Raw genomic sequence first — 139,765 nt, 5'->3', positions numbered from 1 at the left:
CCCAGCAGCTTCATTTGCTGAGGACTTGGGAGCCTCCAAATTTATCAAAATTGTATTGCCATTATTAACAACAACGCCTCTGTCGAAGTTGGTTTCGTTCTCATTTTGCAATTGAAAACATCCAGAAGATTCAGAATCTGAGGGTAGATTCAATTTGACATGATCGGCTGTTATGGCCTCCTTCCACCCTGTATCAACAAAACAGTTCAAGTTTTGGATATTATGGCAACTGCCAACTATCACCTTTCACACCAGATGAAGTAAAAAATAAATGTGAACTTACTTTGTGCAAGGAAAGCTTTTGCAGCACGACTAGAGAACTCCAAGCCAACGGGTAGTGCAGGTTCTTCCTGGATAAAAGAGTCGTTTCCAAAGTCTGCAGTGTCACCATCCAAGGAATGTGGAGAATATACATTCAGAAGGGCCTGATCCTCTAGCTTTTCAGTTGTCACTTCAGCTTCAGACTCGCCATTTTCACTTTGATCTGGCATTGCATATTTGGTTCCATTACGACTAACTGGCCTCCAAAGCTTAACCATCACTCGATTTGTTGCAGTTTGAATTGAATCTGGCTTAACGAATTTCTCCAAATGATTATTGATCTTCTTAGGCGTTTGATGACCGTCCTGGTAATCATCTGGGGTTCCAACTGGATCTTTACTCTCTTGATTGCAATTTCCTAATGCCACTGAAATAGAACCTATCAAAACTTCATGGCTCTTAATTTCCTCTGCCTGGGTCGTTGCCTCTTCCTGTATCCTGGCCTGAAAACGATCTCCATCTCTTTCTGGCTTTGGCTTCCGGCTCCATACCTTTTTCCCATTAACAATGGGTGCAGCCCTTGATTGCACATGGTTTCCATGCCTTCGCATATCTCCATTTTTGAGTCCCTGATAATTTTGATCTGCACGATAACCATTAGAAAGTCCCCTTTGTGTCTTAGGCAATGCCTGCCACTGGGAGATTACATGCTTATGGCCATTCATTTGTATTTTCTGCTGTTCACCATTGTGATCAGCAGGAAGATGTTCAGGGTAGCCATTATGAAACCCAGAATGAGACTCGGAGTCTTCATCTTCATCAGTTAGAGAATGTTGAGATGTTTCAATAGAAGATGGAGTGTGATCAGGCAATATCCCCAGAGAGTCCCTTTCTGAATGGCATTCAGTCTGAGGGCTAGATGATTCTTCAAGTAACCCATCTTCAATCATTTCATCTACACTCCCCTCGATATCAGCCTTCTCTTCAAGTTTTTGCTCCTTTGACCTTTGTTCTTTCTGCCTTAGCTTCTTCTGCCTTTTTCTTTCCAACAACTCCGCTTGTCTACAGAGTTACATTTGACTACACTAGTGAGGAACAAGCAATCTAGTACACAGAATTCACAAGCAAGTTTTTGAACAGTAAGTATTCTTAACAAGGTTATTTTGCTTGTATTTTTTTTCCTAAGGGTTCAATGAATCTCCACAAGGAGATACTAGTTCGTGTGTCTTTCTTAAGAACACCAGGATAATCATACAGTCGAAGTATACTGGTTGAGATAATCTTGTTCCTCACCAAGAAATAATATAACAGAGTAGATTTTTGTTCTCTATCAAGTAGCACACTTACCATTGATCTAGCTACATGACTATTGATGTAAGAATACTTTTTACCTACTCTCTGACTACATGACCAAGGTCTATTATATCCAGCTAGATCAGGCTACTCTAGTAAGAATTCACAGGAAGGTACCAAAAAAGAATGGGAAATTAGATGATATATTTTTTTTTGATAGCCGTGAGTGTTCGGACAGAACTTAGATGATGATAATAGATGTACCTCCTTTGAGCAGCTTCTTCCTCCTCTACCAGCAACTTTTGGCACCTTAAAGCTTCAGCATCCTTATCAGCAAGCCATGTTTTGACCTTAAAGAAAACAATAAGTCACAGGTTAATGAACCAAGAAAAAGAGAGAGATAAGAGAAAAAAAAAAAAAGGCAATCAAGTCCATATGAGTATATGATTACATAACAGCATATTACTTGTATACAACCGAAATCTGCAATGAAGCAATAACTATCAGATAGACAAAACCTGATCAACGTACAAAAAATTAAAGGTAGACAACTTACCAATTTCTCTTCTAACAAGAAGCTCATGCAAGCAACTAAGTTTTTAGTTTCAAGACCAATCTTTACAGCATCCCCATCAAATATATATTTTTGCATCGAGACAGCTGTTCCACATAGGAACGTTTTTTCGCTTGCATTGTCAAGAATTTCAAATAACTCCTGGGAAGATAGCGGAAACCTAGATGGTCTACCTTGTACAATATCCTGAAAAGGTTCGGGTATGCAATTAAAATTTATATTCATTCACAATAGTTCACTGATGACCAATGGATCCCAAAATAAAGGCTGGTGGAACATGAACATACCAAAAGGGCAGAACCTGCCCTCAAATAGACATGTGGTAGAGCAGAAAATCCTGGTTTCCCAATGATAGCTGTCAGATTCTTGATTACGGCTGACCCTTGTATTCCCTATATGTTTACAGACATTAATCATTTAAGAGAATACAAAACAGAGTATCTAAAAACTGCAAGGATTTTCTTTCAGAGTATGTTCATTTTTTATTTCTATCCAATGATTTTAAGGCTGCAAAGAAAAGGATACAAACGCTCTATTCAAGAATTTCAAGATTAAAAAAAATAAAGTAAGGAAGCTGAGTTAAAACTTGCCTCAATTGAAACGTTCTTAAATGAGACAGCCTCCTTTGTCTCCTCCCAGGTTAGCTGTATAAGACACCGATGAATGAGCTTTTAATAAAGGAATTCAACTATACAGGATGACAACAATGAACAAGTTTTGAAATAAATAATGAGCCTGCGTAAAACAAATGGACGAGGATAGTGGACAAAGATTACCTTGTCCCAGAATGCTGCCAGTAGATCCCTACTTTTGGCAGAATCCTACAAAGTGCAAAGAACATGTATGTTCAAGCAAGCAAGAAATCAATGAGAAAAAAGAATATTAGAAGGAAAAATCACAAAAAAAATTTACTAGTCGGCAAGCACATGGTTCCAAACACAACATGTCAAGTGATTTTCATAAAAGTAAAAAGAATTAACATCTGAGAGTAGAAAAGAAACACCTTATCAAGCTTTTTCAGCCTATGATGCACTCTTATATGTCTTCTATAATTGATAACTGAGCAAAATTCCCGGGCACACTTCTCACACTTCTGCATTTGAATCTTTAAAGGAGACAGCAAAGGCCAACCTGGGAGTTCTGATGAAAAAAAAAAAAGACAAAATATGTCTCAAAGCTATTAAAGAATAATATTCGTTAAATGAAAAATTGACTCCCTTCTAGGAGGCTTTGTTATTGCATATGAATACTGTTGTATGGACAATAAAGAGCAGAGGCATGGGCATGCCCGTATACACGCAAAAGATGACAAAGCTTAACAAAAAGAAGAAATTTGAAAAATATGCTAAAGAAATTCAAGCAGATTTGTTCCTGATCCCAGCCACTGAGCATGTCCAAAAATGTTGTATATACCAAAGGATTATTCTATACCATTGACTTGAAATGCAAGTAAATGTAACACAATAATCTTACATCCAAAGGGCATAATATGCCACTCCAATACTCCGAAGATTAGAATTAACTATCAGCACAACAACATTTCAGAGAGAGCCCTTTCATTGCAGTTTGATTTAGTTGAACAATTCTAATACCTTGTTGGTCGAGAGCATGAAGTAGTTGAATCCACTGGACTGGACTCTCACCAGCTCTTGAGAAAGAAAGAAAAGGTTCTTTTCCGATTGCCTGTCTAATAATAGTGTCTAGAGAGTCATTTCCCTCCTCCGGTTTCATCACATCTGGATAGTTAGAGGCCTTGAGTTTTGCAACTGGCATCTACACACAAGTTTTAAACCCAAAATTCAAGGGCAGGAGCACTGCATAATATAAGAAAATACATTACATGCTGGAAAGCAGTACCTAGCGACCCTAGCCATACAACTACACCAATCAGAGATAAAGCACAAGCTCTTAGCTGTAAGAGTGTGCTGCATACAGAAAAGAAAGAAAGCTCTCCATCCACTAAGAATGAGCTAGCACACAGAAAAAACTTTGCAATGGAGAAAGGGCAAAAAAACTTTCTAGATGAACATATGACCACGCCAGATTCAACTGTTGGCCCTCAAGTAAAGAATTCATTCCACTGATTATAACAGGGGAAAAAACTATTATCCGTAATTTATTAAAAAGATATATCCTAGAAAAGAAAAAATTAATCATACAAAAAAAATATATATCATAAGAAAACGAAGAGAATTCAATAGGTTTTCCCCAACATTAACAAAACCACTTCTGGGAACTCGACGAAAGAAATCAAGAACAACGGAAAAGAAACGAATAAAAGTCAGCATTTTCTAAATGCCATCTCATTCAAAATTAATTACACAAATCTCACATCATTACAACAGTCAAGCTACGTCCACTATTAGAAAAAGCCCAATATAGACATACACACTACGTTCCATCCATCAATCTACCAGACCACCAAAGAAATATGAATTGGGGACATCAATTAAAACACTAAAACAAACGAAACGAACCGAAACCAAAATTGGTTAGCAAGAAAATAACGAAACAACCAATTCAAGAACTCGGGCATGTGATCTGTAATCGACAGAAGAAGAAAACACATACAAAAGGCAACACGCTTAAACAAAAATAACCAAAAAAAGAAAAGAAAAGAAAAGAAAAGAAAAGTGAGTGTGATCGGTTCACGTACCAGTAAGAACAAGAAAGATCGATTCAAAGAAAGAAATAAACCGACAGATCGGATCGTATTGGGAGAGGATTTGGGAAGAGTTGCCGGAGGAAGAGGGCCGGGAAAATTCGAGGAAGTGATCGGTGGAGAAGAGAGAAGCTGTTTTTTTTTCTTTTTCTTTTTTTTCCTTTTAGTTTTTGTTTGGGAGAGTTTCTTCAGAGAGAAAAGAAAACGAAGGTTTGTAGGAGAAAATATAAAGGCACAAAAATGAAGCCCTGTTCTGTTCTCTTCCTGGTTTACTCCGGCAAATTACAAATTAAAAATTCAATTTCAAAAATACGTAAAATTGGAATTAATATGACGTGGATATTACACAGGCGCACGCGCGGTTAACGTGCGTACGTTACTAAAATTGGATGTTGGGCCGGGCAACTCACGGCCCATCTTTTCTATTTCAGCCCAACTACTCCTAACTTATTTCCTTTGAGAAACCCATTGGCCATTGCCATCAACTCTTCTTCTTCTTTTCATTTTATGACAACAAAATCAACTACGTTGGGACCTCCACAGCTCCAGAAAATAAGAAATCACATTATTCAACTCATTTGAGGTTCAAAACATACAAATAAGGGTCGTGTCTCAATTCCTTTCATGCATTCTAGTGAGGATTGTTGATCAAAAGATTTCTTTTTTATTCTCATTCTTTGATTCTTGTTCCTCTCAAGTAGACAAATTTAGATTAAATCAATCACATCTTCTTGTCCATACAGTAACTGAATGATCCATGTAACTATGGTTGACATATTTTTGGCTAAATTATCAAAATACTCCTAAACTTTGTGCTTTCAGTAAAAGATATTCCTAAGTTTTCAAAAGTATCAATAATACTCTTTAAATTGAAAAAAGAAAAAAGAAAGATACCCTGACCTTTGATTTTGGATGATAATTGTTAACATTTTGTTTTTTTTAAAAAAATATACTTGAATCTTTTAAAGTTTTAATAATACCTTTCAACTTTAATAAAATAAAAATACCATTATCATTTAATCATAATGAAATCCAATTAATCATTTCAAAAATATCATCCAACTTTCATTAACCTCCCATAATTAATCTTTTTTACTAATCACAATAAATATAGTAAATTTGTATCACAAAAGAGTTCAATAAAGTCTTTGATCACTACAAATTTGGTAGTCTACATGTAATTTTCTTCTTCTCTTTCAAGCTTTCCTTAAAATTAAAATCTCAAGGCCTCTCACTTGGTAGTGTCCTCTTCTGTGCTATAAGGCCTCTCATTAATTCCATTAGTCTCTTTCTTTCAATCATAGTCTATATACCTTCAATGAAAGTTTTTTTTTTCTTTTGATAAATAAAGGTCAAATAATTAACCAGGATGAGAGGAACAAGATATTTAAGAAAAGGGGGAAGAAAAAAGAGAAAAAGGAGAAAAAAAATAGTAAAAATTAGGTCATGGAGGGAGAGAGGAAATAGAAATCAGAGATGAAAGGATGCAGATAAACCACTTGAGCATTGTTTAACATTTTTGTTAAGGAGGTTCTAATGCAACTTTTAAAGTATAAAGACATTGTTTAACATTTTTGTTAAAGGCGTAAAATTGCTTATTTTAAACTATAGACATCTTTTCAAGGAATTAGCAATATCTCATCAAGATCATAAAGGTATTTTTAAACTTTCATTTTAAATTTAAAGGTATTTGATAAACTTTAAAGTTCAAAAGAATTTTGAAAAAAAAAAAAAGAACATTTTCAAAAGCTTATGGATAACTTTAGAACTTTTGAAGGCTTCGAAATATTTTTACACAACTCGTACAAAATTTAACAACACTTTTCATAACTTAGTCACATGCTTTGTTTACTTGTAAGAGCAAATGGCCACCCATCCAGTAGCTTTTCTGTGGTCAAAGAAGATAATCTCTGATCCCTAGGCAAATCTCCAATAATTCAAATGATGAAGTCTTTCACCTTTGCAACTAAGAAGTGTTCATTTCATTCAAATGTAGGATAAAAGCGTTTTGTTGAGAATGGTTTTGAAGAACGAAAATTTACCTCTTGTTTGCTCTCTCTACAAAATCCTCACCCCAAGGAACTTCCTTAAAGCAAATTTAACCCCCATTTTCAAGCATTCAATTCAAGTTGGAAAAACAAAATTTTCATAGAGACAATTAATCTGTCTAAGTTTAAATAAACAGTATAAACTATGCTTTATTTAGGTCTATAACAATGTTCTGTACATGGAAAGATATAGGTATGTAAATAACATGTATGAACTGTTATTATGGGACAGCTTTTGTACCAACCCTTGCCAGTTTGTAGTCTCTTCTGGCAGGTGTAAGGAATCGAAACCAACGTTGTCATAGCTGATGCTGCCACTCTTGAATTGCATTCAGAAGAGCATAATTTGGTACAAGATTACAGTGCTCAAGTTTAAGATTTGTCATTGGAGAAGTGTTGTGGCCACTTTTGAACCATCCTCTTATTGCATCAGCTTCGTATGTGAATCCATCTGCAGCAATGAGTGGATCTTTCATAATTTCCTGAATCAATCAAAGGCTTTTCAGTAAGTTTCCCGCTCTATCAGCTCTCTCTCTCTCTTTAAATGTACATTTACAAAACATCCTCAGGAAACCATTTTCGGCTAAACTTTTACCTGAAAAATCGGACATGTAAAATGTGCAGGCACTCGGTGTTTCTTCGAACTCGAACATGATGCTGAGGCAATGGATCTCATTGGCTCCAAAACACACCATAATTCTGAGACAAGGTCAGGCCGTTCCAACTTTTCCTTCTTGCAGCACCTCAATGCCACAAGAGCTAATTGCTCTGCTAGATCATGTGGCCAGTCTCCAGCTGATGAGTCTAAAACGACAACAATGTTGTCATTTTCTATCGCACATTTTACATCTTCTACAATACCCGGAGGTGTTCTGCCAGTTAAAATTCGCAGCAAAATAACACCAATGGAGTAGACGTCTGATTCTGGAGTGAACTTTCCAGTCTCAAGACATTCAGGATCTATATATGGATTATTTTCTTTCGATATATTACACATTGAGGCCGAATTAAAGGCCTTCTCTTCTTGTGGGATCAAACGAGAGATGCCCAGACCACCTAGTTTGGCAATAAAATTGGTATCAAGTAGGATTTTGCTTGGTTTTATATCCCCGTGGACAATGCAAGGGTCGCTGTAATGTAGAAATATAAGGGCTGAGCAGATATCAGCAGCAATGCGAATCCGTGTCTGCCATGGAAGTGGGCAATTGTGATTTTTGCAGGCAAGGTGGTCTTCCAAACTGCCATTTTTTAAATTTTCATACACTATTAACCTAGATTCTGGACATGCTCCAATAATAGAAACCAGGTTGGGATGCCTAACCCTACTCAAGACCTCAACCTGTAACTCAACAATAGAAAACAAAACACGTAGTTAAAAATCTGTTGGCGTATAATCATAAACCAGCAAGCAAGACATGAATGTGAACAACGTGGTGAAAATATTCAACTTACGCTAATCTACTAGTTTTTTAGGTTAGTGGAGACTTAGGCTAAGATATTTAAATCCCTTCAGTGTTGGTTGCTCCTCTTTCATATTAATAGTAGTCCATATATTGGATATGTTGATCTACAAGCATACATGGAATGTGAAACCATGAGGGTAGAGTAAAATAGCACAATTTTCGTTTTTATTTTTATATCAACAATTATTTGGACCAACTTTGCCTATTCTTACTGAGCAATCATCTAACCACACTATATTTGGTTACACAAAAACTCATGGAATATTAAATTTTAAGTAGATGAACAACCATGACTTTAATCCATTCTCTTAAACCCTACATTACTTTCATTGTCAACCACTAGGTTAACACACGGTGGTTTTGAATATTGAATTTATTATAAACTATTCATTTAAACTTTTGAGTTTAGTGATTAGTTGATAATGTCTGGTTAAAATTTTCCTTAAAAATGCCTGCTACAGAGAAGTACAGTATCCAGGTTTATCTTCAAATCACGAAACTAATTAAGAATAATTGTATAGATCAGATGTATTCAATGATAACACATTTCAGAACTGACCATTTCTTTAAGCAATTTACTTTTTAGATTTTTTTTCAGATGAGAATGCTGTGACAGTTGACTTGTTTTATTATTGGCCAAGTTTTACCTCATATTGAAACGCTGATTGGGAATGAGAACCATACGAAGGAAACATTTTTAGAGCAACATCCATGTGACGAAGGAGGCCTTTATAAACACTGCCATGTCTTCCCTCACCAATCTTCCAGGAAGGATCAAAGTTTCTCGTTGCTTCAATTATTTCTACGAAGGAGAACATAGGCATTTCTGCATTGCGATAGCGTGAAGGTTCCCTTTTAACAATATTCTTCAGCTTTCGAAGCTTGTCCATTGCACCTTCACGCTCTATCAGCAATTTATCTCGCTTATCCTTGAAACTTACTAAAAGATCAACAGCTGCAAACATCTTCTTCTCCAGCTCCTCCATATCACACTGGTACTCCGAAGCTTTTCTATCAAGAACCGATTTCTGCTCGTCAACATGTTGTAGTTCTTTTAAAAGCTCAGCACGCTCTTTGTTTATCCGTTCCACTTCCCTTTTCTCTTTCTCTAGAAGTTCTTCCATCTCTTTTCTTTTCTTCACCTCCTCCATACACGAGTTTTCTAATAATTCAGCCTGTAAAATGATAAAAAGAACATCCTTTATTAAAAAGGAAATAAACGAAATTAGCATGCATAACTCCGGAGGAAAATTTCTCAAGTCAATCATAACATTTTTCTAATCATTAAGCTTCCTTATCCATATGCCCTCGTATCAATTGATCTTGCTGATAGTATACTGGAAGAGAGACAGGGTATGTTACAAACTAAGAACGAAGATGTGAAAAACTACTACTTTCTTTCAAAAAAGTTGATATTACCTAAGGAAAAATAAAAAAATACCTTGAATTCAGCACCCACAGCATCTTTCTCTACCCAAGCCTTCACTCCCTCAAAGTCTTTTATGGATTTAACATTCATCGAGGCTTCTTGCAAACCACTCTGGCTAACTGGATGTCCCTCTTTTACTCCCTAAGAAATTCATGATTCACCAGTTATGTTTAAGTACTGAACAACGTTAAACGATAGTTGAATGCCACACTTCTGATATGAATAAAAATGTATCGAGTTTCTAGTCCATGCAAAATGAAATATGGTGAAACCCATTACATGTAGAATCTATTTTCCTTGGAACCGAAGGGCGATGGTGGTAGGTATTGGATGTTTGGAGAGATATATAGGTACTACATCCAAGCCTCTACGTTAAAATTTTAACAACTTCAACCCTTTATTCTCTTTCAAAAGTGGCCTCATGATAGGTGAAATCTTTCGCTGATCAGTGGGGTTGGGCCACCAGCAAATAATGGATGGAGTGAACACCAAAACACCCAATTTTACTAAAAATACAAGGCATTCACCTTTTAAATGTATAGGTATTGAAAGTAGAGATATAGAACAAACATAAATTTATGTGAAAACCCTAGACAAGGAGAAATGCTAATATTTCTTATTATAAAAAATTAGGACAAAAGAAATTTCAACTATCCTTGGGGTTTCAACATGACCCAACCTACTATTTCTAACAAAATGTTCCCCATAATCACATGAAAAGTAACTGAAACCATAAGTGAAGACATTTTCAAACTTGTGATATATATATGTATATATACATATATATTAAAAAACCGAGCATTCAACAAAAAAAATAAAAGAAAACACAAAGGAATACCAAAAAATAAAAATAAATAAATAAACACAAACGGAGTCCACGACAAACTAAAAGAAACACCAATCCAAAAGTACTACACCAAGCTGAAAATTACAAAATTTCTGATAAATGGAGACTCAGAAAGACACATTATAAACCTTAAAGAATTACATTTGTTGAAGGAATGTTTTTGTTCACCTCATTCTTTAACAATAGCGTTGTCCTTGAAGTGCCCAGGTTTCCATTATTGGAAAGTTTTTGATCCACCAAACCTTGATATCTAAACCTGCTTATCCTATCACCCGCACACTCCTTTTCTTGAGCATCTGCAAAGTTCTGCAACAAATTTAATTCTGCTGTCCTCTTTGTGGAAACCAATACAGCTCAAGGAGAAATACTTAGAATATCCGATGTCAGGCGAATAAAGACTGGATATGTGAGATACCTTACAAGTTACAGATTCTGGTCTCAGATGGTTGGTATAGTTGATTCCTATTTCCGAATTTTTTAATCTTCCCATTCTGGCCTCCCTGTTTGAATAGGAATTTTACTTAGGTAATGATGAACAAATAACACATGCAGCCAATTGAAGAAAGAGTAAAAACAAAAAAAATAATTGTTATTTCAACCCCAGAAGGAATCTGAGATGTAGAGAACCTGTAAAAGTTAAAACACCGTGTAGAAATATGAAAGCTCTGTCAATAATCTAAATTAAATGAAAAGAAAATTGTGTTATATAAGACACCTTGCTTCAGAGAAAATGAGAAACCAACCGGCTATGAAAAAATAGCATTCAAAGTAGGTAGCATGATGGAGCCAGTGGCGGTTGGAAAAAAGTTTTGACATTTTTTTAAAATATCAGTCATCACAAGTAGCCCAATGGATAAAACATCAAGCATAAAGATCATCATCCATCCTTGAAATCAAAGCCAATCAAATTCTGGAATATAAAAAATACCTTGAGTATATAAGGCGCCCTCTGCAGACAAACCATATGTGGCAACATATTGGTGCTTGCTGGGATACATAGAAAGCTTTCTTGGACTTCAACCCGGTGGACCTCCTAATAATACAATTGAGAAAGGAAATCAAACGCTTGTGAAGTGAACAATACAAATTGTCACACTTGGAAGTAAAAAATAAACTCCCCATACCAAATGCCAAAGAAGAAGAAAAGAATAGCAGATATCAAACAGTAATTACAATTACATTTTAGTCTGAACAGCCCCCACATCTTTTATCTTTTATCTTTTATCTTATATATATATATAGTGTGTGTGTGTGTGCGTGTGAGAGGGATTTAGATTCCAAAATGTAAAAATAAAAACTATACATTTCTCTGAAGTGTATTGTGTGCAATGCATGAATACATTGTCATTTGAAAGAAATATAATGACTTCCTTGATGAATAAAAGTATACACATTTTATATTTATTAAAAGCATGCAATTCCATGTAAGGTAAGCATTTTTCATCCTAGTTAGGCTTTTTGAGACATAAATAAATAGATCTTGCAGGTCTACCTAAGTATAGTTCAACTAGTTTAGCATATTGTCCTCAACTAAAAGGTTGGACGTTCGAATCTCCCGCTGCTCGTTGTTGAGCTAAGAAGTAAATAGATCTCGCAGACAACATCCAAACAGTACCAAGCCTATGTAGCCAATAAACAATAGCAAAAAAGCAAAAAAGTAAATAGGTCTCCCAGAAAGCTCATAATGACGGTAAATGATGCATACTTCATATTGTATCCTTCCGTGTCTAAGCCCATGACTAGCCATTTAATACTGTACTGAGAAATAATTTCAACAATCCCTCTCTCAACGTTGTTCGTCTCAATCCATACTTTTTGGGCTTGTACCTACAAATTAAGAAAATTTACAGATTTTATAATAACCAAGAAAAATATTTTCATTGGTTAATATGAAAAGTACAAAGTTTTCATACAGCCGATACATTGACAATAACATTCTATTGCAACCAAACATTATCAAACCAAAATATCATGGTACATTAGTCTTTATAATAATTAAATTTATCTTCTTATAAAAAGAATTATCTTTAGTTAATAAGGGAATTGAAATGATACCCCCAATTTGGCAAGTATGAGAACATATTGATTAAGAAGTTCAAAAGGCTTTTGCCTTTCTAGTTCCTCAAATGCCTGCGCTACATGTTCTTTTAGTGTATAGGAAGATGGCTCTTCATTTTCTGCATGCAAGGATAACATTTATAAGACCACTTATGATACATGAGTTAAGTCACTACAAACTCCTCTTACCAATCAGATAACGTTAGAGAAAAGCAAAAGGAACTTGTCAATTACTTGAAACAAATAAAAAACAATGTCATGTACATAATGTACATTGTATTAAATTTTAAGTATATATATGTTAAAAGCGGTAAAGAAAATGAACACCGAGTTACGTAGAAACCCAAATACCGGAATAAAAACCACAATCTGTGATGTAAATCAAAGTAGAATTATTTCTCAAAATGAACTTTCTGCCTCTAATGGCTAAGAGAAGGGGTATTTATTAAGAATGTGTAAGTAGTTACAAGTAGTTGATATAACTGTTTTTATGTAAACAGTTTTAACAGTTAACAGTTTAAACAATTAAACTGTTTTACTAACTATCTACAGCTGTTAGTTAACAGTTTAAACAATTAAACTGTTTTACTAACTATTCTATATTACATCATTCCACTCCCCTAGCATCAAACTCATCCTGAGTTTGTCATGAAAGTTGAAATCCATCCGGTGCAGTGGAGTATGACCAAACCAACCTCCTACATTTTGGACAAAAATATTGTTATCGAAGGGATAAAATCGAGACAAAAATCAAATATGGCCACTAAAAGATGAATCTCTCCATCGGCCATAAACCCAAAAAAGACGTTCCCTTCAATCTCATTTAAAGCCGTCTTCAAAGAATCAATTTCAAAAGAATAAACTTTTGAAGAAAATCCTTCCAGAATCACATTTTCTTTATTATTCGCTTCAAGTTCTTTGACGGTTTGAAAATTCATTTCCACCTCAACCAATGTGTCGTTGATCTTTTACTCGGTGTTTGATACTTCTTTTTCATCTTCTTTGTTGGATTTTTCTTCACTTGTGACCACTTCCAAGTTAACATTTTCAAATTCTTGTTCTTCAATTTTATCTTCGTGATTTTCTATTTGAAAATTTTCCAACCGTGATTTCTTTGTCTTCTCTTCTACATATGAAACCAATTTGTTCTTGGACTCTTGCAAATATATTGATGGTTGATCTACATGTTGAGTCTTTTTCTCCAATGAAGGATGATTTCTAGGAAAATTAGTTTGATTGGATCGTTGGGCCATTTTTTGATATTGCCCCTTTCTTATTTTGTCCCAAACTGTTTTAGAAACATTATCGAAGCCACTAGAATCATTTTTCCAATTTGGGTGATGATAGGTTCTTTGAGAAAATCGAACATGGCCAAAATTTGAATTTTGAAATTCTTCTTCCGAATCACTTGAATCAGAATTCCAGCATTGTTTATGGAAGTACAATTGATTTTCTTGTTTATACCAACTGCTGGTTTTTTTTTCCTACTATCAGCATGTGGCTAAAACCTTCTGTTATGATCATTTAGTGTCCTTTCTTGCCATTCATCATCAATAGAACTCCAATCTTGAAGTTCTTGGTTGTAATCTTGGTTTCTTGGAAGAGGTTCTTGATAATCTTGGACTGGTCTCCTTCTTTCTTGAGCCCCAAATCTTCTTTCTCGATGATTTTGTTCAGCACTATGAATTCCAGTACCACGGACGTCACGCTGATTATTAAAGTTCTTCTGATTTCCTCTTGCTCGCCAGCCTCTTCTGTCGTCAAAATTGTGGCTGTTTGCTGCATTTGCTTCTAGCCGTGGTGGTGCCGGTAGTTCATCCATCCTCCTATTCAGTAGTTCAAAGTTATCCATCACTCTGTCGATCTTTCTATGTAGATCTCCCAAAGATTCCTCAACGGCCAGCAAGCGAACCGTTGATGTCCTTGGAAAGAGGGCGGCGATCTCCTCCACCTCTTCTTGCTCACGGTTGTCCCCCGCGGCGGGGATTCTTCTCCGGTCAGCCATCCGTCCGAGGATCGGGGCTGCTCTGATACCACTTGATGTAAATCAAAGTAGAATTATTTCTCAAAATGAATTCTCTGCCTCTAATGGCTAAGAGAAGGGGTATTTATTAAGAATGTGTAAGTAGTTACAAGTAGTTGATATAACTGTTTTTATGAAACAATTTTAACAGCTAACAGTTTAAACAATTAAACTGTTTTACTAACTATCTACAGCTGTTAGTTAACAGTTTAAACAATTAAATTGTTTTACTAACTATTCTATATTACATCAATCTGACTTTCTTATTAATTTCTCTTATTTAAAAAGATTCAAAGGGAAAAACAAATAGACAACAAGCCTATGATAAAAAAGGAAAAAAAATTAGGGTAAATCCTTCTTTGAGTCAAACCTACTAATTCTAACACTCCCCTTCAAGTTGGGACGTAGATATCAATAAGACTCAACTTGCTAACACGTGAGTAAAAGCTTTTCCAGAGAAGCCCCTTGGTGAGAACATCAGCAATCGTTGGCTCGAGGGGATGTAAGGAATGAATATACTACCGCTAGAATTTGTATATATGGAAAACTTACCATAAATATTTCTTTTCCTTTTCTTCTTTGCTCTTTACATCCTATTTAAGTTCCCTCATTTGTACCTTTGTTATCATCAGAAAAATAAGGGTGAATAATTGGGTTGGTTTATATGGCTATAAGGGGAAGGAAACCCGATGTTGTTTGGCCCAAATACACACATCACAAGATAATGAAGAGACACCAATTTTAGAAAAGAGATGAGATAATAAATACTTAATATATTTAAAGTTTAGGTGGCCCAACCGAAAATGCTACAGCATACAATCTTGTTCAAAAATAGTAAAGTACGAAAACAATAAACTAATCCTAGAGCTACTACTAACGAAGGTATCATCGTCAAGGAGATAGAGTCCCCTGCTATGCCGAGTAATGCCAATCATCCTTCCCAAGCTCAAGTCTTGAAAAGAAACAAAATCGAATAAAAAAGTAGCTTTGCAGTTCAGCTCACAAGTGATCATGCTTATAGATAGCAAATTATAGGACATCTTAGGCACATGCAACACATTCTAAAGGGATAGCCCTTCAAAGGGAAAAAATTGTCATTCCCAGCAATTGGAGCTAAAGAACCATCAGTTGTTATGATCTTGTCATTACCAGCACAGAGAATATAAGGAACAAAATTCTCAAAAGAACCTGTCAAGTGATCTATAGCTCCTAAGTCTAGGATCCGGAGATTCTTCCAATCAACACTAATAAGCTAAGGAACTAAGGCATACTTGACTGAGCAATGGCTCCTAGAGTGAAGGGTGGACTAGGACCTTTCTTGTTTACAGTAAGGCCAGATGGTTCAGAGGTTCCAACAGACTTACTCATACAAGCATGCCCTGAATTTTGTTTATCATTTGAGGAATGTTTCTTACCTCCTGGTGGACGACCATGAAGTTTCCAATTGATCCTTAGTGTGCCACTGTTTCTTGCAATGCTCACAAATAGGGATCAGTTTTTTGTTGTTTTTCTAACGATCATGGGTCAAAGATCTAGCAATGAAGGCAGCGAAGGCAGCGAAGGCAGTAATAGGAGTAGTTAGAACACTCATAGCATTTGCACGATCTTCTTCAAGACGGACTTCATGACACACTTCCATTAAGGAGGAAAGGGGTCTCTGGCCAAGTATACGTATACAAACAATGTCAAACTTGGGATTGAGATTGGTAAGGAAGTCATAGATCTTATCAGCTTCATCAAGTCTGGCATACTGTATGTCATCATTCGAAGTATCCCAAACTGTTTCTCCGCACAAGTCCATCTCTTCCTAAAGTAGAGAGAGTTTATTGAAGTAGAAGGTTTCTTTCAGAGTTCCTTGCTTGAAATCATGGACTTGTTTCCTCAGTGTATACACTAAATAAGAGAGTTCTCCCCTCACCAGAGACATTCTTGGGCATCATCGGGTGGGGACCAAAGAGTCTTCCTTGTCAAAGAAACTAAATTGATGACGTCCCTCAAGAAACATTTTTACCGATTGAGACCAGGAAAAGTAGTTCTGACCGTTTAGCTTCTCCCCTAGAAAAACACCTGTAGATGGTGCCAGAGAACTAGTTATATAGTTTGAGGACAAAGTAGGGAGCAAAGTTACAGGGTTTTTGGAATACATTGGCAAGTCAGTTGGTCTGAATTGTGCGAAAGATCCAACAACTTTCAACCCTGATTTATTATCAAGTTGATCAATCACGGTACCACGGATGTGTGGCTGCTGTGAAGAATCAAAGGGCAGCGGCATGTGAAACGATGGCAGTCCGTAAATCGAGGACGTGGCGGCGTGTGGACATGCTGCAACTGGACTAGGAAAAATAAGTGGGAGTAAGTCGGTTGAACGGCGGAGGAGTTGGACGCAGCGCATGGGTACGCGCTTGGTGTCACAATCGTAACGTTTCAACCTCGAGGGGACGATTGTGCGGCACTTGTTCTAACTCACGAACAAGTCAGCCGATCAAAATCCAAGAGTTGTGGGTAACGTCGATGTATGTCGTAACCTTCCTTTGCGTTTTAGGAAAATTTTATTTATAAAACGCGGGAAAGAAAGAAATACATTGAAATAGACGTTACAATAAGCATTAAAGACTGTCAGTTGCAAGGAAAAAGAGTTGCTTGCAAAGAGTACAACTAATGCTTGGGCGGGGATTCAACTGGTATGCCTCCCCTATAGTACATTTTGAACATTTTCTTCTCTGGCAGACTTGCATATGAAAATGCCGAAACGTCACACCCAAGCTTTATGACCTAGAATGGAAAGCAAACACCTAAACTAGTTATGCAAAGTAAAGATGGGATAAACTGGGGGTAATCGGAGCATATAACCAAAGGTAAACACACTTTGGAAAAATATGTCCGTGACACTTGGCAGCTGCAGCATGTGCATGGATAGCTGTGGCGCATGCGACTGGTTTCCTCCGCTAGGCTACGCGGATGACTACGAGGCTGAGCCCATTGTGATCGCCAGCGTCTTCTGATGGTGGTGGAGCAGGTTTTCCATGGCAGTGGCTGTCTAGTCGATCTCTGTTTGGGTTTCATCTGTAATCTTGTCTAAGGTTTTGTCTCTACCTTGATCTGATACCATGTTAAAAGCAGTAAAGAAAATAGACATAGAGTTATGTGGAAACCTGAGTACTAGAAGAAAAACCACCATCTGACTTTCTTATTAATTTCTCATATTAACAAAAGATAGAAAGGGAAAAACAACAAGCATATGATAAAAAAGGAAAAGAAATTAGGGTATATCCTACCTTGGGCCGAGCCCACTAATTCTAACAATATACAGTCAGAAAGTGTAAGTTTTGATGTAAATTTTAATACTTGAATGGCAGTGGCCAACTGTTAAAACCCCTTCTGTTTACTGTTCTTTGTATTTTAAGGAATATAATTGTCTTGCACAGCTATCTCTCAGACTCAGAGAAATAAGGAGTCCATTAAATAATTTCTCAGCTTCATACAAAGAAAACTAGAAACCAAAAAAGAAAATTGTCTAATGCAACCTCAGAACCTCATATTCAAAACTCACAATTTTCATATAGTGCATATTTGTGGTGTTGCATTTATTTACTTTGTTTTTATTCATGTTACTAACCCAGTCATTACAAATAAGCTGAATTACAAGAAATATGCTTCAAATTTGTTAAAATTTGTACTTTGTTTCAAAAATACACATGAACATCAGAAAGTTTAAATTATTCTTTTCAACTTTCAAACAGTTAAAAAAATACCTTGCTTTTAGTTTTGGATGGAAACCATCAGTCCTAGTTTCAAAATTACCCCTCAAGTTCTAAAGTTCCATTAATACCATTAAAAAAAAAAATTTATATAAAAAAGAAAACTTTCTGCTAGTATATGGATGGAAATCATTCGTACTGCATTTAGAAAGTTGCATTAATACCCTTTACCTTCAAAAACAATTTTAAAAAGCTTTTCCTGCTAGTATATGAACAGAAATATTTAAGTCTTAAAGTCCCTCAGTGATTCTATTATTTTCCTTTTAGTCTTGCTATAACCTAAATATTTTGATCGAATGGGGTAGTTTTAGAGATTGTGGAATAGAATAAAGGGAATGGGAGGGTACTGAAGAAGAGAGGGGAGAGGGGGGAATAGAGAAGTGTTATGCTATAGATTGAAGCAAGGAAGAGAGACGTAATAAGCGTAGAATCATAGATAAAAGTTAAAACAATTTCAGTCCCTACAATAGTAAGGGCATAAAAATGAAAGTTAAGGATATTAATGCAACTTTCAAAAGTTAAAAGGATATCCTTGAACTTTATTTGAAAATTTGTGTTGATGAAACTTCAAGGGTATTTTGAAAACAAAGTGCTAATGGTATTGGTGTTCATCCAAACTAACAATGGTGTTTTTTAAAACTTTTTTGAAAATAGAAGGGTATTGTTGGAACTTATGAAAATATAGGTGCATTTTTTAAACAAAAAACAAAGCTCAGGAGTATTTTCTACACTTTACCTTGTAAATATAAAATATTTTCTGGCACAAAATATAACCAACAAATTCTAAAGGATGGAGAACTCTTAGGTTTCTGCCTTAATAAATATCATTAGCATCCGTACTATATCCTACAAACGAATAATGAAAAAATCTTCCTTACACTTTGTACTAGCACTAAACTTGATTCATAAATTTCTTCAACAAAATCTGGGAAACTTTAACAGAATGCCATACAGTAGACGAACCCCTTTCATCAAATTTCATACATGTCATATTTTTAATAATTCAATTTTTTCCTCTTTTGAGTAAGAAACAAACTACCAAAGTAAGATGCCAAAAAGAGTTACCTACCAGAGCTTAAAGGAGCCGAAATGCCATTGTGCAGGCACTACCTCAACTAGCCCAGCAAGAAAACTCAACCCTCAAATCAATGAACATTGGTCACCGTAAAAGCTAATGCAGATGGAAACCCAAAACGAAAAGGGGACTGCAGTACATCCAAATACTAACCATTCCATAACCAGATATAATTTCAGCTCACCTAAATACTACCGCTCTAAGCACCTCAACTAATTAAATGGCCGGTAACTACAAGAAATTGAAGATATAGCTATTAGTTCAAGAAAATCCAATCAGCCAATCTTGAAGAATCCTACTTTTGATTATACAGTAGATTTCACCGAACTGTCAGCTAGCTTTAATAAAGAGTTATTTCTAGAAGGATCAGTCAGCAGAGACAGAAAAAATCTCTACAAAACGGATTCGCAACTAATTCTACCCATTGACTAAGAGCATACACTTCAAAAGCAGTAGATTGTAGCAAATGAAATACTGAACTCACTGGGAGGAAGGTGATGAACGTGAAGCAGACAGAAACTCTTGCCGGCGAAGTTCTGGACAGCCCAAATGAGAGTAGCTTTGGCATCGTCAACATCGGTGCCCACCGCAACGAATATAGTGTCTTCAACATCGAATTGGAACGGTAGTCCAATCTCAACGGCAGAGCCCATTTGTAGGAAGCTACGAATTAGAAGAACAAAAATGGAATTCCAACATCTTCTTCTCAGAAGTTCACTGTATGATTGAAATTTGGTCGGTATTGGACGTGCCAGTGGCGGAATTAGCTATAGACGAGTCTCGTCTCGACGGATTCCAAAGTCGCACCGACTCAGCTACATGCTACTTTCCTACCTTAGAATTTTGACATAGGTTCCTTACTACTTAAGTTGGCCCGTTTTTTTTTTCTTTTTCTTCCGATTTAATTTACACCATAATGCCAATAAGTTGCCAATTTACAATTTAAAAAATCCCTTTGGAATTAATTATAATTGTAATAGCATAATGCATATGTAAAGTATTTCAATTACTTTTGACATCTCCAAAACTAAAATTAATTTTAACTTGAAAAGAAATTAACTTTGTGTACAATCATTCCAATCTTCAGTCCATTTCATGCCTAATCGCTTTTCGTTTTGCTCTTCAATTTTTTGCTAATTGGGCAATGCCCACATCAGCTCTCAAATAATGTTGATGAATAATTTGGGACAACAGAAGTTCATTGAGGAATGAATTGAAGAAAACAAAATTGACTTCTATTAGTAATAAATGCTTTCAAAATTCTTTTATCTACCACCCTAAAATTAGTCCAAGTTCAAGCGATGATTCAACATAGACGTAAGTCTAGAGGTTTTAAAACTATGAAATTAAGTTCATTCGAGAAATCCTGCAATGGCTCAATAAATCCCTATACAAAAACTAGTGGTTGTCTGAGGCTAAATAAATGATGCAATTCTTCCAGATAATGGCAAATGTATCAAAGGAGATACAAATGACCTGTAAGGTTCTATCAAGGAAAAAAGACTTGTAGAAATTTAAATTTAAGTTCTAATAGCATCACAATTCATCTAAGGTAATGTTCAAAAATCCACTGAATATCATTCTGGATAACAAAAAATAACAAAATCTAGAACATGTCCCTAACAATATGGGAATTAGAAGCTCCATTTAACCCACACTAGTTTCATTTTTTCTTCTCGGCACCTCCACCAGCTCTGTATCAAAAATATATTCAAAGGAAAAGGTTTTAGTATACAGCTTGAAACGTAATTACAATGTATATTAACACTGACAGGATAAATTCAAACATAATGAGGAAAATTCAAGGCCGTCTAAAAATTACCTCATCTTGCGGAGTACGCTGGACATCTCTTCTCTCTTCTTCTTGGCTCTCTTGTGAGTTCCCAACTTTCTCTTGGCCACTTTAAGTGCCCTCTTGTCCTTTCCAACTTTAAGAAGCTCAGTGATTCTCTTCTCGTACGGGGCAAAGCCAGCAACTTCACGAATCAAACTCCTCACAAAGAGAACTCTTTTGCTACTTTTCTATGGTAACAATCAAAATTAAAGCAAACATTAATCATTAGTGACAATTAATTCTATCCACCAATAGCTAATATCTCCAAAAGAAACCAATAATCCAAAACAAAAGAAGTTCAAATTACTTTTAAATCCTGTGATTTGAAATCATAGTTGAAATGAATGTATTTAAAATCTCAGTTCAGATGGTAACTGAAAATGATAAAAAAGTAAGGAATTTACGGGTTAACTCTCTAATTTACTTTTAGATCCTATGAAATCCGGTAAAACTTGAACCCTTAGGGTAAGAAAGTTTTTAAATAAAAATAGGATTTGAAATCACTTCAGATTTTAAAACTCACTTGATCATAAGGTTCCAACCAGGCAAACAAACTTTCAATCATTCTACATGCTAGCTTTAGAGCTTCTGTAGAGTATTAATTTGAGTTCATATCACATAGGATAATTATTAAAAATGTCGTTTCAAATCGCCCCTCTCAAGTTTCATCATGCACCAGGCAAACCCGTTTCATCCACCACTAAAGTCCCACGTAAGAGAATTGATGAACAGAATCACTCGATAAAAATTTAAACACAGAGTAGTTCAGAACCTCTGTGATTATCAAATGTCACTATAGATTAACAAAACACAAAATCGACTTACTCCTTTACGATCTGAGGGGCGGGGAGCCAACTCTTTCTTGGTAACTATGTGTCCTTTGTTAAGTCCCACAAAGAGACCAGTATTCGGCTGCTTCGGAGCCATTGCCTATTCAAAAAGTAGATAATCTATAAGACAAGAAAAAACCAATACACAGCGAACCAGAAGCTCAAATATACTTAAAAGAGAACAAAAAACTTGACGGACTTTTCACCCGGACAAAACAATTGAGAATTACTCATAGTCATTTGATCCAGAGAAAATAATAGTGCATTTCACTAGAAAGTTATAGCATCTTGGCCATTAAACTTCAGTAAGACAGCATTCTAAGAAGATTTCGATTACAGAAACAGACACTAGAACTGAACAAGAATAAATGAATTTGATTTTCAAGGATAAACTCAATATAGAAGAGTCCAAATCTAGGGTAGATAAACGATCTGGTAAAATTTTCAGCTGAATTATTGGGCATGGGAGAAGGAAAGAATAAGAAAGGAAAAACATGCAGTAGGGTTGGTGGACGTACCTTCTCGTATGGAGCTAAACCAAGTGATCGGAGGCGAGGGAAGCGAAATGTTAGGGTTAGGAGAGCATTCTTTTATAAGAAAGAGTGAAGGGTTTCTAATTTTGGGCTTCCATCCGGTAAATGTTATTGGGCCTTTTCTCTGTAAATGTTATTGGGCTTATTTTGGTAAGTAGAAAATTCAGCCCAGGAGGGAAGTTAAAGCCCAAATTGAAAAAGAAAAACAAAAAATGCTAAATATATTTTACGGAGACCATTCCAATAAAAACAAAAAATCACTCATTTTACCTAAATACTTTTAAATCTATTTTTTTCCTAATTTTATTTTCAAACTATCCTAATTATCCAAATCACCCAACTATATCAAAGGGACAATGGAAGGAAAGTTTTTCTTTTCTTTATTTATTGCCCAAAAGCATTTTAGAATTTATATTTTTTCCTCACAACCCTAATATCATAATTAAAATTTATATCAGACACATTCATTCACATCATAACTACAAAATATGTCAATACATACAATCCATTGATATTTTTTAAAAAATTATATGATAGAATTTTAGAAGGATAGTGTTGGTGATAAATAATTAAATTTACCTTCAATCACTAGCTTAAGCTTTTGGATGAATAAGTCATCTAATATGGTATAAGAGTCAGTGGTCCAAGGAGGTATTGTGTTTCAAGCTCTGCATTGTCGTTTCCTCTTCAATTAAAATCAATTTTCACTTGTTGGGTCTTTCAAATATTTCAAGTCCACAAGTGAGGGGAGTGTTGGTGATATATAATTAAATTTACTTTCAACCAACTAGCTTAACCTTTTGAATGGATCGATAGTATTAAAGTTTTCAATGGATTTTTGTTGCCACCACCACCCAATGTTCTCACTTGATGGTATAAGTCGTGTGCATCATACATCACTAACTAGTTGTAACAAAAATGGTAAAGATACCAAATACTTGTTTCTTACTTTAACTTAAATTTAACAACAAACCTCGATAATTTAAATATATATTTTTTAATTTCAACTTAATTTAGTTAATGCACGAAAAATGACAAAATAAATTTTGAAATCAAATTAAATCAGCGATAGAAAATGAAGAAGATGGAACCAATTCTCTCTTTTATTTAGTGGGTAGAAATGGATTGAAGATTTCCATTATAAAAAGTGGCTTTAACAAAATTTTAGAAGTTGATGCCAACTTTATTGTGCTCTTCAGAATCCCAATACATCCACACTCAGCTGCAAAATCATAAGATGTTCTAAACTCTTGGGTACCTTTCTTAACCATAAGATGTTCTAAACTTTTGGGTAAATTTCTCTACTCCTTCCCTACAATCTCCCACAACTCTCTTTGCTCCCTCCTTCATAGCCAAGCTCAACTCTGCAGTGCTCTGTTGCAGCTCTTTTGCTGATCTATCTGCTCTTGAAATCGCCCCATTCTTTAGTTCTTCAGCCTGTTCTCCAGTTTTTGAAATCCATTGTCTCAAGTTTGATACCAGTAAAGCTATCTTCTGGATGATCTTCTCGATTACATCTCTCGATTGCCCTCTTACTTCTGCAGCCATTCTTTTCAGCTTCTCCATTAAGTTCTCGGCTCGTTCTGTAGTTTCTTCGACTGTGAACTGTTTGCTAGAATCAAGCCAGGTATCACCAGCAGATTCTTGTTCACGGAGATCACTGTCGACGACTACTTTGATGCCACGCTTTTCCCAGCGATCCCTAGCCTCTTCAAGGGCTTTTGCTTGTTCTCTTGCTTTTTTTGCTTCATCCTCGGCCCAAGCTCTGCGTGACAAAATAAAAGACATGGTGATGGAAGTAAAGTGGCATGGTGCAGGTTGAAAATTTTCATTTGTAGGTAAAACCAGTTAGCTTTCCATGGGGAACAAGATCTTCATTGAAAGCAGAAAAATGGTTCAAATTTCAAAGGAACATTGACAAAAGAGGGCGTTAAAATAGCTTTATGAATGGTACTGGAGCTATTACTTGGTTTATTCACCTATTCACCTTTATAACCACAATTCCTAAGACGATTCCCTAAGAATAAGATAAACAAACAAACCCAGGGTCTTTCTTCTCACCTACCAAATCTTTGTAAAACCAATGATTTCAAGTTCAGTGTCAGCCTCAAACACAAAAAGAGCTGCAAAACCTTACCTGGCCATGGACAGCGCCTTTCTCTCAACTTCAAGCTCATACTGCAGGCGGGAAATCTCTTGATTTTCAATTTCAGCTTCTTTCCTGAGTTTGTTGATTCTTTCCTTTTCATAGGATACCTCTACTTTGTTGCTCATCAGGCCTTGCAACTGCTCCTCCAACTCACTCCTTAACCTTGAAAGAACTTCCATTTCAGATTCAATAGAAGCACGTTCCATCATCAACGCAAGACCTTCTCTCTCTCTTTCTGATCTTAATCTTTCCAATTCTTGCTTTGCCTCTTCTGCCATTTTCTCCACAGCCTCAACCTTCTCTCTTTCAATGGAAAGTTCTTTCTCAAAGCTGGCATTAATATCTTTCTCAACTTGAGCTACCAAAGCACTATGCGCAGCAACAGCATTTTCTGCCATTGATTCAGCTTCAATCCTTGCAAGCTCCTCACTTACTATATCGGAAGCCTCCCCAGTTGCAAGAGCAATGGCAGCTTGTGCTTTTGTTACAGGCTTATCTGGCTGGAAAAGCCTTGTATATCCTTTAAAAATCGAAGTTAGTTTATAAATGGATACGTCAACTACAAAATTTAAAATGAATTTTGTAATGAAAAAAAGTTTTACAAAGCGCAATTATATGCACGTACCAAATGCAAGAGCTATTATTCCCTGTTCTCCTACAGAAAGATCAGCAACAAGTGCAGGACAAGCATCTGGATGGATCTTATCAGTATCAATAAATCCAGAAACTTGGTGGAGCATCTGCAATATCAGTCAGCAACTTTGGCAAAGATGAAAATCATATAAAAATTGGAAATTTCAAAGTCAGACTTCAAAACAATTTGACCTTTCTATCTGCCTCTGGCAGCTGTCTTTTTTCAAGGGCCATCTTCCAACTCACAAGATCTTGACGTGACAGGAGGCTGCAGTTTTAGAAAGATTGTATATAACTATTGAAAAATAAAGATGAAGAAAGATTCTACGTGGAAATCCTAGTACAAGGAGAAAAACCACAATATATATATTTCTTATTATTTTATGATAATCATAAAGGTACAAAAAGGGGGAAATTTTATAGTCAACACAAACCTAATTAAAAAAATTAAAAAATAGGGCAAAGTAAATCTTAACTACCCATGGGCTTTCATCAAGCCCAAGCCCACTATTCTAACAATAACATAAACAATTTAGCTCGTAGTATAGTTGATGATAAACAAAACACAAATTTTAAAGGGAAAAAAAGGCCAGTCAATGCAATTGAGAATTTTAAGAAGTGCCAAGATTTGTCAGCAATGAAAAGTTTTTGCATAAATCAAAATCGTTCATGAGAAATTTAACATTTTTAAAAATCACATGTCCATGCACTCTTTTGAAGGTAGACAGAAACGTTTGCAATCTTTAAAAGCGACACACAGGGTAAACAACATTGAGAAACCATTAAAAACTGGATAATTTCCTATTAAATGCAAAAATATATCAGATGATTGACATATTTAATTAATTACTGGAGAATAAATAATGTTTGTGATGGACATTAAAAGAATGTAAACCAGAATAAAGGATAAAATGGAAATAACCTTTCAGGAGAGAAATATAAGGGACCCTGGTCTTCGTCCAATGAAGAAGAAATATCATGTCTAGAAAGCTTGCTTGATATCATTCCAGCTTCAGCTAAACCTGAAAAATATAGATGAATTAGAAGATGTAATAGAAAAGCTCAAATCCTAAGAGTCAAATATCCTACTGACCTTGAATAGATGCAAAATCAGGGTCTTGGGGTGTAATATCATCAAAAGCAAGCTCGGTAACATTCTCTATATACATTGCTGGGTATACTTTAGATGTTGTGTTCCTAGGGAATAAAACAATTCCATTGCTTCATTAGTTATATTCAGGTAAAATCATAACCAAAAAAGTTTACCATTTGAATACTCAAGTCCAAATCCTTCAGAGAAAGCTGCAATGACATTTAGAATTACCTAGAGAGAGCACTGCTTGCAGACACCAGCCAACGAGCATATTCCCGACGAGTACATAGATCACTAGGTTCAACATCAACTTCAATCACCTGAATAATTTACAAGCTTAAATACATTGGATTCAGTCAAACAATTATTAAGACAGCAGGTAGAGTAGGATATACTAAGATCAAATAAACAAAATGGATATTCTGATGCATGCATCTGGAGAAGCGTCATACAGTACCTTTAAAACTTGCAGTGCTGCCAAGGCTTGCCCCTGAACCTGATCCACTACTGCAGGAATTAGGACCTTGCCAGGATGTGTTTTAACAGCAGCAGAAACCAAAGGAGCAGGAACACCTGCAGAAGAAAATGAAATCTCTTGTAGTTCTCGTTTGGCAGCAGTACCATTCATGATAGTTTCATGATTTTTCTCTTGATCATCTGCAAGTGGATAATCTGAGATAGAGACTAATGCTGCTTCAGATAATTCACTTTCTAGATGCTGTTCTATGCTTGGTGCATTATCCTCAGATGAGAATTGTTCAATTCTGCTGGGGCTCGAAACTCCTTCAGATGATTTAGCCACAGTCTCTCCGTCAAATAATCCTGATTCCTTGGCTGTGTCGCGAGATATGCTAGAAAATCCTTGCAATGAAGAATCTGTAATTTCATCTACTGGATCAAGTGTCTCATCCTGGTTGCCAGAAATATAGTTTGATGAACTATCATCATAAACTGGTAACTTCTTAGAGCCGAGATCATAATTTTCACCAGTGTCAGGTCTTTCATCCCGAATATCAGTTTTAAGGTTTAATGAATTAGTATTAGAGTTAGGCAAGTTGTCTGGTTCATCTTTCAATATATTCATTTCTGGTTCAGAAGTTGAGACTTCTAAACCAGGATGGTAGTTGTTTACATCTTTTAAACAAGAAGCTACGTTAGTATCAAACTCAGATTCAGGTGAGATAAGTGAACTCAAACTTCCAGGAGCAACTGATGTAACATTTAGTGAGGAATCAGATTGGAAATCTTCTTGCAAGGAAGCAACATTATGGACATCGTTATTGCTGGATGAAGATTCAACATGATTTTCTGCCAACTCCTCAACATCAACACCGTCACCAACTCTATTTTTGTTCAGAGTTTCTTCATTTTCTGTATATGAAGAAGAGTCCTCTTGATTACCTGCTTTACCAGCGAGAGTTTCATCATCTGCATCCACACTAGTATCTTCCTTTTCATCTTCACCAAGCCTATCAGTTCCAGTCTCGGAGTCCAACAATAATTCTTGCTGCGTACTTAAGGCTTCCATTTGTGGCTTTTGTCCTATGAATTATTATATACATATTTGTGAACTAGTCAGATAAGAACACATCTAAACTATAATTATTGTAAGGGGAATAAGCAAGAAAATTTAGATTAAAGAATCTGGGACGGTAGACAAGGGAATCAATACAAAGCCATAAAGAAGTTTACAAATAAAAGGAAAACGTTCCTCCAGTCACTTCACTCTCTCAACTACCAAGTTCGTTACATCCACTTCGTACAAGAAAACTACTTACTGGAACTATTCTGCTTGTTTATTGACCATGCTGCAAAGGTGATTCCGGAGACGAGGATGAAGCCAGTAATTCCAATCCCCACGAATCCTGAAAGAAACTACTTCAAAACCATTACTGAATAACTGATATAGAAAAACTCAAAATTTAAAAGATCACTCGAACACATAAGGTTAAAAATTCTAAAACTACATGTTTAAATTGTTTCTAGGAACTAAATTACGCCACTAAACATCATTACACAATAACCAATCAACGCTTCAAGAACAAAAGGACTCTCCCCATGGAATCCAAATCCACCATTTCATCAGAACCACATTGACAGCAATAGTGCCTTATCATATAGAACTAAGATCAACGCAATCCAACATGGGGTGAGAATAATTTCCCAAATAATTTAAATCCTGTATTGCCAGCTCTCCTCCAAAAAGAACAAGTTAATAGAAAATAAGAGGTCCACAAAATATTCGGATTCTTGTTTTCCCCTTCTCCACAACAATCAAACAGACTACACCAAGAAAAATCATAAAACCAAATTTAAGAAGTGCAGTAAGTACCTCCAAACCACTTCTTTCTTCGCAAGTCCAAACCCTCCCCTTGGGAATCCGACTCCGACCACCCAGAGAACCCATCAGGCGTAGACTCCGATCCAGCAAAACAAACTCCAGTGCCACGCCGTCCATTTCCTCTATCAAATTTGACGCCATTATGAACAATAGGATGACAAATGACGCGGAGTCGAGGATCCAATTTCCTAACTCTCGCCCGAACAAGAAGTGAAGGGAATTTTCCGCAGTTGTTGCAATTGAGAGCGAGACGAAGCTGAAGAGAGGTGGGTGAACACGTGGGAGAAGTGGAAGCCATGAAAAATCCTACTCCAATAAGCAGATTGAGTAGGGTTACACAATCAAATTGAAGAAGAAGTATGAACAAAAGGGTTTGAATTCAGGTATAATTAAAGCTTGAAATTGGAAAAAAGAAGAAACCTTTGAGGTTGAATTACAGAAAAGTATGACGTAAAAATGTTTGGAGGGTTAAAGGAGAGAAGAAAGGGGACGACTTTTTTACTTATCTTTTTTATTATCCAAATGGAAGAAGATGTCTGTTTATTATTCGATGTTTGAAGAGACAAATTAATTGGGTTTTTATATTTTTGTTATAATTTTGTAAAATCAAGGGGTTTTTCTTTGTCCATGCATGCTACTTCATAATATGAACAAAAACATCCTTATTCCTTAAATAATTAATTGGAAATGAGGTCTCTTAAAATTAATTTAATATGCAATCATATGCCAATTGACCCCTTCAAAATAAGGTGTCTTTCGCCTCTTCACCATGGGTCTCTCATCGCTCAAGGGAAGAAGATATCACGCTTTTGGTAGACTCATGGATGATTGAACACCTTTGGGTTGAGTGATGTTAGACTGCTTAAATCTTGTTGCAAGGCTTGATATTGGGGTTTTAGCTGTGCTATTCGAAATTGTAATAGGATGATTTATAATTTGCCAAACCATACTATTGTTAACTTTACTTTGCATACGTGGTTTGTTTTCTTCTTCCTCCTAGGTTTCCATCCTTGTTGAGTCAGAGATAACAGAGCCAAGTTTGACTCTTTGGTTTAATATATTAATCTTTTCCTCTCAAACGAACCCTTCAAAATAAGAAGAAAAACCCAAACTCAAAAGACATCTTTGCGCAAACAAAACTTTATGTCAAATAAGTAATTTTGGACAATTTTGTTTTCCACTCTAGAGTCCTTCCAAGATATTTTTTATAGAAGCAACATAAAAAAGAAATCAGTGATCCAAAGGGTTTTGTATTAACAAAATGGACTGTTTTTAGGTTGACAACAATTTAGAGTAAAAAAAAAAAGGTGAAATCTTCCAAACCCTCTCCCACTTGACAAACCGACCCTACTACAAAATTTGAACATTACTATTTAGAGTTAGAATTAATAAGTCACAAAATCATTATGGAGATTTATTTTCCGGCCAAAATTTAAAGATTTTGATTCTTCAAACTTGACAAGCTAAATAATGAGCAACAGAATTTCAATTCTAAGGACAAGAAGGAATATCTATTCATTTCATTTTTTTAGCACTGGTGAAGTAATTCCAAACAAATCCTTAGTGTGATTCACTTGATCTGGGGATAACATTTTCCCTGAGCATGCAGCTTGTTCTGCGAGCAACTGTATAGACCAACGAATTTATGGTAGCCACAAAAAAAAAAGGAGGGGAAATATTATGTCTAATTTTAGCTATGAAACATACCTCAAAAAACACAATTGAGAGAAAAAAATCAATACATTTTCAACTAGGCAATTCAGATTGGTGGGGAGATATCTTCGATGTTCAACGGGTTTCTCAATTATAGCAAATAAAATTGTGAATACAAAAGTTCCCGAATTTTATAATAATCCTCACATAAAGGCCCTTCAATGACAACTTGCTGTGTACCAGAACCACCGCCCTGCATAAATTGAATGTTCTATGTTTAATGTTTATGCTTAGAAGCAAAGCAAATATGTATTTCGTTTGTGGCATGAAGCTGAAACATGGTTCAAATTCAATAAGCAACAGTAAGAGTCACATTCAAATTTATTTATTTATTTTTCTAAGAAGTTCTAACCTTTTGGCTTGCATCTGTAACCTTGCGTAGGGTGACATACTCGCCACATCTCAAAGCACCCCCAGCAAATTCAACCTGCAATGCATATAGAACGGTAATATCGTTCACTTTTCTTATTAAATTGCAGATTTTAGTGTATATACATATTAAAAAGGAGATATTTGTTTTCTTTCGTAGGGGGTCCATAAGCAAAGGTACCTGTATTCCCTTGCTGGCAAGAAATTGTTTGAAGTCGGCCATTTTTAAATCACCAACAAGAACAGATTTATGAGGCGCAGGAGCCTTGGAGAGAGGAAGTAAAGACAACGTTCCATTCTCAGTCTTCCCTACTTCAGCATCGAGCCAAGTGATTTCATAATCTCCTAGCTGTATTTGAAATTACGTCAGATATCAAAGGGAAGACTGCTTACAAAAATACAAAATACAAGCTAATTTTGGAAGGAAATTTGCATGGATGCCAAAAACTTTACCTTCTTAAACAGCACATTACTCATCAGCTTCTCTGAAAGTTGTACCTGAAATTCAAGAATTGGAGATCTTTTAGTCTCAGTATATGAAATGATAACCTGAAAAGGAAATGAAGAGTCTTGACTGTACCTTATACGCACACAAATCAGAAGTAACATCAATCGTTTCTTCAATTTGAGGGGCATAGACATGGGGGCAGACATTTTTAAGGCAATGTTGTTTAAGATGCTCGGTTGCCTCTGCGGTTCCATGCACCAAAACCTTCAAATAACAATGTAAATAACTAAGCAAAATCAACCGGTTGAATTGTTGATTAAAGTGGTTTTTGTTGTAACAGAAACATGTATGGTGAAACAACAAAAAACTATGGCAAGTACATGGGATAAGGAAATTTAAAATCCGATCAACTCAAAGAAAAATTCTCAGAACACACCAACTTAGCTTAGATGAACAAAACTTTCTTCCTACAATCTATAGTAATAAAGGCACATGCTTATTCATGCACAACACAAGTGCAGTTGTAAGAAAACACCATACAAGCTTCAATGGAGCAACGTGGGAGAGTATTGATTTAATTGATCTCCCATCTGAACGACCTTCAAAATCCATGTAATGCAATGAGCATTTAACTTGGACCTGGAAAGGGAAATTGCAGAAACATTTATTGCTTCAGTCAATAGATAAATAACTTGATGGTATCATCACATTGATCAAAGGAAAGATGATCGACGGAAAGCAAAATTAAGCATTTCAAGAAAAAAGTAATTGATCACAATATATTTGTATATATTGGTGACAGTAACATTAAGTACGCATTTGTATGACTTCGGCCGACCAATATAAATGTTAACAGATATTTAACCGGAGATTAACTTACTGTCAATTCATTAGATACAACTTTCGAAGGCTTCATATCTAAAATCAAGTTAGCAGCAGTTTCGTCTAGTTTTCCATCAACGTCCCCACCAGCCTGTAAAGAAGTAATTCATCCACAATGACAAATAACGGACATATAATTCAAAGTTCATTTGACTGTGAATTCTACCAACTGTATGAATTGGCTACATGGATGCAGTTTGATTTTTACACGGCTGTTTCCAGTGAATTCGATAACAGTTCTTTTGCTGGTATTTTTCGTTACTCTCAATGTTGGTTTCTCTTCAATAAAAACAATAACAGACCCCCCTGCCCACCCCTCCCCCCCCCCCCCCCCCACCACACACACACACAAGGAAGAAGGAGGAGGAGGCTGCTCAACCAACCATATGAGAGAAGAAAAGAAAAAGAATCTAATTCTCAAGACCCAACCCGAAAAGGATATTGCATTCCAAATGTTAATTAACAAATTAGTTTCTATACTTTTGTTTTGTTACTTTCAAAACAAAACAAATCATCCTAAATTAGACTTACTATATGAACCCACAACCTATCAACAATTTAACATTTCATTTTAGTCAAATCATCTTACATGCATTGCTGCTTGGTCCATGTCTTCATCCTTAATTACATAATCGTCGGGATTGATTACTTCACCAAAATCATCCCACGCAGAGGTATTTTCATAAAAGGGAAACATTGGAGCAACACCGGTTGAAGGAGGAACAAAACCATCAATTAATATGTCTCTGTATGCACCTCCATGTGAACTCCCGACTGCAAGATACAACCAGACAGCCAACCAATTCCACTAAAAATTAAAACAAACGTTAAAAAAATTTCAATAATAAATAACTTTCATAGGCATGAATGGGGAATTGCCACAGTTTAAACCACTAGACACCCATTAGCCAAATATGAAGAAATCCAGAGAAATTTTACAATAAAGTGAAAGAAAAATAGAAATTGATTCAAAGCAAATAATAAATCACAGATCATTTGACGATTCCAGTAAATACAAGGATACTCTTTTCCAGTGTCACTGAAAGGCATGCTACATGCATGTTCAGAGGACTAAGAAAAGATAATGAGACCTTCAACTAAAAAACCAGGCGTTGTCCAATAGACCCTACATAATAGATAGGCCTCAGGGATAACTATAGTATTTCTAAACCATGTTAAAGGATTCAATCTTCTCCATTAGTATTTAAAACTAACCAAAAAAAATTTAAGATCGAAGTAGAAACCTGAAACATCAGAGTGGCAAAGTAATAACATGGCTAACGTATCCATGATAGGGTTTGAGGAAACATTCTGCTAAATATTTCATTAACCAAATTAACTAAATCCCACTTTCACTTAAAATATATTTTCCAATTCATTAGTAGATTGGATGTCCATAACGTCCTTACTGAAAAAAATTTCACATGTCCAGAAAACTGCAGTTATCAAGCATCATATTCATACCATCTGGTGCTACATTACTGCTAGCATCGATGATCATTGGATCGCCAGTATCATTATCAGCTCCATGAGATGCTTTAGATTGTTCCTCTTTAAGCAAACTAGCCTTAAGAGCTTCTTCCTTTTTCCTGTTTTGCTCTTCTTCATAAGCAATAAGCTCATCTCCAGTCAAAGGGACTCTCTTAGACACAGTTACCTTAACAGCTTTGGGAGGTGGATCAGCTTGAAGCATGCGGGCCAAAGTGCCAAACTACATTTTCCAACTGATGGGGTTATGCATTCACAATAAAGTGTAGAAGTTATAAGAGTTAAAAAGAAACATGCAGGTCAGCGAGTACATACAGAAGGTGAAAAAAGAAAGAAATAAAGGAGGGAAAAGAAATTATGTTTGGATTTCCAAGCGCAGTCAGATCAAGACATGCACAAGGCACTAAGAGTATACTTAAAGTAGACTACCACCGAGTAACTGACTATTGTTAGAAAAACCATTTACTAAAAGATTAAAGCAAAAGAAGATTAGGCATATCCTTGAAAATAAACAAAGAAACTCTGAATAAGATTACTTAATTTTCTATCAAGATGAAACTCTAGTCCTGTGGAAGACATTTTAAAAATGGAGACAACGGCATTTATGCAAGGGTAACAAATAAATTTTGGAGAGCAGTTACTGAGATCCAAGGAGTGAAGATAAATAGAAAACCAAAACAGGAAATGTCACTGGAGGTCTGGAGTGCTAATCATGTAAAAAAGTTACTAAAGAATACCTGGCCTCTTTCAGAAAAAAGGACGAGGTTTTTGGCATCCATTGCCCAGTCAACAAAAATGTCATGTGAGTAACCAGCTTCCAAACTAGCCATTGATGCTAGAACAACCTATAAGAGAACGCACATGGATGTCAACTCAATTAAACCTCATGCAAAAGGAGGTAAACGTTAGGCAAATTAACAATTTGTTGCAATCAACCTTTGGACCATCTGGAGCATTATCAAGTTCACTTTTGTTGATTAGAAGGGTAACATGTCTGCAAGATTTAAAACAACAGCCTTGTAAGAGTTCCAGGTTCCATTTGTATCACTTCACACGGCACTCTGCTACACTAAAATTATCTCAATTTCTTTAATCAAATTATCTCAATTTCTTTAATCAAATTATTTCAATTTCTTTAATCAAAGGTAACTAGAGCATGTTACCAAGGGTGAAATAGTTTAATCAAAGGTAACTGCACCCTGTTTCTAACTCCATTCTTTTTAAATGAATTAGTTTCCTATCAAAAGATAAAAACGCAACACTTGAAAGAATACTTACTTGAGAAGAAAAGCGTTGTTCCGTGTGTGTTCAAAAGACTTCGCTATTGTATCACTCATCCACTCTAGGAAACTCTTGATATAATCAATTGTGCTGGATGCAACGTAAGTTAAAAAGAAAATGGGATAATTTAAACTTTCCTCTTCCCAGTACTGCAATAATCACAATGAGATAGTGAATATTACTGCTCAACCAATACAACCAAAAAGTTCTAAAACCAAAAAGAGAAGAAAAAACAAGAGGATTTTTATCTTTCCCCAACTAACCCATTCCAAAATTTGAATAAGCTCCAGCACGCGCCCAGCAGTATCAACAGGAAGTAAGACATTTCCATTAGCTCTTAAGGTCTTCTGAATAGTATCTATGTTAATCAAAATGGTAGCTTTCATCAATAATTCTTGGTAAAAATGACTAAGCATCCTTAAGGATTTTTAGAATACACTTTTTTTGCTACAAGGCAAGAAATGGAATCTCTGACAGGATCCTACATACCTCCAAATTCTTTGTCCTTCTGCCGTCTGTAAGGCTGATTATTTAGAGCATTATAAGCATCAGTTATCAATACAGCAGGTCGCACAAATGACTCTAGAATGGTTCCATTCAGATGCCTAAAAGTAAGTTAAATAAGTATTGTGCATTAAACTTTTGTGTGAATAATCTTTACGTAAGTGATAGTGCATGTAACAACATTTACTACACCTTTCCTTGCGGTGGTTGAAGTCAACAGCATATATAACATCTTCTCCATCCTTCGTTATCTTCCATAGAGTTCCCCCCAATAGATGCCCAGCCACATGAGGTGCAATAACTATTCCCTCTCCTTTGCCTGTGATAAAATATTAGAGAAAAAAGGGAGGGGAAAATAGTTAACCACAATTTACATGGTATCACATCTTACATTGCCTTCATGTATGTTTTTACTTATTCTCGATGAAAGACGGTTTCTTCATGAATAAAATTCAGAGTATCACATCGCTACATGAACTAGGGAAAATGAACAATTCAATTTATGTAGTGGGCCATGTATTAAAGTAGGATAGCTTGACACCCCAACACTAATTGGACATTCAAACTCAATTGTTAAATCTTTTATATATATATATTAAATATAAATTGTTTAATTTTAAAGGCCTCTTTAATGTCTGACAAAATAAGTATAAAAAATTAAGCACATAGCACATGTTTATTTAATTTTGCAAAAATGACAAGAAAAGGTCAATTCCACCTAATACACTTGATACACCACTAGTACACACTGCTAACATACACTTAATAATCCTGGGATTTACACTTGATGGACTTGAAATACCTCTAGCTTAATACACTTGAAACCCTTCTAATAAACATTTGATACACTTGATATACAAGTGATACACATTAAATATACACTTGATATACAAGTGATACACATTAAATATACACTTGATACACGTGATATGTACATAATATAAACTTGGTACACATATGATACACACTTGAAATACCAAATATTTGAATTTATGATAAAAAGTTTTAAATTTATGTTAAAGGATTAGGAGAAGAAAAATATATATTTATTGTAAAAATACAAACCATAAACACATATTATTATAACCCAAACTAAAATAATCTACACCTTAAACACAAACTATTATAATTTAACTATAATAACCTAGGACTAAAATAACTCAGTCTTTACCTCAAACCCTTCCTAAAAAGTGTTTAATGTTTTTTACCTGAAATTAATAAAGATCAACTTACAAAAATGTCACATTGCTTTATTTATCCAAATGTCATTAGGAGTATTTACTTAATTTCCATTAAATTAAAATCCTTTAATATTTTGTCATTTTCAACATTTATGTATATAAATATGTGTATCAAGTGTGTATCAGTGCATCAGGTGCATCGGGTGTATATAGGGTGTATCAAGTGCATTGGACTTTCTTTTGCCATATCTGCAAAATGAAAAAAGTGTGACAAGCTAGCAAATTCCTAACTCAAATGCCATACAATTTCCCTAATTTTAAACACTATGCAAACGTCGAACTTGGTCACGTGAGCTTGTAACTCAAGTGAGTGCATAGAAGGAAATGGAACATGAACACAAATTTCTGTGTCGGGTCTAATAGGCTTCATTTTAGGCCAGCCCGTTTCAAGCAAAGAGATGGGCCGTGTGGTTTCGGCGTAAGGCCACATCGCACGGCCCTTAAAGCGAAGGGGAACACGTCAAGCTAGCTCACGTAGCAACGACAACCTCCTGCTCTTTGTAGGCACTAGGCAAACAAGCTAAAGCACGAGGATACAACAAAATAAGAGAGCAAAAGAATTTATGAGAATAAGAGACAAAAGCTTTGAAGTATAAAGAAAAAGTACACAAAAGGAGGGGTTGATAAAGGAGATCAAATATCAAACACTTGAGCATATCAAGGGTATGGACGTGTTCTATACCAATTTTTCTTATAGAATAAAGATAAATATTTCTATATGGCTTTCCAATCCTTTAATAAGCTTTTTTTTATAAAATGTAGCATCTTTGGAAGCATGTCGTTGGCTTCTTTAGTTTCCTATAGATGACATATTTTAACTCTTATAGTTGCCATGTATCAGTCCTGTGGTTCCTCTTTTTTTTTTTAAGCTCGAAAAGGGACAGTAATTGCTGTAACATGTCATGTGGCATGTTTGTGCTTCCCAGAAGAATGATTGAATGGTTTTCCAAGATACATCTGGCGGGGTCATCAGTATCACCACTACACAATGATTAGGAAAACAAGAGAAAGAGGGATTGATTAACTTTGATCGAACAATAAACAAGAACAAGAATAGCCACCTGAAAGATGATGATTCTGGGAGTATGTTAGTCTGGTTACAACTTGGAAAGCAGAATCGATATCATCCAGTGTAAATAGATCAAACTCTGACACTTGCTGCAAAGGGGAAAGGGGACGTTTCCATATGGAAACACCCAAAGACAGTTAAGAAGAGCCAATTTAATGAAAAGCTATTGTAAATGAAACACCAATTAGGAATCCATGGTAAATTTGTGATGTAGAAATTATTGTTCTGACTTGAATAACAAAATAAATCCGCCAATCAATTAGCATCCATGTTCTAACAAAATACATAATTTGGATCTGCTAATGATTTCCCACCCTCACCCAACCACATGCAATAAAGAAAATATAAAATCCTTTAAGATAACATATAGCAAAAATTCAAGGGTGCAAGCCCACATATATTCTTGTAAGTGATGAGTTACCTGTATAAGTTACTGCATAAATATAATACTTAAACTAACAAAAACTTGCAAGGTCACTCATCACTCATATAATTGTAGGAGTCTGCCACACTCTCAAAGCTAAAAAAGGACTCCTTCCTTTACCGCACTCCAAGCTTACTAGAGCAAGATATATTCTATAGGTCGTACAACTTGTCCTTGAATACTAAAGAAACTTGAGGGTAAGTACTTATTTAAAGTTCAGTAAGTAGTGGCTTGTTTTGATTTGGTTAGTTAATACATTAAGAACCAAATTACACGGAAAAGCTTTACCTTCCTTGCGATGAACTGGTCATACATTGTAAGGAGACCCAATCGGTACACGGGTTCAGTGGAAAAAACTGGAGCAGAAAGTCCAAGTTGTTTCATGGCATAAGGAAGGGCCCCTAGGTGAAGTGTATCAGGATGTGATATCAAAACTGCATCAATCGTGGATGCCACCCTGAAATACCACAATTACGTATTGAGAACGAGAATTAAACAAAATGTAGCCCATTCCTAGAGAACCCTTTAAACCAATGAGTTGCTATTGATTCCTATCCTTCTAATCCACAAAAACTATTCAATTCAAAAGTAAGTAGAAGTTACAATGAAGCATTTCAGTGATTTTCTCAGTAACATAACACGTTTCAAAACCGGCAAAAACAGCTAGGTATCACCGATTTCCTTACGTAGCCAGTATCAGTAAACTTTCACATGCCATTCAGTAACTTCGATACATGGGAAGTTACGAATTGAGCTGAAACAAAGAAAATTAGGAAAAAATGCTGAGAAAGAGAACCTGGATAAAGGTTGAAGAAGAGCGGGATCGAAGTGGTCGTTCCAACCACAGTCGATAAGGAAGTTGAAGTCATCAACGGAGACCAAATAGGATAGAGGATTCTCATTGTACACTCCACAAAGAGGTGTCACCTGAACAGAGGTTCCCATTGCTACGAAGCTCTCTGAAGCTCTCTGCAACTCCCTTCGTTTTGGAGGAAGAAGGAGGTATTAGGGAAAATGAAAAATGGCGGGGTGGTGTCGTTTTTTCTTTTTCTTTCTTCTCTATCAAACCACACGGCGTCGTTTTTGCTAGATGTGAGATTCTGGGAATCCTTTCCTCTCATTTCTCTCATTTTTTTTTGCTTTTCTTGAATTTCGGAGACTACGACCCTGATTTGAATTTAATAAAAATTACATAAGCTAAGTGAAAATTATAAACAATGATTTATATTACTGAATTGCTGTCAATAATTTAGAGAATAGCTAACTTTGTGTAACGTTTCATTGAAAGATAGCATTAAAAGATAGTAAAGTTTTGCCAAAACCTAACATAATTCAAATGACATATAGCTATGGTAAATCACAAAATTTGCAATTCAATTCTTCCCCTTACACTCAGAATAATAAACCAAGTCAAAGTTAGTTGTTACACGTTTGCCTTAAAAATGAGCTACCACAACTATATTCAGTTAACATCTATCTTCATACCATTACTATTTTTATTCCTACATTATTACTCTAAAGTTGAACTTTTAAAGCCTAAACCAAAAATGAACTTGGCTTAGCAATGTTAACATAAGTTCAATTCCCACCCCTAAGTTCATTCAAAACAATGTTGGAACTAAATCGGATGGTTCACACACAATGTTTACAATCTGGTATGAGAATCAAAAGAGAACAGTGTTCAATATATGAACATTAGGGATGGATACGCATACATCAAATGTCCCTAGATACACCCCCATTGAATTTTCCATAATTCTCTTTCAGAAGTGGGAATGAAGTCGAAGAGTTAACTCTTTTTCCCTCCATCCACACCATAATTGAAGCATTTTCTCCCCTTTTCACTAATGAGTTGGACATGTAAACAGAATTTTTGTAAAGGGCGTTCAATTTCATACAAATGACAAAATGTTTTGAAAGGATAAGCATTTGATACAGAAAATGACTTTACAACTCATATTCATGAACAAAAGGGGTATTGCACGGAAGATGAGGTGAGTGTTTCAAACTACTTCTACGACTTTATCATTGGGGTTCGGCGAGGGACCTTCCCATAACTCCAAAAAATCCTTCCTTATCCAAGATATTGCAATAACAGGTCCTAATGTAGAAGGAACCTGCAGATAACATTATGAATACATGAGTAAGAAGCGGACAGGTAACAGTAGAGAAGAAACGATGCATCGGCAATTAACAACAAACGCACGATGGAGAAAGTATGAGTGACAACAAACAATAATCCAGAAAAAAAAATTGTTGTGTTTATAAGGTATGATTGATCAAGGGGATCTCTTTATCTCATTTTCAAAATACTCCAAAAACTACCTAGAAAAAATGTCAGTTTTAATGTATTTATAAAGTATTTATAACAACAATAACTCGGATGTAAAATGCCCAGACAAGCTCAACTCAACTCAACTAGCACCTTCATTTCAATTTTTACTTGTCAAATTGGATGAAAACGTCCAATAAACCTACTTTTGTAATTCAGTCTATCTTTCAAATGACTCCCAAAAAGAGAAAGTCTAGGACTCCTACATCAGATAATCAGCTTTCTTAAGGGTCGTATTGTCAAGAGGTCTCGGGTTCAAATACCCCACCTCCAATTTGTACAATAACTAAATAAATAAATAAAATAACTTGGATGTAAAATGATCCAAATTTCAGAGACTCTTTCATAATCCCAAAAGAAGACAGTTGCAAATATAACAATACGCTCCAAAGTACTGGCATATATAAATGATGTAAAAGAATTTGTAAATATAGCAAAATTTAGATTCAACTCTCGGGCTCTAGCAATAATGAACTATATAGTGGATATGAGTCTATTAGCAATTGAGTCTATCGTGGTAGATTTTGCTATATTTGCAATTCTTAAAAAAATTGTTAAATGCTTGATTATTAGCCCTAACAGTACGACCCATCTCAATTACCCAATAGCAAAAGACCTACGAAGCATGTCATATCAGATCTAATGTGTAAACATATTGAAAACATAATATTACAATTGCAGATGTGCATATTCAGATTTTCAACCCAAAATAAATCTTTTTATGTTTATGGTAGCTTTAATGTATTATTTTATGAAGGAGAAAATTTACAAGAACAATAACTTAGGATGTAAAAAAATCCCAAAACTCCAAGCTCTCTAAAAATGTCACTTAACTAACTAAATAACTTCAGAAATGTGGAGAACAACAGAGAAGCATAAATCTCTTTCCAATAATCTATAATCCTTATAAGAATATGCATACATGAAAGACATAGAAAAGATGAAACGGCATTACCAGATACAATAGAGCGGGTTGAGGTGAGTGAGTTAAAACGCCAGCTGCTAGAGCGGTCACCAGCCCAATGGCATATCCAGGCAGGGCATACCAAATGTACTTGTGGCCCCTTGTATGGATATCTAAGAGATTGACTGTATCCCTACTTTTCCGATGATCGAAACAGAGAACTAGAGCTAGAAACATGGCAGGAATTGCCTACAATGTGAAAAAACCAACGTCAAACAAAAACCACCTTAGAAAAACAGTGCAACTGATCAAGACAGAAGAGTAAGGAGAGGTAACGATCACACAACAAAATCAAATGGAATAGAATTGACAGCAAACCTTCAACAACATTGTATCAAGTTGCTAGGGGATGTTTAAACTGCCAACTGCACTCGAACAACATTATCCCTAAAGTTTTTAAATAATCCAAAAAGATTTTTGCACCTCCTACATTCACCGGATTCAAGATCAAACACTATGTTGAATCCTCAAGCATAAAAGCCACCTCAGAAGGTTAACATCCAAAACAAGTAGCTCAAGTTTTACTGAGAGCAAGCAATGGCTAACAATGTCAACACTGTAATAAACCAGATGTAAGAAGGTCGGACAGTTTTTTTTCTCTTTTTTTTGTTGGGGGCGGGAGTAACCAATTTTCACCAGCCTTCAGAAAACACAAGCCACAGCAATTATTTTTCCTTTTGCTTTACTGTGTTTTAAATCCCCCCCCACCCCACACCCCACCACACAAGTAGTATAATCCATAATTGAAGGTCTCCTCTATAGTGGCTGGGGTATTCCACTTCCTTTTGTGTATCAATTATCAAATAAAATCTATTGTTGCTAAACAAAAGTATATTGGCATGAAACTACAATTAGATATGACCATATAACATTAAAAAAAGAATAAAACCTACAACGACAACAAACAATCAAACAAACAAGCTAAATACCCTAACTTGGCTCTTGGTGCTCATCTAAGGCTAGTGGCTTATTGGCAAAAAGAATGAGGCATCACATTTTCTTTTCTTTTCTCGAAATAGATTAGAAAGAAATGGAAGAGTTCTTAAGAATGATAAAAGATCCACTGGGCACTTTCAGGATGCTTTCATTTCATAACTTGGTGGAAACATATACTCCTTTATGTCATTGTAGTTTCGAAATGCATTGAGGCTTTCATCCCCTTTGTAACGTCATAATTTCAATTACATCAGATGTTTCTATTAAACATGTAAGTACACACAAAAAAATGTGATTCTATAATACTTTTTGGGTTCAACATTATGAGATGAAGATTCAAACCTCTGTTTTTTCAATCAAGGATAAATGCTTTAACAACTGAGCTATCCCAAGATTGCAGTGATTCACAATATTTGTTTAACTCGGATGACAAGGATGTATTTTCATTTTATAGATATAAAACCTTACAGAAATAAATCCCTAAATATCCAGATACAGGCAAGTAACAAGGAATTCACATATTGACCTGGATTAACATTGTAATTGTATTTTAACAAGAGGCAGCTGATTTCACGAAGTCTTTCTAATGAAAGATGAGATAAACAAATGGATGTGCAAAACTGAAGAAAACAAGAGTATTGACAACTGTTGCTGGAGGAAATTACATGAAGAAAGATAGTGGGAGGAAATACAATTGCATACCATATCACCAAGTCCAAGCATCATGAAATCAGTGGCATTTTTTCCCGGAATGACTCCACCAAGTAAGTTCCTTGGAAAAACTATCTTGACAGGCAACTCCAGCTTCTTAGTTATCAATTGAAGCCCAGGAAGACTCAGACTATTAGCAACTGTGTGAACAGGATTTGATGCTTGCTGAGTTGCTACAGATACCATTACATTTGCCCCAAAGAATCTCTCAGAGAAGAAGACCCAGAATATATCATATACAAAGAGACAAACTAGGAGCATTGCACATACTTTAACATTAGGGAGACGTACATGGCTGACAAATGCAACACATATTGAAATTCCTAACAAATTATTTAGTATCCAATGCCCAGAAACAAGCCAAGCTGCAACTAAACCAAAACATGCCAACAACAATAAGCCTTGAATACGTGTAAATGACTTGGAACAACACCTTGATACATAAGGATCAGCCAATCCAAACTGGGACTTCAAGTAGGCCATGTAAGGAGATAAGCAGAAGAAGAGGGATGAAACAGAAGCAACTGCTGTGAATGCAGTAAGAAGTTGGGACACAGAAGAAAACAGGTAGAACATCAAAAGCAAACTGCAAGAACTCATAACTGGGATCATTAGTGCTTGGGATCTGTCTAAGGTAATCGATGCTTCTGAAAAGTCACGGTTTCGCTCCATTTCCTTCCCATAATTTAGGGCCCGGAAAGCAGATCCAAATGTAACAGCCACTGCAGTCACAATGAGAGTGGCAGGTGCAGGTTCAAGTAAATATAGAAGTTTCCATAAAGACTCCATAATGAACTAATTGCAATTCTCCAACTTCGTTGTCAATTTTAAAACTCCTAAAACTGTAAATTTGGCAACCAAAGTTGCATTCTTTCTCTGATGTAAGCTTGACCAGAGAAATTCATGCAACCTGCAAGACAAAAGGCAGTTGTTAACTAAATAAATAAAACACACACACACAGACAAATATACACTTAAACAAAAGCAAGAGTTATCTTCAAAACAAACATGAAAAAGAAAGAAAGGTCCTGCCTGCACGACCATTTGATTTGATACTAGAGGATAAGTGGAAATGTCCAAATAATATGCTGAACCGGGTTGTTGAAGAACCTTAGGATAAATCGTTTGTGAAAATGATTATTTACAAGTCAAGTGATGATGATTGTAGATAAAGTGTGAATAGGATAACAGAATTTCCGTAAGAAGGCAGATCAAATTGTTCCATTCAAATACATCAAGAGATTTCCCCTTAACTCAAAAATCTCTTGAAACATGACTCAAATATGAAGAACCGTTTAAATGCTCCCTTTCAGTGATCCACTCTTTAAGGCCTCAGTGACAAGAGTACTGGCATAATGGGATATGCAATAAACAAATGTTAAGAAAATTCTAAAATAATCAAAATACAATCACTTTCTAGAAAGATTGTCATCCATAGCTTTTCATTTCAAACGAATAGCTCTGACAATCAATCCAGTCGGTTCCCATACAGCTCACCACTAAATCATTAGACAAAATGCAAAATGAGAATTACCCCAAAAACCAAAAAATTATCCATGGTCATATCATCTACCAACCGTCGTAAGGCTTCAAATATTAATTTCTCCGAAACAATCCCTCGTTTTCCTCAGTAGCCACGACAAGAGGTCAACAAGACCTGGAAATGCAACTCCCATTACGCTTCCAATTGAAACACCGGTCAATTGACAATATTCATCCGGAGACAAAGATATATCTAGGGTATAAACATTAAAACAATGAAATCCTACGCGTATTTGTAGCGATAAAAAGCGCATACATAGAATCAGATACGTACATAACAAGCGATCAAAACTGTAGAAAGAAAGGAAGATTACAAAATTAGGGTTCGTGAAAATGGGAGGATTAAGGAAGAAGACTGACCTTGGACTTTGAAGCTGTTCGAACTCAGGAGGATCCCTCTTAGCCACACTGAAGTTTGATCAAACAAATCTATTTGCTCGAAGTGGGAAAGCTCAATGGTAAAGGAAACTTATTTCGCTAAATTACACAGTAGCCCTTTTTCGGATGTAATCTAAACACCAAAGTATTTGAATTATTATTGTTTTTCTTTTCCACCTAATTACTTTCAATCAATATTTTAAAAATATTTATAAAACTTACCAAAATTTCAAATTTATCAATAGATATCCATAGACTTTTTCTTTTCGTTTATACAATAAAAGTATTTACAAATTAAAATATAGAAAAAATTAGTTTTAATCTCCAAGTTTTAAGTTTTGTTTTGATTTGATTCTTATATTTAAAATTGTTATTCTTTTATACTTATTTGGGTGACAAATGCTCTCTCAATAGATGAATTCTTTCCATTTTGGTAAGTTGGACAGAATAGTTAGAGAAAATTCTTCAATCATCCAAAAATTATTATCTAAATTCCTAAATACTAAATAATTCGTATTTGAGGACTAAAATCAACATTATTGTAATGATTCGATTTTCCAACGCTCTTTTAGTCAATCTGGTGTGACAATTATATTTTTGATGTATTTTGTGAACATTTTTTTATGATATATGATGCAATTAAATTGTTGATTCATCTCTGGCATTGATGACAGATTTTTAGACAAAAGAAAAAAAAAAGTTATATATCAAGTTATAGTATATTAGTCATGGGGCATGTTTATGTATTACAATGTTGTTTTTCATTAATAATACTTTATTAAGGAGAAACTGAAAGATACAAGATCATTCTAGTCAATAGGGGTGAGCATAATAGACTAAAACATCGAGTCTACTGACCAAATCAAAGTTGATCGATCAGATCGGTTTCAAAAAGTTTCAAATCGAGAATTTCTAAAAAGTATTTATAAGTGTTAAATCAACTCGACTCGTCTAACTGACATTACAAAAATCAACTAACCCCTACTCATCAATGTCAGAGTTAGTTTAAACATTTACTAAATCAATTATGGTCGATTCAGTAGCGGTTTTGTTAAAAAATGATTATGACTAACCACGATCACCCCTACTAAGCAAAACCAAGCTACATTGTTACAAAGCAGTTAGATAATGTGAAATAGGGAGAAAAAAAACGGGAGATATACTCACTACTACAAATTTGGTATTTTTTTACGCACAAATATTTTTTTTGATACAATGTTTGTCTTGACATAAAAAAATGAAATCTTGACACAGGTACAAAGTTTCCTTAGTGTTGTTGATGGTTCACAAACGTCAATAAAACTATCTCTCGATGAACAATAAACATCAAATATAACATATTAGGGTAATGTCCATCAACTTAGTTAGGTTTTCTTGATGGATGGGCCCTATTAAGGGATGAGTTTTCTTGTTTTGTTACGGTTGTCATCGAAAAAAATTAATATATTTGTTTTGGATTTCTTGATGGGTGTAGGGTTTCTTGATGGACAAAGATGAAAAAAAAAAAAAAAAAAAAGAGGCAATGTCCATAAGGTAAACATTGTCCACCTAGACGAAAATTTATAATTTTGGGTTCAGGATAAGATCATGGACAAGTCGCATAAAAAAAATGACATCTTGATGGACATTGTTCATCAAGAAAAAAACTATTTCTCACTCACCACGAAATTCAAACCGTCGTTAACGGGCACAAAAAATACGATATTTATCCATAATATTCTTTTTTTTTCAATTAGTATTTTTTCATCAATGATGCAATATTAATTTTTTAAAAGTTAACTATTTTAATTATAACTCGATTAAAATAAGTTATTTTATCAAAATTAAATTAGTTGTTATGTTCATTATTAATAAGTTGAATTGAAAATTTGTAATTTAGGCCTTTTAAAATTTGTATAAATTGTAGGAGTTGACCAACATGAACTTAGCTCAACTGACACTTATTCAATTCCACACGAGTGCATTAACAATAAAAACATTTTTTTTTTTTTTTTTTTTTTTTTACAATTCAAATTATGAAACTGTTAGCACTCACGTATATACACGAATATAACTATGTTTTCGTTAAATTCCTTACTTTTCGAATTTTCTATCCAATATATCCTTATTGTCCTAATTCACAACTAACGAAATTTTGTAATGGAAAGCAACAAACAAGGATAACAAAAGATGTAAACAAGAGAAGAAATGTTACGAAGAGGATCTAGTGCTTCAATTTAAGTTATATGTATACGTCATATGTTCATTGAATTGGAAACGTTATAGGTATTTATAGGCAAACAACAAGTGAATATATATATTCACCAATGCATTAACCTTCAAATTCTACCATCAATATTAATTTACTCTCAAAAAAAGGTTTTAAAATTCTTCCAATCAATCTAACTTAGACTAAGTTAACGAGTCCATAAGTCACTAATGCATTTTTTTAAAAAAATATCTAATTCAATTACATGTAAATTAACTAAAAATTAATAGCACAATATTCAAGTATACCTTTAATTTTTTATTTATAAAAGATGGAGCCTATAAAAGCTTAGTTCATATTTACTCCAATTAAATATGAGAATGAATCGATGGTAATTTAAAAAGTGGGTATCATGTGATTACATTTGGTGTTGTTTACTCGTGTTATGCATATGATACATAAGGCACACATCCAAATTCGTAAAAAAAAGTTACAGTATGATAGACAAGTCAAGAGTGATCAATCCAATTGTGTTCAAACATTATGTCATATTGTCGTGGTTATATATATTACCATTTACCGTTATGGTCTAATCCTCGTAGTTAAATATAACTATAATGGAAACAAACAGTAAACTTGATAAAATTTATAATTTTAGACGAACATGATGAAAGAAACAATCTAATTATACATTTACGATTGTGGTTCATTATCCCATCAATTGAATTTAATTATAACAAACAGAAGTGTTACATGAGTTCAAAGTTAGAAAACTAATAATAATAATAATAATAAAAGTCTTCAACTTTTAAAATTTTATATTTATTTTTAACATTTAGTTAATAATCTAACTATTCTATTAAAAAAAAAAGGAAAAAGAGAAGAAGTAAATTATTGTTTGAAATGGAAAGGAAAAAAAAGTTTAATATTTAATAATGAAGAACAAAAAACGAAATTCAAATTAATACTTAACGCTTAACATTTGAATGATATAATTAAGAAAAGTGTATAGTTTTGAAAATGCATGAAGAACATGGGCAGGGAGTGAAGTCAATTAGGCTATTGGCTGTCACTCACTCCACTCTTAGCTTCCTTCTATTATTTTCCAGCTGGACACAAATTATTCAACTTTTTAGTTCATAGGAGGCCCTCTCTCTTGTATTATATATAATTATTGTTTTTAACTTATTAAAGCATATTAAATTTTAAGATTTTTAAAAAATATATCTTTATTTTAGTAAGGAAATTATTTTATCTTTTTGGAAGGGATTTTGATTTCCTTAAATTGCAAAAATATCATAAAACCCCAAAATAATTAATATTATATCAGTAAGTTGGTGAGTCAGTTGCATATCTAAATGGGTTGATTTTGTGTCAATAATATAGTCAGGTTTGGTAAAAGAAACAAAAAAACAAAAATCAAATTGGGCCAATTTGTTAGCAAGATAAAACAATAAAATTATAGGTTTTGGTTAGAGGATGCTAGAAAAAGTAAGTGACGGTAAATAACTGTCAATTATTGAATAAGTAAGTAATTAGGATGGCAGTTGAAGATTCAAAGCTAAAGAATCTAGGGAATACTCTAGGACCCTCGGCCACATTCAAAAGTGTCAAATAAAGCCCGTTGGTATATACATTTTGTACTAATTAATTAACAACCTTGTTTAATTAGGGTGGATTCACACCCAAAACCTAGCTACCTGAATCCTTAAAAAATAGTTTTGTAACGGTATAGAAGCTAAGGGTCAAGATATGTTGAACATGTATATGTACTTGATTGAGTACGACACTTTACATATAATACTTTACTTAAGAGTGAAAAATTTAAGTGTGCTTTTGGTAATAATCTACAATGCTTGAAAGCGAGTGTCAAGTCAATTGGTCATGTTTAGACCCAAATTTTGATATAATGAATCTCATTGCAAAATATGAAAGTTGCAAGATTGGCTACATAAAACTCAACATGTATGAAAGCTAGATGAAGAAGAGAGTTCATCTCCCAAAAATTGGCTTCTCAAAATCCAACTCATGATAGCAATAGCAAGTAACTAAAACATAATTTCAAATTTGGGAGTGAGAGCTAATGTTATGGGACTTTGGATAAAATAATATGACTGATATCAAACAAAGAATAAAGTCGATAAAATAATAAGATTCAAAGTTTAACATAACATCATTAGGACCTAAATGAGCCTATGAGAAAGGATTTGACTATGTTTTAGCCGAAAACTAGCTAGTGACTATAGTGAGATCAATCTCAAAAGAGCCTAATAAAACACCCAGGGGATGCCCAAAGCATGTCTAACCTAAAGCACCACTCTATGACTAAAGTAGACCTAGGGCATGGGGAAGGTATTTACTAAGATTAATGTCATACCTCATCTTGCACGCAATCTTACTAGTCATGTGAGACGGGGTATGACTTTGAGTATCTTTGACACATTAAACTCCAAGACACTCTGCTTGAGGCCCCTAAGCTTTGTTTAATCGTCTAGCAGTTTTTCTTTGTCTTAACTTGTAACTTGCAAAAAAATCTTTAGGCGATAAACAAATTTAACACATCAGATGGAACCAAAACCAAACTTTTATTACTAAAGCTATGCGATTACAACACTTTACAAGAATACATAACAATACTTAAGCTTAATCTAAACACCTTGATAGTCTCTTCTCGACAAGCAAACATTTCACCATTTCCTTACTCTGGCCTTAACATTTGATACCTATAAGGTAAAAACTTAAAACATAAGTCAAAGACTTAGTGAGGTTTTTAAGAAATCATTTTCGTGAAATACAATTTGCAAACCATTGCTCACATTACAACACATCAAATCTTTTCAAATACACATATCAAATTGCATGGACATACATTTCATATAAGTACACATTAGTCAACAGTCATTCCTCTCGCCAATGACCTAAATCATTATTACACAAAGACTTATCATCTCGCGTTTAGACTACTGAGATGACATTCTTATCATCAACATCCGAGAACATCTTGATCCATTTCTTGTTGCTCAGGTTGAGACACACCACATCTTTTATACATAGTCCTGTCTCATCTCTCCATTCACATCTTTTATACATGACTGTATTTACTCTTGATGTGCACATAACAATTAGTTGATCATCGATAGAAATCAGACTAATGGTTTGAACATCATTTCTCAATCATTTAAATCACTTAAAATATGCTTTAAACATGGTATAAGTTGTTCATTTGAAATCTTTGCTGGAAACATTCATATTAAAATCATCATTTCAAATCAATAAATATTTTGTAAGGAAAGCTTTTATTATATAAACACTTTGAAGAAAACACTCACAAAAACTCTCTAGTCTTGAGATCGAAATGTTGAAATACTCTACTTCTAATTCCTCTCTCGCGTAGCACTTCAACACTTAGCTTTTCTTCCTAATTTTTAGATTATCATTGTACTAAATGAGATGACTTGATCCCCTATTTATACAAGTCCTAAAACAGTTTGGTCATCCTTAATCTCTTGATATCACGCTAGCTCCTACTTATAGTGGTACACACGTGTAAACTTAAGGTTTAACTTAAACATGCTTAGCAACACGTGTAAACTTAAGGTTTAACTTAAACATGCTTAGCTTAATTTTCCAGTACATGTGTCCCATTAAATATCTTTTGGAAATTTCTGTAAAGTTTCCTTATTTCTTATCGCCTAGTTTTTCTTTTCGCGACACACCCTTAATCGCATAATGCATTTTAACCTTCACAAGTCTTGTTGTATAGTCTTTCTCGTGAATTAACCTAATTATTTGCCAACTCTTAATGTGTAACCTTGCTTCATCAGCCAAATTTTAAGTTCTCTTCACAAACTTTTATTCAAGATGCCTAATCCTATATTTAAACAAAATTTTAACCTTCTAACTTAGGTACCAATCTTATACTAGTCAACCTTTTTTCTTTCAAATTTTCAAATCAACCATGTACGATGCTAATAATCTTAACTTGATTTATGAATTTGTATTCTCCCCTCTTTAAAAAGATTTAGCAATCCAATTTAAAGTTTTACCAAGGTTAATCCTTCATCCTACTTTTCTTGAATTGATCAAGGAAGTATTTTTTGAAAAAATCAACTCCACTCTTGATAACCATTTGTCTTTGTTATTATTATTATTATTCAAATTATGTTATTTTTCTCACAAATTATTGATTTTTTAAAGTAAATATTTAAATTCTAAAAACAAACCCATATTTTTACAATTCTTTTCAAAACATGGGTTGAGTTTTTTAAAAACTCATGAAATGTAAACAATCACACAAACCAACGATGTGTGATCACTAAATTTAATATTTATACTAAAGAGTCAAATCAAGATTTCAAGATTCAACAACCAAAAGCCTTGACACCAAACTTAATCTCACTTACGTCTTAAAAAAGCAAAAATTAGAATGAGGTCAACACTATTATTAAGCACTTTGGTTAGGTTACCAAAAACTTATTTTTCTCTAAATATACCCATATATATTTCCAATATTTTGCTTGGAAAATAAAAGATTTATTATACAAATTTAAATTTCATGTCAATTGAATTACGCTTATCTTCACAATTAAATTATCAATTCAATCCTTTGTCACACTCTTAAACTTTCTCATCAAATATTAAATTATCAATCATTTTAAAAATAATAATAACATTTAATCATATTTTATCACTAAGAATTTTTAGTTTCCATACCATTACAAAAGTGAAAATTTATAAAATTAAAAGCTAAATTGCAATTTAACTAATATTTAAAATGTTGACATTAACAAAAATATCAAAGACTTAAAATTGAAGGAAACCTTAACAAAGATGTGAAGATTTAAATTTGAAGGAAACATTCAACAAAAATATCAACAATTTATTGATGCGGATATGAATATTTATAGAAAAAGTATGAAATAAAAATTTTAAATAAATGAATAAACATTAAATTTATAAATTTAAACAAGTTAAATGGTTTGCCATTTATATTATATTTACACAAATTTATTACCTATTTTCATAATTTTTCTTAATGTTGATTCACTCTCAAATCCATAAAGATAAAGAAAATATTAAGGAGGTTAATAAAAATTTAACACAATGGCAATAAACGTAAATATTGCCTTCTTTCAGTGTCAATTCCTTATCCAACCTCTACGTACTAAAACCCCTCACTCCTCCAGACCCAAACACACAACACACTCCTCCTTCTTCCTCTCCTTCTTCCTCTCCTTCTTCCTCTCTGCTTCCATTTGTTCGAATGCACCGTCGCTAATCGCCGTTAACGCCTCAAAATGAGTCCGACTGCCGTCGAAGCTCCATTACTTCTTCTTTTTCTTCTTGCCGCAGCGCTCCTGTGCCCGCTCGGAGGAGCCAGGCTTCTGGTGGAGATGACGGTGGTCCGAAACGCCTCTTCCATCGGAGCTCGTAAGTGGAAAAGATTTGGCTCCTTTTTTTAAAATTATTTTTTGGAATTTGATTGGATTTTGTTATTGTATTTGGATGAGGATTAGTTTGTTTGGACGGAAGCTTGCCAGCTTATCATCTGGACAGAGGATTCGGCGCCGGAGCGGGAAACTGGCTTCTACAGTTCGAGGTGAAAAACGAAAATTATTTTCTCTTCTTTTTACTCTTCTTTTTATTTTATTTTATTTCTATTCTTTCCGGAATTATAATTCATTTGTGCCCTCTTCCAATGACTGCTTGACACGTTTGATTCCCATCTGGCATAATTATTAACCCCCACACTGGCTCTCTCTCCATGGAAAAATTCACACACAACCCACAGGGTAAATGTACAACCCTTCATACAAATAGATTCGCTACACCTGAAGAGAATTTTTCTAATAGGACACTGTGTAGTATTATAATTTTTTTCTAAGTTTGGAGATAGATGAAATTTGGTTTGTAGGATTTATAATTGGAGTTTAGTTTTTAGAACTGGTTATCAAATCAACTAAATTCTAACCTTGAAAATCATAGAAGGCTAAACTATAATGTGAACAAAGAAATTAGCATATACTAATGTACTATATAATGTCTTCATCCAATCAATGACTTAATAAATTAGCATATACTGATTTACTATATGTGAGTTTTTTAGAACAACAAAGTTGATGCTATACACATAACACATTACAGGAGTGAACAGACTTCCGTAAAAACTCTATCAAAACTATTAAATAATCAAGATGCCAACTTCCAATTTAAAAAAGGAAAAAGTAAAAATAACATATATTTGAATAAAGTTATATTATAGTATGATTATTTTGTTAATAAGTCCAATTCTTAAAATATAAATAATATTGAGGGGAAAAGTTGTAGGACGACGTTTCTTAGATTTGTTTGCACATTGTTGTGTGTTTGGCTTGCGGTGGGTTGCACTGTTGTTGGTATTATATTTATGTTCCCACGTTGGATAATATATTTATTTTCCATGCTTGGTTGGACAAGGATTCCACGCTGTCTCTTGTGTAATAATTTTGTTTCCAAAATTAGTATATGTTTTACGATTTTTACCCTTTTATCCCTAATTTTTTCTTTTTAATTTTTATTTCCTTTCCTTTTTAATCATTTTATGGCTGAATTTTGAATATATATATTACAATTTCATCTTGAAATATTGTTAACCACCGTTTTTTCTATTTGATGTTCTTTTATTTAATTATTTAGAATAATTTTTAATTTATAGTAATAAAAAATTAGTGGAAAAAAATTAAGAATCTAAATGTTGAAATCTAAATATCAAATAAAAACAAAATTTAAAACTTAATGAGGAAACTAAATATTTTAAAGTTTAACAATTTAGAAGAAACTAAACTCAAAAGAAGATAAAAAGTTTAGGAGGCTTAAAAAAGTAATTTTTCATCATATTATATAATTTACATATGTACTCCATGCCCGAAATGGACGATAAAATCAATTGCAAAAGTGAATCACTAGTCGTTATCAAATACACATATATATAACTCAATAATTAGAATGCTGACTAAAAGTCTCATGCAAATACCCAATTATTAGAATAATTTAGGGCCGCCAACCATTATAGGTGTATTATTATTTCATTTTGGGCTTTTTAAAATATTTTTTTTAATTATAATTCAACAATGTAGGTGAGTGTTATAATTTGATGATATCTAACTTTTTGGTTGTCCAAAATTATTTGATAATGTTGGTTTTCAACTCAATAAAAAAAAAAAAAAACTCATAAGAGTGGATTTCTTGCATTTTTCAACATGGAATTTTCAAATATGGCTTTGAATACCATAGTATAAAATTTTGTCTCAAAGTCAATTGATAATAAGAGAGGAGGAGTAACCTATTTAATTGCCATCAAATATGTAACATCAACCTTGATGAATCCATGCCATTAATTTTTCTTTTCAATGATATAATTTAAAACTAATCCTAATATGAATATCATTTCACGACATAATATTTATATTATAAATATTTAAGTATTTGAGGTTTTGGATACCAAAATGAAGAATAGTGTAAAAAAAAGTGAACTAGAATGGATGGTTTTATTTTCGTGGCATGGTCCCAAATGGATGGTGTTACTAAGAGAGAATGAGTAATTTACACGGAACTTTGAATTGAAGAAAGTGACAGAAAGTGAGAACATTCAAGGGAAGAATGGCTCCTCGTTCTGGTTAATTATTTGGAACTTGGTGGGTCCGATAACATATATATATATATATATGAAAAGATATGTATTCTTAAGTTATGTAACTAAGTTTTAAAATAAATTAGTAAAATACTAAAACAAAGAATAAAAACATCATAGAGGTAAATCAATTCCAAGGTGATTATTACAGTTTTAAATACTCTTTGCTTCAAATACCTATTAGTTTTAAATACTCTTGCTTCAAATACCTATTAGTTTTAAATACTCTTGCTTCAAATACCTACTTGATTTATTTTAAAACTACTAATGAGTAGTCTATCTATCTATTAAGGTTGTGAAGTTTTTCGATCTTTTTGTAATGTGAGATCATCGACATATTCTAATAAAATAGTTTTCTTTTTTGTTGACCCATTTTTGAAATAGATCTCGATTTTTTTTTTTTACCAAATTCTCGTTTTTACCTTGCATGAGTTATTATATGATATTAGCTGGATAAGATAAAGTAGCCCAATCATTTGGGTTTCTTTAATAAAATCCAAACGTAAATATGAAACTTGATGATTGTAATAAAATAGGGTGGTGGGTGGTGCAATGATGTAACATCTTGTTTTGAGAGAGCGAATAGTCGAAGAGGATCAACACATCTGATGACCAAATGGGAGGATTTTTCTGGTATTCTTAGCAACAATGCTTCCCTTAACCCAGGTATTTATTTCTAAATATCATCAATTTTCTTCCACACCCATACCCTTTCAAAGTTTACTAGATCTATGTAATCTTATAATTAAGATCCTAATCATCATTAGATCTATGAGTACTAATGGAACTTTTAAAATACAGGAGCATTAATATTGAAACTTACATTAGATTTAGAAATATTTTATATAATGTAACCATTATTATTATAATTGTTATTATCATGAAGATTCCTTTGTTTTTCAACGTAAATATATAAAAATAATCAATGATGGGTGGATTGAATATTCAATACATTAGTTGATGGAACACAATTAGCTAGAAAATGAATATTATTGTTTGTGGCACCACAGACTTCAAAAGGTGGGTGATCACATGATTGACAAATTTGTTATATCAGCTTCTTGAATTATGAATGACAATCCAAATGTATTACTACTTTTTAATATACATAATGATTATCTAATAATTAAAATGAGGAAGATTATGTAATTACCATAGAGAGAGAGAGAGAGTAGGGGTAGATATGGAAAATAGGGGGGGTAAAGCTAAAAGTGAAAGGGAGGATGATGGGTCAGGTTCTAGTAAATTGGGGAGCTGGGTCAATGTACTGACTATTGTCTGAAGGGTTCACGTGAATGTCCAAAACCTGACACCCTATTCCACTTTAATTACCAAACTCCACCTTATGTTGCTTATCCCTTTGCCTCAACTTCATGCCAACTCTCTCACTTTTACTAAAATATACCCAAATTTCAGTTTTGTCACTTTCCAATAATGTTTCAAATATGTATTCCATTACCTTAAGTTATGTCGAGGTCTCAATATATTCCATTACTTTAAGTTATATTTATCAGTTTGCTATGTATTTTTAGAAAATAAAATTTTAAAAGTGAAATATTGTTTTGGTTTTTATATGTTAAAATTTGTTTTATTTTACTGTTTTTATATTTTCAAGTTTTTTCCATTTTACTTCAACATACTTCTAATAAATTTTAAATTGAGTTTTCGTCTCAATATTTTTAATGAATCTTAAATTTAATATTTAATACTATCTTTTTTTATTTTTAAAAACATTTTTTCGTTATTTATCAGCATTTTTTTCTATAAAATTTTGAAAATATATCAATGCATTATTTAACTAATTGGAGAGACTTAAATTAGGATGTATTAAAAGTAGATAGATTAAAATTAATTAGACCAGAATACAGTGGCTGAAAATGGAACATACTTTAGTATTAAAACCAAAAAGTTAGGCTGCCTAAAAAAATATATGAACCAATAATAAATTAATGTTTTACATTTTAAAAACAAGTTAACCATTTTCATTACCGGTTACATCAATTTTCATTACGGCTGAGTAGATGTGACCTAAATTTTGTAATATTTTACGATTTAGTTCTTTCTACTTGAAAGAAAAACTAGGTTTAATTTATTTATCTATCAAGTAAAATTAACAAATCGTTTTTGTGGAGCAGACTTTTATAATTGGAACCGTGTGAAACTCAGGTACTGTGATGGAGCCTCATTTGCTGGAGATGCCTTGTTTGATAACGGGGTAATATTTTCTCACATTATCCTTTCCCTAATTAAATAACAAATTTTAGTTTAGAATTTGATCCTAATCATAGTTTTAACTTTATAATCATATGCCTAATCTAACTGTCTCCAAACTTCACCATAGACATCAGTGCTTCATTTCAAAGGTCAAAAGATATGGGAATCCATCATTCTTGACCTTCTACCAAAAGGGTTGGGGACAGCAAGGAAGGTATTAATATAATTATATAAATATGTCCTCAAATATTAATAATTCTGCTATTTCATATTTCTTGATTTGGCCTCTAAATTATCATTTTGTTTCCTGCCTCACTTACCTAATTCCAATTCTGCCAAATTAAAAGTGTTTGTTTTGTTGGGGGGGGGGTGGGGTTTTTGTAGGCTCTGCTTTCTGGTTGCTCTGCTGGAGGTTTAGCAACTTTTCTGCATTGTGAAAATTTCACTAATTATTTGCCAAGAAATGCAAGTGTCAAATGCTTGAGTGATGCTGGATTTTTTCTTGACTTGTGAGTTCTTTTAAATCTCCTTAGCAAATAAAAGGGATAGGTTATTGTTTATATATAATTCTTATGTAAGTTTTAACTCTGTCTTATCTCCATTTTCACAGAAGAGACATAGGTTTAAATCACACCATGAGGAACTTTTATAAGGATCTTGTGGCTCTTCAGGTACATTATTTTCTTTTCACATCAATATGAACTCAGTTGATTGTTCTAGTTCATGTTGAGTTAGTATTAGTTTAGGTTGTATTGGGCAACTCTTTTGATTTTGATTTTTGAAATATTTATCTTATATACAATGCTATTGTTACCTCCGCCCAATTGATTTCTTTATTTGGTTGTCTATTTTTTTAAGAGTTTTTTTCAAAATTTAAGCTAAATTTTGAAAAATGAAAACAGTAATTTTTTATGCTCCATCTGGTTTTTGGTTTTAAAAATTAAGTTTACAAGCGATTCTACCTCTAAAATTTTTTTTGCTATCCACTTTATACCAATATTTTTAAAAATCAAGTAAAAGTTTGAAAATTAAAAAAAAAATTAAAAATTTAACTAAGAATTCAATGGAAATAAACTTAATTTTAATAAATTAAACGTGTTTTTTTTGGAATTTGGCCCAAATGATCTAATACAACCGACCTGAATTTTTCTTCTCACCGTAATAATTCTTCTAAGGATGAACTTCTTCAACTAATCAACTTCTCATAGATTTTTTCTTGGAGGAAAGGCTAGGTTTAAACAGCAAACTTATGTTTGGTTTGATTTCTAAAAGCAAAGGTAGTAAAGAAGAGCACTAAAAAGAGTGTTTATCAGCTTTTTTTGAATTCATGCTTTTGAATTCATCTTTCGATAAAGTACTTAAGATAGAAAAGTAATAAAAGTAATATTGTATGTGTTCTGAACATAGATTAATATGGTGCAAGGTGTGGATAACAGGGAATGGAGCGAAATCTGAATGAAAACTGCACAGCCTCCTCTTACTTTCCAGAATTGGTACTTAATTTTATTAATCCCAAAATCTTCTCATCACTCTATTATTTTTCAATTTTCAATCACTATATAAATTAAATATATATGGTTCTAAAATTCTCCATCTCTTTTGATTATGTGCAGTGCATATTCCCTCAATATTCTTTGAAGTACATAACAACTCCATTTTTCATTCTCAATTCAGCATATGATGTTTTCCAAGTAAGGAAAACATCTTCTCCTTTAGTCTAACTTTTTTAACTTATATTTGATAATCTGTTTTTGAAAATTATTATTAATTTTCGTTTTCCATTTAATTGGTTTGAATCAAACAGTTTCATCATGGGTTGGTGCCACCATCTGCTGATTTACATGGACATTGGAACCATTGCAAATTAAATCCAGCAGACTGTAGTGAACTACAGATCCAGGTACTGCAAGGTACTCTCTCCATTCCCTTTCTCTTCTATTTTAGTTACTACAACAAAATTAGGACTTGTTTGGTAATTATTTGAGTTTGGGTGGATAGTTATTTAGTTTTTAATTTTTAAAAATTATATATACATCTATTTCACCTTTAATTTTCTTGCTTTATTATCTACTTATCTACTTTCTATTAATGTTTTAAAACAGCCAAGTCTGTTTTTAGAAACTTCATTAAAATTTTACTTTTTACTCGAGACAAATGGAAACCACGATAAAAAAAATCAAACGGTTGTCTACCTTAATTTTTTGTTATTCCATGTCAAAATTCCTTATTTTGTTATTTACATTTTACTAGTGTTTTCAAAGAACAAACAAAACTTGAAACCATTAGTTTTTAAAAAATTATTTTTGGTTTTAGAATTTAGTAAGAATTCAAATTTTATACCAAGAACCAAAATCATGGTAAGAAATATAGACCTAACTCTTTTTTGAGGAAAAAAACTAAATCGTATGCCATAAATAATTATAATTAATTTGTTTGAACTGTAATTTGGAAGTGATTATTATTATTATATTTTTAAAATTGAAAATTTTAGGTCTAAGACTCAGTATGCTCTCTGCATTAAGATTATTCCATGAATATTCAAGCAGAGGAGGAATGTTCATAAATTCATGTTTTGCTCATTGCCAAAGTGAGTCCCAAGACACATGGTTTGCACCTGACTCCCCAACAATAGACAACAAGGTATCATTTATTTCCTTAATCGTGTTCTCAACTTTCAATTTTATATCTATATATGTTATGTTCGATTTGTTTAAATCTATTAATTTTTAATATTTTTTAAAACTAATGAAACTATTAGATATATCTAATTAAATTGTATGTCTAATAACACATTAAACTTTTAACTTGTTTAATAAACATCAAGTTCGTTAAACAGTTTATTAAGCACATAATTAAAATTTTAAGAGTTTTTCTTACCACTAAGTTGAAATATAATGATTTATCATACTTTTCTACAGCTGAAGTTTCTAGTTAGACACCAAATTGAAACCATATGAACTTATTAATACTTTCAAAATTAGGCTAAGAGACGTATTTAAAGTTTAAGTCTGTTGGATGGGGATTTGGTTTTTAATTTTTATTTTTTATAAAATATTTTTTCATACTTTTCTACCTTCTGTTATCCACTCTACTAAATATTTTTATAAAGTTAAGGGGAGCTTTCAAAAACTAAAAATAAATTAGTTTTTCTTTAAAAAATAGGAAAACTAAGAATTCAATTGTTTCTTTGAGAAAGATGATTTTTTATAGTTGAAAAATCAAAAGAAAACATACTTTTAAAAAGCAAAAAAGAACAAAATCGTAATCAAATAGACCCTAAATTGCAATGGTGATTTCGCTCATTTTTAATAGTAAAACTGAAGTGAGTTATATTTTACAGACGATAGCAGAAGCAGTTGGTGATTGGTACTTTGGGAGGAGAAACATAAAGGAAATAGACTGTGCTTATCCATGTGATTCTACTTGCCATAATATTATACCATAAATAGCTTCGGTAACTATTAATTTTCTCATCACTTTTTTTTAAAAAAAATATATCTAATTAATTTTGACACTTATAGGCTCTAAACATTTTTTACAGGTTGAGGCAGAGAATTTATATAATACATTCTTTTGAAAAGACAAGAAAGCAAGACAGTGCCCATTGCTAATTTATCCTCAAAGAGGACACACACATTCAATACACAATACACACATCAATTTAATAACAACACCACACAATATTTTCTACAAACAAAACTTTTATTTTTCTTTAATTTCTTTTGTTTTTTCTTATAATTAATTTCCTTTCAAGTTACTTGTAATGTTACTCAAATTCAATATATAAGTTATTATATATCCATTTGTTTCTATTCTTTTTATGAGTTTTGATTATTAATTTTGTTAGTTTAAATAAGCTATAAATTATAAATTATTGTACTAGTTTGAGATTGTTGTAGCTATTAAAAATATTTGGCTTTGTCCTTAACATGAAGGTGAATATTGTTTAGTAATTTTTTTTTTTTTTGACAAGGTGTAAATTTCAATCTTAAACTAAAAAAAATCATGTTATCTCGTTTGGTAAATTAATAGCAAATAACTATTATGATTTAACTGTAATGACTAAGACAGACGCATACTATTTCAGTTATTATTGTTTTTTACTGTGAATTAATATCGAATTTCGAAAGCAAAAATAGATTACAATTTTTGAATATTTATTATTTATTATAAGACAATTATTTTAAAGATCTATATGCTTTAATTTGAAAATAAATTTGTTTGACCTAAACTATTTGATTAATGTTAAACAAAATATATTGTTTATAGAAAAAGAATGGGTTAAATCCAAATTTTGTTGATACAGAAGAATGCATGTATGTGACGAACAGAAAAGCATTAAGGAATGTATGAGAGAGGTTTGATACTATAGATATCTGATGTGCTTAGATAACTATATATTTATTTTGTATGATTTTTACCTGACAATGTTTGATTTTACACAATATTTCAAAAATACTCTCACGATTATTAATTAATTTATAGTTAATTTAAATATAAGAATAAGGGACTGATGTAACATAATTGCTTCTATTAATTTGTACTTTAAAAATTAATTAGTTTTATTATTTTATTGTTTAGTATTCTCGATAAAATAATATATATGAATTTTTGTATACAAATAAACATTATTATAAATATAAATTTGAATATATAAAATTAATTTTACCAAACATTTATAAATATAGCAACTAATTCAATATTTTAAAAAAACTGTAATATAATTAATATTATAAATATTGGTCTAGCATACTTATTTCAGAGCAAATATCAATTTATACCATATTGAATATTGGAGTTGTATCAAAATAATTAAATCTTAAACTAATATATATATATATATCAATTTAAACCATAAACTTTCATACATATGAATGAATTTAATTACTCAACTTTCATAAGTGTATCCAAGCGAAGCGTAAGGGAGAGCTTAAATTGATACATATCATAAATACAAGATCTAAATTGATACAGTCGTAAAAGTTAAAATCTAGCTAAATCGATACGATTATATGTTTGAGATTTGAGTTGATATAACCTCGAAAGTTTGGTGTTTAATTTGATACAATTATTAGTTTAGGATTTAAATTGATAAAAACTTCAAAATTTTGAGATATAAATTGAAAATTTTCTCTAATTTTATTTATGAATAATCTAGAAAAATTGTTATAGATAAGAAAAAGAAAAAATAAAATTATATTGTATTATGAATTTTGGTACATAAATAGTTTCAATATTTTATCTAGGTAAAACGATAAATATATATATAAAAAAAACGAAAAGGTACACTTTTTAGTTTCTCCCCCAACTTTTGGTTGTTTATATATTCCCATTCCCTACTCTTGCAACTTGCTAAGTGGTCTGTTTTTAATTTATATAAACAATAATATCCAAAGGGAACTAATTTATTTATTAATATTGTCTTTACAGTTTTGTTTTTATTTTTATTTTAAAAATTATTACTGTACTGATGCGAAATTTTCATTCAAGTTTTTCTTCAAAAAAACTGTTGATATATTTTAATAGAAATTTGTATATTATGCTAAACACGTAGTCATGGTTAAACCACTCCCAGGTGTAGTTGGAAATCTCTTATTCTTATTATACTAAATTTTTTTAATATTATCACAATATATTCTTAAAATGATTAGTATTATTATTTATTTAGTTTTTACAAGTGAGTGCTTAATTTCAAATCTAAAGTAGATTGATTACATGTTTGAAAGAAATATATAATAATGACGAAGAGAAGACAAACAACCGATGTATAAAGGTTACAAAATAAATAATATTACAACAGAAATGTATATATAGTCACATATTCCCAAAAAGGTCATAAAACCTAATGTTAAATGACGGATATTGATCATAAGATGAAGACATATTTATTTTAGTACTATCTTTGAATCATATATATACTGTAATGCAAAGGAAAAGAGAAAGTATTATGGACGCATAAAGCTTCACTAGTTAAAAACATACCCTTCGACTAAGAAACTTGAGGTTCTGAGAGTCCTCACATGCACTTTCAAATATTATTATGTTGAGCTAATTTAAGAATAGAAGCAGGTAACGTGGAAAAAGTACTTTAAGGGTGAAGAGGGGTTAGAATGAGAGGAATGCCATGGGCGGGCCTCAGAGAGAGTAAAGTAGCAGGAGAATGGGTGTAAGAAGGAGAAAGTGAGAGTGAAAAGGTAGAAAGAATTAGGGTTAGGACAATCTTATACTCCATAGAAGATAAGTTTCTGCCAATGCACATTCTCCCTCCAAAGCCAAAAGGCAAATATCCCATTTTGTGGTTGCATCCACCATGAATGGTGTCGTGTTGGAACCTCTTTGGATTGAACTCGTTAACATCGTCGCCCCATAGGGTGGGGTCGTGATGCATTGCAACAATGTCTATCCATATGTTGGTCCCCTTTGGGATCTTTACGTCCCCTAAATCGATGTCTCCTTTTGCTTGTCTTTGTATGTTTGGAGCTGAGGGGTATAGTCTAAGTACCTCATTCCATACCCATCCCATCTGCATCCACATAGTAAATAAATATTCATGTTTCCTGGTTAAAATATATGCATGCATGGTTAATTCAAGAAATAAGCTTTAATTTGTTTTAAATTAAATAAATAAGGTTTAATTTTCAATTATAATTAGATACTTGAAAAGAAAAAGAAATTTACTGTAAATGAGAAATGTGTTGAAAATACTTGCAAAATATAGTAATATGACTCCAAAAAGAAAAGACAAGAAAATAGGAGAATATTAAGTAAATAATTTACAGTTTAGGTGAAAAAGAAAGAAAGAAAGAAAGAAAAGGGAACCTTTTTGAGGGAAGAAAGCATGGAGAAATCAATATCTTTATCACCAATCACTTCTTTAATCTCATCTCGCAAAATGGTTTGCCAATCGGGAGACGTGGCCAACAACAGCAACGTCCAACTAATAGCCAGCGCTGTGGTCTCATGTCCCCCAAAGAAAAATGTCTTGCACTCATCCACCACTTCTCTGGGACTCAGTCCCGCGCCGCCCTTATACTCACTCCCAATCAACCTGCTCAGCAAATCCGAGTATGCCGAACCCGAACCCGAAATTTTCCTATCAGATATGATGGAGAAAAATAGGCGGTCGATTTGAGCACCCAGTCGCTTGGCGGCTAGGGTTCGTGCTGGGTAAAGAACTAGGCTGCTAAATGGGACCCCCACGTAGCTACTGTTCTTAAAAAGAGTTAACTGTAGAGCTCTCAGGTTGTTCAATGCTTCTCCACCGCCGCCGCATTTGGATATTCCAAAGCTTGCTTTTGCGATTATTTCACCCGCAGTGGCCGTTATTTCTCTTTCCACCTCTATTTCTGACTGCCCTGATTTTACTTGCCTTCTCCATTCTTCTAGCATTTTTTTCGTCGACTCCACCATGAATTTTGTCATTGCCTGAAATTTAAAAAAAATTAAAAAATTAATTCACATTATTATTTGCCTTTAAAAACAACTATATATATATTACAAAATTGTTAAAAATATGTAAAAAGAATACAAAATTTTAGATTATATCAATTAACTTTACCATGTTAGTGAGTAAGCGACATGCTAGGAAAATAAGTTACTTATATTTTAGTTTTATTTCAAGAAATATCAACCTTGTTGTTGATTATAATTAATTTTTACTAATTTTTGCCAAGATTAAAACTGATTAAAATTAGTTAGATCATAATTATTTCAAATTAATCAATTCGAAGTTAACACTAAAAATAAAATTATAAATTGTACTTTAACTTAACAGTGAAATTTGAGAATGAAAATGTAAAATATTAAAACTTTAAAAAAATAAAAAAAATAGATACAATAACGTTTGAAACTTAAAAGAAAAGTTAATTTAACTTTAAAGTTTGACTAAATGTCTAATATTTTGGAAACTACATACCAATGAAATTAAAGTAGAAAGGTAAGAAAAATGGGTATTAAAAAGTAAATTGAAAAAAAAAAAACAACAAAATTCGTTATTTAATATATAATTTTTTATTACCATAAAAGAGACAAATATTACAACGTTGTCAACCAAACCATCAACTAATCATCTCATTTATTCGGTCCTTATAGATATTGGTTCGTGTAGAATGTGTCATATCTCCACCACCAATATATTAATGAACAAATTAAATTTGTCTTTTCTCATTAATACTAATACTAATACCAATATTAATATTTCTTTTACCTAATTTGTTGGAAGATTCATAATCATTTAATTACCATATATAACTTCTAACAAGTTTGAATTTAATAGACTAAACAAAATGTCATATTGTAATACTTGAAACCTTAATTAGCTTATATATTTTATAAAAGTTGTTGCCATAACAATAAATGACTCAAAAGATCAAAACTGAATCTTTTCCAAATATGGTTGAACTAAAAATAATATAAACGTTTGTTACACAAATAACTTAAATTAGGAGTGTAACATGCAAGTCAAATTACCTTCAAATTAGCAGGGTTGAAGGCGGGAGTGAGGATATGGCGATGACGAATCCAGTTGTCTCCCTCAGTCATGACAAGGCCATCGCCGAACATCGGTTCTCGGTCGTTTCTGAACACTGCTGGCTTCCCCCAACTCTTACCCAACACAGCTTCAGATATCTTCTTCACAAGCTGTGGATCTGCTATGTACAAAAATGGCTCTGTCCCCAACCAATATACAAACTTCTTCCCTGTCATAATAACACGAAAACAAAAGTATATTATTCTTAAGCTGAATTTTTATTAATTTTTCTTATTAGAATTTTAGGAAAACAAATAAGAAAATTTATCGGCTACAATATTCAAATTTAAAATTCAAAATTCCTAACCTAGCTAAAATTTTAATACATTGATTACATATAAGGTAGGTTGTTAGCCAATTCCTAGTTCTTAGTTCGGGCATCTCTTTAATAGACAATCTATCAAACAAGGATAAAGATAAATGCAACTTAGATATCGCTTTTTTTCAATTGTAAAAATGATAAATAACATAGTATTATAATATGCATCCTTCAATGTCTTTATCGGCTTGCATGCATAGTGATAAGTAAAGTAACACATGTTACTTCTTATTTATATAATACAAACGAAAACAATATCACAATAAAACATTTAATGATGCATTCATTTTCATGCAAATCGATTTCATCACAAAAATTAAATAATAAAATAAAGTTAAATCACACTTAAACATAAAACAAATTAGAGATAAGTGTGGGTTGAAATACACATTACCGTTAGGTATTTTACGAATAATATAGTCTTTTATCCACTAACTATATAATATATATAATATATATCATTCTATCATCAACAATCAATCATAAAAGTAACAAGAGACCATTGCTATTTTAAAAAAAATATAGGGGTGGGGGTTGTTTGACTAATTACCATAAGAATTCTGCCATTGAGCAAAGTGAGGGAAAATAGTTGAATGAATATCATGGGATAGATTATTTGATGATGATCCATTAATGGCAGCACCGCCAGCAGCAGCAGCTTTCATTATCTTCTTCATTTCTGTAATATTCCCAAGAGGGAAACTAGGAGAAGGACCTTCAAATCCATTTCTCTTCAATTTTTTATGAGCCAAAGTTGGCAAAATCCAACATGAAATCACCACTTTCCCAAACAATACCATAATTGAAACCCTAATCATCCACTTGATTAACATAACCAACACACAAATCAACTCCATTTTTTGTAATTAAAATTTTAAAAAAACCTTAATCTACTTATAAATGAAAACAAAAATGAGAGAGAGGAGGAGAGAGAGTTGTGTGTTATAAAAGTTGTGTATGCTAATGTTTGTGGATATACACAATATGATTCTAAAGTTGTGTTGGGTTTAGGGTTTATATAGAAGAAAAAAATGATAAGGAGAGGGCTGATGTGGGTCCAGTGGGGAATAATTGTGGGAATATTTGACTTTCCACTACTGAATATTTATTTCTATATAAATATTAATTAAATTTATAATTTAGGAAATATCTTTTCTCTACTTATGTGAATGTGTTTGACAAAACTTTATTTGACTTCAATGTGAAAAAGAGGAAAAATATTGTTCATATTGTTTTTGTTTGCATTATTTCTCATCAATGTAGCAACCATCTACTTCCATTCTGCATCTTCATGATCCAACTTTTTATTTCGTTTTAAGCATCAAGTTTACCTCTTCCTTCCCGTACTTATTCTTGTAATTACTATTTTAAAATTTATAATTTTCAGTATATCTCAATTGCTTTAAATATATAAATCTGCTTTTAAATATAATACAAAAGTGGAAGTTAAAATAAATATAAATCAACTAACCTGAACTAAAATATCAAAATTGAATTCTCTCCTCCAACTTGAAGTAGAAAAAATTGAGGAGGAAATTTCTCAATTATATAAAGATTGTTTTTAGTGTTGTGTTAGGTTATGCTTAATAACTAAACCTAAATTTATTAATTTTGTCGTGTGACAATTAATGTACATTTTAATAATAGCAATGATTAGATGCACCATTTCTACTTTTATTTACCACACAAATAAATTTCTTTAAAAAAATTTAGAAAAAAAATCAAATTTTCACATGGCAACATTGGGTGCAATTTGGAGTGCATCGACTGCTCCTAAGTTTTCTTTCCTTCCAATAATTTAAATCACATCTTCTACCAAATTAAGATTATTAGAAAAATCATTAATTTTTAAGTTTAAATATTTTATCAAATTTTTTTAATTTTTGACAATTTATTTAAAACATTATAAAAAATAAAGAAAATTTCTTTTAAAATATAAAAATTGACAAACTATTTACTCCATGAACCAAAATAATAGAAGAAAAAATTCATTCAACTTGTTCTTTTATCAAATATTTTATTTTTGACAATTTCCGAAAAAGTAAAGCTATATATATTTTTCTCTCAAAAAAAAATCTTATTTTCTCTCTCTAATTTCCAGCCTCTCTTCTGCTATCTTCTTCTTTCGAATTTGGTTTACATTTAAAATATATAAAGGAAAAAAATAGTTAGACGAAAGTAAGATTCTCAATTAAGATTAGAAAAATATAAAGAAAAAAATAATGTAGATGAAAGTAAGATTCTTATTTTAAGATTAAAAAATACAAAGGAAAAAAAAAAGGATAATGTAGATGAAAGTAAGATTCTTAATTAGGATTTACACCAGTTTTAGCACTTAAATTAGGTTTTTTTAAAAAAAAAATATACAGAAACATGAACGATTAAATCGTCAACCAAAATTTTATGGAAAACAAGAGAAATTAAATTATTTACAAATTATATAAATAAAGTTTTTTATACAAATTTGTGAAATTTTTTATAAACTTTGTTATATTTTATAAATAGTTTTTTTTTGTTTTTTTGTTATATTGAAAAGGACGTTAATATACTCTTTATTATATATAAAAATGAAAAATTGTTTTGAATAGTATCGAAAATGAAAGCAAATTTTTGTGTAGGATGGATTATGACTTTGAACATAATATATATTATAATGTTATTAGTTTTTAGAAAAGAATAGTTATAGAAGTCATGTAATAATTAATTTAAAAATGGTAGTTACCTATTTATTAAAAAAATTAGGTCTATAAAGACTACTCCTAACAAGCTGTTGTATGTTTTGTTATCTAAAATCTTGGAAATTCTTTAGAAAATCAAAGTAAATTTTTAAGAGAAAAGAAGATATGGTAATATATATATAGAGAGAGATTGGTATGCATGGGGTTGGGGGGGTTAGGGGTAGACTGGTAGTAGTAAGTTGTAGTAAAGAAGTTTCTGATATTGTCGGTGTTGGAACATCAAATGTATTTGTTTAGTGAAAAATGAAAATGTGTTTAAAATGCTTTCGTCTTTTTGCTTTCTAAATTGTTTTCATTTTGGATACTCATTTCCAATGCCCCCTTTTCTTTTCTTTTCTTTTCTTTTCTTTTCTTCTTTCTTCTTCTTCTTCTTCTTCTTCTTATTTCTTTTACCTGTTCAATTAATTTAAACACTGACACAAATGAAACATCCAGGCCCTACAACTTTTCTTTTTCTTCTTTTTTTTTTTTGTTTCTAAACCCTAAACCTTATCATTAATTTAAGGTAATTGGATGCTCTTTATCTTTATATATTCTTTTTCTTTTTTCTTATTTTAAATCAACTTATTCTCTACCCCATAAAAACATAATCCACAACATCCATATATCAAGGTAGTGTATATATATATATATCAATCAAGACATGTTTCATTATACCAACAAAAAAAAATTATTTTAAATAATACAACTTTGATAAATATATATAAATATAATAATACATTTGTGATAGACAATGGTATTTTGTTTTATCGAAATATATTGTAAATAAAATTTGACATTTTTATTATATTTTGATTTATTTTATTATATTTGAAATTTTGTATGTAGGTATAATAATTTTAAAAATATATGTTAAAGGGGATTTTTTTTTTGTTAGGTATTGGTTGCAAATTCATTTTTGTATTTATAGAAAATTACATAACTCGTTTAAATCAATTTTCTGTAGATGGATTATATTCATGGACGGATTTATTAAGGGGTCAGGACTCTGGGACGTGCCCTCTTTACATTCTCGATCTTTGTATTTTAATATTAATTTTGAAGTGTCAGATTACAATATATATTAAATAATGCTCCAATTTATAGCTAAATTTTAGTTCAGGTATAGTTGATGTGCTTCCAAATATATATCAATAATTTTCTTCTCTAAATGATTTTAACTTTATCTTGTATCAATTATTTTCTTTTCAAGTTTTATTCAAAATATCAATAATTTTATTTTAAAGATGATTTCCTAAAATAAAGATAATTTGATTTTTCCCCTAAATTTCAATGATTTCCTAAATGAAAGATAATTTGATTTTCTAAAAGGAATAAATTTGATTTCCCGAAAGAAATATAGATCTTTTTAAAATAGGAAAAAAACATATCTAAGATATCTTATTTTCTACCCCTCATTTGTTATCTAACAAGTATTTAGAAAAAAATGTAAAAAAGTGGGTGATCCAAACTTTCATTCTCAACAATATTCCATGAAAAATGTACTATTCTTTTTTTTCTAATGCAATTTTTAAATCTACATATTTACATTACAAAAAATTCATGTGAAAATTATCAAATTTTTTTATTACTAGTGAATGTCATTAGTGAAACGTGGAGACTTCTTTTTTACATTATTTTAGTATGTTTATTATATAGTACCCAGTGCCCCTATATAAAAATTTTGGATCCATCACCTATTATATTAAAATAAAATCAACTTAAGTTTTGTTTGAATTATTTGAGAAAAAAGAAAATTATGATTTTCAAAGAAGTTGTTTTTATTTAAAATCGTTAGATAAAGATAAGTTTAAACTACACTTGTACGAACAAGTTTTCAAAGTTATTTTAAATGTGTATCTAACTATTTTTTAACTTTTTTTTTTCAATATGGTGCTTTATTTTTTTTAACTTAAAAAACTTACAAAATTAAACAAAACACACATCTAATTTTAATTTTAAAAACGGAAGTACAGACGTATTTTAAATGGAACGCAACCACCATACAAAAAACATATTATTTAATATATATTGTAATTTGACACTTCAAAATTAATATTAAAATATATCATCAGAAAGTAATATGGGGCAGCATTATTTTTTTTAAAAGAATTGATTTTTAATTTTTCTTTCTATTTATAGAATGGAATGCGTTTTTCCCTTTTTCTTTTTTTGGTATGGGGTAGTGAATTCATTTCGTTAATTATTATTGTTTAATAAATTTAATTTAGAAAAAAAGAAGCAAATAATTGACGTTTGATAATTTTTAATTGAGTGCAATTGGATTACAAAATAGATGGTGCCGTCCACCTACTCTTCACAATTTTTACCATAATTATATTTTAGCGTTAAAGTTTAAGCAAGTTGAGACTACAAGTAATCAAGTTTTTAACAATTCACTAAATATGTTTTCGTTGTAAAAAACATTTAATACCAAAATGATTTCGTCTCTTGAGAACTTACTCTCTTCATTAATATTAATATTTGTTTAAAGAAAAAAAAAACCTTAGGGTCCAGTTTGGATTACTAGAACGAATAATATGATTTTAAAAGAAGTTTTTTTTATTTAAATTCTTAATTAGATAAAAATATGTTTAAACAACTTTCATGTCAAAAGTCTTTCAAATAATTTACCTTTTTTTTTTCTTTTTCAAAATGATGATTTATTAAAATAAAAGCACTTACAAAATTAAGCTAAACACGTTTTTATTTCTAAAAACAAAACCAAGAAGAACTCTTCAATGTTTTTAACTCATAAACGTTTTCCTTCTTTCTTCTTAGTGTTCTAAGAGTTCTAATATTTTCACAAAAACATGACTTTCAAAATCAAAACCTACAACAAGTATGTGTGTGTTTCATACCAAAAAAAAGGTTTATATTAATTAAAAAAAGGAATATATATATATGAACATCAAATAAATAAATAGGCAAGTAAAAGGATATGGCACTTTTAAAATAATTAAGTTTGAGTACAAATATGAAAATAATAACCCAAGAGAAAATTTGTGGTATATCTTTTATCTTTTTAATCTAGTTTTTATTTAGTTTTTAGATTTTAAATGTTATTTAGTTTTTAGATTTTAAAATATTCTTAAATTTTAAATTTAGTTTAACTTGAATTCCTAATTTTAACATGTTAAAATTTTGAAATTTGTTTAAATTTGATTCATGAATTTTAATAACTTTTTTTACTAAATACCTCAGTCTTAATGTCCGTTAATAAATTTAAAAAGAATTATAGTTATAAATTATATTAAAAAATTTACTTCATAATTTCTTTAAATTAATTAATAAAAATTAACATTGATATTCAATCCAAAATTGAGGTTAAAATGTAAAATATTGAATTCATTAAATCGAAAAAAAAGCTAAAATCCTAAGGATAAAATTATAAAATTTTGTACTAAATTAAAACCGGAATAAAAAATAAAGAACTAAGTTAACGTACAACATTATGAAACTTAAACCAAAGTTATATTTTTTCCTAAAAAACAACAAATTATTCTGTAAACCGTAGTTAATACACATTTTAAGTGTTGTGAAAATGAGTTGTGCTTACCTGTGCTGTAATGATCTTCATCTTTAAAGTTTTGAAGTACAATATTCGACTTTGAAAAAAGAAATGAGGTATCAAAGTTGTAATTAATTAAATAATGTTACAGATGCTTTGTATGATTATTTTTTTACTATAACATATAAGAAAATAAATGGAGACATAACAAAAACATGTGACACTTTCAATAAATAAATAAAGTAATAAATAAAGTAATGAAAGCAGCAGAAATCATTTGTGAAATAGAGGCAAATAAAAACAAAAGAGAAAAGAAATGATTGATATTGAAAATATTTTATAATTAGAAAATGAAGAATTAGAATCACATGCAAGAAAAAGAAAAGAGCAAATAGTAATATGTGGTTCCTAAGTGGCATAACGGTCAACCTTTCCGTCAGTTGACTGTGTCATGACACGTATTCCAAAATCTCCATGACTCCATCTTTTCCTTTTGGGACCCACCTCAAGTCCAGCTGGACGGCAGAGATCAACTCAGCTGACTTCAAAACTATTAAAGGCAGCGTATGACATTTTCCTTTTATTTCTCTTCAACATTAAAGTGGGTTTGCTGAGTCAGCTGCGTTGCAAAATTTATGGATAAATATCATTAGATATTTTTATTTTAGATTGATGATATTATACAAAATTCATGTAGCAGGGCCTATCATATAATTAGTCTATGATGTAAAAAAATTGACTTGGTCTCATCATGTGCTACACACACATTGTTATAATAATAATAATAATAGTGATAGGTTGAGAGTTTAAATTTCTTTGAAAGCAATATATCGTACCTTTGTCACCAAGTTTGTACCTTTGCTTGTATACAATGAACATGCGTGTTAATATCTTTAAAATGATTTGCATGTAACCCTGAAAAATATGGAATAATGCATATTTGTAAGACAGTAGATGAAAAGAGTTAATATTTTTTAGAAATTAAATTATATGTTTTTAATCAATCATATCATGAATAAGATGCCGTCCTAATTAAAACATTTAAGGTCATTTTTCTGTTTTGAAAAAAAAAAAACGTCTTATAATATGGTAATTTGAGTATCATGATTAAGAGGTTGAAGTAGAACATACCATTCTAATTTGATTCTAAATTTTATGTCTTATTCTATTTTTGGTTTTAAACTTTTAAAATTGCATTTTACGTAACTTGGTGAGATTACTTTTATATTTGGATAACTAAGAACTAAAATAGAATAAAGTAAAGTTACATAACATAATTCTAACGACAGAGACTAAAGTAAACCTTTTTTTTTAAGTTGAAGGACCAAAACATACGTTTTTTAAAATTTAAAAATCAGAATGGAACAAAATACAAAATTAAGATACCAATCTAAGATTTTAATTCATTCTATGCAGCCAACAAAATATTAAAAAAGATGTGCACAATGATAGGGAGGAAAGTGCTTTTGGTAGATGTTTTTGTTGAAAAAAAAATGATGCATGAATGTGGTCGTGTAGGTAAGTACTTTTAGCATTAATGTTAAAATTAAATAAATTGGTAAGAATTTTAATATTTTCAAATTTTAAAGATGGAAGATAAGCATTAATTTGAAAATAAAGATAAATTCAAAGTTAGGAGATTGGAGAAGCAATTAAATAATTCTTTTTGTAACACATTACAATTTTAATCCCTCATATTTTATGTTTGATTAAATCCCTTGAAAAAGTGTATATCAAACCCTAAAACTTTTCATTCCACCTAATCACAAATTATAATCTATATAAATTTTTTAAAAATAATTTATTATTATAGTAAAATAAATTAAAATATTTACAAATATAGAAAAGTTTATTGGTTTTGTGTGCCATAGGTAGAACTCGAATAACTTGGACGATCCAACCTATATTATAAGAGTTGGATTGGATTAGGTTAAAATATGGGTTGGATTGGATTTTTAATAAAAATGATTTTTTTGCATTGGATTGGGTTTCGGGTTGGAGGGCGTTGAAAAATTTAGTTCAACCGAACGCAACCCAAATTAATATTATATATATATATATATATATATATTAATAAAAAAAATTAGGTATATAAACTTTGAATTTATTATAGTGAAATTTTGAATGATGTATGTTTGAAATTTAAATGTAACAATTTTGAACTTTTATAACTATTAGAAACTAGAAAGAAAAAAAACTTATAACCCAATAACCCAATCCGTAATACGGGTTGAGTTGGATTAGATTAGAAACTAAATTTGAGTTATTCGAATTGCCAACTCAAATAACCCGAAAATATGGGTACCCAACCCGATTTCATTTTTACATAGTAGTCTATCCCTATCTCTCATAGATATATTGTAATATTTTGTTTTATCCATAAAATACTTTTAACATCATTTTCTTTTTAACAATGAACAAGTTTATTATTCATTAAATTGAATTATAGATAAACTATATATCTAGTAAATTATTAAGTTTCCAGCTTTGTGTTTAATAAGTTCATATATTTTAAAGATCCATCACATATTATAAACATTATAAGTTTATAATAACTCAATTTAGTACATGCTTAAAAGTTGATGAACCAACTTTACAAGGTAAGCTAATATAACTAAAGCTATTAATGATGGACTTTGTCGTTAATAAATTATGAGGTCGTTTGGATGTAGGTATTATTTCGTGGATATAAATATTAAATATATAAAAATTGATATTGGGAATACATTTCAATCAAATTTTTGTGATTTCAAAAAATTTGTACACTTTACTTAATTTTCAAATTTTTTTAATAAACTGGGTTGGCTTGAATAATTCAAATCTATATTACAGAAAAGTCAATAGTTTCACAAACCAGTGTCATTTTCGACGATGATTAAACTTGTTTATATGTTACTTTTTCTAACTTTCTATTTTTCTGCTTTATTTTCAACCAATATATATATATATATATATATAATTTATTTATTTATTTTTAACACCATTCAAATTCTTTTCATTAAGTTTTCTCATAATTTCATCAAATGTTATCTTACTTTATAGAAATTATGATAAAAAGTGATTCACTTTAGTCGATTAAGCCACAATCATAATTTTATTAATCCGTTATAACCATTTTCATAAATTTTTCTGAACCTTTCATTGGTATTGATATTTTCATAAACTCGAGACTTCGATATTTTCATCATTATCGATTAGTTCAAACCTTAGTTATAGCAGATTTTATTAATTCGTAAAAAACTGGAGTTAAAATTAGTACTACTAATCCAACTTTAAAATTAAAAAATTAAATCCAATTAAAGAATAATTTAAAATAATTAAGAATGAAAACAAAAATGCATTAATATTAAATCAAACTTTTAACATTACAAAATATTTGTTAGGGAAAAAAACATAACTAATCAAAAGAAAAAACAGAAAAACAATTTAATATAGAGGAAAGAAAACATTAAATTAAAATAACAGTCGAACTTCTGACCAATTACAAATCAAATATTAATTGCATTAGTAAAAAAGTTTAAAATATATCTTCAATCAACTTATCGATATTGACAAAATATTTACCTTCTTCTCTAAATAATTTGTAAACTACGTGCTTGTTTAAATTTTTTTTTGTAAGAGTTATATATTCTCAATTAAACTACGTATGTATATAGTTTGATATAAGAAAGTAAGTTTGAAATGTTAGGATACTTATCATTATGAAAAGAGAAGGCATGTGTTTTGGACGATTGTTAGCAGCAGCTAATGTTTACCAAAGATTATTTGGTATGAACAAACAAATAAAATACAATAAAGTTGAATATGTTTATAAGTTCATGTTAAAGGTGGGTATATATATGTATATAGTAAGTCTTTTAAGAAATTGTAAATGAAATTTATGGGTGAACCAAAAATCTTGAGTCAGTCAAAAGTATAATTATTGTAGCAAAATTAAAGGGAAGAAAGGTCTTATAGTTTGACATAGCTGACTATTTATGGCCATGCAAAAAAAGAAAAAACCAATAACTTTCATTTTTCCGTCCAATTTTTTTTCATAAAAAATAAAAGTATTGTTTTGAGAGCAAAAAGGGGAATTCGTATTGTTTTTTCAAATAGTGTATTTTCCTTATGCCCAAAGACGAAGAGAAAACAAAAGACTACTTTTATTTTCTACATTTTTTGTGACTTTTCAACACTTCATTCCAACTATTCAACCCTACAAAATGTGGGGCTTTGTTTGATTTGAACTTTTCTTTTTCATACTTTGACTCAGAATTCCAATCTTTAGTAAAAACCACGATTAAAAAAATCTGTTATACTTAAAGAGTAACTTTAGAACATCAAATAGGGTTTTAGTTTATGAAGTTGTTCAATAAAATTAAATGTTATATACACATATAAATAAATAAATAAACAATATAGAGGCTTGGTTTTTTTTTTTATGAACTCATTTTGTCTTCCCAATAATCAATATATATACCTATGATTTTTCATTAAATCTTATATTTCAAGGTTTTAGTTTTCTATTTTTGTTTCTTTCTTGTAGTTTTCATGTCTCCTTAAATAATCATTTGAAGCCGTCTTTACAAAAGACAAACAAATTTTAACACTCTATTTGTAGTTTTTCAACTTTTCAAACTTGGGTTCAACAAAACATATATTATTGATAGATGAAAATTTCATTTATAAGCTTCATTTTGAAATACCAAAAACTAAGTTGAACAAAAAAAAAAAGAAAATACAATACGTTGCAAACATTAAAGGATTGTTACAAGTTAAAATATAACTAAGGTACATATACTATATATTATTAGAAAACAATGTGAGGAGAATTTTTATAATGTCATATGTAGAGTAGTTATGATTTTTCAGGTGTAATTGTTCATTTGAAAGACAATGAGATTGACTTCTTCAACTTCTAGTTTACAAAATAAATTTATATATCTATAAAGTAAATTTTAGTTCAAATAAGAGTAATCGATGTTATCAAGACAAACTCTTAAAAATAAAATGCAATAGGTGAGGTGGTTACACAAATCAAGTGGGTGCATTGATTATTCTAATGTATATGTGAGATGCCCGTATAAAAAGAAGAGAAACAAAATAAATAATTGCATTTACATTCTTTACAAAATAGTTTCATGATATCCAAAGTTTTGAAAAATTACAAAACACAATTTGACCCTGTAACATTCTCCCAACAGTAAATTATTAACTAAATAAGACTACAAGAGGATGATTTGAGTTTATGGTCTCTTGCAAATAATATTAACTATATTTTTCAAGAAGCAAATGATACAATTTTCTTTCAATTCAAATAGAAAATGTCAAGAGTACAAACCATTTATGAGGAAAAAAATACCTCCATGTAAACCCCTAAAACTAAAACCTTAGCTCTATTGTGATTGACAAGTCTCTCAATGATGTGGTAACTAAAATATATATATATATATATATTATTAAAAAAATAATATTTATAAGGACAGTGAAATTCATGTATTCCAATAGAAAGAAGAAAACACAATTTTTGTTCTCAAGTTTGAAAGAAGTTTCCTCCATATAATACACTCCTCAATGAGCTACTGATCTGAAATTTCAAATTCAGAAGTCATGGAAAAGCATTAGAGCGTCGTCGAGCTTCACCAGTGATGACCGCAGGAGGTTTCTGACATTCTCAAAATGATGCATTTTTTTCACGAGGGGTTTGTTGTTGTTATCTTTTGGAAGACTCAGAAGCTGGAAAATAGATGGCAAAAGCAAGAAGTCAGTATTTGAACTTGTCCACTGAGAAAGCATGAAAGGAATAGTCACCAGAATCAGATCTTCACTCCAAAACTATTATTAAAGTAAATGATAATGAAAGTACTAGTTTTGTAAGGGAACAGAGCAAAAGCGAAAATTAATCAAACTAAGACAAACGACATAGAGAATACGCTTAAAGGGGTGATTATATAAAACGGTAGGGGTGCGAGGGCAAAACAGGTTTGGAGATGGGTTTAGCATTCAGCAGTTATAATATAACCAAGCCGACCGCAAAACTATATTTATATGAAGACAGCGGATGGCTCCACTCCAGTGGCAGTTTCATTGGACTGAATAGTCTAATGCACGTGTTTGAGCCTAGGCGAACACAAATATTTTATTTTGAATGTTGACACACAGTTAACACAAATTTCCTGACACGCTTTAGTCCTCGATCCAATAATAATGAATTCGGCTCCATGGTCGAGACCAAAACCGAACATTAATAATGTTAACAGGAAACAGAGCCGAGTAAACCAGTTTATATTGGCTATGTGCACTTCAGTTAATATCCCTTCAGCAGTTTCGTGCAGTTTTCTTATTTTCATAAGTTATGACAGTTCGGTTTGAGGTTAAAACCAAGCGTAACTGAACCGATTACACCCCCAAAACAGGTTTCAACTTCAGTTCACATACAAGTATCCTGTCATGCAACCACAAAGGTGGTTTTCTAGCCATTACTGATAAAAGTTGGCAAAATCCACATTTGGCATATCCTAAAATGTTCTGCTATGGGACACCACACGAATAAGATGACAAAGGCTAAAGTAACCAGATTAGTGAAAAACATACTTGTGGTCAATATCACTGTTAAGTCTTAACCAAGGGGGTGTTTGGTGCCTAGCCTTGAAATCTCAAATCTGGCAATGTTAAGACCGGCAGGCAGTTAGGTTGATATGTGATATTTGTGATATTTATATTTTTATTCAAAGTGCTTTTGTTAATGTTTTTCAACATTAGTTGGTAGCCAGAGGTTAGTTTGCCAAGGTTGTCTTTGGAAATTGACCAATAAACCTTCTAGATTAAATTAGAAAAGAAAAAAAGGTAACTCATGAGTTTGAATAAAGTTAACTATTCAAACTCATTCGAAAGAGGGTAGGAAGCTGGACTCCTATACGCTTGTCCCAGACAAGGGATTGGACTTAGGATGTCTAACCCATCTAATCCCAACCCTGGAAACAAATACCACCAATTGCACATACGAAATAAGTAAATTTTCACATTAACCTCTTTGTTTTCTTCGATCTCATGAGCCAGTCGTAGCTGCAAGTTCAATGAAGCATGATACATCTCATCCAGAACATGTTCCCATAAGTTATATCTGTCTACTCTCCACAACAAGCATAGTGAATGTCTAGGTACTGTTAGAGCTACTTTCTGCAACAAAGATAAATTGTTTCACTATGATGCCCCAAAAACGACTAACAAGGTAACTCACTCAAGCTGCAAAAGAACATGGGTAGCCGGTGCAGGTAGAAGACGATACACAGAAAGGAAGAAATGAAGAAACAAAGACAAGATATAAGGACATTTAAATCAAAGATGTGCAGAACTGCTAATAAAACTACAACCAATCCTAATAATAAAACATATGTTACCTGATTAAATATTAACTATTCCTGTAATTATTTTTCTGGTTACATCCATGTCTGATTACACACAATTATCTTGAGTATTTAATTAATGTACTGGAAACCAATAAGTCTGATGCCATGAAGAATTGAACAAGTAATCTAGTATGATATTTTTGCTTCCTCCATGGTCACTCACTCCTTTATGTTTTTTTTATTCTATCAATGACAGTTCCGTGCTTTCTCATTGGAAAAAAGGGTATGGTATTATCTTTTACTTCATGATTTGTAAATATGTGAATTTGGATGCAAAAAACACGTGCTTACAGAGCAAAGATGTTTACCTCCATGTATAGGTACTCGTCCTTCCACAACCTATATAAAATTTTAGGTGCCTCATTCTTATCAACAAACGAACTATCGGAAATCTACAGGAAAAGAAATGGAATATCTGTCAAATAATTAACCAAAAAAACAAAATCACAAATGGCCAATTTCAAAATACTGAGTAAAAAAAGAGCAATTCCTAGTAATCTTGACAACGATTTGTAAGGGCAGAAGGGTAACCCATTATATTATTGGTTTTTTAGTTGAATTCACATGTAAATTATATATATTTCAAGATAAAATGTATACATTACACTCATCGGACAATCTTGAGTGTAACCGGCAGAAAACTCTTTACCTTTTCTGTCTCAACCAAGCCACCAGTTTTCGACAGAAATCTGAACATTCTGTAAGCATCCCTTCCATATCTTTTCAAAACAATTGATTCAACCTGTAACGAAGAGAATCCAAGTTTGTTGGCTATAGATTAATCAATCTCTGAAAGTGCAAGGGATCGGAGAAGAAATGTTTCCCTCAATGACCTTTTGTGAATTATTCTATAGGATCTATTTTGAAAGCCAGAGCCCTACTTATAAATGGTTCCCATTTTAGTGGGCTTGGTTTTTCCGATGAGTGATTTCTATGTATTCTTTCATTTTTACTCAATCAAAGTTGTTATTTAAAGAAATTAAGTACTAACTCACATCAGAGATTTCAATCTACTGATTGCAAGAAGAAATAGAATCATTTCTCAAGACTCAAGAGAACATATGTGTACTTTTCACTAGATGTATGAGAGTGAGGGAGAGACCTCATCAGTTTGAGCTTGTTCGATTATCCTCCGTAAATCTGTGCAATCACATGTTTTTAGAAAAGCTTAAACTCACTCAGAAGTGTAAAATGTAAACACATTGAGAAATCGACAGTGGTGAACATACTGATTTTATAATCATCCATCCCCGGACAACCCAATGCAGCAAGGGAAGCTTCAACCCGATCTAAGGTCATACTCCGTCCTACTTCATTCTTCATTACCTCCTCATATATGTTATCTAATGATAAAGGAACTGCAAACCATTGAAACTTTAAAACAGGACACAGAAAGGGCACACAGGTGAATCGGTGATAAAGGAAAAACATTTCTAATGGTTTCCAAATCACAAGTCGTTCTATTATATTTCTTGAGCCCTACCTTTCATGATTTAGTCTTTACAAAATGTATTAACCATGCATCCAATCGTTTTAGAAAAAAAAACAATTTCAATTATTCAAAGAATCAACCAACTCACCTTTAAAAACAAACCAAAAGAAAACATTAGAAAACAACTTGCATAAATTCGTCTATATTTATAAATATATATATAAATACTTGTATAAAGCAATCAAGCCAGCATGTTTTCACTAATATTTTATTTTTAAAAGTAGCAAGTGGTCTTCAAAAGAATCTCCAAACAATTGCTTAAATTCCAGACCCAACAGGAAAGGAAGGAAAAAATAAATGATTTGTGTAATACAATGAATGTGCATCAAGATCAAACACTTGCATAACTAAACTGTATGAGGAATCTACAGAAGCATTAGATTGTACCTGTTATCTCTGTTTTCACGATTTTTTCAGAACTTCGAGTAGCCTCCAAAATGGCACTCAAGACATTTACCACTCCATCATCGAACTGTGATCTAACATGTTCAATGCAAGCCTAGAGCCATACAAAGATATTGATCCAATTACTACTGGAATGTAGATAACAAGTACATTTCCAAAATTATCACAATGAAAAAGGAATCGATCAAAAGAAGGAAAATAAACAAAAATGTGAAGGGCAACATGGGTGACCAATTAGAACACTCAAAGAAGCTAGTTATTTCACGTTCTTGTATAACATTAGCAAGCCCATCTTGTGTCCAAAGTCAGTATTCAACCTCCAATAAATCGAGTTCTACAGTTTACACAATTCATATAGTAATATTCATTCTCTCCCCATTGTTTTTAGATTGGGGTCTTTTGTTCAATTCCTCCTCACAGGCTCAGGGTCCAATAGGTCACCCACAAGGGTTTTAGGTTCTGCTTCTATATTTGTTCTACATATTATATAAAATAATAATAATAATAATAATACCAATGTCTCTGAAAAAGTTGCACACTGAAGTCTTCCATCAATAGGCTTCAAGTGAGTAAATTGCTCATTTTTGTCATGTCCGTTTTTCTTTCCCATCAACCATCCTTAATGTGAATGAAACTAAAGAGGCGTGACATTCCTTGTAACAGTGAATGTCATATCACCTAACTAAAAGGTACAAAAATTCCTAAGATAAAATATAAAATAGTACTAACCTTATGTCTAAGACATCTTATAAACTCGTCGTAGTTGGCACGCCAAAGAATAGGACCATCTGCATCTCCAGAATCTTGTGCAATCTCTAGATCGTCGTGTTTGCGCTACAGAAAAATTATGAGCAAGACTAAACATGTTTTGACCAAGTAATTTGGTATCATATAACATTCTCATGCATACCTTCTGTCCAGAAATTTGTGAGTGATGTTCACTCTTTTCAGCTTCTGGGTTGGTATCACCCATTGAAAATCTTAGAACTTCCACTGGACGTGCTGCTTCTATAAGACGTTGTTCTAAGGTCTCTGGCACCTCAGATATCTGTAACAAATCCACTTAATAACACAAAGGTAATAGTTGACACCATATTGCACAAAAAGTTTCAGACCGACAGTTACCTTGGCAGCCTTAGCACCTCTTTTTCTAGGAGGAGGTTCTTCAACTTTGGGCGAAAGAGTTGGTTCTGGGGCTGGACAGCGTTCAACAAAATGGGCATTCAAAAGTTTAAATAGACTGTCGTGTACAACATCTGAAATTGGATGGTTTCCTAAAATGCAGAAACAATACTTCAGTAACGAAACATTTGTAATAGTTGATGTATTGAAAGCAAATAAGTGTTACAAATACTTTCTCAGTGCAAGAACCACCTTCTGGATTATGTTAATTTCTTCTCTAATGTGCTTGTTCAGTAAGTTCGGCCAAATGTATCATGGTTTTAGCCTTTAGGAAATAAAAACCAATTTTACTTTTCTAAACAAGATGAAAATGAAAGAAAAACAAGTTTAAACAAAAAGAAATATAATTGATAAATGAAACCCCAACAAAGTCAAGGGGGGATAAACATTGGCAATTGGCTAGAATCAGAGAAACAGAGTAGTTAGAGAACAGCATTGACATTCTTCCCCCTCCATAGTAATTCCACTTGTTCAAAGATATGAGCTTCTTGCTCAAACAATAAAATCTAATATTAGGACTAATAAGAATTGTAAAGAAAATTATCTATGGGATCTGTCCATCTCCCTATAATGAATCATAACGTTCCATTTAAAAATTGAAATCAATATCTGATTTGTAGACACTGAGAGAACATATCATAGTAAGCGATAAAGCAGATAGAAGAGAACAATAACATGCAAATAAAAATACCAGGTAACAAACTTGCCTGCACGTCCACTCGACTCTGCTCTTTCAACCAGTTGTTCCATTGAAAGCCTACCATTCTGTAGCAGACCCTCGAGAAGTTCTTGACACTACAAAATCAGAAACGTAAGTTGAGAAAATAACTTAACTTGAATCTGGAAATTTCTCAATAAAACATATTTTTTCATTGTGAGTAAATGAACTAACATTTTTATCTTGCCCAAGCTTCTGGGAAGCAATTGCCACAAATTTGGAAAACCTCATACGATGAAGTATATTACTAAACAATGCCAAGTATAGTGTATCATCCTTGGGTGCGTCTCCAAACTCACCTATACAAACAATTACAGAAACAGTGATAAGAAGCACAATTTGTACACAAGTGGTGTGCTTTCTGAGAATACAACTACCTCTTCAAAATCCCATTTATCCAATAATGTCCAATGTGATTCCATATAATAGCTTCCTATCAAAGCTAATAAGTTTAAAAGACGAATGGACTTTAGACAGTGTCACTGAGCATAAATAAATCCTACCAAAACACTGTTTATAATCCCAGTTATGTGGAACTCAATTCTGAAGTCCAGATACAATTTAAGATAAAAGGGTTGCTCTGTTAGCTCGTGAGTGTTCTTTTGCCAATAATTAACGAAGCATCAATTAACTTTACCAAAAAATACAAAGACCCAGAACTCTCTACCTTCTGTCACATCAGTGAAGGCTTGGACGCAATTATGTTGGATGAGAATAAGAAGGGAGTTGTTGACCTGTGATGGGGTAAGTTCTGTGAATCGTATAAGAAGTCTCAGCGTCAGAGGTCCCTTTCGAAGCAGGGTTTCACACACTTTCTGTCAATGCACAAACAATACTGATCAACAACGATAATACGTAGAAGATGAAGAAGAAGCTGATAATTTCTGAAGCGAGGATTAAAAAAGAAAAGCATACAGCGACGAGATTTCCGAAGTGTGCAGTCATAATGTGGACGGCATATTTGATGCCATACTGAGTCATCACCATATTTTCTTCTTTAAGATTGTTGTCCGTCTATGACATCCTTAAGTACCAACCAACAATTTATAGTTAATTATTCCAGAATATCAATAACAAAAGTACAGTAAGAAAAAAGACCCTTAGAAACTTCTGAAATCTCTTGCCATGTCTCGCACTTGCAAACCCACGTGAGGAAGGTCATAAACAAAGTATCAACCAAATATCTTAGAACTACGAACAACAAACACTTTGTTCAACGTTGATGTAAAAAAATAAGCAATTTCTTTCCTCAAGAAAAAGTACAAAACAACAAAAGAAAGTTTCTGATAAAGCCTACACAGAAAAGGAATATTACAGGAACGGCTATGTGATGAATGCAGTCACTGCCGTCGTTGGTACTCGCCGTCACCGTCAATGTCACCAAGGTTTCAGTGTCTCAAAATGTAACAACCCAACTCTTTAAGACTACTAACAGGGTCAATACTCACTACCTTATGCATGCATAAATTTGAAAGTAAACTTTTACAACCAAAACGAAAGAATCAAACCACTCATAAAGTAAAGAATTTCAACTAAATATAATTTCAAATAACATAAAACCTGAGTTCGGGGTACCCCTAGAAATCATAGACCAAAAGCTGGAAAATTTTAGAAATGTTTAATTGCGAAGTGACTAGAACCCTCCGAGTTCAATCATTTAAAACAAACCACAAGTACTTTATGTGAGACAAAGAATAGATGCGTATGTGACACACAATTTGGCATATTTGTTTTTAGGTTGACCTTTTTATAAGAAAAAAGATAAGGAACTCATCTAATATTTCCTAATCCAAAAATAAGCAGTATGTTTAAAAAGCTCATTGCCCCAATTCAAAACTAAAGGGACAAAAATAATAATAGCAAATAAATAACAACCGTAGAGTCCTCACACAGTCTTGCAAAATATAGCCCACTTGAATATCTTCAACAATTTAACAAAGAGATTCTTCATTGATCTTCATATTTCTCTCTTTAATCTTCTTCCTCTTTTATCTGTGGACTTTACTACTTCTGAAAAGGACTGTATGTTTTGCCATTTTCGTATGGGCCATCCCAATTTTCAATATATGAAACATTTATTTCCTCATCTCATCTCTTCTCTAATGTTGATGTCTCTACCTTATCTTGATGTGTGTATTCATCCAAAACAGCATCGGACCTCCTTTCCCTCCCAACCATACAAACCAACCTAACCTTTCACTCCTATCCATAGCGATGTATGGGGAACATCCAAGGTTACTACTGCCTCTGGAAAAGGGTGGTTTGTGACATTCATTGATGACCATACCCATCTTACCTGGATCTTTCTCATCTTTGACATATCTGAGGTCACCTCCACTTTTTAGGACTTCTTTCACACCGTCGAACCGCAGTTCAATGCAAAAATTGCAATTCTACAAAGTGACAATGGTCATGAATTTCAAAACTATTCCTTTGAGTCTCTGCCATCCAAAGGGATTGTTCATCAAAGCTCCTATGCTTACACACCCCAGCAAAATCGGGTTGTCGAGAGAAAGAACCATCACCTTCTGGAATGGCTGAGAATGGCAAGTCTAATACAATTGTTCTTCAAAAAATGGGACAAAAAGGCAGTGTTGAAAACGTTGATGAGATTGAGGTCATGGCAAAAACGACAGGTGATGAGGCTAAACCGAATCATTCAGGTAATTTAGATGAGAATGATTCTTCTCTTGAAATCCTTATTGTGCTAAGAAAAGGTATCAGGTCTTGCACGAAACACTTTATCTATAACTATGTTTCCTATCAGATCTTATCACCATAGTTCAGAGCCTTTATAGCCAGCCTTGACTCTACCATGATACCTAAAAATATCCACTTGCTTTAGAGTTCCTTGAGTGGAAAACTGCAATTATGGAAGAGATGAGAGCTCTTGAAAAGCACAAGAGCTACAAGATCTATAATCTCCCTAAGGGGCATAAAACCGTGGGATGTAAATGGGTGTTTACACTCAAGTACAAGACAGATGGAACTCTTGACAGATACAAAACCAAATTAGTTGCAAAAGGGTTTATTCAGACGTATGGAGTTGATTACTCTTAAACTTTTTCCTCAGTTGCAAAACTAAACACCGTTGGAGTCCTATTATCAGTTGATGAGAATAAAGACTGGTCCCTATATCAACTTGAATGGAGACTTAGTAGACGAAATCTATATGAGCCCCCCTCCAGGATTTGAAGCCTAGTTTGATCATTAGGTTTGCAAATTTCAAAAATCCTTGTATGGTTTAAAACAGTCACCAGGAGCATGGTTTGATAGGTTTACTTCCTTTTTCAAGTCTCAAGGGTACAATCATGAGCACTTTGATCACACTTTGTTTACGAAAGTCTCCAAGGCTGGGAAGATCGCCCGTGTTGATTGTCTATGTTGATGACATTGTATTATCTGGGGATGACGCTGTTGAGATCATCCAACTAAAAAAGAAGATGGGTAATGAGTTTGAAATTAAAGACTTGGAAAATCTAAAGTATTTCCTTAGGATGGAGGTAGCTAGATCAAAAGATGGTATCGTTGCATCTCAAAGAAAGTATACAGTTGATTTGTTGATTGAAACATGCATGCTAGGATGTAGTCCTGCTCATACCCCTATTGAGTTCAACTGTAAACTGAGAAATTCAAGTGATAAAGTTCCAATTGACAAAAAAATATCAGAACCTTGTGGAAGAGTTGATTTATTTGTTTCGCACTAGATCAGATATATCCTATGTTGTGAGTATAGTTAGCCAGTTCATGCAAGTCCCCTATGAGGAACACATGGCGACTGTTAATAGAATTCTGAGGTACTTGAAAACAACTGTCCAGGAAGCCCGACATGTACCTGGTGGCACCCAATAATATAGCAGGGAACCCAGTGGCACCCGAAAACATAACAATGTTAGGAGGGCAAATCGTCACCTACTTACTTAACATTCAAGTTAATACTAGCTGGTCCACGTCATAGTCATATAGGTAAATGCAAATAGCATCACTTGTAATCTTAATTGGTAACATCCCAAACAACAAACAACTCTAAAGTTGAAATACTTGCCGAAATTCCCGCCGAAACTGGTCTCAAACCTCTCAAATCACCAATGTACCCAAAAAAATGGATGAAGACAAATTTAATACAAACGGATGTTAACCAACCAAACCCAGTTTCGGATGTTAACCAACCAAACCCAAAAGTTAATGGGCATTCAAGGTATTCAACTAAAATTGTAGAAAAGCACGAAAATCTTACCCAAACTAAATTTTCGGTGAGATACGGCGGTAACCGACAGGTGAACGGGAAATTCCGACGGCAGCGACGAGCAACTCCGGCACGAAAGAAGGAAGGTAGCGACTTGCTGGTTGTGGCCGGCAGCTGGCGTAACTGAGGAGGGAAGAGAATGGGTGGTCTGCGCGGAAGGGAGAGTGGAGGAAGAAGTGTGAGTTTAATCTTTTTTCTCTCCTTTTCTTTAAACCCTATTTATATATACCGGAATTCACAAACCTGCAACGCCTACAACTTTCTTTCTTTAAATTTTTCCTTTTCTTTCTTTTGAAATTATATACAGAAGAATTGTTATAAAGAAAAAAATATTTACAAAATATAATTTTAAAAAATTCAAATGAACTCTAAACTTTTTTATTTTTCTTTTGATGATTTCGTTAGAGTTGGTATATAGTTCGAATTTTTTTTAGTTATAATTGAAAATATCACTTTAACATTAATGAGTAAATAAGTAATATTATTGTGCATATACTTTTTTCACCTTAAATTTTTAACATTTGAATTTAACAAAACCCTTAATGTTTTCATTGAATTTTTTTATGTGTGTAAATGCAACCAATATATATACATAGTATTGTTTGATCTCAAAACCTTTTATTAATTGTTGTTGTATAATTGAATAGCAGTGAAAACTAGGAAAACAAATTCAATTCAATTAATAATGCATAATGCACAAGCTCAAATTTAACTTACAATGTTATAGAATTAATAGTGAACTTTAAAATGTCCAAAATTCTATAAGTTGTTTTAATTTAAAGTTTGGATTTTATATACAAATATTAATTATAAAAAGAAAATAGAAACATAAGGAAGAACAAATATTATATTGTGATAATATTTTAAGTAACTTTGTTAAATGATAAACAATAAACAAATATGAAATGTAGGGTTGCCGTTTCAATTGCAACAACTTTTGGCACCTATAAAACTTTTCCATTTTTTGTTTTATATTTTCCAACTTCCTTTAAAATCTTAGGTATTTTAAAATTTTTCAAATCTTCTATTAGCATGTTCACTACTAAACCTACAAATTTATCGTAATGTATTAGTGACCATACAATAATTTAAATAGAAATTAAACAAATCGTAGTAAATATAAAAATTGTTTAATACATGTTTTTTTATTAAAATATTAATGACTGACATAGTACAAATGCATGTTCACCGTCAATTCTACAAATTTACCACAAATGTATTAGTAATAATAGTTTAGACATAATTTTTTATTAAAAAAAAATTTAAAAATTTACTCACCACATGCATAGCACTCTTATAAGAAATACAAATGCTACAATAGATACATTACTTTCTTGGACATGACTGATGGAATTTGAAAAGTGTAATAAATAATACTTGTCATAATATCATATATGTAACCATTATCTTAATTTTTTTTAAAAAAAAAGAAGGTTAACTTCCAAACTTATTTATATTCTCAAATTTTGAAAATAAACCATAAACCCATAATCATAAATGTCCACAAACCACACCGTGATAGATATTTAAATGTTAACCTTTTAAGTAAACAATACTAATTAATTAGCGTAGGATTAGAAATGTCCACATATCCTCTTCTCTCTCTGTGAACGTTTTTTTTTTTATTTAAATAAATAACATCAATTAGTGAAGGATTAGTTTAAAGATTAAACAGTAGGAATTTATTTGGATAAAATAGCCTAAAAATAATTATTGTCGTAAGCTCATTCACCAAATGAACTCTGTTTCTATTCATTGTAAACTCAATGCTGGTTTCTGTGGATGGATAACAGGTGTGTACGGCCCCTCATCTTATAAACGTAGAGACCAATTCTGGATGGAGCTTTCTAGCCTATATGGCTTGTGCAACGATAACTGGTGCGTAGGGGGTGACTTCAATGTAGTCAGATGGTTGAATGAGAAGAGCTCCGGCACTCGCCCGACTAGAAGTATGCTTCGTTTTAACAACCTGATTGAGGAATTGGACCTGGTGGATATTCCCTTCCGAAACGGAAGGTTCTCTTGGTCCCGATCAGGGGTCAGGCCCGCTGCTTCAAAGCTCGACAGATTCCTTCTTTCCAAGCCTTGGATGGAGTTCTTTAGAGAAGTAAGTGTGGAAAGACTTCCTCGTACCACATCGGATCACTTTCCGATAATTTTAAAAATGGGGGCTCATTCCTGGGGTCCCACACCTTTTAGATTTGAAAATGCTTGGCTGGATCATCATCTTTTCTTTAAAAATGTTGAGAACTGGTGGGGCAGTTTGGTGGCTGATGGCTGGCCTATATTCTCTTTCATGGAAAAGCTAAAAGGTCTGAAAGCCATACTAAAAAGTTGGAATAAGGAGACTTTTGGTAATATTTTCTCCCAAAAACAGGTGCTGATTGATAAGATTAACTCTTTTGACTCACTTGAAGAGTCAAGCTGTCTCAACGAGGCAAATGTGAAGGAAAGAGAAAACTGTAGAGGGGCTCTGCTTGATTTGATTGTGAAAGAGCAGAAGTTGTGGATTCAGAAGTCGAAGCTTCATTGGCTTAGGGAGGGGGAGGAAAACTCAAGCTTCTTTCACAGATGGGTTTCGGCTCGCAAAAGTAAGAGTATTATTTCCTCCTTGGTTAGTATTGATGGGAAGACTCTTGTCACAGAGAAGGAGATTGTGGATGAGATCCTTAGCTTCTTTTCAATGTTATATGGCACAAGGGTCTCCTCGCCGTTTATTTGCGACGGTCTTAATTGGAGAGGCCTTAGCTTACAGGATTCGAATTTACTTGAGGCTCCTTTTACCGAAAAAGAAATTAGAGAAGCTGTTTTTGATATTGGGTTGTCTCAAGTCCCCTGGCCCTGATGGCATGACTGGAGAGTTTTATAAAAAATCATGGAACATTCTGAAGCCCGACCTCGTAAGGGTGTTCCAAGATTTTTTTAAAAACGGAGTTATTAATAGAAGATGTAACGAGACTTATATTTGCCTCATCCCCAAAAAGAAAGAGGCGGGCCGTGTCAGTGACTTCAGACCAATTAGCTTGATTACCTCCTTGTATAAAATTATCTCCAAGGTGCTTGCTTCAAGGCTTAAAAAAGTTCTTCCATCGATAATTAATGACTCTCAAATGGCTTTTGTGGAGGGAAGGCAAATCCTTGATGCTATCTTAACTGCTTCCGAGGCTGTTGACGAATGGTCTTTAAGAGGCAGAAAAGGCGTGCTTTTGAAGCTCGACCTGGAGAAAGCTTATGATAAGGTGGATTGGTCTTTTCTTGATATGATCATGAAACTTAAAGGCTTTGGTAAGAGATGGAGGAAATGGATTTGGGGATGCTTGTCGACAACTAATTTCTCCATAATTGTCAATGGGAGGCCTAGAGGAAAAATTATTGCTAAAAGGGGCATTCGTCAAGGTGATCCTCTTGCTCCTTTTCTTTTTACGATTGTGGGAGATGCTCTTAGTTGCCTTATCCACTACTGTAATGAGAAAAGGAGTTTAAGAGGCTTTCATTTTGAGAACCTGACAGAAGATTTAACCCATCTTCAGTACGCAGACGACACGCTTCTTTTCTCTTCCTGGGAGGATGGAAATCTGGAGAACTGGTGGAAGGTGGTTAATATCTTCCTTATGGGAGCCGGTCTTTCCCTTAACAAAGCTAAAACATCCCTGATTGGTATTAACCTTAGCAATGATGACTTAGCTCCTTTTAGTGAATCTACGGGATGCTTGGTTGATAATCTTCCCTTTAAATATTTGGGCTTCTCTATTGGAAGGGGTCATAATAGAAAAGAGATGTGGAACAATCTTGAAGAGAGATTCAGACACAAACTTGATAGGTGGAGGAATGTATCCCTCTCCAAAGGGGGTAGACTAACTCTGGTGCAATCAGTTCTCAACAGCCTCCCTTGTTATCTCTTCTCCCTTGCTCAAGCTCCAGTTGGCATTATTAATAGATTGGAACAGATGATCAGGAAGTTTGTTTGGACAGGTGGATCTACGAATCCAATTGCTCATCTCGTCAACTGGGAATGCACTTCCGCCCCAACTTGTTACGGTGGTCTTGGGATTGGCTCTTTTAGGCAAAAGAATATTGCTCTTCTCACTAAGTGGTTATGGAGGTTTAGCAAGGAAGAAACCTCTTTATGGAGGCGATTAATTGTGGCCATCTATGGTTTAGATGAGAATGGGTGGTCTACCAAAAATCCAAACAGGGGAAAATCTCATAGATTATGGGCTGGTATTTTAAAGCATAAGGAGATATTCTTCAATTTTTCTGCTTTTGTTTTGGGAGAAGGAACAAAAATCAAATTTTGGAAGGATAAATGGTGTGTCGCGGAAACACTTGCAGAAAAATTCCCTAACTTATTCTCTTTGGCGCTGAATAAGGAAGCTTATGTGGCTGATTGCTGGTGTACTGCTACTCATTCTTGGAATTTGGGCCTTAGAAGAAATATGCTCGACAACGAGATTGCCAATGCAGCCTCAGCTTTAGAAATTCTCCACTCGTGGGCCCCCACTGAAAGGAATGATAGTCTTAAATGGATTCCTAACATAAATGGCAACTTCACTACAAAATCTACTTTTCTTAACTTAACTAAGAGATCTCCCAACATTGTCGTTCCCTTGATTCGTCAGATTTGGAAGAATAAAATCCCGAAGAAGGTGAAGTTTTTCTTATGGTCGCTTGCTTACAGAAGCCTCAACACCCATGAGAAACTACAAAAAAAATTCGAAACACTTTGCTTAGCCCCTCGATGTGTTGCCTATGCGCTAAAGATGAGGAAACATTGGATCATTTATTTCTACATTGTCCCTTCACAAGAAAAGCTTGGTACACTCTGTTTGGTATTTTCGATTTGGAGCTTTGCCTTCCTAGCAAGATTGATAGATGGATGATTGAAGGTCTTAACTTTAGAGGTTACAGCCCTAAAGGAAACATCTTATGGAAATGCGCGACGCGTTCCCTTTTGTGGAGCATTTGGAAAGAAAGGAATAGCAGAATCTTTGACGATAGATTTAATTCTTTTGATTCTTTTTGGACTGTGGTTCAACACACAGCCTCTTGGTGGAGTACGAATTACACCAAACACTTTTGTAATTATAGCCTTTCTATGATTTTCAACAATTGGAAGGCCATTATGTCTTAGTTCCTTAGCTTCTTCCGGGGAGGGCCCTCTCATCCCTCGCCCTTAGGTTGTTCTGTTTTGTTATATGAATATACTTGTCTCTTATAAAAAAAAAAGATAAAGATATGTATATACACACATATAATAACTTGTTTAAAATACAGGTACATTTAGTCTCATGTTTTAAATTGGTCGGTTTAGTCCGATTTCAATAATAAGTTTAAAAAGTACTTAAAGTATTATTAAATTTTAATTTGACGGAGTGTTGAAGTGTCTCCCTTTTCTTCTCTCTTTTTCTTCCATAAAAAATATTAGAGGTGAGCATGATAGAATCGAACCGACTAGCCAAACCGAAGTCGACGGGTTAGAAAATGAGAGGGTACGATTGTGGACGGTTTCGAAAAGTTTCAAGTTGAGAATTTTCAAAAAGTATTTATAAGTGTGTTAAACCAACCTAGTGACTCTTACTCATTGGTGTCGAGGTCAGTTTGAACATTTAGTATATTGACTATGGTTGGTTCGAGATCAATAAAACCAAGTTTGGTCAACCGATGATCACCCTTTGAGAGATAAAGAGAAATTTAAAAGAATTAGTTTTGATCCAACTCATCGTGACACTTCAACACTTTTCAATTTTTTATTCAAAATTAATATTAAAAAGATATTAACCGATTACTAATATTTGTCAAAAACTTGATTTTGGAGATTATAAAAAAGTGTATAGACATACAACATGGTCGACAACTATAGAAGATAAAACTAATGCCTAAATCATCTATTTAATGCGCAAAGTTCGGTTAATTACGGAAAGTCCTCCGGACTACTTCCATATGGATAGTCCTACGGATAAATCACGTGGACCTTTCTTTGGCACTCCGGACGGAGGCGCAATTCAACTCATATTACATTGAGCCTCTGAATTTCATGCGCTTCTCAAATTCCCTAATGGATAGTCCTTCGGACCAGTCTTATGGCGCCTTAACAATCTGGAGCTTGATTTTTCTTCTTCGCAAATTCTCTAATGGCAATATGCGCCTAACGGAGCGGGTCGCCTCGTGGTCGAGTTTACTTTCTCAGTCTCCTTTCTAGTAATTCAGTAGTTTTTGTTAAAGGAAAAATCAAACATGATTTGGTTCTAATAAAACGATGTGGTAAGACGAAAAAAATCAATGGTAAGAATTGTAACTATTTTTTTTAAAAGTGATGATAAAATGGAAAAGTAAAAGTTATCTAATTTTTACATTTAATAAAGTAAAAGATAGAGATTTCAGTATAGTAGAGATAAAAGAAGTAGGAATATATTTAAACCTTTTTCCTTTTATTAAGTCTCCATAGCCATCAAACTAAATTTAAATTCCCCTCATAACTCAATTTTATTTAATCATCTATCAAAATCAAATAAAATTTTTACTTATCATTTCAATTGAATTCACAATCAACAATTAATTAATTCCTAACTCAAAATTTCAAATCTTTTATAACATAGTAAAGTGAATTACGTTAACAAATCACAATTTTAGTCTCCAAAATTTTAAAATACATTTAAACACTTAACATGTGAATGGACGACATATATATAAATATGCATGCAAATCTTTAACTAGATAGCTTTTTTATACTAACATTTGAACTAAACAGGATGACAAATTTATTGAAATTAACACAATTACTAGACTCTCTCATAAATAGATATAATTTTTCTAATATGATCACAATAAGAAGCTCTACATAACAACACACTATCATCCACATAAATAAGTGGTGTATCCTAGCTAGAATACTCCCTTGAAATTTTACACCCCATCATGTTCCCATTTACAACTTCCACATAAATTAGCCACGACAAACACTTAGCAAAAAAGAACGAAAAGATATATGGAGATAAAGGATCACCTTGTTTGAGCTCCTTTCGAAGAAGAAACCTATACAAGCATTTTCATTGTCCAAAATCGAAAAGCTAACTGTGTGGAGACCCAATCAAAATATTGTTCTAACTTGAGTCGTTGTCAATCATGTTATTACGAGATCAAAGTGAGTTGGCTTAGTATAACCTTTATTTCCATTATGATAGTAGTATATGACCAACATCAAATAAATTTAGCATAATATAATAGATATTCTTGGCAATGCCCATGTGGAAAAAATAGAAAAAAAATATAGTTTGACTATAAATTTGACAAGTTGTATCAATTTTGATCATAAAGTTACAATTCCGTAAATTTAAAATGGTTGAAACCAAAAGTGTATGGTTAATTTTTTTAGTACAACGAACAGTGATAATTCAATAACAAAGTAAATCATAGCGAATTACAACATAACATACTCACGAAGATGGTTTTCAAGTTGCACGGTAAAATAACGACATGTGTAAGTATAGTTAAAACTGATAGAATAGAGTATTAAAATTGTTAACATATGTCAAGTTGAAGGTAAAAGGTAAGCTGTTTATATATGTGTGTGTATAAAAAAGTTGAGACTGAAAATTACAAGACAGCTTTAAAAAAGTCAGCAACATATTCATATGAAAAACTTTAAATATTTTTAGCGTTGAATAACTCAAACACTGTGAGACCCACATGCATCAAATCAAGGGGACAAATATATGTATGAAAAGTGAAATTCATATTCATACAGTGACTGTTGGATGGATTTCCTTTCACAAATTACTCTTTTCTTTGTACGTGATAACTTTTAAATTAGAAAGAAGATTAGATTAGAATTATAAACTTTTCGGTTGTTAGAATATTAGGTATATCAGTTGAGCTATGTTCAATTTGACTTCATTAATTATAGTCTTTAGTAGAATAAATATTTTATTAAGTTAAATGAAAATTTTCTAACTAGAATTTCTTCGTAGAGTATAACCATTCAGTTTTATCAAACTGAATATGGTGACTAAATGACTAACATCCATCTTATAACGATTGGTTATTGACATTGCACCATTTATATAAAGGGATATTTGGAAATTTAACAATTAAATTCAAAATAATTAAGTATATAGCAACATTTTTTAAAAATTGCAAATATAGCACAATTTGTCAAATTCTACAAATGATAGAGTCTATCACTGATAGACCATATTATAAAAATTGGTCTATCACCGATAAATCATACGAGTCTATCAATGATACAAGTCTATCAGCGATAGTCTTGCTATATTTACAATTTTTTAAAATGTTGTTATATCTTTAATTATTGTTTCTCAAATGGTCATCCATTACAATTATCCTTCTATAAATCCTTCTTTATTACTATATTGTAGCACAAGAATTTCTTCGAAAGGGCTTAATTTATTAGTAGAAATTATTCTACTGTATACCAACTTTCATAGTAGCGGTGATCAAGGATTGCTAATTCATTTTTATAAATGTTAGTCTGCATTAATTTGAACTGATAAAGGTATACATTTAAATTACATTTAAATCACATCAACTTTTTTTTTTGTTAGTGTTTCAATTTACACAATTTCTTAAGATTTCGTTTTAGAAAATCTTGCATAAAATTAATAATTCTATCAATTGAAATCCTCAACTTTCATAAAATGAATTAATTTGGATTTCTAGTCGGAGTATCCTTCAAAATTTGGTACATCCATCTAGTTAAATCATCCCTTTTCTAAAACCTATAATTGAAGAAATCTATACATGTGGAAGATTTTAAGGCAATTATAATGAAAAGAATAAATGGATTTGATTTTATTATAAAAGTTTAGTGGTTGAATTGAGTTAATTAAATAAAAATTTCATGCAATATTGGTTGAATTACAAAATCTAGAAGTATGTGTAGAATTGATCAAACTAAAAGCTTGGGTTGTTATTTATATATTTATTTTTGCAAAGTGATCACTTTGCATAAATATATATATAACTATGAGATACATGTGAAGATGAGCCTTCAATTGAAAACCCTATTTAATATTATGGATCCTTTTCACAATTGTTCTCTTAAAACTTCAAAAATTGGTCACTTGCTCATCCTAAAAATTCACATTCAATTCATAAACAGTTTTGTTTTTATTATTTTCTATAAAAAAAAAAAATTTACTTTTTCACTTTTCCTGATAAAAGTTATGTTAGAACAAAATCAAGATTAATATTCTCGTAAAAGTTTTTTCGAGAAAACAAATCAAAGGAATAACATTGAAAAAACAAAAACAAAGACAAATAAACTTTAGGGAAAAAAATAGTTTACTCACAAAGAAATAGTTTATAAATCAAATGGGTTGTTATACCAACTTTGCCTATATGCATTATTCGTACATTTTGTGACGATACTAGAAGAGTACTGTCAAAACTTCATACCATACTAGATAAAAAGTGAAGATCACGATTATATATAATAAAGATGAACACATCAATAGTTGACATAAACTTTTATCAATTCCAAATATTCAACAACTTATGTCGAGAGTGGACAATATCGATATAATACTATATAAACTATATAAAAATACCAATTTATCTCTAATAACTCATATTTTTTGGTGGGTTTCAAAATAAAATAACATAAAGTCTAAAGCTTTAACCTATCTGCCTTTAGTTTGGTATTGGTAAAGAACATAATGATAATTGATTCCCATGATATTGAAATATTGAGAAAGGTAAGCACAATAAAGAAGAAGAGAAGGAGGGAAAAGGAATAGGAATATGTCATTTTCTAAAATGTACAAATTGCTAAGTTTCTTCCCTGCAATATTAGCTGTTTGATTACAACTTATATCTGTCTTTACAAAACAAATAGCATCATCTCCCTTTATACCAATTTTAATGCTCTCTACATTATCTTTCTCTTTAATTTGTGTCTTTTTCTTTTTGTCCTCATTATAACCATCAAACTTTTAAGTTTTGATTAACCAACAATTGAATGCAATGAAGGACAAATGTCGCGTTCTCATTGCCTGTCGTGTCCAAAAAGTCAAGACGATAGGAGCTCTAGATCAACCCGTTGGAAGGTATCATTAGATTCTTCAAAAGATAATTAAGATAGTTAAATATTTGAGATTAAAAAACAATTTCTTTTATATTTTAATTCGAAATAAGTATTTTTTTCTAGGCACAAGTTTTTTTTTTTTTTTTTTATGTTAGTGTTCAACATATGCAGAGTAAGGAATTCAAATCTTAAACGTCTTGGTCAAGAATATATGTTTAAACTAAATGAGTTATATATATACATTCTGGGAGATACGAAACTTACTTTTAGTTTTGCGTGTAAAATAAAGTAAAGGGTTAGTAGTTTTATAAAAGTAAAGAAAGGGCATTATTGGTTATGAAATTTGGGTAATAATTAAATTAGTCCAAACACACTGAAAACATGAGCACACAAGGAATAACAGATAAAAGGTAATAAGCTAGTGGGACAAAAACTAAACTAAACCCCACTTGCCTATCTTTTCTTCTATAAATAACCTACAAAAAGACTATGCTAATTAAGACAACCAAAGTTTAATTTCTGATACATACATACATATATATAATCTAACAAGTTCTCTTTTCTTCAATTTCTTCTTCTTCACCTTCTTCCATAGTTTGAGAGTATGAATCTTTGGTGCAGGTGGAGAGTTCCAAAGGGATCGCATTGATCCAATGTTTGTCTTGTCTTATCAATGATATGTTGGAGTTGATTCTCGATCAATTATTGGATCGTGCGATCCCTTAGGAATCTTCCATTAGTAGCTAGCTCTAATAATCCTCGTGTTATCCTAATTTTTGATGAATTTCTCCAGGTACGTGGAAGACTCGTGTGTGTTTCTTACTTTCCTTCATTTATATATTGTTTTTCCTTTTTTCTTTCTTTGGTTAAGAAATGAAAGTTTGGAATTGTATTATTTAGTTGTATAAGCTCATTAATCATCATATCTATCTACAAAAGAGCCATCTGATCATCCCTTATGTTTCTGTTCTCTTTAATCTCATCCACTCTCTTATATGCCTTTTACGTATACAATTTGGATTGCCTTCAAATTTTAAACTTCATATCCTTCAAATAAAAACGTTTTTATGGATAGTTAAAAAGCATGTTTTATAATCATTTTGGACATAATAAAACTAAAAAAACCCTTAAATTTTATCTTACTAACGCATACAAATGAATTAGACAACATGTTACCGATTAGCTCCATTCACGTCTTTTTGCAGTCCCTGTGTGCATTCTTTACGAGACAAAATTAAGTGCGAAAGGAAATAAAGAACACACAACTATATTATATAAAAATACCATGTGGGATTTTTTTAAAAAAATAGATAATTTATTTTTGTGAGAAGTGATAGAGAAGCAACGTGAAAATGACTGAGAGGTGTAGTTTTAATCTTCGTAAAAAATATAAAACAGGAGTTTTGTTAGGCTAACACATTTATCTCTTCTATACAATTTTCTTTTTTTAAAAAAAAACAACCATTCAACTTTCAAAATATTTAGAGAAATAATTAGTGTGAATTAGTATTTGAGTGGATAGTATGTTTAACTCAATAATATTTGGGATAAGGATTCAAAATCTAACAGAAGTTGTAATCACCGTGCAGTTTGTTCTTTTTAATTAAATTTTGAGTGTGTGAATTTGATTGTATATGATCTATATTTCAAATAATAATTGGATAAATATTTGGGAAAAGGCACCTTTTTGTTCGGCCCGGGTCTGAGTCATATGGGCCCGTATACTTAGACGGACTAGGGCCAAGCCCAAAATTTTCATCGAGTGGCCTTTCATTCTCTTAGCCCACTTACCTTCTTTGGTGTTTGAAAGATTTAGACGAAAGAGACTATGATTTTTTACAAATATCTTAAAAGGTTTGATTTATTTTATTAATTAGGAATTCGTATAACTTTTGCACAATACTAATCTCTTAATTATTATTAATTATATATTATATTTATAATTTTATTTCAATTATTTTCTTTTTCAGGGTAATTTCAATTTGTCATGATTTTCGTAACTTTTCTTACATAAATTTGTATCTTTATTATGGTAAAAAATTGAAAATATTGTTTTAATGAAGTATAACATAAAATTTTTTATAATATTAAATTTTATGTTACATAATTATAAACGTTAACAATCTTTCATTTTTATCATGTGAACAATCTGAAAAATTTTATCTGTCGTCAGCAGTCCTTACACATATATATCACATTATATATACAATATGACATATATAATTATGTTCAGTAAGAATTTTGAATTTATATATGTTATTTACTATATATACAATAATACCTTATACATAATTCCTACCGAATTTGCATTTAAAATATTTGTTTATATAGTAAATATTACTAAAACAGCAGTACACGACATGATTATACATACATATTTTTCCTTTATTAATGTATTTAATTACATTATACTTTAATATATCCGCAATCTATTTGATTACATTATACTTCAATATATATATGCAATCTATAATAGTTATGTTCCGTGTTTTAGTATATATATACCTCATATTATATACAACAATACTATACATTCAAAACTAGATTTTCGTTTGTTTGCCTATTTAATCGAATATCTAAAATATACCTAATATATCGTTTTCGTAGAAGGAAATAATGAAAGATTTTTCACTTCTTTCCAAAACTGTATTTCATGATTTTTTCCATTTAGATATTTGTTATAAATAAATTAAATAATATAAATTGATATTAAATTAATTTGAGCCCACTTCTTTTCAAAGTTATATCACACGATTTTTTTTCATTTAGATATTTGTTATAAATCAATTAAATAATAGAATATTAAAGTAATTTGAGTCATACATTTGTGTAATATACTGGCTCATTTATTAGTAATTTGGGTATTTCGTGTAATATCATATAGCAATTTAAACTATATAAGTTAAAAGACCCTTTGTTTTTAAAATAATAAATTTTTACCTTCAAATCAGACAAATTCTACCATCAACTTTTAATTACCGTTATAGATATTGTTACTATAACAGTACAATAATCATGAGTTTGACATGTTTATTGTTATCTTTAGTTACAGTTACCATTGAGTTAGCAATGGTAACGATAACGATAATAATAGCAGATTTATACTTCTAGGTACACTCAATACAAAGCAAACTAATTATGTTTGTGATATAGTTGATATTTATCCCATCTATGTAACTCATTTTGATTACACCAAATTTCATTACGGTTTGGTAAACATGGACCAATACAAAAAAGTAGAAAACACATGCCTCTTTTAAGATATGTTCAATTATTCTTGTGTATTCTATCAAATTTTCCAATCATATAGTTTGTCACATGACAAAGTTTTCTTACTTTTTTTTCATGTAAATATTTTATGTTTTATGTGTATGTAAGTAACGGGATGAAATGCATAAATAATGCACCTAAGTATCGCCTTTTGAAATATAATATAGTTAATGCTATCAAATTGATTGATTACATTTCTAAATAATATAGGCATGACCATTATGATTTGGATATACAACTTCGTTATCTCCCTCTTTCTGTTTTATAATAGATTCAAACGTGTGGAAGATATATATATCTAAATTAGTTGTGTTTAGGTTAGTTGAGATGTAACCATACATTGATAATTACATTGTCATTCCTTAAAACAATTAAAAAAAAAAGATTATATTATATACATGGATGATATGAGTCATAATGAAGGTTATGCAAATAATTATTTGTAATATAAGTATAAAAAGGTAATAAACGTACATAAATGAATTTAATTAAAAAGTCCAAGATTGAAGTTTCAAATGTCTCCCATGGCGCTCTCACTTTAATTGAGTTTGCCCCGTAATCAGTGGCCACCAATTTTGTTTACTTTAAATAGAACCATTAATTATTATTATTTTTCTTTAGGTTGAGTTCATAATTGTGTCCATACATATTTTACATTTTGATCACTTTAAAAATATCTTCATACAATTTTCAATTCTTCACCCTCAATTCATGAACTAAAATCTATCTTATCAATTTAAATTTTAAGAAACACAATTTTTTTAGTTTTATAAAATTATCCATATCAATTTTAATTTTTTTTATTGGGTGTGAATGTTAAAGATTCACAAGAAAAAAAAGTATATATATAATGTAAAAATATGTTTAATGATTGAATTAAGGGAAATTGTCGAAAATAATGTCAAATTATTTACGGGTTATAATAAAATTTCAGATTCTATCCCTAACATTTGATAGCTAGTGATATTCTTCGATAGAATCAACAAATTTTGCTATAATTTGTAAATATTTTAATTTATTTTGTTACTTTTAAAAATGTTCATTAAATTAATTTTGAATTATCTCTTATAATTCACCACTTATATATACTCATTCATAAAACTTAAAAATTAATCTTTTATACATAATTTTGTATTCACATGGTAATTAATTGAAAATATTTACAAAATTTCTAAAAGTCATATGACAGTATCCATCGATATCACTTATAAACATCGACAAAAATCTACCGATATCTATCTTTGAAATTTTACTATATTTTAGTTTATTTTGTTATATTTGAACATACTTTCAAAAATAGATTTTTTTAATAGTATATTACACATAAAAACGTTATATTTTTGCATGAACAAATCGGAGATAAATAGATGAAAACATGAAACTTGGTTGGTACAACATTTTCTTCTTGGAATAGTACTTTCATTTGACTATGTAGAAAAGTTAAAGAAAAATTTGTTATTGAATTAGGTGTTTGGTCCTTTAATCCCTTCCTAACAAAGCCAACAATTTTTTGTTTTTATTTTCTTTCATTTTCCAATTACTACATCTTCCTAATTTTGATTTTTCTGATACCAAAAATTAAATTAAATTACATACTCTAAACACAATCATTTTAAGTTGCTTTCATTTGATGTAAACCTTACAAAAAAACCAAATTTATTAGTACATATAATGAAAAAAATACATCATAAATTATATATGAATATACGTAACCATATGAGAGTTGTCCAAATAAAATATATACTTTTTCCATTTCATCTTACACTAGTTTCGACCAATTGTAAACACCATGTTGATTGTTGAAGATGAGACAACAGTGATTTATGCCTTCTAATAATTATATATATGTGAACACATCTTATAAATTTGAATTGACACATAATTTGTCCCTTATTTACCTCCAAAATTTTCTCCATCAAAGATGTACCTTAGTCAAATTGATCTTGTTGTGTCCAATTATTTGTCTAACTTTGTATACTTCTAGAATGGAGTTTCAAGGAGAAGCTAAAAAAAGCATATTGTTTAGAAGTCTTTTAACTCATGTTATGTGCTACACAGTTATTTAATCACTTTTACTCTTCCCATTTTATGTGAGGGAGGGAGAAGTTAATTTCTTGGATATTTCCAATGATACATAATATTAATAATTTTTCCTTTTATGTTTCTCATCAATTTTATACTATTCAAGTTTTGGTTAAACACTAAAAATGATGGTTTATTTTTCCACAACCCTCATCCCATCGGTCTTTCATTCACTCCCTTTTTTTTTTTTTTTAAGAGTTTTGAAGTGTTGACTTAAAAAGTTGGTAAACAAAGAAAAGTACTATAAACTTACTTAGGATTTAAGATTTTAAACTCATTTCAATTGTCAAATATGAAAACTATGAAATACAATCCCAACATTGATGGTCTAAAGATACTCACTTCACTTTTTTATATTGTACTAAAAAGATATTGATCTGTATGAAAAGATTTAGAAAATTTTTCTATAGTATGAGGTGAAATGCTTTTTAAAAATACGATATATAATCCATAAATATTAATGATTTAATGCAAGGTTCTTATTATGAAAATAAGTTTACATTGTGAATATAAGCTGAAGTAGAACAGTAATAAATTAGTTAGATTGTGTGGGAGGAAAAAATGGGAGATGGGAGCCACAGCCATCAATGTCGACTCATAATTTCCTTTGGAAAACAACTTAGAAATTCATCAAAAAAAGTGGGAAAAATAGAGAAAGCAATTTATAAATTAAAAATATTTTTGCCGCCATTAATGGTGTGTCATTGACCTTACTGTATTTGGAATTTGGATTGTGGTGCCCATGGAAGCCTCGTTGTTGACCATTTCCATGGAATTTATAATTCATTACTATATGGTTAGGACTATACTTGAGCCCTTTATAATTAGGGTTTGGTGCACAAGTCAGAGTTAATGGTTGCTTTGATAATAATTTTAATATTACTTTTTTCTTATAAAAAAAGAATAATTCTAAAATATGAATAACATAATGTGCTTTTAGGAGTGATTTCAGTTTTAGAAATGCTAAGAAAAGTTTGTGTAAGTGTGAAAGAAAAACAAGTGTTAATCAGTCTCTCCCAACCAAAATTGATTTTGTTAAAAAAACTGAACAATAATTACTTTAAGAAAAATTAATCACCATTTGACAACAAACTTTTTAATGATTTGATATCATTATTCAAAAATTACAATTTTTATTTTCTTTTATGGCTAATTTTCGAATATATCAATATTTTATGTTTTATAGATCGTTTATTTGATTCTTTATGTATCACTTTTATTTTTAAAATGTACTAGTAAACTTTAAAGATATATAAAAATTAAAAAAGATATTTTTGAACATTATAAAATGAGATAAATACATTAGACAGAAAGCTTATAGAAAATAACGATAAAAATGCAACCAAACTAAGCTTGCCACACGTTTCAATCCAAGAGGTCGGATGTTGTACTAACAAATAAAAAAAGAAAATAAAAATTAACTATTTATGATCTCTAATTTTAAAATTTGTCGTTCAACTTTTGTAATTTATTAACGGTTGCAATTAACCTCTAATTTATTAAAATCTTATATGTATGGTTGGCTGTGAGATATATACACATACGTGCTTTGAAGTTAAAAATTTGAAAGAAAATTGACAAAATGAATTGAATTGGAAGGTAAATTTTCAAGTTTCAACTAAATAATAATTAAGATTTATTCTCCATACTTTAAACAAGCGACCCTTTTCGCCTCTGTTTTATAAAATTTTAACATCAAAATAAATAAAACAATTAAAAAAATGGCAAATATATATACATATATATATAAAAACTATAAAATCCAACTTTTGGAGAAAGCTCATTTTGGTCTCTGCTCTAATTGGAATTCTACTAATTAACTATTTACCCGGAGTGATGACGTCCATTCTTATATTTAAATTATTAAGCTCTATATTCATCAAATTAATTAAACTCATAAATAATAATTTTTTGTTAATTTATTATATAAATGTTTTATGCAAACATAGTCAAATACTCTTGAGTGAAATAAATCCAAATTAAAAACTATTATTTTTCTTCCAAACTTAAATGTCTTGCATCTTCTTTTTAACCCTATATTTATCTTCTTTTCAAATTAAAATCTTGAAGCTAATCAGAATATTAACATTGAGTAGATTAAAAAAATAAAATAAAACTATCTAGATGTTAATAAGGTAAAATAAATTAGAAAAATAAAGTAATTATAATACAGATAAATATTTTTCAAGATGTATCATAAAACCAAAAAAAGAAGAAGAAGTTGGGAGAAAAAGAAAAAAAACACCTAAATGAATCACAAAATATCTCAAACTTGAGATACTAAATAATATGTATGTGAATGAATTGTATTTAGCACATTAGTTGAAATTGAGATAGAATGACACTATACCAAAGTGGTGACAATCAAATTCTAGTAGTCAAAGTCACTTTTTGAGTTTTTTTTTTAATATTTTTTATAAAACATCAATTTACCAAATCTAAGGTTTAATTAAAAATTAAAAACTCATATTATTAGACATTCTAATATTACAACCTAGTTATCCAAAAATAGAAATCACCTTATAGTTTTAAGGGTATAAACTAAAATAGACTATTTTTAAAAGTGCACCCATTGAAATAGACATTTTTTAAAAGTTATGAGATAGAATAAGATTGAAAATTTAGGGACAAAAAAATAGTATTTAAACCTAAACTAAATTTTTTTTTAATAAAAGTAGAATTAGTTGAAACATTAAACAAAACTGTAACTATTGTTTTAGAGTGGGTCATGAAGATTAATATTATTAAGGGTAAAATGCACTTTTGATCTGTAAGGTTCGATGTTGATGTCTATTTAGTTCCTAAAATTTTAAAATGAACGTTTTAGTTCTCGAGATTTGAGAAAATTTTAAATGATTCTTGAAGTCAAATTGATCTTTAGTTAAGTAACGAAAAAATGACGTGACAGTTAAATATAATTAATCATAAAACTAATTTGGCAAAAATGATTATAATATTTTTTTAAAAAATTACACTCACTCTCTTCTTCAACCAGAATGTTTGTTTAGAGACTAGGTAGATATAAACTTCAAACTCATGAACACATGTATAATTAAATACCCAACTAATTCTTGAGGTATGGAATTAATTTCGTTTATTAATTAACATCACCTACCTAAAAGAACGTATCCGACGGTCTTTGAAGTCAAAGTCTTAAAATTAACATACAATAAAATTGGAGAGCACAATTTAATCAAACTACTTCTTTTGACTTTGAATATCATTTCTATTTTCTTTTTGGAAAACTAAAACCCTTATCCCTACATATAAAAAAATTCCAATATTTTTCTTTTCACTCTCTTTTTCCCATTCTACAGTCCCTTTTTCAAACCATCTATAAATAGTCCCCCATTGTTCTTGATTCCCTCAGAAGAAGAATTTTTTTGGGTCACAAACAAATATAAAGGCTAATTAAGCTTTTCTTTTCTTTCTTTTTTTTTGCCTAAAGTATCCCATTAGTTAACCTCCATTTTTCTCTCTCTCTTTTCAAGCTTTGATAAAATGAATTATTCTACATTTGGCTTCATCCTTCTCCTTCTTCTGCCTCTCTCTTTCCAAATAACATTAGGTATGCTTATAAGTTTTGATTAGTGTGTAATAATGGCATATAGCTTTTATTTTTTATATTCTTAACTTTTGAAGTTTGTTAAGAAAGACGCCTTTAAAGTTTATTCACATATTTTTGTTTATCTGTATGAAAATATTATTGTTATTGTTTTAAAGTTTAAACGTATAAAATAAAAAATTTCCCACTTTATGGGGGGAATGGCTTATGCAGGGGACTCGAGAACAAGAGACAGCAACATGATCAAGTGCGAGAGTTTAGAGAAAAACAAGTGTGCATTTGCAGTTTCATGGTCAGGAAAAAGGTGTGTGCTTGAAAAGTCAGTGAAACGCAGCGGAGAAGACGCATTCACATGTCGGACGTCCGAGATTGAGGCCGACCGATTACAGAATATCGTTGAAACGGAGGAGTGCGTTGAAGGTTGTGGAATCGACAGGAACACTCTCGGCATCTCATCTGACTCCCTTCTAGACACTAGCTTCACTCGCAAACTTTGTTCCTCTCGTTGTTACAACCATTGTGCCAATGTTGTCGACCTCTTCTTCAACCTGGCCGCTGGAGAAGGTGACTTTGGCTTAAACATTTACGAAGTGTTTTTGAATAATAATGATAAGAAAAAAAACGTAAACAGTCATTTAAGTTTAACATTATTATGTGTTTTAAATTTTTGTTGTAGGTGTTTTTCTTCCAAAGTTGTGTGAAGTTCAAGGAGGAAATGCGAGAAGAGGAATGTCGGAGATTAGAAGCTCGGGGATTGTGGCACCGGGACCCATTCGACCAGTTTCTCTGTCAATTGCACCGGCAGTTGCACCAGGGCCGATTCAAGCGATCTCTTTATCAGCTGCTCCAGCAATGGCTCCCATGATGAATGGAGCTTGATCATCTTTACAAGGAGGAAAAGAAAGAAAGAAAGAACGATCATAATATTAGAGAGTTTTAATTATTATATTATAGAAGATATGAATTTCTATATTGTAGTATAGTTTTAGAGTGTGTGATAGATAGAGTGTGGATTTCATGGAATAAGGCTAAAGATCAGCTATTGTGGTTGTTGGTGGAGCCTTTCCATTTCTTATTCTATACTGTAATATGGGATCTATATATATATATATCATATGAAATAAAAATAAGTTTAATTATAATTATATTGTTGATGAGAAATGCTTGTTTCAATTATTTGAGCAATGACAGATATTGCAGTCTTTATTTATAACATGATAGAAAAATAATAATTCATTTTTTTTAAAACATAATAATGAATTAAATAGATGTATTCGTAAATATGGGTTTCATAAGTATATCAAAATTGCTATGAGTTTTGCTATGAGTTTCAATTGCACACATAGTTGGTTGGCTTTTGATTACATTTACTTACACATGCATGTTGAGAATGCAATTTGATTATGTGATTGAGAGGTTATGGTACGTATGTTGGACTGCCTGGTATTAATATTATTGTCTTTTTATATCCAAAAGATCAGTAAACAGTATCCATATATGTATTTCTTTTAATTATTAAAAGATAACAATAGGCATCTTTTACAATCATTATAATTAAATCACGTTTAAAGTTTTATAATCGAAATAATATCTTCTAAACTTATTAATCAATACTTACGTTGCATCACTGCACATGGTTTAAAATGAAAGTTGTCTACATTTACATCAAATCATAATTATTACATCTTTTTATATGACTTGTTTTAGTATTAATGATTCAAACTTAATTAAAAAAGTCAAATTATAAGCTTAAGTAATTCTAATGTTTGAAGTCTGTGATGTTGTAATTTCCTCAATGTTCAAAATTTTCATTTTTTTAAATTTACCTATGTTTATACCTTCTAAATTTTAATTTTATATCTACTGAATTAATACATACGTCAAAATTTGGTGGCTAAATATGCAATTAATCTAATTAAAAAACAAGTAGTTGGTTTTGACATTTTTTAGTTCAATAGTATAACACAAACTTAGATATTTGAAAATTTGAAATCTTAAAAGTAAAAGTACATATTTATGATTCAAATTTGGTCCCTTCCAACGTCCAAAAATGTATAGACCCATATGCAAACAAACATCTATAAAAGCCCCAAGGGCTCGTAAATAGCATTTCAAGAACTCCATACTTCTAAGTTTTTTCCTTTCTTTCTTTCTTGGTGCCCTCAAGTCTTTTCCCTAATCTCTGCCAAAATGCATAATTACAATTTTTCTCCTAAATTGCCATCTTTGTTTCTGTATAAATTCTTCTTCTTTAACGGTTAGTTCATTGTTGATTTTTAAAAATATTTTGTTATTTATTAACATGTTTGCTATAAATTTTGAAAATATATTATCCTATTGTATTTGCTAAATTTAAGATTTATTATAAATATAAGGATAAAAATTGAATAAATTGTAGAGTAAACCTAAAATATTTAGAGAAGTTTGTAGCAAAAAAAAAAAAAAAATTATGATAATAGAGTTTAGTTTTTTACAAAACTGGAGTAGACTACCGTTAGGTTATGAGTTGTTTTTTTTAAATTTTTTTTAGATCTAATGTAATTTTTCAAATATTTAAGCAATTGCTATTTAGATTACATTTATTTTTTTTACACGTCACACTCAATTGTTTGTTTATTTGATTGCAGTTTGTAGACAAAGAATGTTCTTACAACGTTCTCAATTTTGTTTCATTTGTGATTAGAGCGTAGGATGGCAATCCTTGTGTAGTAATCACAAGTCAAATATATAAGTATGAAATAATTTTGTAGTTTGTGAAGGCCAACAGAAACAGAGTGGATGCAGGGGAATCAAGAAAAACAAGAAGCCTGAAGAAGATAAAATGCGAAGATCTAGAGATAAACATGTGCGCATTTGCAGTGTCATGGTGGGGAAATAGGTGTGTGCTTGAAAAGACAGTGAAACTCGACGGAGAAGAAGGATTCACATGTCGTACATCAAAGATTATGGAAGTGAAGAAACTAAGGAACAGAGTCGAAACAGAGAAGTGTGTCCGACGTTGTGGCCTTGACAGGAACACCCTCGGCATCTCCTCCGATTCCCTCCTCGATACTCGTTTCACTCAGAACCTCTGTTCCTCTCGCTGCTATAACCATTGCCCCAATATCGTCCACCTTTTCACCAATCTCGCTGCAGCTGAAGGTACTCACGCCTAGTCTGAGACGAAACAAATAAATTAGTACTTTTCTTTTTGTCCCCATGGTTAGCTTAATAAACATTGTATCTTTGGCAATGGCAGGTTTGTCTCTTCCAAAGCTTTGTAATGCTGAAGGAGGAAATATGAGATCAAGAGAAATGTCCAATATTAGAAGTTCTGGGATTGTTGCATCGGGACCTATTCAATCAGCTTCGATTTCGATTGCGCCTGCTGTCGCACAAGAGCCACTTCAGTTCAACTCTATGTCGTTTGCTCCGGCCCCAAATGGAGTTTGATCGGAAAAAAGGAATTATAATAATGGAAGAAGAAGACTAAAAAGCTATGGGTGTGTATGCCTCTCTTGGTTAACGTTCATGGTTTCATTTCACCATGCTTACCTTTTCATTTTATTTTCCATTATTTTCACTGTGGTTTCCTCTTGTAATAAAAATTATGTATTATATGAAATTAATAATCATCTTTGATAAATATTTTAGTTCTTACTTTATTTATATTTGGAAGTAGTAAAATACATCCAGTTTGAACCATTAAAAAATATGCCTAACATCAACTATATCCTATTGAATGAATGTATGTTCAGCATAGACATGTAAGTAATTATTTTAGTTGGCTTGAAAAAGTGATTCCATCATTTACATATTTTTTTTTGTTGTTATAGTAATTTTTTTATATTGGTTCATTATCTTTTGATTGTCATTTGATTAGTTTTTATATTCTTTAACCTGTTTAAATTGTTATTTACTATTAATTGTTGTCTAATTAATACTTTATGTTATCGATTACCAACAAGTTATACCATTACTCTAGGATATTATTTATAATTCACATTGCTATGTAAGTGCTAATTTTTTATTGATATATGAATGCAAATATATCATATCATTGAAGCCATAACAAAGAACAACATATAAACTAAAACACAAGATCGATACAAGAAAAAATATTTAATGGATACTTAAACTTTTAATTTGATATTTAATAAGTACATCGAGTTTAAATTTTAATTACATACTGACACTCCCAATTTCATATTTAATTAGGTGTTAGACATATTTAACAGTTTCTTAAATTAACGATTTTATTAAACATAAACGCAAAATTTGTGTAAATTTTCAATTGTTTGTACAATAAATTTGCAAAATCTTAAAAGATGTTCAAATGGGATATTACTTATGCACGTAAAATTAAAACTTAACAACTTACTTTACACAAAAATAAAAGGTGAAGAACTTATTATATGTTTTTTAATAATCTAATGATATGTTGGGTAGAAATTTGAAAATATAGGAACTAAAATATTAATTTCAAACCAACAAAAAACAAGAAGAAAAAATTAAATGAATTTATGATTTAAAAGATTAATATCAAATTATCATATAAGGAAATATTAAATTTGTTTATAAAATGTGAGATTTGAAACTTAATTAGAGTTGGACTTGTACTTGGGCCTTCCTTTATGAATCAGCCCAATTTTGAATGAGAAGAAACCGACATGTAGTTTTTACTTTATACCCGTTCGCATAAACCTCGCCGTCACGCCGTTCGTTGAGAAAACCTCATCGGGATTTCACCGGAGCTGTCACCTTCCGATTCTTACGGACCCTGTTTTCAGGTGAAGATGGTGAACCAAAGGCAAAGACTTGCTCGGAAAAAGTACAAAGAAGAGCACCCAGAACTTTTCCCGAAAGCAGAGCCAACGCCACCGAAAGACCCGGACAAGAAGAAGAAGAAGAGTAAATTCAAGCGCAAAAAGGAAGAATCGAACTCAAACAGAGACCCAACTAAACCCCACAAAAAGGGTTTTAAGAAACACCCTCTTAGAGTACCTGGGATGAAGCCTGGAGAAAGCTGCTTCATCTGCAAAGCTAATGACCACATTGCTAAGCTTTGCCCTGAAAAGGCTCAATGGGAGAAGAACAAGGTCTGTCTTTCTGTTTTACCTTTTGTGTTTCTGGAGTTTCACTGTCTGCTCAGTTCATGGAAAATTTGATCATTGGATAGGATTTTCTTTCAAAGCTACTATAGTAAGGAATGTGGTATCTGTGACAGTGGTTAGGATTGGATTCTGCTCTCCAATTTTAGGGAAACTTCTTAACTTAGTTGTTACTATGCTTAGGGTTCTTCTATCAACTATTGTCACTTTGGAATCGATTGTTAGAGTCCTTGGGGATAGAGGGACATGGATTATTTGGAAGAGCTCTGTGATGATAATCTCTTGGGGAAGTGGAAGGATTGTAAAGAAATAGTTTTTTAAGAAAAATATGGGGATATGCTTTCAAAGTGGGAATTCTGTTTACGGCATGTTAATGGTGTTAAACAAAGGTTTATGAAACTTTATATGCTGCTGGGGTAGGATGTGATTTGTTCGTTTATTCCACCCTTTGGTTCTTGCAGTCTCCAATTTTCTTTCTATGCTAGGCTGAGCTATATGGTGGAAGATTTGGAATGAAAGAAATACAAAATTTTTTCAAGACAAAGCAAGAACCCCTGTGGAAGTTCTTAGTTCAGCTTTATTCAAAGTACTTTTTGGGTGTAAAAAACATACATCTGTTCTCGAGTTACAACTTAGATTTCCTTGTATCATTTTAAACAAAGCATGATGGGCTCATTTTGTAACACTGTGGATATTCCATTCATCAATGAAATTGTTTCTTATCCAAAAAAAGGCACATGGTCCTTCCTTTATGCTTTTGAATTTAAGGTTGTTTTTGGCTTTTGCATTCAAGGACATTAATAGCAAATTTTTTGTATTATTGCCATGCTGAAGGGAGTCATATGTTCATCTCTGTTACTTGACATTCACAGATATGCTTGCTTTGCCGGAGACGAGGGCACAGTCTCAAGAATTGTCCAGACAAAAATGAAGGGACCGTGGACAAGAAGTTATGCTATAACTGTGGTGAAACAGGACATTCACTAGCTAATTGTCCACAACCCCTTCAAGATGGTAAATTTTATTACAAATTCAAACTCATATTTATCAGTGCTTTGCATAATATGTAGAATATTTCATTTTGGGTTTCCTTGAGGCACTTGTATTCCCATCTTTCTAAACCAAATGCCTCTCGTATATTCCTATGAAATGAAGTGCTTTTGTGATACATATGCTCTGGAGCTTGTAAGGATTTATTTTTTTATTTTCTGAATTATGTGTATTGTTTTCCATCTTGGATCTGCAGGGGGAACTAAATTCGCCAGTTGTTTTATTTGTAATGAAAGTGGACACTTAAGCAAGAATTGTCCGAAGAATACTCACGGGATCTACCCTAAGGTATTTGGTTTAACCTTCACATATTTAACTTTCATGTGATTAGCAATGGTCACACACCAAACTCTTGGCTTCCCTATAATGTTCTAGGTTTGCCCATAGTCTCCTTGTATCATACAACATTAAGAATTTCCTTGGATGATATTCTGCAGGGTGGTTGTTGTAAAACTTGTGGAGAAGTCACACATTTAGCTAAGGATTGTCCAAAGAAAGGAACCCAAGTGTTTGATAGGGCTGGTGTATTTGGTTACAGATGTAAGTATTCCTGCTTCTTGTTTCTTATTTGTATTTTTATTTGTAAGTTTCCAACTTTGTTTCTATCGTTTCGTTTTTAGTGTGTGCTGTTGTGACATGTTTGTTGGTACAATCTAAAAATTATAACCATTTTGAAAAAAGATGTCATAATTTCTTCATATGCATTATTCCTTCTTTATCATTGGGTTATTATGTACATCGAAGAATAGAGCTTCCTTATCTGTCTATACAGTTTTCTTGAAGATATTTAACTCAATATAACTGAGATTAGAACAACAAAGCCAAAGTCATTATAACTGAGCTAACCATCTCCATTTGACTGAGATACGAGGGTCAGACATAGAAATCATGACCTTTGGTTCTTAAGGATATCATATCATTTCACCCACTCACGGTCAAGCCTACTTGGAGGAGCATCAAATAACATTGACATCATGATCTTCATTCCTTTTCTAGGAGTTTGCAGCTGTTCTTTACTACCATATTTATTCATCAAAGTAAATGATTATGAAGCTTCCTAAGGCCAACTCTAACCAGTCAAAATACTCCAAAGTTTTTTGCCAGTATTTGTTTTCACATCGATAATTTCTTGAACACACAAAAAAATAGTATTCCACAGATGTTTCTATAAAAGATGCTCTACTGGAGAAAGGTCACGGTTCAAAATTACTACTCCAAAAGCATCATCTCATGTGCCAATTTGTGGACTAAAAGGGTGGGAGATAACTGGGAATGAGGAACCAAGACTTCTGGATTGACTAACTTCTGCTAAAACTATCTATAATAATATCTGGAAAAGGTGAAACGAAACATACTATTATGAGTAATTATTTATTTTCTTGTCTCAGCATCTGGATACGTGGAAATGCCAAGACGACCAGAGACGAAGCTAATCAGTGGTGATGATCTTGAGGATGACTTCATGATTGATGAAGGTAGTTTGCAGATCAAAGATGCAAAAATGGGAAAGAAAAAGGGTCCTAAAGTTGTGAAGTTCATGGACTGATTGATAGCTGTATGAGATAAATTGATTTGTTCTCTTGTGTTTGTTGTAAAGACCCTTTGTTTTGCACACAAGAGAAAACGGGGTAGTTTTGGAACGTTGGCCCATTATTATTTATAAGCGTTTCTCTTCCCTCCCTAATAGCAATTTATTTTCATCAGATAATGTCTCAAAAGGAGGCTCATTATTTGATGACTTTTTCGAGGAAGCAACGAAAATACAAACGATACTTTTTTTCTTCTTTAAATCTCATATTTAATAAAAAAAAATCAGCAAATATTTCTTATTAGATTAGTAAATATGTCTTTTATTCATAAATTATTAGAGAAAGGTTAAAAATAGTAAATTTGATAAAATATTTAAACATATAATAATTTTTTTATATTTTATTAATAATAGATATTAATAGCTTTGGTTATGCTATAAGTGATATTGATAGATAATGATAGAAATCTAGAATTCAAAATTTTGCGGTAGCTAATAAATATTTTAATTTATTTTATTATTTTTAAAAATGTCACTAAATTATTATAAAGGACAAAATGATTTTTTTTTATGTTGCTTTTTCTACACTAATAAAAATATAGATTTATTGTCAACGTAAACTTAACTTAATTGTATGTTTATAAGGATAAGAGGTTCAGAGTTTAAATCTTCACATTACCAAGTTGTACTTAAAAGTATTTAAATATATAATATGAAAATAAGACTTGTGACAAAAATTTAATACGTCCTTAGAGGGAGTGGAAAATTTTATTCTTTTAACAACTATATACATACAATTTCTTTAACGACTACATGTATTGTACGTACATGATTATGTGTGTGCGTGTGTATTTGTTTCTTCGTAATAATCAATAATTAAAAAACTTGTTTAGTATACAATCTTAAAAATGCCTTCTTCTTTTCTCAAAGACCCAATTTTCATTTCTCAAAAACAAATGATAAGATGCAAGTTAAGAGTTGTGTTATTATTATGAAAATAAAGAGTAAAATAAAAGAGGTAAAGTGTTTATTTTAGGGAAAGGGAAAGAATAGTGCTATGTTTTAGGAAGAAATGTGGATGAGGAGATAATTAGGGATTGAAAACAATTGTGAACCTTAGTTTTATCCTTAAAATGACTCCTTTTTATTCTCATCTCTCTCCCCCTCAATAAGGATCTCTCCTTCTACCTTTTCATTTTCATCTCTCACATTTCTCCTCTTCTCTCTTTTCTTCCATTATTCTTCCCTACCCTTCTTCCTTACACCCATCTTTCTCCCCCTTTCATACACATTCTTCATACACAAAAATGGTGATCTTTCTCTCTACCATCTTTCATGGCTAAGTGTTCTTGTCTGCAATCATTATTACTTTTTTCCTCAATTTCCCACATGTTTATCATCATTATTATTCTTGTTAATTAGGTTAAATAACAACGTTTGGATGGTTGCTAGAATTTGAAATGGTGTAATTGTGACATACAATGATAACTATTATCGTCATGTCGTTATAAGTCATCAAACACACCCTTTCAAGTCTCAACTTTTGTTGTTCAACATTCTAATACATTTCTACTTCAATGGTAGTTTTAAAACATTCATGAAAAATGGTGGGAATGGTTGAAATAATAGATACTCTAAGACCAAAGTTTAAAAGCATTTAGTTTTAATGCTATCGTGTTAGAGGAATGATGAAATATAAGAATGAAAGATTAGTTCCTTCCACCTTTATTTAAGGGGAGTATATGTTATTTATTATAAAACTAAGTTCATGTTGATATAAAATAGAATATGTTGCGTTTTTACGGACACTTTTAAAATATGCTTAGATTTGAAAAAGAATATAATAGAGTGATATATGGTTGTTAACGAATTAGGCGAACGCTGCTTCTGGAATGGCTGTAAGGGATGAATGCAAGCTGAAATTTTTGGAGTTAAAAACCAAGAGAAACTATCGGTTCATTATATTCAAGATTGAGAATCAAGAAGTTGTTGTGGAGAAACTCGGAAGCCCTGAAGAGACTTATGATGATTTCTCTGCCGCTATTCCTGCTAATGAGTGTCGCTATGCTGTCTTTGATTTTGATTTCACTACCGATGAGAACTGCCAGAAAAGCAAGATTTTCTTCATTGCATGGTAAACTTCCAATTTTTTTTCTCTCTATCTAATACATCATTTACATTCCCTTAATCTATGTTTCTATCAAAAACTTGCATTCTACTGTTACCTTTAATATTTCACAAGCATTTCAAAACTAGGCTTGAAATACAATCTGTTGGAATGTTTGATAAAAATCGAGATTTGAACACGGGAACGCACAGTTTGACAGGTGGAGGAATTTCTACCCAAAGGATAGTTTTGAAACAGTAACGAAACATCAAAAGTAATACAACTTTTACTCGAACAAGAAGTTTATGATATTCTAACAAACATTATTCACAACATTATTACTTGATTTCCTCCTGGGAAATGTAAGGAGAGAACTTCAACATACTTCGGTAAAACTTCTTCTCAATCAAATTTTGTAGCATAAACTTAACCTTAAACTTGAAGACAAACACATGAACTATGGTTATCTATGATGTCTCTGTTAATTTGAAGGTCCCCTGACACATCAAAAGTGAGAAATAAGATGGTTTATGCAAGCTCCAAGGACAGATTCAAGAGGGAATTGGATGGAATTCAGGTGGAATTACAAGCCACAGATCCTAGCGAAATGAGCTTCGACATAATCAAGGCTCGAGCATTTTAAGCTCAGTTTTCCTCCCTCTCTCTTTCTCCATCTTCATTTTTGAGACTAAGCATAACTAATGTTGTGACATTACGCTTTCAATTTTTTTTTTCTTTTTGTACTTTTTTAATCTTTTTCACAGCCTTGTTTCTTTTTTGCTTCATGGGGTTTCACTGATCTCTAAAGCTGTATTGATGATCTGTTGTAATTCTATATATATATACACATAAAGGGAGTTCCTTTTTTCACTTAATGTTTTGAGCAGTAAAAGATTCCAACTTAAAGAATAAAACATTTAAGAGAACACCCAAATGAGTTTTGTATGATTTGATCATATCATTGATAAAGCTTTCTGTATTGAAGTATGCAATGAATATCTTCTTTAAGTTAAAAGGAGAAGGGTCTCTTTCTCTATGGCTGCTTACTTTGAGTATTCCAGAAACTCGTCTCCCATTTTTCTACTTGTTTGATTGAATTCTCTTTTCTACTAAGAACAAAATGAAGCGACGCGGGATCATATGGGGGCGGCATTGTGCATGGGTTCGACTCTGCAGGCCTCTTCACTAATGACTCTGTCATGAATTTCTTGGTGAGCCCTTCAGCTGGACAAGCCATGGCTTCAGAACAAAGCTCGATTGCATTGGGCGGTAGCGTCGGCTTGAAAGTAAGGAGTTTGGAATATTCACTTAGAAGATGAAACATGTAGTCATAGACATAGTCCATCTTCAGCTCCTCTTGGATGAAACTGCTAGCTGCTTTACCAATGGCTTGTGCCTGAGTAACCACAATAAGATACATAATCTCGTACTCGAAACTCAAACCGTATAAGGAGAATTTAACCCGTAATATTGTATAAAGCTAGTAACCGGTTTAGCCTATTGTAGAATTACCTTTTGCTTATGGCTGTTGCCCCAATCAACTGCAAATTTTATAGACTTGCACTTGTCGTCATCCTTTACAGGCCAATAGTGGTGCACTGGCATCAAACCTCTCGTGAAGAAGTCGTAGTAATGGGGCTTTACAATTAAGGTAACAGAATCACAAGCAAGAATGTACTTTTCGCTAACAGACCAAGCTGATCCTTCTATATAGATTTTATATCTGCAAATGTGTTTCATACAAAAGAAAACAGAGTTGAGTTGAGTGAAAGATTAGCTAATAACATTGGACTGAAGAAAGAAAGAGGCTTCAAATTTTACCTATGAAGGCATTGGTTTGAAAGATCTGATTGCTTGTATCCCTCCTGGGATTCTTTCGTCCAATCCTGAAAATTATTTTTCCAAGAATTATAAGAATTCCTGTCCTAGTTCCTAACCCAATATTATGAGCTGAACTCGATCCACTAGCAATCGAGTTCTGTTCAAGTTTATAAGAATTTCTGTCCTAGTTTCTGATCTCTAATGAATCCTCAAGTGATTTTATATTTGACAATATTTAAATGTAAATCGATACCTGTGCAAATACACGAGCGTTCCAGTCTTGTTGGTCAGACACATTGCATTTGATTAGATCTTTTCGGGTGTCGGCGACCTCTGGATTTCCCTTCCAGTATGCATAAGGCTCTCTACTCTTCCATGGGATCCTTTTATTCCCTTCTTTTATATCCTTCAACAACGGCTCCCATGGCTTTATATTGATCTCTGGCCTACAAAAGTCGGCCACTGTATTAACTATTAATTATTAAATCATCACAACACCGAAAACCTCAAGGAAACGACACTTCACTCACGCTAGTGTCGGAAGTTTAAAAAGTTCATTTTGATCTTCTATAAGGCAACGCCCATGATCGGTTTCAAACAATTATTAATTTCTAAGAAGCTAAAAAGCTTTATTTTAGATAACGTATGATGTCAAGAGTAGTCTAAGATCCAAAGCTCATGGACAAGCTCCTATGTCCCAAAAGGGAAAGTTAAACCTCTAATTTCTGCATTGACCAACCAATGTATTAGAGTTTATAAACCAAAGGGAAAATGATAGATTTAAGCTTGCTGCTGACACTCTGCAACTTCGAGGGGCATAGTCATCTGACACCACCAATATTACACAATATTCCAAGCAGGTGTCAAAGGACGCACAGTATAAATAGCACCACGCCAGCAACCTAAAGGGGTAACTAGTTTTTTCTCTGCTTAACTAAGCTAAATATTTCGTCAGCTAACTTAAAAGATTAGAATATGCTCAACTCAGCAGCACATCATGCGAAGTTATGAATATGCCACCGTGTATACATACATGTGTTTATCATGTTCGTGTCCTAAATTTTTAATAAAGCAATAAGAAGAAACATTTAATTGCTGGGAGCATGCTGTAATGAGTAATGTAATCAAAAGTCAAAGATTGACTAACCATCCCCAGAAGGACCAATCAGGAAAAACAATATCGAACGTGGCATCATCTCCACAATAACGAAACAAAGGAGGTGGGGTAGGCCCATTAGGCCCACTAAAATGGCTAGTCAAAATCACGGGCCAATCAACGCAATCAAACATAAGATCCAAATCAGGCACTTTTCCGGGGTACCTCCGTAACAACTGTAGGATCCCCCACACCGTAAAAGTATCTCTCGTTTGAAACGACTTTTTATAAGTCTCCACGTAAGCCTTCCCATTCAGAATCAGTAGCCGGAAATTGGCCGTCCGTTGCCCAGCCTCCAGCGTGGCCCTCGTGATCCCCGTCCGGGCCCAGGGTCTGAGGTCCTCGTGAATCCAGCGGAAGTAATCGGGGCACGCGGATGAAGAAGACGGAGGGTTCTGATCTTCGTCAGTAGTCCAATTGGTGGGGTAGTGGGCAGGGCAGGCTCCTGGTGTGATGTTATTGAAGGACGCACAATGGAGTGTGAATTCGACTTGTGGTCGTCGTGGTTGGTGGTTTGGGTTATGTGGGACTTGGGAAGTGTTGGTAGGATAGTATTGGGATTTGCCGCTCCCTTTTATGGTTAAATTGTACGCTGTCGTCTGAAATAAAATCAGATCCAACGAACTTTCAATAAATCTCTCTGCCGACAAATTTAACGGTATCCCTCATCTCTGGGAAAATTTTAACTATATGTTTCATACTATTTTTAATTTGACTTCGAAATCATCCATTCTGTTTATGCAACAAAAACTTAAACCAATTTATACTCCACAAAAGTAGCTTTCAATTTTAAGTGTTTGTGGAAGACCCAGAATATGAAACCTACAAAAAAACATACCTACTTTTCAAATATAGTGTTAACTTTTTTTTGTTCTTTCTATATTATTTTATATATATAAAGGTGATGTCTTAAATCATAATACATAGATGTTTTTTTTTTTTAATAAAAAATTATGGTTACTTTTACCTCATACACTATATCTTATATTTCGTTTAGAAGAACACACACTTAATAGTTATATAAATAAAATTCTTAAACTTTCGTAGTGAATAAATCCAGATTATTTATTAAAGTTTTCTATTCCAATCTTTCACCCATTTTATTGGATCCTTTTGTAAAATCCACGTTTGAAAAAATCTATACAAATTTGAGAACCGATCCATGAATAATTTCAAAAAAAAGGTAATCATAATTAATGAAAACGTTATAAATTTAATTGATTGAAAATAAAATTTCCAAATATATTATCATAATTTAAATGGAAGCAATTATTTATGAACTCAAATTATAAATTGGTGTAGAGAAGACGCGTGGCAAAAACGTAAAAATAAAGGAGGAACAAGCGTCCGAAAAATAGAGAGCCTTATTGTTCCAAGGAAAAATATAGAGCCGACAGTTCGGCCAATCCAAATGTCACGGCACCACAAGACGACATGTCGGTTTCTTTACTTTTAGGATAAATATTTTTTTAAAAAAATTAATAAAATGATTTATTTAGTAACAATAGGAAAAAAAAAAGAAGAAAAACAGAGACTTACAGAGGAATGAAGGAGGCGCGTGGAGAGGAAGACGCCGGCGAGAAGGAAGAGAGAGAAGAACAAGAACAACAGAGAGAAAGTGGCCGGAGATTTGATAAACGGCTTGAATATATGATCGGGAAAAAAGGCGTAATGGGAAAACCTGTTGCGGAAACTACCGCCAGAGCCTTCTCTCATTTTAAAATATCTTTAACTCTTTCGTACTTCACTCACTCATTCTTCATTCCCCACATTCTGGCTTTACAGACCCACCACCATCGCCGCCACCGTCGTCCGGAGAGGTCAGAGACTGTAATTTTGAATTTTTTAGATGCGAGATTAGAGAATGTGGGGTTCGATGAGGTGGGATGTAAATCATATATTGAATTAAGAACTTTGATGTAAATCATATATATAATAATGATAAATACCCTTTTCCATTCTCAAAATTACAACTTTACATATATTTACTCTCCTAGACGTGTCTAATAATCATAGGTATTAAATTTAGGTGATCCATACTTTTATTATAATGGGACAAAAATCTATACAAAATCAAATTGTCACTAACAAAAAAATATAATATAAATAGTGGATACATTCACTTCTTTGAAAATAATAAAATGTTTACTAACTATTTTAAATTTATTTCTTTTTGTAATCTTTTATATCCATATCAATATTTTAATAATTTTTTCACAGAAATAACAATATCTTGATGATTCCATCGTTCTTTGGGAATAGTAACTCTAAAAATTTGTATATTGCTAAACAAAAACTATCCTCTATTTTACCACAATGACTAATTTGTGATTAAACATTAGTTTAATTTAGTTTAATTTCATCTCGAAGATTGAATTTTGATGTATAAAATAGTACTTTTGTAGCATAGGTTACACCTATATCCAAACTCCATTTTCCCACACATATTAAAAAAAATAAATTGCCATATGATACCTTTTCGATATCTATTTATTTCCTATCGTTATCAATTAAAACACAAGTTTGTCTCTATGTATTCATTAACTAAACATATATAAAAAAAAGTCAATGACTTATTAGCCGGGGAACTTGCTTGAGAAGTTCATTTTCTTTCCCCGTTACCTAACCAAGGATGATTTATTTGAATTTAAAGAGGAATATAATGTTTAGAATTAGTTTTATAGAAAAATTGTAAAAAAATAGAATAATATTTATTCATAGAAAAATCAATTGTAATTTTTTTTTCTCTCAATCATTTTGTTATATGGAGTTTAAATAATTTGTCAAATTTTTCTAATTTTTAAAAAATCGTTATATGTGTTAAAAAGTGTTGTGTTTGTGAATTATAAATTTAAATTTAAGATTTTCTTGTTTTGGTGAGATGTCTGTTTGCTTGTGATATACTTTTGAATAATTAAATATTAATTTTCTTTTCTTTTTCAAAAAATGATGATCCTTATTTTCTATGTACTAGAATAAAACTCATATTAAAATCTCATTCGAACTTGATCATTTAAAAAGATTCTAAAAATAACTCAATTGTAAATTATCTTAGTGTTGCAATTTTCATAAAATTTAATTAAAAAAATTATAAACTTTAATCACCGGTCAATTTATTAAAAACTTGTAGCTGATATATGAAAATGTTCATATTCTATTAATACTAGACATGGATAGATATCAATAACATTAATATACTTTTTGATAGAATCTAAAATTTTACTATAACTCGTAAATGTTTTAATTTATTTTGTTATTTTAAAAATGTTCATAAATTTAATTGAATAGCTGTAAATGGTAAACTTCAATCACATGTTAAATTTTAGATACAATTATTAAAAAGCTTATGTACTGTTTATTGGGAGAGTTGAAAAAACTTTTTTGTTTTGTTTTGTATTTTGAGAACATAATTGTAAACCACATCTAATTCTAATTGGGAGAGAATGGGTTGAAATTAATTGTTGATGTAGTATAGTTAATTACAAATTAATTGTGAGAATTAAAGTGAAGTTGTAATGTCAATACATTGGGTTTTTGTGAACTAATTCTTCAATTAATTTTAAGAGAGAGTTTGGAACTTTAATTAATAATTCAATCTTATTAAACAGGAATCTTAATTATATAATTTATTGAGAAAACTTTCATCACCTTAATAGTTATTGCATTAATAATTGAAACAAAGTTAAGTTCGATAATGACAACAATACAAAGAAATATATCTTTTCAATTAATTTATTTTGGAAAAAAAAAACACAAAAGTTTTGGTTTATAAGTTTCCTTGCTGATTTAATTTTCAAATTTCAAATTTAGTTCTTAGAGTCTCCGTATCAAAATGTTGTAATCTTAATAGTCATTAACACTAAATTTTAAGTTTAATTTCAATTTTGTCTCGAGTTAGGTTTCAAAATTTACAATTTCAACATCGATTTTTCAATAAACTTTTTCATGTTTAGTGTTAATGACTATTAATTAATTTAAGAATTATAATTTAACATTTTAGAACCTAAGAAGTTGGTGGCAGTTCAAAGTATAGATCTTAAGACTTGAAACATGAGATCCAAATTGTCAAAGGTACATACAAATTCAGAACTTAGGAGCTAAAAATTTGGAAATATCAGAGTTAAAATATATATGAAGCCATTTTGAAAGTAGGCAATCTACGGTCAAATTCAAGGGGTGAGAAAAAAGAAGAAGTTGCACAAAGCACAAATATACAGATTTATAGAACTTTTTAAGGGAACTATAAAGCTATAGATCATAGAGAATAAATTAGCAATAGCATGAATCAAGGCTTAAAGATGATGTGTATAATTTTTGTATCAGATGGCAGGTTCTAACAATGGCTGATGACTAATCAAAGTAGAAAAAAGCAGGTGGCATTTTGATCAACGGGGATCCATTGTAGTAGCATTGGTGAAGAAAATGGTCAGAACTGGAGATTGTTTTCTTGTACATCAAGTGGGGATATGAAGATCCAAATCTCTGACCTAAGGGATAGATGATGAGCTGTGCTTACTGTGACGGGAAAATGGTTTCAGTTGGTCTGAGTATTCAAGCTTTAGAGATTATACACTGGAATACTAAAGCAGCAGCACCAAAAAACACAGTGTTCCATCTTCTGTTTACAACCATAAAAGCTATATAAAACTTCATTTTCAACATTCACAAAGAATAAATAGAAAAAGAGCATAAGGATTGCCATTTTGATGCTGATGAGAATCAGCCAGTTTCATAAGTAGATATGCGCATTTTATAAAGACAGACAAAAAGTCATAAAAGAGAGACTATGCCACTAATATTTGAACTGTGCCTCAAGCTATTGTACGTCTCAATTCAACCCTAAAACTATTAGTTAGATTAAGTTCATTCCTCCATTTAAGTCGTAGACATGTTACATGATTAACAAGCATCAACGTTTCCATTCAGTCCAAATCTCGTGTTTGTAAAAGAATCAACTTGAAACATTTTATTTTAAGCCTAAAACGATAAAGGAGGGAAGAACTTCAGGAACAGAAAAGAATCCACAAAGTTAACAAGACAGAGACTAAGTTTCACTATGGAATAATCGTTGCCGCTACATCCTTGTATCATCTGGATGATAATTTTAGTATCAGGAGACTGGAAATCAGCCTCTTGAATCTCTCATTTGGTTACTAATCAATAATCTCGAATTACAAAGAGTCATCCTAATGATCTAGCATCTCCTATATCCCTTGAATTTTGTCATTAAATGGGCATATTGCCCATTCTCAACCATTTGCTTTATAACTTTGTGAGCCTCGCCAAGCTTGCCTGCATTTCGCAAATAACTTACAAGGGTACTATATACAAGAAAATTTGGTCTGCAACCTCGGGATTCCATTTCAGAGAGCATAGAGTAAGCTTCCTTGAACTTACCCACCATACAAAAACCACGAATCATGGAGTTGTACGTAAACACATTAGGAAGCTGGCCCTTCATTATCATCTCATCAAAAAATGCCCTAGCTTTCTCGTGCTGCCCAGCCTCTGTAAAGCTTGTGATCATCACAGTGTAGCAAACAACATCAGGAATGCAACCATTGTTTCCTAGTTCATCAAAAAAATATTTGCAAGCATCCAAATTTCCAGCCCGACTAAGTCCATTTATAAGCGTTGTGAAGTGAAGAACGTTGGGACCAAAGCCCACTTCCCTCATGTGGTTCAAAAGATTTAGAGCTGCAAGGGGTTTGTCTCCTTTGCCAAGAACATAAAGAAGAATGTTATAAGTATGAAAATCAGGGGAAAACCCTTTCCTGGCCATTTCATCAAGCAATCTGTGAAACTGATCCAATTTCCCCAATTTGCAGCTTGAAAACAATAAAACATTATATGTAAGAATGTCTGGGCTATGATCATCAAGCAGCATTTGATCATACACCCATCCAATCAACTTGTACTGTTTTACAATAACTAGTCCATGAAGAATGGCATTGTAAGAATGTTTATACGGCCTGAAATTGAATGTTTTTGATTTGATAAACCTCTCAACAACTCTCTTAGCCAAGCCTGCCTCACCACAAGTACATATCAATATCATAAATGTCCTTGCAGTAACAGGGTACCCTTTCTCAGTCATCTCGTCTAGTACCCTCCACATAGCCTTGAACTCCTCACACTCGGCAAATATTTTCATGATTATATGATATGAATTCACAGTGTGTCTATAATTCTCAATCCTACCGCTCCATATGAAAAACTTGTACCCCAATTTTGCACACTGAGTTTTGTTTAGAACACTTTTACTTTTCAAAATCCCCTTCAGAACTTCTCCAACAAGCACCCCTGAGACCTTTAATTGAAGTTCATCTAAAGCCAAAAATGTGTCAAATCCAGGGCCATCCTGTTTAAGAATTTCAATAACTTTCTCAGCATCAATTTTCGCATCCTTTAGAAAACTCCTTCTAAATGAAAAATCATCCCATCTACGACTATCAGTCTCAAAAGAATCTGAGTTCCCATCAGCCAAGTAACTAAAGGGTTCCACAAAAAATTGAAACCGATCGTCACTGCAGAAGTTCCGATTCCAAATTGTTCGACGCACAATAAAAGAAGTTGAAAATAATCTGCAGACTATCCGCGAACTCACAAGCGATAAAGAGTTCATGATTGACACCCATTATCGCTAAAGACTCACAAAACTTATACAAAACAAGTAATCGAATAACAGAGCAAAAATAGGCAAGTGGGAAATCGCCGAAGCGTTTGTATCCCCAAATTGGGAGGCACCCATTTACCATGAACACCCCGAATCTTGCAATAGGTTACGAATCCCAACAGAAGATTTTCATTTGAGAAGGAATGTGCACTTTGAATTTCTATGTAACATCGGAAAATCTGAAGTTGAAATGAAAACTTATCTGGGGTTTTACGATTTTGTAGAGAACGCTTGAAAACAAGATGAAAGTTCCTTCTTCAGATTGAATGGAAGAGAGAGTGGAGGAGGAGAAGAGATGCCACTTGATTGCTAGGGCAAGGTAACATGAACTGAAACACAAAGCAGCTCTCGAGACTTGTCGATTGTCGTTTCTGTTTCTCCACACCCAGCTCGCCTTCACTTCCCACCGTTCGACATGTCGAACTTAAATCTATTCTAAAAATAATTGAAAGAAAATTAAAAGAAAACAGAAGTTTACATTTTTATACATTCAAAAAATCAAATAAAGATATCAACTTTTGTTTTTTCATTATTTTTTTTTAACAAAATGATAGCCATCTTTTTCTTTACATAAATAATTACTTTTTTTTAAAAAAAAGGTAAAATTATCTCAACACTCACTTTTAAAGTAGTTGATCATGAATGCATGTTTAAAATATAGCGCAATTATAAAGTATTTGTAAATATGACATTTATTTACTCTTTTTTTTATGTTCATGAGATATGCCTATGGGATATGTTATTATTTTTTTAGTACAAATAGGAGTGAAAATTTTGAATATATGAAACCTCTTAATCTTCAAGTAAAAATAGATGTTTAGTGAATAAACTGTTGTTGGTAGAGTTTCTATCTTTGATTTAATTAACGATATAAATAAGTTAGAGAAACAATTGTGGTATTAATTTTATTAATAATTGACTGATGGATTTCATTGTCCAAATATGTGTCAAATAAGTTATCAAAGTCGAACTCAGGGAGCACGCTAATTTTTCAAACAAACTAGTTTTCTAATTGAGGTAACCAAAAATGGGGTTTGGAAGTTGTTTAGAATTGCAAGCAAGCAAAATCTCATGCAACAACAAAGAAAATTGTAAATGTGATTCAATTAACGAAATCCTAGCTTGGGTTATACCAATCTCTCCCAATCTAGAAAAGTTGTTCTTTCAATTATTGTAACATTTTTTCATCTGACCATTTTAGTTAAAGAAGATAACTAAATTGTTGTCGAAATTCTAATTGTTTTAATTCAACAAGATGAAAAAGCAAACAGATAACTGAATTTTTTCAATTGCATTTAAGTTCAAGAGATTTTTGGGCGGAATGACCAATTTCAAGCGTCTAATTAAACATTCATTAGGTACCATCTTAGATTGGCTAGAACAATGCTCATCTAATAGAATAACAAGCTAACCTAATTTGTTGCTTCTAACTAAATCTTGTAAAAAAATTCACGAGTCAAAGATCCAATTGAAAGCGAAAGTCATACATTTCTCATGCATTCGAACATATAACAAAGATTCATTCAATAACGAAATTGAAACCAAACTTACAATATAACTAAGTTTACTCTTACGAATTCAAAGAAATAAAGGGAGATTTCTAGAAACACAAGTTAGAACAAGTACCTTAGCTTCTCATCCACATGTCGGATGATGAAAAGTTTTTTGAGGACTTAAACTGATTGAAAGATATTAGAAAATAGGGGAGAAAACAATAGCAAATCACCTCGAATCAGGTATCTTTTAACTTGACGGTGGAAAATAGTATTTATAAAATTTCATATAGCATCGTAGTGTTGGGACAACATTGCAGCGCTAACAAACGTTCATGTGCATGACAATTTCGAAGTGTCAAGGCGACATGCTCTTTTCACGAATTAAGACCCTCTCTACCTTACAATGTCACACATAGTGTCATGGGGTGTCGCGACAATTAAACCTACCTTCTATATATTGTATCAAGATAACAAAATTAAAGTTATATATATATATCTTTTGTCGTTTTCTAACAATTGTTGAGATATGTTACTCGTATATCTTATCAATATAAAGACAAAATGCTCTATATTATTGACGACATCAAACTTGTGTTTACACCATTATGATATTTAATATATTTATCTACAATTACCTACATAGATATTACCATGTCGATAAGACTAAAGAAAGTGTATCAATCACATCTAACCAATACATTGTCTATGCGATATATATATTATTATCAATAAAACGTAAAGAAATAAGTTTGTCTGTAATTAAAAAATACATTATCACAAATAGACATATTAATGGTCATGAAGGTAATTTGATCCTTAACAATAATATACAAGAAAATGATTGTTTGTTAGGCCAGACATTGTACAATGATAAAAAAAAATTGTTTGTTAGTGATCCTAGAAGTTGTCAATTAGATTATAAAATATTAAAATGGTTTATCGATTATATAGATTTTATTATAAATAACATAGATAGACTATAAAATTTAAAATTATTCTATTTATAAATTAATTATTTGTTCGTGCACCAAATTAATTCACCTTAACTTTTCCTTGAAATAAACAAAAATATTGAAAATCTAAATTGAATTTATAAGCCTTTCATTTTTAGCTTATAATTAAATATGTCACTTGTAAGATCTTAAATTTCATTATCTATTTTATACCCATATATTTTCAAAAGGTAAATAAAAAATTTCAAAATTAAGAAAATGTAATTTTCTAAAGTTTTTATACGAATTTGGCTATGAATTTAAATAAATTGTTTTTGGTTTATTTACAATACATATTATATATAAGTTTTTAGTTTTAAAAATAAGTTATTTTAATGTTTAACAATAATGTATTTTAAACAAATTTTATAGAAAATGATTTAAATGAAAAAGAGTTTCATAAAAAACTTTTCTTTTACAAACAAACCTTTAAATTGATAAAAAAAAAAAAAAAAGTATTGTAATAGCATTGATAATAAAATTTAGAAGATCGGATAATCACATGCTTGTTAAAAATAATAAATCAAAATTGCAATAACTTTCTTTTTGTTACATATATATATAGTTTTCAAAATGTTATTTTTGTTTCTAAAATTTGACAAATAATTTAACAATTATAGAAAAATGTAAATCATTCCAAGACATTAACAATAAATGAGTTTAATTTTTGGATATCTTACTTGTTTATTTATTTATTTGTTAATTCAGAAAATCCTTTAATTAAAGAGAAACAATGAACGAATTGAATAATATATGGATAAAATTTGAATCAATTTGATACAAGAATTTGAATGGAAAGAATATAAACATTAAGATAAGAAAAACCCATTGTCAACCTTTTTATATATAAATGACAAAAATCGTAAACATTGCAAATAATTAATTTCAAAGCATAACGGCCTGGTTTAAAATTAAATGTGGATTAAGGTGAGCATGCAAAACATAACTAAATACTACAAAACATTTATTAATGTATTAAAACTATTACATATATATAATAATAATAATAATGCATTTAATTATTATTATATTATGGATCCTTCTAATCATAATTTACAAGATAAATAGATACCAAAATTTCCATATTTGCAAGCAAAAAAGTTTAAATACAAATCCAAAACACAAAGAACACATAAATATATTTGTTATTTTTTGGATTTATCAAAGAACACAAAATTCTTTTATTTTCGGATTGTTGTTTTACTATATCTCACAAAATGTGTAAGTTTTTTCTTTTACTTTCTTCATGTTTATTAACATAATTTTCTTGCATGGACACATAATTTTTTAAAAAAGAATATATAAAACTATTTATTTGATGTAATTCAAAATAAAATTTAGAAATTAATAACTATCGTGTTTAAAATGGTAGCGGAGACACCGGCGAGTGCAACTGATAGAAGGAAGATCGAAATAAAAATTCAGGTTTGGGAAGATAGAGAAAAGATCAAAGCAGATAATAAGTAAGTTCTCTCTCTTTCAATTTTAATATTATCTTTTCATAATTTCAACTTTCATCAATTAACTAAACCAATTTTTTAAGTCATTTTCTAGATTTAAAATATCGATGTTGATGAAATATCAAACACTTAATTCTACCCAAAATTTGATGGATATATTAATAAAATATTAATTTCGATGAATATTTTTGAAAAATTTTAAACATTAATTTAAATTAGTAAATAAATATTTTTTCAAATAAATAAACATGTCTTTAATTGAAACATTGATTCGTCTCTCACATCGATATCGAATACATAGAAACGTGAAAATATTGATTGAAATTTAATACTTTGGTAACTATTATAAAAAATATTATAATCTGTCATACATAAGATACATACATCATTTAACGAAAAAAAATTTATTCTCCAAGTTCTTTAAAAAAAAAGAATACCACATCTTTTATATTATTACAAATTATTTTAGACAGGAAATTAAAAGTTTAAAGGTTAGGATTTATTCAATTAATTTAAAATTCTGATTTTTTTAAATCCAAATTGTAATTTTGAAGACAATAATTATATGTGTTTTGGTAGAATTAGATTTTAACTTAAATAATTAATTAAAATGAATTTGATAACATATTTAATTAATTAAAAAAAATTAGTAGTATAAAAATCTAAAAACACTTGAAACGTCAAAACTTTTGTTTGAAAGCACATTGGAAAACGTATGTTCACCAGATTTAAGTTTCTTACCAAATGGAGAATTAACTAAATCCAAAATTTCCAAATAGAAACAGAAAAATAATAAAAAGTTTATAGTTTATGAGGTGAAGTGTTTGAATGAGTTTGTGCAGAGCTGAAAGAAGGTTAGCTTCCACAGAGGCATGGAAGAACTCAAAGAAAGCTGCTTTGGAAGCTGAAGTGAAGAAGATAGATGTAAATAATTTCTTTTGATTTTGAGTTATTGAATTTAAAATTACATATGGAGTTAATTAATGAATTAATTTGGAAGCAAAGGCTGATTTGGTGAAACTGAGACTGAGAGGGATGGAGAAAGTAAAAAACAAAGAGGCAGAGACTCATAAGGCAGTTGAATCAAAGAAGGCATCCATTGAAGCTAAAAGAGAGCTTAAGAAACTGAAGGTTGAAGGGAAAGCTAAAGTACATAGATGTACCAATACTGTTCCTAAAAAGTGTTTTGGCATTTGCAATGACTAATATATATATATATATACCTTCTTTCATTTTCCATTACCATCATATATAATACTATACATATATATATCGAATTTACCTCTATTCATATTTTATATATCTAATTTACCTCTATTCATATTTGAATTATGTAGAGAATTATTTGAGAAATCTTAGAAAAAAAGTGTTAAACTCGTACTAATTAGATTTCACTCACTTATCAAAAAGTCTTTAGGATGTATTTGTAGAGTTCATTGCTCTAAACCCTTTAGGAACATGTTTGTTCTTTTGGATTTCATGGGGTTGAAACGGAAAGGCTTGGATGGGATAATCTCCGAGGGCTTTTTTAGACTTGGTTTATAGCTCATTCCTCCATTCTTTAGGCACTACCTTTTCCTCTTCAGGAAATTTAGAGTCCACGATGTCTTTTACATCAATTATATCAACAATGAATTACATTAGTTTTTGAATCACTTCAATTGATTACATAATTCATAATGCAAACCTAAATTGGGTTGGGGTAGGGGGTTGAGAAGAATGGGACAATTGAAGAGGAGGGCATTGTCAAAGACCCCTTGTTGGTTTGGTTGTTTTTCATTGACAATTACATAGATCATCTCTGTTTTTTTTGGTGGTTGCAAAGCAAAGTTTCTCCAAACTGTCCCACCTTCCAAGTCATCCTAGCTGTGCTATGTGCCTAACCTTTATGCCTGTAATTACAACTCTTTATTTAATCATTCAAAATTTAATTGATAACATTCACATACATATCAACTACTTTATATATATAAATATAAAAGGTAAGTGGTTCAAATTTTTACATCTATGTAACTCTCAAACTTGTACAAAATTGTTTATATTACTAATTCACTTGTATTTGTGCTTTTCATTTTACTTCATCTTCATAGTTATATATGCTTTTTTTTTTCATCTTTTGCTCGCATTTTTTATATTAAGAAAAGCATTGACGAGTGGTGTGCGAGATATAAAGAAGATTGTTCTTTTATTAATATAAAAATATAAACTTAAATAATTTATAAAAACGAAAATATGTAATTGTGTTTTTAGATTGATTTATTAAAAGACAATATTTTATTGAAAAAGAAAAGAAAAAGAGAGAAAAATCCAAAAAGATGAGATGACAATTTGGCAGCCGGCCCGGCCCACAGATATTCCCTTTACCACTAACACAACCCATGAGGGGAATCTTCGTAAGATCCGTAATAATCATACAACGCCGTTTTAAGTGGAAAAGTTATGTTGTGTTTCCTATCACTATATTTATTTCGTACTATTTTGATGATTCTCATTACAAACTGTCAAACTATATGACAAAATATACCCTTAAAATTTGTCCTTTTAATTATGTTGAAATTTATGTCAAAAATGACTAAATAAGTCACAACTGACACAATTAAAGATATATTCTTCCAACAATATTTGAAAAAAATCAAATAATCAAAGACCATAATAAACATAAATTCACAAAATATATTTGTTTGAAAGCTCGTACAAACATATTTATTATATTATATAGCATGAAAAAGTATTATTATATATTGATTTAAGGATTAAATTTAAGAGGATTTAGGTATATTTTCCAAGGCTGATTATATGAGAGTGGTAAAATGTTACTATCAATTTAGAAAGAAAAAAGATATTATTTTAATGGAAAAGCTTTTATTTGAGTAAATAAAATATCATATGGTAATGCCAAATGCCAACTCATAACAAGGCACAATATATGTCCATTTCTCACCACTTCCCTTCTTATTCTTCCAACTATAATATCTCAACCACCTCTCCCCTCCCTTCCTCCCTTCCTCCCTTCCTCCCTCTCTCTCATCTTTCAATCTCTCTCTTATAGCTCACAAATGGCCTCCGATGAGCCCAAGCAAATAGAGCCTGAAGAATCTCCCTCAGAGGCCCCTCCCCCTCCCCTCCCCGGCTGTGGCTGAGCCAACCAAAGACGACGTCGCAGAGGAGAAATCAATTATCCCCTTACTCCCACCGGAGGACGAGAAGCCGGCCGATGACTCCAAAGCTCTAGCAATCGTTGAAAGTAATTTATAATTATATATATATAAAGCTCTAAATTTATTTATTTTTCTCTAGAGTTAACTAATCTTATTGGGTTTATGTTTAATTTACAAATTTTTTGTTATGGAATGATAGAGAGTGATGAAAAAGCAGAGGAAAAAGAGAAAGAAAGTGAAGGCTCAATTAATAGAGGTAATTAAATGGAGATATTATCAAATAATTAGTGTAAATATAATTAACCAAATGAATAATTGTGTATTAAATTCATTTTCATGTTTTGATGGTTATTAGATGCGGTACTTGCAAGAGTGGCAACAGAAAAGAGATTGTCACTCATCAAAGCTTGGGAAGAGAGTGAAAAATCAAAGGCAGAGAATAGGTACCAACAAATCCTCTTTTTTTCTTTTTTTTTCTTTTTAAAATTTTCCCATTTAGCTGATTTTGGAAAAAAAGAATTATAATTTAAAACATATTTATAGAGAAAATTACAAAATAATATAATAATTGTGTCCATCAAAAAGTCTAAAAATACTAAATTCGAAAAAGACAGAACAAAATGGTAATTAAGATTGTCTTTTTCAAAATGGTTAATTTACAAACTTGTTCTGAATGTTTGTAGCTCATAGGGGTCTTGAATCTTAAAAATCATCAAATAGGCTTTTGGGATATTAATTTTAGGTCAAATAAGTCAATTAATTTTTAATTTTGTAACCAATATTTTTTAAATTAACCACTCTTTATTGACTGAAATTTATGTCTAATAAATTATACAACTTTTAATTGTATACATATCTCACATAAACCTTTAAAAATGATAAATAAATCTAGAAGTCTATTACACACCACTCAAAATTCAAAAACTTATTAGATATATATTATCTATTCAATTTTTTTATATAGTTTGGAGATTTATTTTAAGCACAAACATAAGAAGATTGGATACCTATTTAACACAAAAGCTTACTGACTAAATTTGTAATTTAATTTATTGAAAAAGGTTAAATTACAAGTTTAGTAGCTATAAGTGGTATGGAGAATTATAATTTTGTTAAATTTAGTCCTTATCATTTCATAAACACTATTGTTTGAGAAAAGCATTATAAGTAATCTCTACCATATACATTTTTTTTATTTTGTTTATCAAAGTATATAGAGTAAATAATTTACGATTTAACCTCTTTGATACTATTATTTGTTGGATGTATGTGTTTTTTTAAATGGAATTTATTGAGCAGAGCTCACAAAAAGCTATCAGCAATTGGATCATGGGAGAACAGCAAGAAAGCAGCTGTTGAGGCTGAACTAAAACAGATAGAGGTAATGAGAAAACAAAATATATGTAATGTATTTAAATTTTATTGTATAGTGTGTATATGTTATTTATGATTATATAAAAAATCACAGCCTCTGTGATTTGATATTTCTCTTCATTGAGAGGACCGATGTTTATGTTTTTGTTGTTTCTTTGATTGTGGATTTCATTTGGATTGATTTTATAACGAGAACAGGAAAAATTTGAGAAGAAAAAGGGAGAGCATATAGAGAAAATGAAGAACAAAATAGCATCGATACACAAAAAAGCAGAAGAAAAGAAGGCTGTTATTGAAGCAAAGCGTGGAGAAGAAAAGCTGAAGGCAGAGGAAATTGCTGCCAAACACAGAGCCACTGGAACCGCTCCTAAGAAGATTTTCGGTTGTTTCTAATTTTAAATTAAACTATATATGTGAAATTTGGTTTTTTTTTTTTATTTATTATTATTTATTTCTTCATTGTGATGGGTGTTTAAATTTGTTTGTATTATTGTTTCTTTTATTTATAATATCTACTTTCTTTATTTGTAATCAATATATATTTATATATATAAATTATTGTTGTGATAATTATTATTTTTTTTTAACCCTTGGTTTGGAAATTATTTATTGAGGAAACTTGATGGGAGTTGATGAATTAGAAGCAACAAAATGGATAAATTTAGTTCGTTCATTATTTTGCACATCAATATGCGCATGGCCAAGGTTGATGAATAACAAATATATATGAAATGATTGATACTTCAAGCCTCTCCTCTCCCATTGTTAAGTTAGATTTTTGTTTTTTTTTTTTTAAAAAAAACAAAACAAAGGTTGAATTAGATTTTTATTTTAACACGATTCTTATTTGAGGAATGTTCGAATTGCTAGTAAAAACTTGTCCTTTCTATTGCAAAAGTAAGTAAACAATGACAGAAGAGTTAAAAAAAACATATAAGAATTTACGTGAATAACTCCAAATTTAAAAATAAATTACGTAACAAGGTAAAAAAAATTTATTATAATTACATAAAATAATTCTCTTACTAACCAAGACAACTCTTTTAGAGTGTTTATATCATTCATCCTTTTATTCACTTTCAAATTAGAGAATACAGTGAAAATTTTAACTAGAATTAACACATTTAAATTTAAAGTGGTACTTAATTCATGAGATGTGAAACTAAAATTTTATACTCATTTGATAGTTTTTAAAGGCGATCGTTTTGATTTTCGTGTTTGTTGAGTCATTTGTGAACCAAATTTGATATTACAAAATTGAAACAAATGGAATCTAGCATGGGTATATAACAAAACTTCCTACAAAGCCAAAATATAATATTAAGAAATACCCTTTTTTTTTACATAAGGTCTTTGGGCTTCTTTTATTGCACAAATCTTTTTGGGGGGTTTCTTTAAGCTTAAACACAATTGGAACAACTTGATATGCAAGTTGACTAACCTTTTTCTTGTGTCCCCCTTTACACTATAAAATGGGAAACTTCACATAAACTTCCATATCTCATAAAATTTTACAATATGGTGAAGCTAACAATGGTTGGAAGGGTTAGAGATGGATTGCCAATTGCACAAGGAATTAGGTATGTTAATGAAGAGAATGATGATGTTTTTGGGTACAAAAAGCAAGCTGAATTCATACTCAAAGAGATCTCTAGAGGGACTTTGTCACCTCCAAAAATGGTCATTCTAATGCATCATCACTCTTTCATGTACTCCTCTCCCCTTCTCTTTACCTCCTCTTTTGATTAATTGTTTTTTTTACAGCGTGTTTCATGCTTTTAAATGCAATTTTCATTTCATCATATAATTAAAATCGTTTTAAATCATAAAAAATATGTTTTATAATGATTTTAACCGATTTAGAATCATTCTCATTCACGTCTATCTCTATTTCATTTCATATTTATCCATTGATTGAATGTAAAATATAATTTACAAAATTTACCTCGAACGTTTGTTGAAAGAGTTTTATATATTTAGATTCATTAACATTAGCTTTGGTTCATTTTAAATAACACAAACGAACTTACAAAATCCACCTTAGATTATCAATTTTAAAATTGAAAACTAAGCAACAACATTTTATTTATTTTTGTTTGGTATTTAGTTACTTGGTGGAAAATGGTGTATGCTATATGACATTGTGCGATTCTTCATACCCAAGAAAGCTGGCTATCCATTACTTACAAGATTTGCAAAAAGAGTTTGGGAAGTTTGATGATGCTCTGATAAATAAGCTTATCAAACCCTATAGTTTTCTCAAATTTGGTAACCTTTTCTCAACCCTCTCTTCATCTCCATACATATATATATTAATCTTCTTTCAAAGATGTGTTCACCAAGGAAACATTATTATTATTTCTCCATAAATATGCTGTTTTTCTTTATCTTTTTAAAGAAATGTTTGATGCCCTCAACTCAATAATGAAAAGAAAAGAATATATCAATTACTACTTTAATTTGTAATAACTTAATCTATATATATATCTATATATGGTTGTTATATTCTCCTTTTTCACCCTACTTTACTTCCTTTCAAAGAAAGGTCCTACTTTCTATTAGTATTTTAAATAATCCATAATTAATGTTATTTATATATAATAATGTATTTGGAAATTATTCAAAGACTAATAATTAATAATTAAGACATTGATATATTTTGTAGACAGTATTATTAGCAATGTTAGAAAACAATATATCGATACAAGAACACAAGCCAATCTTAGCAAGCTCAATGCAAATCGTCGTCAACCTGATCCAGATATTTCCACTTGTTCGCTTTCTGAAATTTTAGAGAGAAGGAGAAAATTCGGTAACTATTTTTAATTAAATTTCTTATAATAAGTAAATATACCTAAAGTTTGAAATTTAAGGGATAATTTCATATGATTATCATTTGATTAATAATGTTAATATAAATTATATTAAGATTATGGTTATGTTAATAATTAATAATTCAGATATGGTGGAAAGATCAAGGAGTAATAATAATACAAATTCTGAAGGTAATTCCTGCTCCATTTGGGGGTCTCCCTATCTTGAGGTAAGTTATTGAAGTTAGTTTGCTTTTATTTTAATTATTGACAATTAATTAAAATAAAGTATATATAAAGCATCAAATAATTAAGCTTAATTGTATTAATTATTTTTCTTTATGTTGTGTGTATATATATGTGTGTATATGGTCAGGAAATTGGTGTGAAATGGACGCCAATGGTGGTAACTTTTGGCGTAGTGCTTATCGTTCTATGGGCTTCCTTTCTTCTATTCGACATCTCATTATCTCATCATAATCAATTTGTAATTTTATATAACAACAGAAAATTGTTTCCCTAATTTTGTTTAATATTTCTTTTCTTCCCATACACCACTCTCTCTTCCATTAATTTCTTTCACTTTACCTACACGTGCCTGTATAGATACGAAATCTTTTTTAATAGTATAAATTTATAAATCATTTAATAACACGTCAAATAATCAATTAAAATAGTAGATATGCACTATCATATCACTCAAAATATTGAACTTTGAATATTTAAAAATGAGATATTTTCTCTTATTAAAGTGAAGGACTTTCATGTTATTATTAAATATGAAATTTTGAGACCAATCACAAATTACCACATCATTTATTAAGTTAACGATGAAAAATACAAATAATTAAATTTGAGACTAATTAAAATTTACATGTGCCCCAAATTAAAGAATTGAAAAAAACATAAATTGAACATGTTTTCATCTTAATCGTTGGATTAAGTTAATCATTTTGGTTCAATTAAATATTATTTACTTGGATTAAGTTCAATTAAGCCAAAAATAAGCTTAATTGAGCTCAAAGACTAAATATAACCTAAATCCATATGGTTGAACCCATCGGTCTGTTCCATGGACCAACCAGGTTTAAGCCCATAAAGCTGAACTCTACAAATAGAGGAATTCTCCTCATTTGCAAGAGTTGGAAATTTTTTACTCCAAAAGGTCTAGAGAGAATTCTCCCAAAAACTAGAAGACTCCCTAACTCCTGAAGTCGACCACTCTCGAAGATTGAAGTCGACCACCCTCGAAGATTGAAGTCGACCACCCTCGAAGATTGAAACTCCTTTGAAGATACAGACTTTCTTCCAAAACTCCAACTTCAAGAACCCTCGAAGATCAGCTCCTTTGAAGATACAAACTTTCTTCCAAGACTCCAACTTCAAGAACATCAGCGTAAGCATTCTGCTCCGCTTCCTCAAATCAAGCGTAAGCATTCGATCAACTTGAAGAACATCACGTGCTCCGCTTTTCCAAATCAAGCGTAGACGTTCAACAAACTTCAAGAACATCATGTGCTCCGCTTCCTCCAAATCAAGCATAAGCATCTAGTCTAGAAAGAATAAGAGGATTAAATTATAGAGATTGAACTGCATCGCATCAAATCAACAAAAATACAACATCAACACTCAAGTTCAAGTCCACGAATTAAATTTCTCCGAAAATCTCGTGCGAACAGTTACCATAAAATTTGAATTAGTAAGTAAACAATAAAGAAAAAATTCACAACCTGATTCTCTTAAATTTATTGTTTTTTTATTAGAGCGAATTTCAGATAATTTTGAAATGCAATTAGATTGATCACTTTCAACTCTACGATCAGATTACCCTATAATTATAAAATTTGTTATAGAGTGTATACTTCATTATGATTACAGAACACAAATAAACAACAATATAATGAAATAGATCCCATTTTTGAATTGTCACTTATTAATTACATTATTTCTCTTGAAATAGATGTGTGCTAAAGTGATCTAAAGTTATTAACATCGTGCTATTTAGTGAAAGGTTTTATTATTTCCTCGACATTACGCAGATAGAGACTACCTTTTCTATGTCTCTTTGAACTATTTTTGTGTTGGACAAAACTTTATTTTACTTTATATATATATATATTAACTTTATGTAAATGGATTTTTTATGTCAAAGTTTAGAACGTCATTGTCAACAAAAATATTGATGTCTTTATTTTATAAAATAAAATTAAAAATTATTGATAAAATCCCAATATTCATGGATTTTTTTGAGAAGTTATAGAAAGAAAAAATTCAAATCAGTAAACATATATATTTTATATTTTAAAAACAAGTTTAC

At 31.6% G+C, this 139,765-nt stretch overlaps 17 protein-coding genes across 32 annotated transcripts in view; 7 read left to right on the top strand and 10 right to left on the bottom strand.

Annotated features, from left to right (window-relative positions):
* The window catches only part of LOC101211090, a 5,435-nt gene extending 372 nt beyond the window's left edge, over positions 1-5,063 (bottom strand). The window contains exons 1-10 of one of the 2 annotated variants that reach the window (XM_011652869.2): positions 4,785-5,063; positions 3,721-3,901; positions 3,132-3,268; positions 2,905-2,949; positions 2,719-2,772; positions 2,416-2,520; positions 2,111-2,314; positions 1,819-1,904; positions 284-1,323; positions 1-188 (exon numbers count right to left, since the gene is read on the bottom strand). The exon at positions 1-188 is cut by the window's left edge and continues 372 nt beyond it. In XM_011652869.2, coding sequence (XP_011651171.1) covers positions 1-188; positions 284-1,323; positions 1,819-1,904; positions 2,111-2,314; positions 2,416-2,520; positions 2,719-2,772; positions 2,905-2,949; positions 3,132-3,268; positions 3,721-3,901 — 2,040 coding nt within the window. In that variant the 5' untranslated portion in view covers positions 4,785-5,063. Of the gene's footprint in view, positions 189-283; positions 1,324-1,818; positions 1,905-2,110; positions 2,315-2,415; positions 2,521-2,718; positions 2,773-2,904; positions 2,950-3,131; positions 3,269-3,720; positions 3,943-4,784 lie in introns of both variants that reach the window. The other variant, XM_011652868.2, reaches the window with a different exon arrangement.
* A 1,814-nt stretch (positions 5,064-6,877) lies between these two features.
* Positions 6,878-20,505, bottom strand: LOC101211339 (U-box domain-containing protein 32). 3 transcript variants are annotated; one of them, XM_031882397.1, is made up of 10 exons: positions 19,976-20,505; positions 12,633-12,754; positions 12,283-12,404; positions 11,506-11,610; positions 10,998-11,077; positions 10,746-10,873; positions 9,743-9,871; positions 8,949-9,476; positions 7,434-8,177; positions 6,878-7,320 (listed from the first exon to the last, which is right to left on the bottom strand). In XM_031882397.1, the coding sequence occupies exons 1-10, from the start codon at positions 20,142-20,144 to the stop codon at positions 7,138-7,140; spliced, it is 2,310 nt and encodes a 769-aa protein (XP_031738257.1). In that variant the 5' UTR covers positions 20,145-20,505; the 3' UTR covers positions 6,878-7,137. The 3 variants fall into 3 exon arrangements, with proteins under 3 accessions (XP_031738257.1, XP_011651168.1, XP_031738258.1); XM_011652866.2 differs by having other exon boundaries at positions 10,746-10,883; positions 10,993-11,077; positions 19,976-20,503; XM_031882398.1 differs by lacking the exon at positions 12,633-12,754 and having other exon boundaries at positions 10,746-10,883; positions 10,993-11,077; positions 19,976-20,106.
* A 402-nt stretch (positions 20,506-20,907) lies between these two features.
* LOC101215199 (60S ribosomal protein L36-2) lies at positions 20,908-22,796 on the bottom strand. Its single transcript, XM_004140723.3, has 4 exons — positions 22,674-22,796; positions 22,151-22,255; positions 21,314-21,513; positions 20,908-21,185 (listed from the first exon to the last, which is right to left on the bottom strand). Exons 2-4 carry the CDS (start codon positions 22,250-22,252, stop codon positions 21,155-21,157), a joined length of 333 nt encoding a protein of 110 aa, XP_004140771.1. The 5' UTR covers positions 22,253-22,255; positions 22,674-22,796; the 3' UTR covers positions 20,908-21,154.
* Positions 22,797-23,764: 968 nt separating this feature from the next.
* On the bottom strand, positions 23,765-29,436 carry LOC101215442. Of its 3 annotated transcripts, XM_004140724.3 has the most exons (11): positions 28,896-29,431; positions 28,342-28,428; positions 27,965-28,105; positions 27,021-27,136; positions 26,795-26,883; positions 26,564-26,667; positions 26,393-26,492; positions 25,663-25,738; positions 25,463-25,577; positions 24,826-25,357; positions 23,765-24,453 (listed from the first exon to the last, which is right to left on the bottom strand). In XM_004140724.3, the coding sequence occupies exons 1-11, from the start codon at positions 29,200-29,202 to the stop codon at positions 23,952-23,954; spliced, it is 2,169 nt and encodes a 722-aa protein (XP_004140772.1). In that variant the 5' UTR covers positions 29,203-29,431; the 3' UTR covers positions 23,765-23,951. The 3 variants fall into 3 exon arrangements, with proteins under 3 accessions (XP_004140772.1, XP_011651163.1, XP_011651165.1); XM_011652861.2 differs by having other exon boundaries at positions 27,021-28,105; positions 28,896-29,436; XM_011652863.2 differs by having other exon boundaries at positions 27,021-28,105; positions 28,342-28,438; positions 28,896-29,435.
* A 968-nt stretch (positions 29,437-30,404) lies between these two features.
* LOC101215673 (cleavage and polyadenylation specificity factor subunit 2) lies at positions 30,405-39,358 on the bottom strand. Its single transcript, XM_004140725.3, has 18 exons — positions 39,120-39,358; positions 38,612-38,780; positions 37,892-37,988; positions 35,782-35,908; positions 35,575-35,690; positions 35,349-35,443; positions 35,083-35,234; positions 34,741-34,798; positions 34,542-34,649; positions 33,781-34,027; positions 32,906-33,090; positions 32,315-32,407; positions 31,975-32,073; positions 31,567-31,698; positions 31,440-31,484; positions 31,168-31,335; positions 30,970-31,044; positions 30,405-30,810 (listed from the first exon to the last, which is right to left on the bottom strand). The coding sequence occupies exons 1-18, from the start codon at positions 39,266-39,268 to the stop codon at positions 30,709-30,711; spliced, it is 2,217 nt and encodes a 738-aa protein (XP_004140773.1). The 5' UTR covers positions 39,269-39,358; the 3' UTR covers positions 30,405-30,708.
* A 623-nt stretch (positions 39,359-39,981) lies between these two features.
* LOC101215917 (signal peptide peptidase-like 1) lies at positions 39,982-45,321 on the bottom strand. Of its 5 annotated transcripts, none has more exons than XM_011652860.2 (5): positions 45,169-45,315; positions 44,844-44,923; positions 43,258-44,176; positions 41,611-41,808; positions 39,982-40,440 (listed from the first exon to the last, which is right to left on the bottom strand). In XM_011652860.2, the coding sequence occupies exons 3-5, from the start codon at positions 44,053-44,055 to the stop codon at positions 40,327-40,329; spliced, it is 1,110 nt and encodes a 369-aa protein (XP_011651162.1). In that variant the 5' UTR covers positions 44,056-44,176; positions 44,844-44,923; positions 45,169-45,315; the 3' UTR covers positions 39,982-40,326. The 5 variants fall into 5 exon arrangements, with proteins under 5 accessions (XP_011651162.1, XP_011651161.1, XP_031737896.1 ...); XM_011652859.2 differs by having other exon boundaries at positions 44,801-44,923; positions 45,169-45,313; XM_031882036.1 differs by having other exon boundaries at positions 44,801-45,001; positions 45,169-45,298.
* Positions 45,322-52,551: 7,230 nt separating this feature from the next.
* On the top strand, positions 52,552-61,076 carry LOC101216160 (pectin acetylesterase 9). Of its 4 annotated transcripts, none has more exons than XR_968951.2 (13): positions 52,553-52,804; positions 52,891-52,973; positions 55,580-55,709; positions 57,179-57,258; positions 57,385-57,471; positions 57,642-57,766; positions 57,868-57,928; positions 58,694-58,750; positions 58,871-58,948; positions 59,062-59,167; positions 59,804-59,897; positions 60,598-60,711; positions 60,799-61,071. XR_968951.2 is itself a non-coding variant. In XM_011652855.2 (13 exons), the coding sequence occupies exons 1-12, from the start codon at positions 52,672-52,674 to the stop codon at positions 60,700-60,702; spliced, it is 1,194 nt and encodes a 397-aa protein (XP_011651157.1). In that variant the 5' UTR covers positions 52,554-52,671; the 3' UTR covers positions 60,703-60,711; positions 60,799-61,076. The 4 variants fall into 4 exon arrangements, 2 of the variants coding, with proteins under 2 accessions (XP_011651158.1, XP_011651157.1); XM_011652855.2 differs by having other exon boundaries at positions 52,554-52,804; positions 59,749-59,897; positions 60,799-61,076; XM_011652856.2 differs by lacking the exon at positions 60,799-61,071 and having other exon boundaries at positions 52,552-52,804; positions 59,062-59,157.
* A 1,920-nt stretch (positions 61,077-62,996) lies between these two features.
* LOC101220942 (cytokinin hydroxylase) lies at positions 62,997-67,074 on the bottom strand. Its single transcript, XM_004151387.3, has 4 exons — positions 66,657-67,074; positions 65,727-65,956; positions 64,077-64,682; positions 62,997-63,780 (listed from the first exon to the last, which is right to left on the bottom strand). Exons 1-4 carry the CDS (start codon positions 66,961-66,963, stop codon positions 63,346-63,348), a joined length of 1,578 nt encoding a protein of 525 aa, XP_004151435.2. The 5' UTR covers positions 66,964-67,074; the 3' UTR covers positions 62,997-63,345.
* Positions 67,075-77,593: 10,519 nt separating this feature from the next.
* On the bottom strand, positions 77,594-88,019 carry LOC101211588 (DNA-directed RNA polymerase III subunit RPC3). Of its 3 annotated transcripts, none has more exons than XM_031883295.1 (15): positions 87,760-88,019; positions 84,438-84,536; positions 84,190-84,337; positions 83,697-83,821; positions 83,512-83,599; positions 82,748-82,896; positions 82,533-82,670; positions 82,352-82,456; positions 81,605-81,716; positions 80,955-81,083; positions 80,828-80,865; positions 80,375-80,467; positions 80,034-80,117; positions 79,346-79,495; positions 77,594-78,052 (listed from the first exon to the last, which is right to left on the bottom strand). In XM_031883295.1, the coding sequence occupies exons 2-15, from the start codon at positions 84,507-84,509 to the stop codon at positions 77,918-77,920; spliced, it is 1,566 nt and encodes a 521-aa protein (XP_031739155.1). In that variant the 5' UTR covers positions 84,510-84,536; positions 87,760-88,019; the 3' UTR covers positions 77,594-77,917. The 3 variants fall into 3 exon arrangements, with proteins under 3 accessions (XP_031739155.1, XP_011651154.1, XP_011651155.1); XM_011652852.2 differs by having other exon boundaries at positions 84,438-84,546; positions 87,760-88,018; XM_011652853.2 differs by lacking the exon at positions 87,760-88,019 and having other exon boundaries at positions 84,190-84,357; positions 84,438-84,546.
* An 18,505-nt stretch (positions 88,020-106,524) lies between these two features.
* Positions 106,525-107,869, top strand: LOC101216404. Its single transcript, XM_004140728.3, has 3 exons — positions 106,525-106,730; positions 106,941-107,291; positions 107,404-107,869. Exons 1-3 carry the CDS (start codon positions 106,664-106,666, stop codon positions 107,604-107,606), a joined length of 621 nt encoding a protein of 206 aa, XP_004140776.1. The 5' UTR covers positions 106,525-106,663; the 3' UTR covers positions 107,607-107,869.
* A 1,291-nt stretch (positions 107,870-109,160) lies between these two features.
* On the top strand, positions 109,161-110,352 carry LOC101212311. The gene is made up of 2 exons (XM_031882143.1): positions 109,161-109,868; positions 109,966-110,352. The coding sequence occupies exons 1-2, from the start codon at positions 109,571-109,573 to the stop codon at positions 110,157-110,159; spliced, it is 492 nt and encodes a 163-aa protein (XP_031738003.1). The 5' UTR covers positions 109,161-109,570; the 3' UTR covers positions 110,160-110,352.
* Positions 110,353-111,373: 1,021 nt separating this feature from the next.
* On the top strand, positions 111,374-114,618 carry LOC101212555 (zinc finger CCHC domain-containing protein 9). Its single transcript, XM_031882948.1, has 5 exons — positions 111,374-111,805; positions 112,690-112,831; positions 113,064-113,155; positions 113,305-113,407; positions 114,256-114,618. The coding sequence occupies exons 1-5, from the start codon at positions 111,503-111,505 to the stop codon at positions 114,411-114,413; spliced, it is 798 nt and encodes a 265-aa protein (XP_031738808.1). The 5' UTR covers positions 111,374-111,502; the 3' UTR covers positions 114,414-114,618.
* A 965-nt stretch (positions 114,619-115,583) lies between these two features.
* Positions 115,584-117,145, top strand: LOC116402770 (actin-depolymerizing factor 7). The gene is made up of 3 exons (XM_031882949.1): positions 115,584-115,705; positions 116,270-116,529; positions 116,995-117,145. Exons 1-3 carry the CDS (start codon positions 115,703-115,705, stop codon positions 117,143-117,145), a joined length of 414 nt encoding a protein of 137 aa, XP_031738809.1. The 5' UTR covers positions 115,584-115,702.
* A 147-nt stretch (positions 117,146-117,292) lies between these two features.
* Positions 117,293-121,362, bottom strand: LOC101212790 (protein O-glucosyltransferase 1). The gene is made up of 6 exons (XM_004140791.3): positions 121,019-121,362; positions 119,471-120,078; positions 118,577-118,769; positions 118,324-118,388; positions 118,015-118,225; positions 117,293-117,898 (listed from the first exon to the last, which is right to left on the bottom strand). Exons 1-6 carry the CDS (start codon positions 121,193-121,195, stop codon positions 117,536-117,538), a joined length of 1,617 nt encoding a protein of 538 aa, XP_004140839.1. The 5' UTR covers positions 121,196-121,362; the 3' UTR covers positions 117,293-117,535.
* A 3,008-nt stretch (positions 121,363-124,370) lies between these two features.
* Positions 124,371-126,562, bottom strand: LOC101213031 (pentatricopeptide repeat-containing protein At1g55630). Its single transcript, XM_004140792.3, has one exon. It carries the CDS (start codon positions 126,102-126,104, stop codon positions 124,674-124,676), a length of 1,431 nt encoding a protein of 476 aa, XP_004140840.1. The 5' UTR covers positions 126,105-126,562; the 3' UTR covers positions 124,371-124,673.
* A 3,446-nt stretch (positions 126,563-130,008) lies between these two features.
* On the top strand, positions 130,009-135,113 carry LOC101216648 (remorin). The gene is made up of 8 exons (XM_004140729.3): positions 130,009-130,106; positions 130,946-131,027; positions 131,109-131,252; positions 133,188-133,347; positions 133,461-133,517; positions 133,617-133,704; positions 134,561-134,642; positions 134,834-135,113. The coding sequence occupies exons 1-8, from the start codon at positions 130,009-130,011 to the stop codon at positions 135,026-135,028; spliced, it is 906 nt and encodes a 301-aa protein (XP_004140777.2). The 3' UTR covers positions 135,029-135,113.
* A 1,016-nt stretch (positions 135,114-136,129) lies between these two features.
* LOC101213515 (25.3 kDa vesicle transport protein) lies at positions 136,130-138,097 on the top strand. 2 transcript variants are annotated; one of them, XM_011652848.2, is made up of 5 exons: positions 136,130-136,344; positions 136,743-136,903; positions 137,301-137,447; positions 137,596-137,678; positions 137,825-138,097. In XM_011652848.2, exons 1-5 carry the CDS (start codon positions 136,154-136,156, stop codon positions 137,969-137,971), a joined length of 729 nt encoding a protein of 242 aa, XP_011651150.1. In that variant the 5' UTR covers positions 136,130-136,153; the 3' UTR covers positions 137,972-138,097. The 2 variants fall into 2 exon arrangements, with proteins under 2 accessions (XP_011651150.1, XP_031737818.1); XM_031881958.1 differs by having other exon boundaries at positions 136,139-136,215.
* Positions 138,098-139,765: the final 1,668 nt, after the last annotated feature.

This window comes from Cucumis sativus, chromosome 3 (assembly GCF_000004075.3).
Source record: "Cucumis sativus cultivar 9930 chromosome 3, Cucumber_9930_V3, whole genome shotgun sequence".
Taxonomy (NCBI): Eukaryota; Viridiplantae; Streptophyta; class Magnoliopsida; order Cucurbitales; family Cucurbitaceae; genus Cucumis; species Cucumis sativus.
This window is presented reverse-complemented; position numbering and strand designations above follow the sequence as displayed.

What these genes read in the sequence shown, in the direction of transcription:
- LOC101211339 (XM_011652866.2), bottom strand. Translation starts at nt 20,144, where the DNA reads ATGGGCTCTGCCGTTGAGATTGGACTACCGTTCCAATTCGATGTTGAA. An exon ending in CGCTATTGTTAAAGAATGAG is followed by an intron (nt 9,872 to 10,745) that starts GTGAACAAAAAC and finishes TGAATTTCTTAG; the next exon opens with GGAGTAAAAGAGGGACATCC. An exon ending in AATCAGCGTTTCAATATGAG is followed by an intron (nt 8,178 to 8,948) that starts GTAAAACTTGGC and finishes GTTGAGTTACAG; the next exon opens with GTTGAGGTCTTGAGTAGGGT.
- LOC101215199 (XM_004140723.3), bottom strand. Translation starts at nt 22,252, where the DNA reads ATGGCTCCGAAGCAGCCGAATACTGGTCTCTTTGTGGGACTTAACAAA. An exon ending in GCCCCTCAGATCGTAAAGGA is followed by an intron (nt 21,514 to 22,150) that starts GTAAGTCGATTT and finishes TTGTTACCATAG; the next exon opens with AAAAGTAGCAAAAGAGTTCT. An exon ending in AGCGTACTCCGCAAGATGAG is followed by an intron (nt 21,186 to 21,313) that starts GTAATTTTTAGA and finishes TTTTTGATACAG; the next exon opens with AGCTGGTGGAGGTGCCGAGA.
- LOC101215442 (XM_011652861.2), bottom strand. Translation starts at nt 29,202, where the DNA reads ATGGCTTCCACTTCTCCCACGTGTTCACCCACCTCTCTTCAGCTTCGT. An exon ending in GCAAGCAGTGCTCTCTCTAG is followed by an intron (nt 26,668 to 26,794) that starts GTAATTCTAAAT and finishes TTTATTCCCTAG; the next exon opens with GAACACAACATCTAAAGTAT. An exon ending in TTATATTTCTCTCCTGAAAG is followed by an intron (nt 25,739 to 26,392) that starts GTTATTTCCATT and finishes CTAAAACTGCAG; the next exon opens with CCTCCTGTCACGTCAAGATC.
- LOC101215673 (XM_004140725.3), bottom strand. Translation starts at nt 39,268, where the DNA reads ATGGGAACCTCTGTTCAGGTGACACCTCTTTGTGGAGTGTACAATGAG. An exon ending in AACAACGCTTTTCTTCTCAA is followed by an intron (nt 34,799 to 35,082) that starts GTAAGTATTCTT and finishes TAAATCTTGCAG; the next exon opens with ACATGTTACCCTTCTAATCA. An exon ending in CTGATTTGTGTGCGTATAAG is followed by an intron (nt 31,485 to 31,566) that starts GTACAGTCAAGA and finishes CTTGAATTTCAG; the next exon opens with GTACAACTTTCAGAGAAGCT.
- LOC101215917 (XM_011652858.2), bottom strand. Translation starts at nt 44,055, where the DNA reads ATGGAGTCTTTATGGAAACTTCTATATTTACTTGAACCTGCACCTGCC. An exon ending in TGCTTGGACTTGGTGATATG is followed by an intron (nt 41,809 to 43,257) that starts GTATGCAATTGT and finishes TTCACATTGTAG; the next exon opens with GCAATTCCTGCCATGTTTCT. An exon ending in AACCCGCTCTATTGTATCTG is followed by an intron (nt 40,441 to 41,610) that starts GTAATGCCGTTT and finishes TGTTATCTGCAG; the next exon opens with GTTCCTTCTACATTAGGACC.
- LOC101216160 (XM_011652855.2), top strand. Translation starts at nt 52,672, where the DNA reads ATGAGTCCGACTGCCGTCGAAGCTCCATTACTTCTTCTTTTTCTTCTT. An exon ending in ACTGGCTTCTACAGTTCGAG is followed by an intron (nt 52,974 to 55,579) that starts GTGAAAAACGAA and finishes GTAATAAAATAG; the next exon opens with GGTGGTGGGTGGTGCAATGA. An exon ending in AGGATCTTGTGGCTCTTCAG is followed by an intron (nt 57,929 to 58,693) that starts GTACATTATTTT and finishes TGTGGATAACAG; the next exon opens with GGAATGGAGCGAAATCTGAA.
- LOC101220942 (XM_004151387.3), bottom strand. Translation starts at nt 66,963, where the DNA reads ATGGAGTTGATTTGTGTGTTGGTTATGTTAATCAAGTGGATGATTAGG. An exon ending in TCAATGGCAGAATTCTTATG is followed by an intron (nt 65,957 to 66,656) that starts GTAATTAGTCAA and finishes TTATTATGACAG; the next exon opens with GGAAGAAGTTTGTATATTGG. An exon ending in TGCTTTCTTCCCTCAAAAAG is followed by an intron (nt 63,781 to 64,076) that starts GTTCCCTTTTCT and finishes ATGTGGATGCAG; the next exon opens with ATGGGATGGGTATGGAATGA.
- LOC101211588 (XM_031883295.1), bottom strand. Translation starts at nt 84,509, where the DNA reads ATGGTGATGACTCAGTATGGCATCAAATATGCCGTCCACATTATGACT. An exon ending in CACAAATTTCTGGACAGAAG is followed by an intron (nt 82,457 to 82,532) that starts GTATGCATGAGA and finishes ATTTTTCTGTAG; the next exon opens with CGCAAACACGACGATCTAGA. An exon ending in AGATCGAAGAAAACAAAGAG is followed by an intron (nt 78,053 to 79,345) that starts GTTAATGTGAAA and finishes TCTATTTTCCAG; the next exon opens with CTTCTGAGTCTTCCAAAAGA.
- LOC101216404 (XM_004140728.3), top strand. Translation starts at nt 106,664, where the DNA reads ATGAATTATTCTACATTTGGCTTCATCCTTCTCCTTCTTCTGCCTCTC. An exon ending in CTCTTTCCAAATAACATTAG is followed by an intron (nt 106,731 to 106,940) that starts GTATGCTTATAA and finishes TGGCTTATGCAG; the next exon opens with GGGACTCGAGAACAAGAGAC. An exon ending in CAACCTGGCCGCTGGAGAAG is followed by an intron (nt 107,292 to 107,403) that starts GTGACTTTGGCT and finishes TTTTTGTTGTAG; the next exon opens with GTGTTTTTCTTCCAAAGTTG.
- LOC101212311 (XM_031882143.1), top strand. Translation starts at nt 109,571, where the DNA reads ATGTGCGCATTTGCAGTGTCATGGTGGGGAAATAGGTGTGTGCTTGAA. An exon ending in CAATCTCGCTGCAGCTGAAG is followed by an intron (nt 109,869 to 109,965) that starts GTACTCACGCCT and finishes TGGCAATGGCAG; the next exon opens with GTTTGTCTCTTCCAAAGCTT.
- LOC101212555 (XM_031882948.1), top strand. Translation starts at nt 111,503, where the DNA reads ATGGTGAACCAAAGGCAAAGACTTGCTCGGAAAAAGTACAAAGAAGAG. An exon ending in TCCACAACCCCTTCAAGATG is followed by an intron (nt 112,832 to 113,063) that starts GTAAATTTTATT and finishes TTGGATCTGCAG; the next exon opens with GGGGAACTAAATTCGCCAGT. An exon ending in CTCACGGGATCTACCCTAAG is followed by an intron (nt 113,156 to 113,304) that starts GTATTTGGTTTA and finishes GATATTCTGCAG; the next exon opens with GGTGGTTGTTGTAAAACTTG.
- LOC116402770 (XM_031882949.1), top strand. An exon ending in AAGATTTTCTTCATTGCATG is followed by an intron (nt 116,530 to 116,994) that starts GTAAACTTCCAA and finishes GTTAATTTGAAG; the next exon opens with GTCCCCTGACACATCAAAAG.
- LOC101212790 (XM_004140791.3), bottom strand. Translation starts at nt 121,195, where the DNA reads ATGAGAGAAGGCTCTGGCGGTAGTTTCCGCAACAGGTTTTCCCATTAC. An exon ending in CGCGCCTCCTTCATTCCTCT is followed by an intron (nt 120,079 to 121,018) that starts GTAAGTCTCTGT and finishes ATTTTATTTCAG; the next exon opens with ACGACAGCGTACAATTTAAC. An exon ending in TCAAACCAATGCCTTCATAG is followed by an intron (nt 118,226 to 118,323) that starts GTAAAATTTGAA and finishes ACACATTTGCAG; the next exon opens with ATATAAAATCTATATAGAAG.
- LOC101213031 (XM_004140792.3), bottom strand. Translation starts at nt 126,104, where the DNA reads ATGAACTCTTTATCGCTTGTGAGTTCGCGGATAGTCTGCAGATTATTT.
- LOC101216648 (XM_004140729.3), top strand. Translation starts at nt 130,009, where the DNA reads ATGGTAGCGGAGACACCGGCGAGTGCAACTGATAGAAGGAAGATCGAA. An exon ending in CTGAAGTGAAGAAGATAGAT is followed by an intron (nt 131,028 to 131,108) that starts GTAAATAATTTC and finishes TTGGAAGCAAAG; the next exon opens with GCTGATTTGGTGAAACTGAG. An exon ending in AGCTCTAGCAATCGTTGAAA is followed by an intron (nt 133,348 to 133,460) that starts GTAATTTATAAT and finishes ATGGAATGATAG; the next exon opens with AGAGTGATGAAAAAGCAGAG.
- LOC101213515 (XM_011652848.2), top strand. Translation starts at nt 136,154, where the DNA reads ATGGTGAAGCTAACAATGGTTGGAAGGGTTAGAGATGGATTGCCAATT. An exon ending in CTATAGTTTTCTCAAATTTG is followed by an intron (nt 136,904 to 137,300) that starts GTAACCTTTTCT and finishes TATATTTTGTAG; the next exon opens with ACAGTATTATTAGCAATGTT. An exon ending in AGAGAGAAGGAGAAAATTCG is followed by an intron (nt 137,448 to 137,595) that starts GTAACTATTTTT and finishes TTAATAATTCAG; the next exon opens with ATATGGTGGAAAGATCAAGG.